A 144,179-nucleotide genomic window follows, 5' to 3' on the forward strand; every position below is an offset into this window, starting at 1 on the left:
GAGCCAGGTTTGATTCCCCACTCCTCCACTTGAAGCCAACAGGGTGACTGGGTCAGTTGCAGCTCTCTCAGAGCTCTCTCAGCCCCACCCACCTCACAGAGTGTTTGTTGTAGGGGTAATAATAACATACTTTATAAACCGCTCTGAGTGGGTGTTAAGTTGCCTTAGAGGGCGGTATATAAATTGAATGATATTATAATTATTATTATTCCCACCCAACCTGCTTCAAGCCCCATTAAGGAGCAGCTGGAATGGAAAAATGCTTATATCCATACACCATGACTGTAGCCTTGGACTGTTGTTTGAATTCTTTGTGGCCATTAGCATGTTGAATACGTGGTTTGGTGGTGGAGAGTGCCCCCAAGTAATAGCAACTTATGGTGACCCCTGGTGGCAACAGACTAACAGAGGTGGTTTGCCATTGTCTGTCTCTGCAACCCTGGTCTTTGTTGGAGGTCTCCCATCCATTTACTAACCAAGACTGACCCTGCTTTGTTTGATCTGATGAGATCAAGCTCACCTGGGCTATCCAGGTCTGGGCAAATACGTGTTTAGGGAGATATATTTTTGAGCTTTACCCAGTTAAGGATGTACAGTGAATATACCATTCCAGTGCAAATGGGAGCTGCGAGATATGGGGGTGAGATTTATCAAGGGTGGCCAGTATCAGGCAAAGATACTTACTGCTTATTTAACCCCTCTCACATCCTAACAATTAACAATGCAAGGACCACTACCTCCCCCAATGCGACACTAATATTATTCAACAACCAGTTCTGAAAGGAACAGAGCTGCATGCCTTACCTGGATGATGAAGGAAGAAGAAACAGACATGGCTTGCATAGCAGAGACTCGGTTGGATGAGAAAGAGGTAGTGTCTCTGCCCCAACTAACTCCACCTGGCTATGCAGACCTACACTAATTTCACAATGGTGGCCAGGGAGGAAGGGTTGCTATTATCCTTCATGAGTCCTTCAACTTCCACATACTTCTGGTACAAACTATAGCTGGCATTGACTGTATACTTCTTTCATTGGGAACTAAAGATAGACTAGGTATTTTGCTTGTTTATCGACCAACCCAGTTCCCCAGTAGGCACCCTTTCTGAGATGGCAGAGGTGCTCTCAGATGTGGCATTGGAGACACCTAGACTGATGGTTCTGGGTGACTTCAACACCTATGCTGAATGCTCCACGTCAGGGCTGGTCCAGGAATTTATCGCTTCCCTGACAGCTGTGGGCCTCTTTCAAATATTGACAGGCCCCATACACAAAAGAGGCCACACCTTGGACTTAATATTTTGCACTGAGCCTTTGAAAGAAAATCTTGTCTCAGGGTTGGAAATTCAGACTGAATTATAGTCTGACCATTATCTACTGAACCAGTAACAATTAAGGGAAAAAACCCTCCTCCGAGGGTCTTCTATGGAAGAATCTTAATAATTTTTTCCCTTTGGAGGAGGGTCTTTCCCCTTAATTGTTACTGGTTTTGCACCGAAGGAGCCCTCACATTGTTAGTTTCATTATCTACTGAAGGCAAAAATGAATATGGCCCTGACACCCCACAAAAAGGTGGGGCCCATTAAAATGGTTTGTCCACAAAGGCTCATGGATCATTCTAGATGCTAAAATGCCCTGGGGGGTTTTAGGAATCCAAACACATTCTTAGAATGTGAAGCTCCTTTAAGCTATTGACAACATTGCTCCTTGCTGACTTCTCCAACCCTTGGGATGGAAGCCAGCCCTGTAGTTTACCACAGAGCTGGGTGACCTAAAGATGGCTGGAAGACATCTAGAAAGACACTGGTGGAAAACTCATGCTGAAATGAAACTCATGCTCCAGAACTCATTGAAAGATCCATGAAGCAGCAATGAGAACAGCAAAGAAATGTTATTTTTCTGCAACCATTGTATTAGCTGATTCATGACCAGCCCAAATGTTCCAGGTATCCTGATATATTCTAACTCCTAAATCGAAACCTTTACAGTCTCAGAAACAGACAATTAGCTGTGAGGCCTTTGCATCTTCCCATTTTGGGGCTCTGTTTCAGCATGACACACTTCTAAGCCCATATTCTATGCAACTCTCACAATTTAGCAGTGGTTAATCATAGCATTTGCAAAAGGCGTTAGCTTGTCCCGTCTTCCTTGGATGGGCAATTGGAAGTTCTGTGTGAGCTAGACAGGCAAGAAGAGCCCTTTCCATATAATCAGAAATACTGGGGTTTTATTCATGACGTTACATTGCTGTCCAGATGGTTTTAAATGGATCCTCATGATTTTTACATTGGGTCACCGTAAACTCATCATCAAATCACATATCACAACCACGTCCACAGACTGTACCCTCCCCCAATATCAAAAAAAGTTAGTACTCTGTAGTGTAAAAGTGAGCTTTAAAAAGCATAAAACAAGGTCTCTACTGCAAGGAGCTTATATTCTAAATTTAGACAGTGGGATCAGAGGCAGAAGGTAGAATCAGAATCATAGGGTTAGAAGGGACCTCCAGGGTCATCTAGTCTAACCTCCTGCACAGTGCAGGAAATTTACAACTACCCCTCTGCCCCCGCCCCCACATACACACACTAACCCCTGCTCCATGCCCAGAAGATGGCAAAACGCCGTCAGGATCCCTGGCCAAACTAGTCTGGAGAAAATTGCTTCCTGACCCCAAAGTGGCAATTGGCATTACCCTGGGTGTGTAAGAAGGGGCCATGAGAACTAAGCACTGATGTAACCCTTCCTGCCCTCCCTCTCATGATCTGCCCAGGTTCACAGAATCAGCACTGCTGTCAGGTGGCCATCTAGCCTCTGCTTAAAAACCTCCAAAGAAGGAGAGCTCACCATCTTCCGAGGAAGCCTGTAGAAAGCCAACACAATAATTAAAAAGAAGAACCTTTCTGGGCAGGAAGCATCTAGTATACAAAAAGTACTTCTCTCCTAAATACAGGCCAGAGAAGAATGTTGACATTTTACTGCCCCTCCCCAATCCTTTGTGCAAAGAAGAGACAAACCCCTAGAAATCTCTTTGACTGGTTGCAACTTTTAAAGGACAATAAGACAAAGAAAGCTAAAGTGAAGTCTGCAGTTTATCATGTGTCTTTGAAATGACTGATTTTGTAGACCTTGTCTCTCCTGCCTCCCAAGGAGCAAAGGGGGGAGGGGGAGGATTTTTTTAATTCTTGTTTCTCTCCCCCCCCCCCCCTTGTACTGGTTATGCAGCCCAACAAATTCCCTGAGCATCCCAATTAGGAAAGTTTGCCAGAAATCTTTGTGACTCATGGCAAAAATTAAAAGTAGTCATGAAGCACAAAGACTACATCTTTCCTCCCTCCCTGAATTTCCATGACAACTTTTCTTACTTCCTCTTCCTCTTCCATAGTATGTGGCAAAAAAAAGCAACTGTGCAGCTGCTTACTGGTTCGTGAAGCATTTCAGCGTTTGCTGAGCCCGCAAAGTAATCCCAGGATCAGCTCACCATAGTCACTTCGCATCGAATGAAGTAAGTTCACCTGATGTTGTATTGTCGAAGGCTTTCACGGCCGGAGAACGATGGTTGTTGTGGGTTTTCTGGGCTGTATTGCCGTGGTCTTGGCATTGGCAACGTCAGGAACTACAATGCCAAGACCATGGCAATACAGCCTGGAAAACCCACAACAACCATCCTTCACCTGATGAATTCATTTGTGGTGCAGATTTACATCCCTACATGTTATTAATATTGTCTTGTGCACACACAATTTCGGACACCCTTATGACCCGCTGTAGCCCCTAGCCTACCCCGTCTCATAACAATCAATCGATCAATAATTATTGCATTAGCATAAAGTCATAGCAACAATACAAGATAAAATCAAATGTCCATCTTTTTTTTTTCCAATGGACATTTTCATCAAAAGAGATTAAATGCAGGATAACCATTTAAAATATCTCATAATAAATTCCAAAGGCTAATAATGACCCAGAGTAGAGCAGTTAGTGTACAGGTCAACCGTGCTTGGGTCAGCACGCATCATTGTACTTGTACCATGTCGGCCGCAAACCTTGCCATTTGGAGAGTAATGGATTTGTCCCTACTTGCCAATAAAACTAATTTCTCCCTGTCTAACCTTCCTGGAAAATGAAATATAATGGTCATCAAAAAGCTACTGCCCTCAGCCGCAAATCTTGGACAAGGGAATGTGACATGGGACAAACCAGAGTCATTTAATTACTTGACCTCATCAATTTCATCTACTGTGGGGAGAAATCAATTTCATCCACTGCACAGGTGCAAAATGAGCAGCAACCCAGAAGGAAACGAAACCCCACCACCACAGCTGCTTCACAGCTGCAAAATGGCACGGCCACGGCTCAAGCAAGATGACGGCAAGGAGCTCTGTGGCCCAGCCCGTGAGGGAATGAAGTTGTCAAAAGAGGAGGCCTACCTTTCTGATGTGCTTATTAGGGGTGTGCACTTCGGATTAAAAACCCAAATTGGGCCCAGTTTTCCCAAATCGGCCCCAGCATTGTTGAGCTGATGCAGAAATACTGAAACAAAGTTTGGTGTAGTAGTTAAGAGCGGTGGGACTCTAATCTGGAGAACCGGGTTTGATTCCTCATTCCTCCGCTTGAAGCCAGCTGGGTGACCTTGGGTCAGTCACAGCTTCTAGGAGCTCTCTCAGCCCCACCCACCTCAAAGGTTTTGTTGTGGATGTTTTCTTGTGGGGATAATAGTAACATACTTTGAAAACCGCTCTGAGTGGGCATTAAGTTGTCCTGAAGGGTGGTATATAAATCAAATGTTGTTGTTGTTGTTATTATTATTTGTGTAGAGTGGTGGCAGCTGCAGCACTTTTCTTGCCATTTGCAAATAGCAAGAAAAGTGCTGCTTTAAAAGCTTCCCACTGCCTTCTTTCACCCGATGGGAGAGGGGAGGAGGGAGTTCCATCCTCCCCTCTCCCCTTGGGGGAAAGAAGGTGGCTGGGGAAGCTCAAAGTAGCGCTTTTCTTGCCATTTGCATGGCAAAAAGGCTGCTGCTTTCAAAGGTTTCATGGCACTGTTAGTTTGAATGGTTCTTGTGAGGGGGGGGGCACAACGTTATTTCACATGGAAAACTAAAGTGTCAGAAAGCATATCACTAAATTATGCTAATTTTCTGTGTGCAGAGATTTTTTTCCCCCCATGAGGGGGCATTCAACCTTGTAAGTCTCCCCCCAGTCCGAAGTGATGCCATCCAAAATAAGCCCTACCACTTGATTATGCTGATTTTTAAAACTGGCCCTGGGAGTAAGACACTTGGAACCTTTTTTCAAACAATGTTTATCAAAGCCTTGTAATTATCCAGAATGTTCCCTTATGTCACATTATGTCCCCATAGTGGAAATGCACCCAGGTATGTAACTGCACACCAAGGGAAGAAGATCTAGTGGAACAACTTGGGATGAAATCAAAATACATTGTAACACGGGCTACAAGGTGCCTGTTTGCCACGGAACGCATTTCACATCTCATTCCATGGACTGCCAAACTCCTTGTTCTCTTCCAGGGATGTTCTTGAGCTTAGAACTATCACCTTGGTTATATCTACCTTTCTGTGTCATGAATGAACGAATGCAAGAGAGAAAGCAGGGAGGAGGTGAGAACCCATTATTACGTCAGAAGTGCTGGAAGAAAGTATGTCTGCAGACAGCTTCGTTCATTTTTCTTCCCTTTTTTTCACAAAGCTTCTGCAGGAGCACTGCGCAAGGTGGAAGAAACGGCATGAAAAATGTGAAATCAAAGCTTTCACCCCCCAGTGTTCAAAGGAAAAACAAGAACTGAGAACCACAACTGTCACTTTATCAAAAAGCCTTGGCTGTCGCTGGTTTTCTGCATCAACTGATGAATGTGTGAAGCCAGTCACGTAAGCCCACTTTCTACACAACTTATCCATGTAGACTGTATTGGAAGGGAACTCCACTGTTAATGCATGTGCATTCTCCTGAAGGCATGTAAATAACCTATGTACATAGTGTGCTCCACTCCCACTTCCTTATAATCGCCAGCTCATGAGCAGAGTGCTTACTCAGGGAGGGAGTGCCCCTTCCTGTGTTCAGGAGCATGTGTAAAGCAGTGTCACTGGGAAGAAGGGTATATGCGTACATTTCTCTGTGCATAGCCACAATGCTCAGAAGCCAGTTGAATATATGGAGATAGGGAGAGGGCTAGCACCCTCATGCTTCTTTGCCCTCCATGAGCATTGTTTGAATATCTTGACGTATCATGTGCAGATGTTTTTTTCTGCAATTGCAATCCCCGTTTTATCATGAACACATATGGCTCCCATATATGGAATCCAAACGTTGTTCCATCAAGATTGGTATTGTCTACTGAGGCCAGCTGCAGCTCTCCAGAGAGCCAAGCTACAAGTGACAAATTACACTTGCCTGGCAAGCGAACAGACTCACGTGTATTCCTTCCTGTTCACTTGCCCTCCACTTGCGCTCCACTTGATCACGTGAAGAGCAAGTGAATGGCAAGTGAACAGGAAGGAATACACGTGAGTCTGTTCGCTTGCCAGGCAAGTGTAATTTGTCACTTGTAGCTTGGCTCAGAAGAGTCTCAGGTGGAGATCATTCATATCACTTGCTATCTGATCCTTTTAGGGATTGAACTTGGGACCTTCTATGTGCCAAGCAGATGTACGGTCCCTCTCCATGCGTTCAAGCGAATACACATACATCAAACTGAAGCTTGCTGCTTCTTCCTCTTCCTTTTTCTCTTAACCTAACACAAGCAAAAGTTAAAGAAGACCCCAGGATCATAATAAGGAAGGTCTTGCCAACTGAGGGACAAATTATATTTAGGAAGGTCAAATGTTTTAAGGCAGGCGAGTGGATGACAAGCAACTCATTTTTAAAGGACTATTTCTAACAAGGCAGAGAATAATAACGAGAGTGCTCCTTCCATCACAAATAAGCCCACAGGAAATTGCTAATGGGAATGGCAGGTACAAAGACTGTGAAAATGCATTGAAAGCACTCCAATTTGAGCGGCCTGTAGCTGCACATCCCGGAGTCAGAAAGGGTCCGAACAGCTTTCCTCTAAACCAAATTCCATGGAACTCAGTGGTATCCATATTTTATTACACACATTCATTTTATTTTACTTTCCCCATCTTCCTTGTAAAACCGCTTTCAGTAACAAAATGACATCTTCACCCGGATTCCTGCTAGAGGAAATTTGTTCAGATGAAATTGAAAAATGTGCAACTTTTGTACGCAGCAACAAATCTTCTGATTTGGATATTGGGGCTGTTTCGTTTTTCTTCATCATCCACATTTACTTTTTACATCCAAAAATGAATGCATAGTAATTGCTCAGGAGCGCCCCGGAGGCATCAGGCCAGACCCTCTTAGAAACAGAACCCAAACAAGAAGAATGGTGGAATAATCCAGCACAGCAATTCCAGTGTTCTTAGTATATATTTACCATGTTCTACCTTGGCAGACTGGATTTCTTTTTAAAAAAATATTTCAATTAATAAACCCCAAAATATGATCATATAATCACCTAAATCATATATCATCTACTACTACATTTATCTACAAACAACATAAATATCATCATTTAAATCATACACAAAAACGCAACCTATAAAACCTAGACATAAACTAAACATATACATTTAAACATAAACTAAAGCCATTCAAATTATACAGTTCACATATCTGAACTGGATTTATATAACTTGCCTTATATATTCTTGGTTTTTCACTTCTGTTCAGATATCCCTATTCTATCTTTACCATCTATCTTCATATTTAATAGTGGTTTTGTTACAAACATATATTACAAACAAATACTGCCGATCTCTTTACTTCCTGTTCTAAGAGTCTCTCTATATGAGACATCTGACATGTGAAGAACATGTTAGCTAGGAAGGGTAACAGAGCGGGCAGCAGGGCAAAGGCTTCGCTATATGCTGGAGCTGTGTGAAGGGGCTGTGAACTGCCAGAAGGGAAATTTCAGCCCATTATAACCTGTCCAGGTCCAAGCCCAGCTCTGGACCGTAGCTCCAGCCCATTTCTGTTCCTTGCTGCTCTCTGGTTGTGATCCCACAGACTTTTAGAGAGGTGAAATTGACAGAGCCTTCGGGGAAGCGAAGATGAAATCAACAAACTCTCTGAGGAGTGATCTCCTCCAGCTCTGTCTTTTAAAACTACGCTTCCTGGCTAACATTGCATCTCCCTACACTTGAGGAACATGCACCGAGGCGTCTCATGTAGAGAGACTCTAATTTAAGCTTAAATTTATTCTTTCTTATTCTTGATTTCTACCTAAATAGTCAAAAAAATACTTTCAATTTTTCTTTCAATTCTGAGATGGGTATTATGTATATAAGATGCTAGTTTTGCCATCGTCACATATTCATATAATTTGTTTTTCCAGTCCTGCAAATCTGAACATCTTTCTGCTTTCCATCTTGCTGCAAATATCACTCTTGCCGCTGTCACCATATCCTTAAATAATTCCCTTGGCAGACTAGATCGATTATAAGTTAACTCCAGTCAATAGTAGAATCTACGTATGCCTCTTCCTGTCCTTACATAGGGCAGAAAGTCTCAACGTTTCTCACAGCAGGTTTCCTTCTGCCAGAGGGGAAGTGGCCTTTATCTTAGAGGGAAAGTCCCCGGTCGGCCACTGTTCCCAAGGGCCACGTGGGGCCGGGAAGAAGACGAGTAAGTGGTCCCTGAGGTAGTGGTAATGCTACAGGTTCTACTCAGCCCTAATTGGCCCATGGCAACAGTGGGCCACCCAATGTCTGTTTATTTATTTATTTTGACTTTTATTCTGCCCTCCCCACACAGGCAGGCTCAGGGTGGATTACATTCAATAAAAATGTTACAATAAAACTTACACTTTAAAAGAGTTTAAAACGGCAGTAGCAACCAATACAATATAAATGTTTGAAAGAGTATCAAGATAGCAGCAATCAGCCAGTCGAAGGCAGTCAATCTACCACCTAAAACTACCACTTAAAAGCTGGGTGGTGGATGCCTCTAGTAGGGAGGGATCCAATCTCCTCTATTTGGCCGGTGGAAGCCTAGCTTAGCACCAACCATACGCCTGGAGGAACATCCCTGTCTTTCAGGCCTGGCGGAAAGATAGTAAGTCCTGCCGGGCCCTGGTCTCCTTAGAGACTGCAGCTCAGTCTGAACTCAGTGGGCTTCACAGGGCTGCCAGCACCACAGGGTGTCCTTGGCAAGGTCGTTTTAACATCTCAATCCACCCTTAATTTTCACCCTGGAGAAAGATATTTGACATTGCCCTGACTGCATTCAAAGGTCACTTTTAATTGACATTAAGTGGAGATGTTCACAGATGGTCAACATGTTCACAGACTCAGCATATCGCCAGCTTGCATGTATCTGCCCTCTTCCTTTACACACAGAGAATTCCAGCTAGGCAGTAACTTTGGTGACCCATGACATATGAATGCAGGCAGTCATGTTAACTAGAATAAACATTCCTGAACTGGGATTCTACAGCTAAATCAAAAAACCTGCATATCTAGAGATACCCTCAGACAACCAGTAAATGGTGTTAGATTCTGACTGCAATCTTCCATAACACGGAAGGAAGACAGGGTTGTAAGGGCATAACAGAACATCAGGAAAAGGTACCCAGAAAAGATATTTATAAATACCAGCCGCCAAGCTGTGAACTTTTTCAGCTATCCAGTTGCACATATGTAAAAACAACAACAAAATAGACTACTGAACAATAAAAGCAAGATACAATACCTTAGATCAGGCACACACACAGATTTTAGATCCAGAGGATTTTATTTACTGCTCAAGAGGATATTTAAAAAAAAAAGGATAAAGGTAGTCCCCTGTGCAAGCACCGAGTCATTACTGACCCATCGGGGGACGTCGCATCACGACATTTTCTTTGCAGACTTTTGTTGTGGGGTGGTTTGCCATTGCCTTCCCCAGTCATCTACACTTTACCCCCAAGAAGCTGGGTACTCATTTTACCGACCTCGGAAGGATGGAAGGCTGAGTCAACCTTGAGCCGGCTACCTGAACCCGGCTTCTGCCAGGACCGAACTCAGGTCATGAGCAGAGCTTGCAGCTTACCACTCTGTGCCACGGGGCTCTTCAAAAATTCTCAAAAATTCTTGTGACCGCATGGACCATGGAGGAGTCCCACTGCCACAATCACTGGTTCTTCCACGCACGTTTCGTTTGCACCTGACTTTCCAGTTGGGTTGATCAACTAATCCTCCTCAGGGGCCGTATTTGGCCCCAGTGCTTCCAGTGGCTGATTCCTGTTGTACATTGATTGCTACAAACACTTGTACTGCAAGATTATCCAACTGAAAAGTGTGCAATAATTTGTGTGCCTTCAGGGTATTGCTACTGATGGTTTCAGTGAGCTTCAATCATAAATAGTTGCTTGTTCAGGACAAAGCAGAATACACAACACTCCCCCCCCCCCGACCCCCCAACTGAATCTGACTTCATCAGGAGATTATTCTGGAAAAATTTTGTCCTGGGAAGCAGTGAGTTTGGTGACTGGCTCTTTCCAGCTAAGCCTCAGAAGAGCATTGAACAAATATATGAGCATACTAATTTGTGTATAGGCAGGTAGAGAGATGTTTCATTAAATGAATGTCACATCTCATTTGGTGTCTGTTCAGTTAACCACGAGTGATTACTCTTCTAAGAGGCACTGGCTGTCATCCAGCACCCACTGAAATCAAGGGTGAAACTCCCATTGGTGCCATAACTTCTATGCTGATTTTGCTACATTTCCCCATCATATTTATTGATTCAGATTGAAATCCTGCAGCTGAAGAACGCATGTCTAGGGAAAAAATAATGATGGAAGTGGTAACTTGTAAAATTATTCACCTATATATCTTTTTTTAAATAGTAAAAAGCCCAGTAGCACCTTTAAGAGTAACCAACTTTATTGAGGCATAAGCTTTTGAGAACCACAGCTTTCTTCATCAGATGCATCTGACGAAGAGAGCTGTAGTTGGTTGTTGGGGGTTTTCCGGGCTGTCTTGCCATGGTCTTGGCATTGTAGTTCCTGACGTTTCGCCAGCAGCTGTGGCTGGCATCTTCAGAGGTGTAGCACCAAAAGACAGAGATCTCTCAGTGTCACAGTGTGGAAAAGATGTAGGTCATTTGTATCTACTCAGGAGGGGTGGGGTTGAGCTGAGTCATTCTGTAAGAGTTTCCCAGGGTGTGGAATGCTAATGGCGGGAGGCTTCACTGTATCCTGAGGCGGTTCTTTTGCATATGGATTGGTGCTTGATGTGCTAATCTTCTCTGCAGGGCTATTGTCGGGTGTGGAGTGTTTTGTTGGCCTGGTGTTTTTCAGAACTGGAGCCCATGCTCTGTTCATTCTTAAGGTTTCTTCTTTCCTGTTGAAGTTTTGCTTGTGCTTGTGAATTTCAATGGCTTCCCTGTGCAGTCTGACAAAGTAGTTGGAAGTGTTGTCCAGTATTTTGGTGTCCTGGAATAAGATACTGTGCCCTGTTTGAGTTAGGCTATGTTCAGCCACTGCTGATTTTTCAGGCTGTCCAAGTCTGCAGTGTCTTTCATGTTCTTTTATTCTTGTCTGGATGCTACGCTTTGTGGTCCCGATGTAAACTTGTCCACAGCTGCAGGGTATACGGTATACTCCTGCAGAGGTGAGGGGATCTCTGCTGTCTTTTGCTGATCGTAGCATCTGTTGTATTTTTCGGGTGGGTCTGAATACTGCTTGAAGGTTATGCTTTTTCATAAGCTTTCCCATCTGATCAGTAATTCCTTTGATATATGGCAAAAACACTTTTCCTGTGGGAGACTGTTTTTCTTTGGTTGTTTGATTCATCCTGGGTTTGATTGCTCTTCGGATTTCATTTCTGGAGTAGCCATTTGCCTGAAGTGCGTGGTTTAGATGATTAATTTCCTCATTGAGAAAGCGCGGCTCACATATCCGTCTTGCACGATCCACTAATGTTTTCATTATGCCTCTTTTCTGTCGGGGGTGGTGATTGGAGTTTTTGTGTAAGTACCGATCAGTGTGAGTTGGTTTCCTGTAGACCTTGTGACCTAACTGAAAGTTTGCTTTGCGGATGACCAAGGTATCCAGGAATGAGAGTTTTCCCTCACTTTCTTTCTCCATTGTGAATTGTATGTTCAGGTGGATGTTGTTGAGATGATTCAAAAACTCCATCAATTCTTCCTCCCCATGGCTCCAAATGATGAATGTATCATCCACAAACCGGAACCATACACTGGGTTTGTGGGGTGCTGATTCTAGAGCTGTTTTTTCAAAATGTTCCATGTAGAAGTTTGCTATAACTGGGCTGAGTGGGCTCCCCATGGCCACCCCATCCATCTGTTCATAGAATTCGTTGTCCCATTGGAAGTAACTGGTTGTCAGACAATGATGGAATAAGGCTGTTACATCCTCTGGGAAAATCTGATTAATCAGTGCAATAGTGTCTTTTACTGGAACCTTGGTAAACAGGGATACAACATCAAAACTGACAAGTATGTCTTGTGGATTGAGTTTCAGAGAACTGATTTTGTTGATGAAATCTGCTGAATCTTTGATGTAAGACGAGGTTTTCCCGATGTGGTCCTGCAGGAGATCTGCCAGATGTCTAGCTAATTCATATGTCGGTGAACCAATGGCACTCACAATGGGTCGGAGTGGGACTGAATCTTTATGTATTTTGGGGAGTCCATATAGTCTAGGTGGCTGTGCTTCTGTCTTGCATAGTTTGCTGTGCGTGTCGGGATGTAGTGAGGAATTCTTGATCAGTGCATTTGTTAGCCTGGTGATTTTGCAAGTGGGATCTCGTTTTAGTTTTTTGTAGGTGGAGGGGTCCAGGAGTTCCTTAATCTTCTTTTTGTATTCCTCCGTTTTCATGATCACTGTAGCATTGCCTTTATCAGCTGGTAGAATGATGATGTCTGGATCTGCATTGAGGGTCTTGATGGCATTTCTCTCCTTGCGTGTTATATTGCTGGTGGGAAGCTTTGCCTTTCGTAGAATCCTGGCTGTCTCTCCTCTTATTTCCTCAGCTTCCTCTTCAGGTAGATGACGGATGGCAGCTTCTACATTTGCAATGATGTCTTCCACAGGAATTCTGGTGGGGGTGACTGCAAAGTTTCCTCCCTTTGCCAAGATGGAGGTTTCTTCTGGTGAGAGTTGACGGTCTGTCAGATTGATGACAATGCGTGCATTGTCGAGCATTGGGCTTGTCTGTCTTTTTTCCTGTAGTTTGTTAAACTTCTGCTTCTGTCTGGATGTGTGGTTGGTAAACACTTGTTCCATCTTCCTGTAGGTGAGATTATCGACCTTGTCCCAATCCTGACTTCTCATTTTATGGCTGGTGTTGATATGCAAGCAAAATAGCTCCTTGTCTGTGGCAGCAAGTTCTCTGCGGGTAGTGTGGATTCTCTCACGTAAGAGGGCCTGTTCTAGACGGTCATAAATGCGGTTCGCCTGTGTGGTTTTGAAGATTCTTTTAGTTGTGAGAAAGGATGGAATGGTTCTTGTGTCCCTGCAGCGTAGAAGAAAGGTCAAAGAACAGAGTAGATGTGCTTTCTTGTTCCGAAGTGTTTCCAATCTTCGGGTCTGTTGGAATGTTTCCTCCCCGTAGAGGTGTTCGATGTATTGTCGAAGGCTTTCACGGCCGGAGAACGATGGTTGTTGGGGGTTTTCCGGGCTGTCTTGCCGTGGTCTTGGCATTGTAGTTCCTGACGTTTCGCCAGCAGCTGTGGCTGGCATCTTCAGAGGTGTAGCACCAAAAGACAGAGATCTCTCAGTGTCACAGTGTGGAAAAGATGTAGGTCATTTGTATCTACTCAGGAGGGGTGGGGTTGAGCTGAGTCATTCTGTAAGAGTTTCCCAGGGTGTGGAATGCTAATGGCGGGAGGCTTCACTGTATCCTGAGGCGGTTCTTTTGCATATGGATTGGTGCTTGATGTGCTAATCTTCTCTGCAGGGCTATTGTCGGGTGTGGAGTGTTTTGTTGGCCTGGTGTTTTTCAGAACTGGAGCCCATGCTCTGTTCATTCTTAAGGTTTCTTCTTTCCTGTTGAAGTTTTGCTTATGCTTGTGAATTTCAATGGCTTCCCTGTGCAGTCTGACAAAGTAGTTGGAAGTGTTGTCCAGTATGTAGTTCTCGAAAGCTTATGCCTCAATAAAGTTGGTTACTCTTAAAGGTGCTACTGGATGTTTTACTGTTTTGCAACTACAGACTAACATGGCTAGCTCCTCTAGATCTATTTTTTAAAACTCCATGGGCTTTCTTATGGCACAGTAGACAGGCAAGTCCCAGTCATTAGCCAATGGGGAAGTGCTAGGTTTCCCATCATGGTTTTTGAGCTGAAGGTGTGGTCAGCTCTCTTCCAAAAAGTGGAGCCCAAGCGTAGCTGTTCAGAGAGAGCTGCAACCGAGATGCGGGGGGGGGGGGGGAGAAGACCTGATCCTGACTGTAGTTCGTACTTTATAAGATCTACCAATCTAATAGCATATTAGAAAGTTTAACTTTAAATAATTGTATTATGAAGGGAATGCAATACTTGTAGATGTAGTCTGTGTTTTTTATATGTTGTTTCTTCCCTTTCCCCCTGTTCCCCTTTTCCCTTCTTTGTAGTTTTTGTGGTTAGTAATTAAAAATAAAATTTACAAAAAAAAAAAAAGTGGAGCCCAAGCTTCTGGATTTTTTGGTGGTGAAGCAAACTTATTCCAATTCTGTGTATATCTGGACAGATGCTTAGAGAGTCACAACTATCACATAGGTTTTGAGGAATTATAGGCTCGATCATTCTTAACATAGAAGATCACATCATTGATAGTATGCCAGGATGTGATGCTGTTTAGGATTGCTGCATAAACTAAACCATCTTGCAACTCCCACAAATGTTTCTGAGCCTATTATTTCAGTACTCAAGCTCCACAAATCACCCTAGGCTCATGTTTAATAATCCCTTTCCCCACCGGTTTCCAAAAGCCTCAGTCCCCAAAGAAGAAAATGTAAAAGAACCAGGGTTTTAGTCACAGATCCATTGATTCTGCATATGACATCTATGTGGTTGGCTGGAGGCATTGGGGGATTTCTTGCATTTCGTGGGGGGTTAGACTAGATGACCTTAGAGGTACGTTCTAGCCCTGTGATTCTCTGATTCGCTGGAAGTAGTTGTGTAAGTGGTCAGACGTGCCCCCATCATTTTAGAAGGCTTATGATTATGGTTATGCCGTAAGCCCCTTCTCAGAATATGCTTCTGGCGCTAAAACTACTGCCCAGACAGGAAGAGAAGATGGAAGCTGCTGCCCAAGCAGGCAGAACCATGGAGGGCAGATCCCAGGAGACGGAACGTGTGAATGTGGACAATGACAGGAGGGGCCAGCTCCCCCCCCCCTATGCCCCGGAGGTACGCTAAGGATCCTGATACAATTGGGCCTTCCCAGATCTCCTGAGTTAATCAGTGCAACACACCCTATCGATCTCTCCTTAGCGATTCCGAGAACTGATAGCCTCACCCGTCCACTTCACATAACAGAACCTTTAGTGCCCCCCAGGGAAAACCCAATCATACCCTCCTAGTTCTTTGTCATACCCCGGAGACCGTTTACTGACTTCTGGTCCCACTTTGGAGACAGTTTGCCAGCTCTTTATTTCGCCCCAGAGAAAACTTCTAAATCCTTTGCCCCACTCCAAAAGCAACCACTCAAGTCTTTGCTTTGGGGCAGAAGATGGAATCTTGCCCCAGGTAGGATTCATGGTATAAATTAGGCCACCCCTCTGCCCCAAACTGTGTGCATGCTTTGGATCCAGCAACTACCCTCGAACCTCTGTTCGAGCCCTTCTGCCTTGAAGCACTGGCCACTCAGCACTCCTCTCTCCCGGACATCTGGGCCGTTTCCAGACGGCTTACCTGCAGCCGCTCCATGCCGCAATGTCGCGGATCGTGCCGGGGAAAACGCGAAATATCGCGTTTTCTCGCGCGAGTTTTGCGCGACGTCGCGCAAAACTCGCGCGAGAAAACGCGATATTTCGCGTTTTCCCCGGCACAATCCGCGACGTTGCGGCATGGAGCGGCTGCAGGTAAGCCGTCTGGAAACGGCCCTGGATGGTAACTATCACCTGACCGTTACTCTTTCTTTTCCCAAGTTAACCCTGAGTATGTGCAGGGCCAGATCTAAGGTTCCCGGCGCCTGGGACAACCCAAATCTGGCTGCTCTTGCATGCACGTACAGCGTACACGCACTCCCAGCGCTGCATGATGATGTCACTTCATGATGTCATCATGCAGGGTGGGCGTGCTGCCAGTGGAGTGGCGGCAGCGCCGGCAGCTGGGTGGCCGCCCGTGCCACTTGCCTGCCCCGCTGAGGGGGCAGCCAGCTTGCCATGTGCTCCCTGTCCCGCAGGGCAGGCGAATGGTGTGGGCGGCCTCCCAGCCCTCCTTGCCACTCGCTTGCCCAGCAGGATAGGGAGTGTGCGGCAAGCTGGCTGCCCCCTCAGCCGTGAAAAAGAAAAGTATGGCCGTTTCTGCAACCGCAGTAAAGACAGAAACGCAGTAAAGACAGAAAAGTATGGCCGTTTCTGCAACCGCAGTAAAGACAGAAACGTTTGCACTCTGTGTGCACGCCGCAACAATAATGAATGATTATACAATTTTCAAAGTGCAAGTGCCTCTTGTTCGTTGAGCCAATATTGCAATTCATACAAAGACCATTGCTCATAGGACAATTCATACATGTGCAAATCGTACAAGTGCAAAATCATACATGTGCAATTTCATTTCCGGTGCAGTACAGCTCTACAATACCAGGTATATAAGTAATACAATAAATTTTATACAGATTCACTCCTTCCTCTCCTTCAACTAGTTCTTCCCAAAGGTGGTGTAAAGCCCAAATGAATTCCAAAGGAGGGAGTGGAGACCGCCACGCTCAATCTGGGGCCGGCTACGAACGCAGATTTCGTGCCACCTTCTTCAGGAGCGTGCCATCTATGATGAAAACACTCTATGAGTATGCTACCCATTTACAGCCTTTTCTCCATAATACCCCTTCCCTGTAGTTCACAATCTTTCCTACTTACAAACACTCCCCAATAGAATGTCACCACCACATTTCTCTCATCGCCTGGTTAGTAGGTATGCTTGTTCTCTTCCTTGTACGTCATTGCAAACTGCCCCCTATTTAAATCAGCTGTAGCCTGTTGGTATCACCCTTTCTTAAAGCAACCACACACTGTATGCTGTAACCTCACATGCTATGTGCCTCAGTTCCTCACAAGAAACAATTCAAACATAATTCATTATTCAGTCCCTTTGGTTTTATCGTGTCGAGTTTGTGAATCCAAAAAGCTTCTCTGCGTAGAAGCCTTGTTTGGATTGTATCGGTGCTAGTTCTTCCCACTACTTCTAGGATCATTACCTTAAGGGCATTCTCTGGATGACTGCATTCCCTGTAGTGTTGTGTGAGTGGAGCTTCCTGTATGTTATTGCGGATGTGTGATATGTGTTCCAGTATTCTAACCTTGACCGGTCTGGACGTGCAGCCAACGTAAAGCATTCTGCAGGGGCATTCCAGAAGGTAAACTACCCCCTTGGTCTGGCAGTTGGCAAAATGGTGAACTGTCACTTTAATGTCTCTGATGTTAAACTCCCTACCCACATTCATGATGCTACAAATTTGGCAATTGCCATACTGGAATACTGGAACACATATCACGCATCCAGGGAGGTTACAGCATACAGTGTGTGGTTGCTTTAAGAAAGGGTGATACCAACAGGCTACAGCTGATTTAAATAGGGGGCAGTTTGCAATGAGCAATGGTCTTTGTATGAATTGCAATATTGGCTCAACGAACAAGAGGCACTTGCACTTTGAAAATTGTATAATCATTCATTATTGTTGCGGCGTGCACACAGAGTGCAAACGTTTCTGTGGGTAATCCCTCCCTTGTCTTTAGTGCCCCCTCAGCCGGGCAGGCGAATGGCATGGAGGGCTGGGAGGCTGCCCGCGCCATTCACTTGCCCCATGAGACAGGGAGCGCGTGGCAAGCCAGCCCCCCCTCAGCGGGGCAGGTGAGTGGTGCAGGCGGCCTCCCATCTCTCCATGCCATTCACCTGCCCAGCCTGCTGGGCAGGCGAATAGTGCGGGCAGCCAGCGGCGGCAGCGCTCAACCGCCTGCACTGCTGCCGGCACGCTGCCACCAGCTGGCAGCTGCGCCCAGCGTTCCCTCTTTGGTGGCGCTGGGGGCAGACTACCCCCCCCTCGATCCAGCCCTGAGTATGTGTATGTTGTGTGCTGTTGTTCCATGTTATTCCCAATAAAAATGCTGTTTTATTGAAATATCTGTCTGGTTATTGAAAGGAGTTCTCTAGCTGGGACAATCCTCGTACACATTGATGGAGATCCCTTGGTTACCCCCTTTCGCTGCCTTCTTCTTGCCGCGAATTCCCCACAACTCACAAGGAGAGTTTGGGTAACAGTTGGAAGAACATTGATGGTGGGAAGTGCTGCCAAGTTGCCACCAACTTATGGTGGCCCCGGAGGGTTTTCAAGGTGACAGGTGAACAGAGGTGGTTTGCCATTGCCTGCCTCTGGTCTTCCTTGGTGGTCTCCTATCCAAGTACTGACCTGGGCTGACCCTGCTTAGCTTACAAGGTCTGATGAGATCAGGGTAGCCTGGATTCGGTTTCGTTTTTCCGGCCATGTCTGACGCTCCTCTCCGCAGGTCTGGGAGGAAACGTCCGAGCAGCCTGACCGGGCGGTTGACCCGCGAGGGTTAACCCCCAGGACTCCCAGTGAGGGAGACGGGGTCCAGAGCGCGGTGGGAAGAACCCCCTGAAAGCAATGCAGGGGGTAAATTGCCCGTTTGCTCCAACGAAGGCCAGCAGACTTGTGCTGCGCATCGCGTGCAGCCGGGCCATGGAGAACGGCAATAAGCAGATTTAAGGTGAAAACCTGTAAGTAAGCGAATCCCTTCTGATTTCTAAGCGTATGCGAAGGATTGGTGGGAGTTGAAGATAAGAAGGTGCGGATTTCTTCCCCTTCACGGAGTTTTGGAACTTAGCTGGCGCTCCCCCCCCTAAGATGGCGACGAAAAAGCAGAGCCCAGCAATGAGTAAATCGGTGATGGCGACGTTACAGGGGAAGGGGGAAACTTTGGAAGAGTCCTGGGGAAAACCTCACCATCCCAACGTTCCAGACCCCTTTTGTTTTTATTGTACTATAGCTGCTTAAACATAGAAAAGGCGTCAAAAAGGAATTTCTCACCCAAATAGTGTACTTCCCCCACCCCACAAGTCCCATAAACTTTGATCATTTCTGTATATGTTCTCCAGGCATACAAACTGGCATTATATATCCTTATCAATTTGCTCATTTCCTTCTTTTTCCCAAAGCTTGAATGGTCAATGCAAACTAGATGAACTGACTCTAGATTTCTTCCTTCTCCAGCCCACTCAGATTGAGGAAGTCAGTTGGGGCTGTAATGGAAGACTTTGGATATGGGGACCGAAGATTCTAAATATTTTTGAAATCGTATAAATGCAATATAGTAGAGAGAGAGAGTTGTGTCTGTGGGTGTGTCTTGCTGCTTTGTCATCGACAACCACTCGCATGCCATTTTAATGACCGCTTTCAGCTTGTGGCATATTTTGGTCTGGATTGATTTGACCCCCACCGTCATCTGCCGCCCACAGCTCTACCCTCTCGTGTCAGGATTCGCATCAGCGACATGTTGGATGGTGTGGGACTTCAAACCGGAGGATTTGTTACGGGAATTCCGAGCCAGTGACATCCTTCAGCTGTACTTTATTGCTAAGCCAGATATTTACTAGTGAGGAAACGCTGGCACAAGCAAAAAACAGGAATGAACTCTGGGATATGTTGCTTTAAAAACAAATCCACGTGATTAGCCATGAATCTTTCCCCTCCTCTTTCCAATGTATAGCATGTTCTTTAATTTTATGCTTTTAAGAGATGGAAAAAATACAAATCAGCTACCATATAAAGTATTGTGGTCTGTTTCCCACAATGCTGTCTTCAATGATTTAAGGGCACTTAAGTTTTCTTTAAGAAAGGGCAGCAATTTCTTCCAATTACCCTCTCACATTGCAGCCTGCTGAGACTCCCAAATTTTTGTCCAGGGGAGGATGGTTGTCAGATAAGCCCCAGCATCTCTGTCATGGTTGTGTTTGATTCCTGTTTCAGTGATGTTCTGTTCTGCCAGTGTTCTGTGTGTTATCCTCTGAGAGTATACAAAGCTACCCCTGGGCTGGGAGAGAACACTCAATTACTTAACTTGCAGATGTTTCAGTAACGGTCCCCAGCCAGTCTGGGAGAGTGACCTTGAAGTCTAGCAGAGACTGCACCAACTGCCCGAAAGACCTAAAGACTGTGGAGTGCTTATGCTTCCCCCACCCCCCGTGTTCTCACACTTTGTGCGCTCAAACTCTAACAGACATTCCTACACTATTGGGGGCGGGGTTTTGACCTATAATTCCTTTAGCTTTAGTTACTAGCCTTATTCCAGCCAATAACCCTGTACAGCTATCTTGATACTGGTATGCTCATCAATAAAGGAACTTTAACTCGTGCACAATGAATGATGCAGTGAAGTGCTCTGGGATACTTGGCAAGACCTGACAGGTGGGAGAAATGAAGTGTCATTCATTTTTTTAAAATATATGCTTGCATGTAGGTTTGTGTCTAGGGCTGACAGTTCCAGACTGAGAAACTCCTGGAGATTTGTGGCTGACACCTGGGGAGAAGTGGAGGAAGCTCAATAGAGATGTGATATTGGAGAGTCTTCCCTCCAAAACTTCAGAACTGATCGCTATAGTGTGACGATCAATGTTAAGTCTGGGAGAACTCCAGGCCCCACTTGGAGGTTGGCAATCCTATCAGTATCTTTAAACACTACTGCAGTAATAATATAATTAATTGGAAGATTACAGATCATTTAAAAATATATGTGATTAATATCAGTTTTGATTGAAAGTTAGATAAGAATTGATATGACAATTGTCTCACTAGCAACAAAGCCCATTGTGGGAAAAATACAACGGGCTCTAGAAAGGAGAGGGTGGGCGGGAGGGCATTCCCTCCTCCTCCTCCATCACTGATCCTGGTTGGATAAAGGCAGGGGAGGTGGGCATGGCCACCTCCTCTGCACCTGATCCTGGCTGGGTGAAGGGGGGATGGGCATTGCCACCTGCTTCCCTCCTGATCCCAGCTGGGTGAAGGTGGGGGATGGGTATTGCCACCTTCTTTGCTCCTGATCCCAGCTGGATGAGGCAGAGGGCGGGCATTGCCACCTGCTTTGCTCCTGAGTCCAGCTAGGTGAAAGTGGGGGATGGGCATTGCCACATGCTGTACACCTGATCCCAACTGGGTGAGGGCGGGGACGGGCATTGCCACCTGTTCCACTCCTGATCTCAGCTGGGTGAAGGCAGGGGGTGGGCACTTCCATATGCTCCGCTCCTGATCCCAACTGAGTGAAGGTGGGGGCAGGTGTTTCCACCTGCTCCATGCCTGATCCTGGCCTGGCTTCCCAGCACCTGATCCCGGTGCTTCCTGGCGCTCTCTGGAGGTCTGGCTGTTTCATGTGCGCTTCTCTCCACAGCAGCGCCCTCTGGTGGTGCACCAGTGTAGGAAGTGAGTTGTCTTGAATATGCTTAGCCTTTTATATAGTAGGCATATTTATGAAGATATCTCATGAACAGCTGGTAAAATGAGAAAATGAACTAGATTCTTAAAAACTTCACAAGATTAGCCGGTTTCATGGTTTTTCTGGTTTTTATTTAAACTTTCTTTTGGGGCTTTAAGCTGTTAAAGAGGAGAATGCAATTTTCTTCTCTCAACACCCCCCCACACACACACACACTCACTTTCTTCCCAGTTTCTTCGAATAGAAAAGGCAAAATCTTCACAAAGGAAATTGTGTGCACTGTATATTTATAAGACCTTAGAAAGAAAAACAGAAAATTTACAAAACTGAAACACAGGGTTGGGGGAGAAATACTTGTGCATACTGTTAAACTTTTACATTTCTAATAGGCTGAAGTCTCATGCTTATATTTTGGCATTATAGTATCCGTGCAGCTAATAAATCATTTCCCAGTGCAATATATTTTCTACAGACCACTACAGTTAGTCTTTTCTTGATATTACTGTGTAAATTATTAAGGCAGTTTCATACAATGCATCACCTTTATTCATTATTAAGAAGGCAGGCCACAGATCTACCATATTTTCACTTGGGGGCCATTAATAACACAAAGTGTGTTGACTATGGCAGGACAAGAGGAAGGGTTGTAGAGGGAGAAAACATATCAGCAGTGTTTCCTCTGCGGGGCTGAAAAACCAAATAAACCTTCAGATGCACTACAAATGCCAGCGATGGAAAATTAAGCCATGCAAATGGTTTTGTGAAGCTAACAAAATGAACCCGTTGGAATCTTTTAAGTTAATCTTTAGCAATATCATGGGACTATCTTTAGATGCCAGTTATTTACTTTTATTTTATTCTCTGCCTTTCTCACCGACGGGGACCCGGAGCAGGTTACATCGTTCTGCTCTCCTTTATTTTATCATTTCAACAACCCTATGAGGTAGGTTAGGCTGAGAATGTGGGGCTGGTCCAAGGGATTTCAACTTGTGTTTCCCGGATCCTAGACCAGCACTCTAACCTCTATTCTACAGTTGCTCACATCCAGTTATTTATTGGTTCCCCCCCCCACATATTTCAATCCTCATAATTATTTCTCGAGAGCACATATATCTCTTTGTTATTGGTGTGCAGTATAAAAACATAACAGCAAATGCATTTTATGTTGCTGTCTTTGATTTTGTTTTCGTAATTTATATTGAAGAACGTGTCTTTGAATCTTTCTCAGAGTCTTGCTCCTATCTGCTCTGTTTCCAAAAGGAGATTTGTGTTGGGGTATGCACAGGTAAGCAATCCCAATCTATCATTTGAGATGTGAGCTGATTTGAGCTGTCGCTTGATGACGCCCTCTCACTACGCCCCCACACTACTTTCAAGCAGCACATCTGTAAAGCCCACACCCCTGTCGCCAAGGAACAACTGCTTCTCCGTTAAGAACCCTCCTTCCCCATTTCAGTTCATTCTAATTAGAAACTTTCTTCTGTCAAATTCAAGAACTCCCTGCAGAAACCTAAAAATTGAGAAATGGTGTAAATTTTAACGGCATTATCATACCAATGAACTTGTTTAAAAATTGCAGCTGCCATTGCTGTACAGCTTGGAAGTGGCAGGTCAGATGAAAAACAGTGCTCTTTATTAATGGTGTTGCAGTGCCAGGGGAATTTTTTAAAAAGGTAAGTCTGGCAGCTGTTGTGTGCTGCTCAGAAGTAACAGGTGACAGGCAGAGTTTGAATAAGATGTGATTTAACATGGATAAGTGCCGGGTTCTTCACCTAGGTAACAAAAATGCCAAGTGTGCATACTGGATGAGGGATACACTTCTGAGTGGCAGTGTGTGTGAACAAGATTTTGGGATAGGGATGGATGGGAATCTAAATACGAGCAGTCAGTGTGATGCAGCAGCAAACAAGGCGAATACAATCTTGGGGTGTATCAACAACAGCATAACATCCAAACCACAGGATGTGGGAGGTCACAAGTTTTAATGCTTGGGGAGGTTGAGTTACAAAGTCTGATCCAGGAAACTTAAGTGTAAAGCATAAGTAGGGGTTGCTACCTCTGGGCCTCTTGGAGGTGCTTCCAGAGCAGCTCAGTGACACCACTCCCAAGAGGGACACCATTGCACAGGCCTGGGGCGCGCTCTCGCACTTTGCAGCACGGTGATTTTGGCTCCCGGAAATGATGTCATCATGCCGTTTTGCGCATGTGCAAAGCCAAGAAAAAAGGTGAGTTCTGAGTCCCCCTTTCCACCGGGAGGGAAAGGGGACCTGGCAGCCGTAGGCATGAGTTTTTCAACAGGCTTTGGCAGTTCTGTGTGTTTTAAAAGATTACTCCTTGTGAAGGAAATAGTTTTTAAAATACCTTTTTAAGGAAAATGAAAAGGAAAGAGAATAGTTTTTTAAAACTCTTTTCTTATTTTGTTTTTTTTAATGTTTTTCTTTTTGCAAGCACATTTTTAGGCATTTTCTTCTGTGTCATTTCTCAAAAGTTTTCTGGAAAAGCGGAAGTCCGTTTGTCTCTCTTTTTGTCTGTCCAAACACAGACATGGGGATTTCGGGGTAGCTATCTTTTAATTAAATCTGGCCTTTTAGCTATACTTGGCATAGCAGCTTGGCCGAAACTGAAATCCAGCTACAATCTGTGGCTTGGAAGATATAGGCTTGAAATAACAATACAATTACAATATAAATACTAGTGATGCTACATTTCATTCCTCCCTTTGTTAATTAACTTTTGACATACGTAATTTTCGGATCATTTTTGACAAAGTTATAAGAAGGTAGAGTTCAAATTCAACAAGACCTGAATACTCTGGAGAAGTTGGCGGTTGTGAATAGGATGCAATTCAACAAAGACAAGTGCACAGTATTACATCTGGGCCACAAAAATGGGAAGCACAAATACTGGATGAGGGATACACTTCTGGGCAGTAGTATATGTGAAAGGGATCTTGGGGTAAGAGTGGACTGTAAACTGAATATGAGCAGTTCAGTGTGATGCGGTGGCGAAAAAGGCTAATTCAATCCTGGGTTGTATCAAAGGGGCCATAGCATCGAAATCGCAGGAGGTCATAGCCCCTCTCTATACTGCCTTGGTCAGGCCACACCTGGAGTATTGTGTGCAGTTCTGGAGGCCTCACTTCAAAAAGTATGTGGACAAAATCGAGAGGGTGCAGAGGAGAGCAACGAGGATGATCAGGGGTCTGGAGACTGAGCCCTACGAGGAAAGGCTGAGGGCCTTGGGAATGTTTAGTTTGGAGAAGAGGAGGTTGAGGGGGGACATGATTGCTCTCTTTAAGTATTTGAAAGGCTGTCATTCGGAGGAGGGCAGGGAGCTGTTCCAGTTGGCAGCAGAGGGCAGGACGCGAAGCAATGGGCTAAAACTGCAGGCACAAAGGTACCGGCTGGATATTAGGAAACACTTTTTCACGGTCAGAGTAGTTCAAAAGTGGAATCAGCTGCCTAGGGAGGTGGTGAGCTCCCCCTCACTGGCAGTTTTAAAAAAGAGGGTGCAAGAATACTTGTCAAGAGATGCTTTAGGCTGATCCTGCACTGCACAGAGGGTTGGACTAGATGGTCTGTATGGCCCCTTCCAAATCTTTGATTCTATGATTCAGATATGCTGGGGCTTATCTGACACCATCCTCCACTGGACAAAAATTTGGGAGTCTCAGCAGGCTGCAATGGGAGAGGGTAATTGGAAGAAATTGCTGCCCTTTCTTAAAGAAAACTGCCTCCAACTTCACCCTGCAGGGATCAGGAGTGGAGCAGGTGGCAATGCCCATCCCCCCTTCACCCTGCCAGGATCAGGTGCAGAGGAGGTGGTCATGCCCGCCTCCCCTGCCTTTATCCAACCAGGATCAGTGACAGAGGAGGAGGGAATGCCCTCCCGCCCACCCTCTCCTTTCTAGAGCCCGTTGTATTTTTCCCACAATGGGCTTTGTTGCTAGTAAGACCATTGTGGTATCCTTATCTCTAACTTTCAATCAAAACTGATATTAATCACATATATTTTTTAAATGATCTGTAATCTTCCAATTAATTATATTATTACTGCAGTAGTGTTTAAAGATACTGATATTTGCCAACCTCCAAGTGGGGCCTGGAGTTCTCCCAGACTTAACATTGATCGTCACACTATAGCGATCAGTTCTGAAGTTTTGGAGGGAAGACTCTCCAATATCACATCTCTATTGAGCTTCCTCCACTTCTCCCCAGGTGTCAGCCACAAATCTCCAGGAGTTTCTCAGTCTGGAACTGTCAGCCGTAGACACAAGCCTACATGCAAGCATATATTTTAAAAAAATGAATGACACTTCAGTTCTCCCACCTGTCTGGTCTTGCCAAGTATCCCAGAGCACTTCACTGCATCATTCATTGTGCACGAGTTAAAGTTCCTTTATTGATGAGCATACCAGTATCAAGATAGCTGTACAGGGTTATTGGCTGGAATGAGGCTAGTAACTAAAGCTAAGGGAATTATAGGTCAAAACCCCGCCCCCAATAGTGTAGGAAAGTCTGTTAGAGTTTGAGCACACAAAGTGTGAGAACACAGGGGGGGAAGCATAAGCACTCCACAGTCTTTAGGTCTTTCGGGCAGTTGGTGCAGTCTCTGCTAGTCTTCAAGGTCACTCTCCCAGACTGGCCGGGGACCGTTACTAAAACATCTGCAAGTTAAGCAATTGAGCGTTCTCTCCCAGCCCAGGGGTAGCTTTGTATACTCTCAGAGGATAACACACAGAACACTGGCAGAACAGAACATCACTGAAACAGGAATCAAACACAACCATGACAGAGATGCTGGGGCTTATCTGACAGCTTGGCAACACAGAGCAAATTGGGTAAAATTTGGCCATTGTTTCCAAAGGGAAATGTGATTTGGTAACCTTAGAGGCTCATGGAAGCTTCATCTAACCATAAGCTGATTCAATCCACCTAATACGATTTTTTTTTAAAAAAACAAGGTTTTTAAACTTTTATTTAAAGCTTATTTTTAGTGAAGGAGTATTTCTGCTTAACAAGAGTGCCCCCACCCAGTTCTATTCCAGTTTCCACCCATCCGATTTATTCACTTCAAAATTCCCCTGGAGGATTTTTTTCCCTCCCTGGAATGCTTTTGGTGGGGAAACAATTCTACCATCAGGGCTTTTTTTCAGGGGGAACACAGTGGATCGAAGTTCCGGAACCTCTTGAAAATGGTCACATGGCTGGTGGCCCCGCCCCCTGATCTCCAGACAGAGGGGAGTTGAGATTGCCCTCCGCGCCGCTGCAGCGGCGCGGAGGGCAATCTCAACTCCCCTCTGTCTGGAGATCAGGGGGCGGGGCCACCAGCCATGTGACCATTTTCTCCGAGGGCAACCCACTGAGTTCCACCACCTCTTTTCCCAGAAAAAAAGCCCTGCCTACTATTAAGATGACTGTGATCAGAGCAGGTTGTTCAAAGACTGCTGGAGTAACTTATGGAAAGGATTTCTTATTTAAGGAAGGTGTGCATTATAAATTTGAAAAAAAACTTTTCTTTTTTCGCAAGTATGTTTCAATGCTAACAATCTATGGTTGTTGTGGGTTTTCCGGGCTGTATTGCCGTGGTCTTGGCATTGTTCTCCGGCCGTGAAAGCCTTCGACAATACATCTAACAATCTATATTTGCTAAAACATCCATTGAGTTTGGTGGGCATGGCAACAGACTTATAGAAGTTTTTATTTATTTATTTATTTGATTTATATTCCGCCCTCCCCACACCAGCAGGCTCAGGGCGGATTACAATTATATACAATTAAAACACATTAAATAATTGATATCAGTTAAAACCATAAAACAGTCAAAGTTACACAGTTAAATATATATATACATAATCATAATGGCACAGCAACCAACTGACCGACCTTCACTCACCTCTACAGCATCATACTGGGGACTGTTTGCTAGACGGAGGTACTGCTAGTAGGGATATTGTCTATGATAAAATCACTGATGTTTCTATCTATTACTTTGAACTACAGTTGCCAAGTGTGCGTTGGGAAATTTCTGGAGATCAGGGGAGGGCAGTTTAGGGAGAGGAGGGACCTCAGTGTCAGATCTGTGGCTAAATAATAGTTGTATCCAGACTACCTTCTGCAATCAGACAAGAGTCCGTTGTTTTCAAAAGATTTACTGAAAAATGCATTATAGTCCACGGGCCCAGATGCAATATCTGGGTTGGTACACGTGTATTGTTACGAATGAAAAGCAAAGAACACAGTACAAAGTATTAAGACTCAGTAGGCCCAGCCTCCCCCCATAGTTCTCAAAACAATCCCTTTGAAACTGAGAAAGTGAAAGTTTCCCAGGACTGGAAAAGCAGTAGTCAAAACATTCCTCTGGAGAGAGATAGCTGCTAGGGAACATCTTGGCACCTGTGAAAGAAGCACTTAGAACACTAAAAGGATTAAAATGGAGTCTCTCTGGTTACAATATATAGGGAAGCATTCTGAACCTGACACTCAGTGGGGTATAAATCCAGAGTCCATCCTTCAGGCTGCCATTTATTTTATTTGTATTTTTTAAAAGTCATTTATACCCCACCATTCTCCTCTCCTCCATGTTATCCACACAACAACCCTGTGAGATAGGTTAGGCTGAGAGTATGTGACTGGCCCAAGGTCACCCAGTAAGCTTCGATGGCAGAGTGGGGATTCGAACCTGGATCTCCCAGATTCTAGAACAACACTTTTAACCACTGCACTGGCTGTCTCCAGGGAACCTGATCTCTGTAGTCTGGAGATCAGTTGTAAATCCAGGAGATCTCCAGCTTCTATCTGGAGTTTGTAAACTCCCCTTTGAAACTCCACCTGAAAATGTGGCAGCCGCTTGTCACAAGCCACTGTAGTATGGTGGTTAAAGGAATGGATTAGGATCTGAGAGTCCCTGGTTGAAATCGCCACGTGACCATGAAGCTTATAGGGTGACCTTGGACCAGTTGCACTCTCTCACAGCAACCTGACTCAGAAGTTTAAGTTAGGCTGAGGCAGTGTGATTGAGCCCAAGGTGGTTGTGTGGATAAAATGGGGCAGGGTCATCCTTGGGGGAAGGCAGGACTGTAATGTACCAGACAGCAATCTAGGAAACCCTTCATTCAGCTGCCACCCCTCCGTTCCCCAGTCCAGGACATGCTGCTTGTGTCTTTTCTAGTGCCTTCTGGTGGGTTTTCCTCCCCAGGCAGACCTTAAAGGCAAAGAAGCTTCTTTCTGGTCAAGAACCGGCAGCCCTCTATGTATGTCACTCTGATGATGGCCTTGCAATTAATTTATCTGTAGGAGAGGCTGCATCAAACAAGATCCCGAGACACAGTTCTATAAGCTCATTAGCTTTGGCAAACAGAAGAGCCGGAGAGGCACTGCTTGCTTTTTTATTGCCGACTTAATTTGTGTTTGGAGCATGCTTAGGTGGGCAGTGATGAGAGCAGGTTGGGGCTTGAGACCAGGCTGGCCTCCTATTGTCTGCCCCCCCCCCTTCTGCAAGTCACTTTTCTTTAGCATGCGCTCTTTCAAAGCCCTGCTCCTTGCTAGCCTGCAAGTGCCTGTTTGCTGCTGAGAGACATGCAGCTGCAACGGTGCTGACGAAAACGTACAAAGGTTTCTGCTACAGTGAGCTCAGCGTGGATGCCTCACCTCGCTGTTTTCCATCCTACATTTTCTGACACTACATCAGGGCTTTTTTTCTGGGAAAAGAGGTGGTGGAACTCGGTGGGTTGCCCTCGGAGAAAATGGTCACACGGCTGGTGGCTCCGCCCCCTGATCTCCAGACAGAGGGGAGTTTAGATTGCCCTCCGCGCCGCTGAGCAATCTCAACTCCCCTCTGTCTGGAGATCAGGGGGCGGAGCCACCAGCCATGTGACCATTTTCAAGAGGTTCCAGAACTCCGTTCCACTGCGTTTCAGCTGAAAAAAAGCCCTGCACTACACAGAGTCCTCTTCAGTAAGATAGGCAGATTCCCTGAGATTCCCTTTTCCATGCCGAACAGGCCTCTTTCCTTCAGGGCAAGATAAATGAGAATAAGACCCTGTGAAAAGCAAGTGGCTTGTGATACATATTGTAGGAAATGAAAGGGCCAGTCTTCATGGGAGCCTTTGGTGGGTGGAGAGTAGGGATCCCAAGTCCCCTGGAGAAGAAAGTATGCAAGCAAATGAGGGAGCAGGAAGAAGGAAGTCCCTGAGGGTAGAAATCTACATGTCACACGGATAGCTCCAGTAGAACGGTGGGATGCGCAGGTCCTGACCTCTCTACCTGTCTGTCTTTATTATACATCCCCCTCTGTAAGCTGAGGCAATGTAAAGGCCTCCATTTCTTACAAAATTAAGATTTCTCCACTTCTTAAAAGATTAAGATTTTTCCTGCCCTGCAAGTCTACCTGTAAAATCTAGCTTCAATTTTCTTCTTTGGTTTTTCCAATGTGTTACCTTTCATCAGCCATCTAAAGCATCTGTTTACCTGAAAACTGTATACCTTGGTATACAAGGTTTAATACTGCGATATTTCAACGATTGTGAATCAGCTTGTATAACTGCTTCCCCTTTCTTCATTTCCCTTGGCTGTCCCATGCTTGACATATCCAGAGGATGCAGACGGCAAAACATTTATGAGAAGCCCAGCATGCTTTTTGAGTTCCATCAGCCAACCTTGAGTTCTGCTGAACAGCGTGGTCATGAAGAAACAGACTGCAGGCATGCCTTGTTCCAAGGATTTTTGGTACAGCTTTTCATTAGCATGTTCAGTTCCAAAAGTAATTATTTTTGCAATGCTCAAACAGTAGGTAGGCTGTAGCTGTGCTTTCTAGAGTAAAGTATTTCAATGTATCTTTGTAGCATTGAACTTCATACAAAATCTAATAGTGTGCAAAAGTCTTGGTTTTCAGGAAAAGGCCTCGTAGGTACAAGTGGACCATAGATGGAACCACCATAGAACAGTGCAGCAAGCATCCCAGACATCAGAACAAAGTGCCCAGCCCTCGGATCCAGACACCTTCCTCTTTGTGCTATCATAACTCTGTCTCAGCATCACAACACAGGTCTGCTCTCTGTTTCTTCAGCACTGGCAGTGAAAATGCCCTCAAAGCGGTATGGCAGCTACCAGCTCAGCAGGGATCAGGTGACACAAGGGCACCAATAAACTGCTACTTGGCCCTATAAATCTGGTGATTCTGAGTGGCCTCTTGAGTCTGAGTAACTTGATGCTCAATTGCTGACTGAAGTCTCAGACTGCACCTGCCAACCCTGAGAGGTTGTTTTAAACCTATCATAGACCTAACACTAATAGAAATGATTTCGTATCCTTATTGTGGTGACAATATTTAGTTCATGGAAATATTAAACACCTTAAAAGAATAGGAGGATAAATCCTTATAGGGGCCGATTCCACATGGCTTACCTGAAGCCGGGATGTTGCGGAACATGCCGGAAAAAACATGGAAGATCACGTTTTCTTGCGTGAGTTTTGCGCGATATCGCGCAAAACTCATGTGAGAAAACGCGATCTTCCACGTTTTTTCTGGCATGTTCCGCAACATCCCGGCTTCAGGTAAGCTGTGCGGAATCGGCCCAGGTTCTATTCACAGCATATTTCTAAATCAAGCTCACAGGAACTACTAATTTTATGTGTGGGGATCAAACTTCAAGCTGAAACGAATATTTGCAAATATTTGAAATTTGGTAACCTTACACATTTTAAAGGTGAATATCTGCTCTGGAGTATGAATGTTTTATTTGTTGACATTCCTTGTTTCAATTTTGACAGGTCCTATATATGAAATGTTTTACAGTATTGTTTAATATATATTAAATATTACATAGCTTTTGGGAACAAATCCTAACTGTACTGTCAAGTGTAAAATGCCTTTGGATGACAACAAAAAAAAAGTGTGTTAAATGTTATGTTTTGGTGTGGTACAGAGAATGAAGAAAACAGTCACAGAAATGAGGCAGTCTCACAGAGACACCCCAAGGCAAGAAGTCCCAAGCAGGAAATGATGTCAGCTGCTGTTGCCACAGGCATGACTCTTCCAGTTCAGAAAGCTATACACAGGGAGTCAAATAGGGACTCAGCAGTCAGTTGCCTAAACAGCTGAGAACAAGGCAAGTCATTGAGCCTCTTTCCCCATCGTCATAACTAGGGGTGTGCAAAATGGGAAAAAATGAGCCAAAAATACACCCGTGAATCACTGTTTCGTTTTGTTAAAGCAGCTTCCAGAACACTGGACAAAATCAGGGAAACTAAATTTTGTAACGAGTCTTTCCCACCAAAAAGTTTCAGTGTTTAATTTCAGTTTTTACCTTGCAGCAGCAGCAGCAGCAGAAAGCAGGCACTGGGCTGGCCTTGTAGGGCAGCATCTTGTTTTCCTTAATGGCATTCACCAATTGGATTGCAAGGGGGAGAGAGCCCCTACGTTATTAATTAACTGTGTTTGCTGGAAAGGGGAATAAGCACAATGCATATGAATGCATTTTATTCTCCATCGCTGCCTGCAAATGGCATTGTCACCTTGCCAATTGGGTCCAATGGCATTGTCACCTTGCCAATTGGGTCCTCACAAGGGGATACCCCTCCCAACCTATCGGCTTTGGCAACATTTGGAAGGGGGAGACTTCAATCATACACTGCAATTCAAGGCACCCTTCCCTGGGAGTAAGCATTATTGAATAACATGGGACTTATATGTGAGTAGACCTATTTGGGGAGGTGCATCTTGGTTTCTTTTGCAGTGCTACCCAAGCATTGGTCTGTCTCCTCCATCCCATCAGGGCACTTGGACTGTCAGTCTCTGTGTTGCTGGAGTATGTGTGCAAGAGATCTGTTCAGTCAGTCAAACTTGATAAAAGCCAAAGAAGACTTCAGCTATTGGCTGCAGTTATAAAGACACTTCCTTGGAGTAAGCACTAACCTGGAGCTTCTATCTGAGTGTCAGTCCTTGGGTGGCAGTTAGGCCCTCAAGCCCCTCACAGCAAGCATGCAGGTGCATTGGTTGAAGAAACATTATTCAGAGATCTATTTAGTTCAGGTGTGCACTCGAAGGTAGAAGTTGGCAGAAGTGATTATTCAAACAACAGGACTACTAATTATAGGGGACGTTCTCCCCCCTTCGGGCCGTTTGCATTCAGGCGCGAAAACCCAAAAAGTTACATGGGAACAGACTAGTCAAAGTACAGAGTAGAATCATTCCCTCCTGTGAAAAAGATACATTTCAGTACACAGCTCCGGTCCAAGGACACTCAGAAGTGAAAGTACATATTAGAGATAACGAAGAGGCCACTTGCACCTCTGGAAATTAGTATTAGCAGTTAGACATCCTCAGGTGACTTATATAAAATGCATAAAATACAGTATTTAACTTTGGCATTATATCAGTATAAGTATAAGATGTAGTGTAAGATGCAGAACACACTGGGACGGATGCTTATATCACTCTCAGTATAAGATGCAGAACAACAATGGCCTGGATGCTGGCATACATGACACTGAGTCTACCTGTTAGGATTGCTTTCGTGGTCCTCCAGTACTTTCTCTTTTTCTTAGTCAAATGGCAAACATGTTACTCCTCTCTTTCAAAAACGATCCTGCCTGCCACCACAGCAAAAAGAAAACATATAGGGGAGTGGATGGGGGGTGGGGATTCAGGTAATCATTCTGCCTGCCTGCCTGCACTTGGGCAATGGGAAAAAAATGGCTGTGTGAAGGCCTCATTTTGCAGCAGAACTTTAAGCATCAAAAGGAAGGATTTGGATCTGCCCTTCTTTGTGGGAACAAAACTACAAAGCACAAGGAAACATAGCAGCAGCAGACAACAGCAGAATGCAAAGGTAGTAATTTATTGGCACTATAGAAAAAAAGAGCACGAAGCAGGCTTGCTTTTAATGTCACTGAATTGCACTGGCTGGAGTGTTCTCCTGTTTGGGAGCTGCCCTGCCAATACTTGCTTTTTATGGGTCCATTGTTGTGTGTGTGGCTGAGGAAAAACTCAGTGGATCAATGGTTTAGACTAGGAAGGGGATTAATGGTTGAAGCAGTTTTTGGTTATGTGTGAAAACAGTTGCCCCAGAGCCTCAGTTCCCTTGAAAAGTACAGCGTGTATATGTGCAGCCATCCAACACTCGAGGACTTCCCCAAGCATTCTTCAGGGTCCATAAACACTGAATCCCATTGTTGTGTATGCTCAAACTCTGGTGGGTTTACGGTTTAGAGGGAGGGCTGCGTTCTGTGCAATTTTGGTGCTGTTAACTGCAACAGCACCTGCCCCAAAGAGCCTGGAAGCTCTCATTGCAAAAAACGGTACTGAAGCTCATGATAACAAAAATCCCTAAATGGATTAGAGCCAAACCAGCAACAACCCACCAAAATATCACAATCACAGCACATAATTTCTTTGGATCCCCCAGATCTGAAATTGAAATGGAATTTTTTCAGTGCACACCCCTAGTCACACCTGCCAAGGCAGCTTTAATTGTGGCGTGAAACTAGAAAATGCAGAGATTAATTATAGCTGTGAGGATGGCCTGTGGAGCAGTTGGGAGGTACTTTTGCATGAGGAAACATGAAGGACCTCCCTCAAGAGAACACCTAGGTTGTGTTGGCTCCCTCTACAGATACCTTATGAACCAGAGATCCAGAGGAGTTAGCCGTATTAGTCTGTAGTCGCAAAATAGTAAAGAGCCCAGTAGCACCTTTAAGACTAACCAACTTTATTGTAGCATAAGCTTTCGAGAACCACAACTCTCTTCATCAGAGAGTCCTAGAGTCACGATGAGCAGCTTAGGAATGAAGCAATTTGCATCACAGACAAAGGCTTAGCGAGATGAGGGGAAGGTGGAATGGATCCCTCTGTCTCTTTCATGGGCTGTGAGGCAAGACCACGTAGATCAGAGGGCTTCATGCAATGAGGGGAGCGTGCAACACATGCATATATTTTCTTCTGTTGTGGACAGAGCCCCCTTCCCTCCACTAAAGTTGGGGTGGGGGTATTTCATGATGCTTTCTGTCTCCAGAGTGCAAAGCACGCTGAATCATCTTCATGGAGGGGGGTGGGGCAGCCTTCTAAGCATCCATCCCTTTTCACTTTGTTCTCATAAAAAAGCATGGGAGAGTTGGGAGGAGAGTTTGCTCTTTACTATTCCTGATTTCCAGGCTATGCGCTCTCCATACAACTAGAATAAGAGCATCCCATTCTCATTAACCCAATGATAACTCCCATAGCAATGATTAGGATTCATTCTTTAATTGAAGTTGAAGATCATTTCTGGGGTTGCAGTAAAAAGCAATGCTTTCCCCATCTTCTCATGGGAGAGTGAAGAGCTTAAAAACAAAGACAGGAAAGCAGGTAATAAATTCACACTAAAAACAGGAAGATGAGCGGTTAAACCCACTCCACTTAAGGGGGAGTGTAGAACTACAATTCCCAATGATTCATGTTCTTAAAGAGGAAGCACATATTTCTGACAGAGCTAATACAAGCTTCTAAGCTGTGGCTATCAGCACAGGGTGCCTGGTAAATTGAAAGATGTAAACCAGAGCAGGTTGACCATCAGTCTGGAAGACTGAAAGAGGACACTTATTTTTTTCAATATTGGCTGAATATGCTCAGGCAGTGTGGAGGGGTGAACATAACCCCTTGTGATGTTCAGTGAGACGAGCAATAGTTGAAGTGCCCACAGACACGGCTTGGGCTACCGCCTGCTCTACAAGCAGTGCTTTGGCTTATATCCCCCTCACCCACTGTGAGCATGGAGATGATTCTTTGATGGGCAATTCAAATGGTTCACAAGCAGCTTGAAACTATTTGCAAGGTTTCCATGCACACAGACATATACAGTGCTCATTAACCTCTGCCCATTGTTGTAAGGATCTGCCGAGCAACTCTCAAAAGACTTCACTGCAGGCAGTAAAAGAACTTTATTGAAAATTTGCTAGTCTCAAGAGCCTACTCCATCTTTGCCAGGAATAACATTCACATGCAAGCATCAAGCATATATAGGCTTCCAGAGTGCAGGCAAATTCTAAGATCCTCCCCTCTCTCCCTCCCCACAAGTGTCTAATGGTCAGCTAGCCTCAGTCGGAAAACGTCTAAACATGGGATTTTCAACATTGTGGTGTCTGGGAACTACTGGGTGCAATTCAGAGGAGCATACAGATAACAGCAGGAACAAACACCTCCCTTGCATAGATTCACATTGTGGGTCTGAAAGGCAAGCTAATTAACAGTTGCAGTCCAGTCAAAGAATAGCCTCAGCATTTAACCATAACCATAGCATCCAGGAACAACAGGGTGTTGCTGAGTATGGCAGGTGATGCTGAGCATCTGACAGTTGTTACCACCTCATCACACTCTGCTGCTATTCTTTAAACAAAAAAATGAACAAATGCCACCAGTTCTATAGAAATAAACACTGCAATTCCCATGTGGGCTCTTTCATCCAATAGCTCCTCCACCCAAAGCACCTCTTTTGTTAGCCAGTTCTTTTCTCTTGGATCTGTTGAGTGGAGAGATGAAACAGGAAATAGTTTCAGAGAAGGAATACAAGGACGCTCATGCACAAATATTTTCTGATCTGACCTGAATGCTCCCACAGATGAACACCAAAGGAGAGACGCAAAATGAGCACAGCTGAAATCGAGAGGGAAACCATGCATCTTTGCCCCAACCCCGACAGGATGGAAGCATCTTTTTTTATTTTATTGGTTTTTCAATCGATAACAACAATGAGAGATGAGGGAAGGACTGGTGAAGTATGAGGATATGTGTGTCTGTGCTCTAATTTGGAACAGTCAAACAAAGCCAATATTTACTGAACTGTGACACAATTTGTGAATAAGTTTTGATGCTAACAGAGGGACCGTCGAGCATCCCTGAAAAAGCCTGTTCAGAAAAAGAGACAAGGAAGGTGGGAGGAAAGTCAGTCCAATGGCTAATCAGGTTTAAGATACAAAACTATTTTTCCTAACCCCCATGAAGAGTGGCCAGCAAGAACACCACAACATACACTGCTTTGACTCTTCATCTGATTAAATGCATGGAGCCTTATATGTAGAGATGTGTGTGATTTGGGACTCTGCCTTGGACAAATTCTTAGACAGATCCTACATGCATACAGTTCTCTTTCTGGGAAAAGAGGTGGTGGAACTCAGTGGGTTGCCCTCAGAGAAAAGGGTCAAATGGCTGGTGGCTGGTGGCCCCGCCCCATGATCTCCAGACAAAGGGGAGTTTAGATTGCGGAGGGCGATCTAAACTCCCCTCTGTCTGGAGATCAGGGGGCGGGGCCAGCAGCCATGTGACCATTTTCAAGAGGTTCCAGAACTCCGTTCCACCACGTTCCCGCTGAAAAAAAAGCCCTGGCTGCTATTATTTGGGAATTTCCTGCATTTTGCAGGAGTTGGACTAGATGACCCAGGTCCCTTTCAACCCTATGATTCTATGATTCTTTCCCCACCCTTGAATTAGTATTGAGTCTAAATGTGATTCATCCACAGATTTCGCTCACATAGGAAATAAGGCTTCTAATGTGTTTCCTTTCGGGGGCTAGGAACGCTATGTGTAAAATACAAGGCTAATCCAGGGATGTTATTACATGAGGCAGGGTTGCTAATAGGTACAGTATAATATGTGTAGTTCCTTGGCCTAACAAAGGGAGGAGCAGAGTGTATACCTGGTGGCATGTTTTTTCATGCGCACAACCTATGCGTCTTCCCGGCACAGAAAGAAGTGGGAAAGAAATCCTCCAGGACGCTTGGCAGCTTCTGGACCAATGCGACAGAGCATCTTAATGGCATCTACTGTAGCCCATCCATCTGAAAACATAGATTCAATTTCCAGCAACCTCTTGTTCCAGCTTGGTTACCTGAATGTTCTCAAAGAACGAGGGAGCAAAATTAGGAGGCTGAAATTGCTGTGGGAAGCTTAATCGGTGATATGATTTTCGCACCTGCAATATGGCAAGGTTGCCATTACTGATTAACGTTAAGGACAGTCATGGTTATCAATGTCACATCATTTGTTCTTTTCAGATCACTGATATCATTTGTAGAAGCATTACTGTCTAAAGGTTATATTCTGCAGCATGTACTTTAATTGGACTAATTTTTTAACTTTGGAACTCTTTGGCACTTCTGGAAAGTATAAGCCTAGGCAATGATGATATACTGATTGGCCTGTTGCCTTAACAGATTGTAACAGTTGTTTCCCCCCCTTCCCCCTGTAAGTTTTACAGTTCCTGCCCAACTACATTTATTGTCACACTAGGAACCTTTGCTATAAGATTCAAATGTTATTATATTATTATTATTTATTACATTTTTAACCCGCCCTTCCCACAAGCAGGCTCAGGGCGAGGTACAACAGTTATAAAATACAATACAAATATTAAACAACAGTTCATAAAAACAACAGTTCAAATAATAAAATCCACAGATAATAACTGTCCCAAGACAGGGTCAATTCCAGATGTCTGCCCCTCAACATACAGGGGGAGGGAAGCAGACAGATAGCGTACTGCAACCCATACGTGGGTCAGCTAACGAAGGGCACTACATAGCCCCATGCTGTACCCATACGTCGGCCAGCTGGCCAGGGGACACTGTATAACCCTACACTTGGTGGGAGACCGGTGGGAGGCTCAGTAAGAATCTCATGCTGGCCTCAACCATACGCCTGGCAGAACATTTTTAAAATTATATTTCTAATCAGTCTTTATTAAATAGTGGGTTCAGACTTGAGGTAAACCAACAGCTCTTTATTCAGTATAACCACACACAACACAACTGAACAGAAACCCTCAATATATATACATATCAGTTCCACCCCCTGAATAGTGATAGCCAATGAGAACACGTATTTTAGAATACCATCGTCTGCATAACTCATATACAATGTAACTTATTTACAGCTCAGTGATTGGTCTTTATCTTGCTCTTCTGATTTGCTGCCACCCGTACTTAGTAGCCAATGATATCATAGCTTTGAGTTCTCTATCAAGCTAGAGTTCGACCAGTACATTACAGTCTTGGTTTCCAAATGAGAAAGATGGACCAAGAAAAACAATACACACAATTGACCAGTGTTAGAAATGCCTCTGACATTTCACCTAACTTGGAAGTTGAATGAAATTTGGAGGTTTGCTTATCAGGTTAAACATACAAGGACTGATGAATGTCGCTAAAAGAGTTAAATGAGTCTAGCAAGATTTCTTCGGAGGGGGGAGCGTGAATGTCCCTAGCTTATGCCAGATTTTGATTAAAGAGCAGATTCAAAGTGAAGGGTGAAAGTCCCCCTTTGGTTAAACGTTTGGAATTTTTGAGAAACTATTTGATAAAATTATCAAACAGGCCAGTCAGTCTGACTTCTGTTGCTGGGAAGATATTAGAGCAGAAAGGTACCGGCTGGATATTAGGAAAAACTTTTCCATGGTCAGAGTAGTTCAAAGGTGGAACCAGCTGCCTAGGGAGGTGGTGAGCTCACCCTCACTGGCAGTTTTCAAGAAGAGGCTGCCAGTTTGATTAATAAACAAACCTTCAATACGTTCCAATATGCAAACTTGAGACTGGTCTTAGGTCCGGATCTGATTTTACTTTGACTTACTATCATAAAAATCTGTTTAGAAATTGCGAAAATGAGAGTCTGCTATCGCTACTTCCATCAAGATGATCATACTGACAGGAACCCTTCTTGATAACATCATATTTTTTATTTGCATGATATCTTCGGGCTTACCAGGTTCCTCCTGGTGGTGGGGGATCCCTCACTGTTAATGGCAGAGTTCCTGCTGCCACTCAGCTGGGCAGCATGAGAAAAATAAGTAGGGAAAAGAGGTGGCAATGGGCAGCATCCTGACATGCTGACATCACTCCCTGTGTTCTCAGAAATGCATCACCCGAAACATTCTAGCATTTGGGCAACCCCATAGAGTTAAGTGTCCAAATGGTTGAGTGTCCCTGGTGACACGCTGACATCACTTCCGGGCACTTGGGGTGTGGTGTCAGCTGACTCTACAATATTTTGAATATACAACTTTTTATCTTGTCTTTATTTGGTTCTTATTAAATAGTGGGTTCAGACACGAGGTAATTCAACAGCTCTTTATTTAGTAGGAACACAACACACTCTGACTGACTGAACAGAAGCCCTCAATATATATACAGCAGCTCCACCCCCAGAATAACTGATAGCCAATGAGAATACATACTTTACAATACCATCATTTGCATAAACTATATACAATGTTTGAAGTAGGCAGGCCACTGATTGGTCTTTATTATAGACGACCGATTGGCTGCTGCCTTGAGAAAGTAACCTGTGATATTGCAGGGATTAAGGACCAATGAGAATGCAGGCATTGGGAGCCTTGACTGAACCTTAAGCTCAACACAGTATAGTGCATTGCAATCAATACAGTAAATACTTTAGAGGCCTTGCTTGGCCCAGTACACAACAGTTCTTTTTGTTAGCTCATTGCTGAAGGCATCATTATGTCGATGGTTGTTGGGGGTTTTCCGGGCTGTATTGCCGTGGTCTTGGCATTGTAGTTCCTGACATTTCGCCAGCAGCTGTGGCTGGCATCTTCAGAGGTGTAGCACCAAAAGACAGAGATCTCTCAGTGTCACAGTGTGGAAAAGATGTAGGTCATTTGTATCTACTCAGGAGGGGTGGGGTTGAGCTGAGTCATTCTGTAAGAGTTTCCCAGGGTGTGGAATGCTAATGGCGGGAGGCTTCACTGTAACCTGAGGAGGTTCTTTTGCATATGGATTGGTGCTTGATGTGCTAATCTTCTCTGCAGGGCTATTGTCGGGTGTGGAGTGTTTTGTTGGCCTGGTGTTTTTCAGAACTGGAGCCCATGCTCTGTTCATTCTTAAGGTTTCTTCTTTCCTGTTGAAGTTTTGCTTATGCTTGTGAATTTCAATGGCTTCCCTGTGCAGTCTGACAAAGTAGTTGGAAGTGTTGTCCAGTATTTTGGTGTCCTGGAATAAGATACTGTGCCCTGTTTGAGTTAGGCTATGTTCAGCCACTGCTGATTTTTCAGGCTGTCCAAGTCTGCAGTGTCTTTCATGTTCTTTTATTCTTGTCTGGATGCTACGCTTTGTGGTCCCGATGTAAACTTGTCCACAGCTGCAGGGTATACGGTATACTCCTGCAGAGGTGAGGGGGTCTCTGCTGTCTTTTGCTGATCGTAGCATCTGTTGTATTTTTCGGGTGGGTCTGAATACTGCTTGAAGGTTATGCTTTTCCATAAGCTTTCCCATCTGATCAGTAATTCCTTTGATATATGGCAAAAACACTTTTCCTGTAGGTGACTGTTTTTCCTTGGTTGTTTGATTCATCCTTTGTACCCAGGATGAATACAGCAAATATTGAAATAGGTTGAGTTGACCTTGCCATTTTTGCAGATTTCATGAAAATTTAGGGGTTTTCCGGCTAGGAGATGACTCCCGGAAGTGTCATTGGTAGAGGAAAGATGGGTAGAGATGCCTAAAAGAGTATAAAGATCAATCTGAGAGGCACCAGAACCAAGAAAGGGGGGAAAGGAAAGTACCTATACGTTCCTCCGCTTCGTCCTCTGTTTTCAGATTCATTCAGAAGGAAAGGCAAATCTCTCTCTCCACCAATACAGACATCTCGGACTGGTAAGACCTTGCTTCGCTAATTGCTGGAATCTTTGTAATTTCTGTCTCCCTATATTATAGTTTGGCTTCTAAGGGCTTTGTACCATGATTTTTGAAAGGCATTGTTCTATGATCTGTGGAAATTTGATCTGAATAAATTTTACAACCTTATGAATTGGTCATTTGGCATTCTTTGTTCTCCATTAAGGTGTCCTTCCCAGTCCAAACTAGAAAAGATCCCTCTCGCATGCAAAAAGCTCAGCCTGGCCATAAAGGGTCAGTTAACACTTGATATTTTCCATATGGGATACATTTGACCATGAAAACCCACACCAACATTCTTAAGTGGTCCAGCCTAGGCATATATTTACTATCTCAGTGAAATCTTATGCCATTGTCTGTACTGTCACAGGAATTATGGTGAGGAAAGATAGTCTAAAGAATAGTGAAAGAAGGTTTATTAATGCTAACAAATTCTGCATGGTTAGATAGCAGAGAAAACAGTATGTACAATATACTGGACATAATAAGGCTGTTTCCCTTTAGTTTCTCCGTTTATCTAATTCCTTCAGATACTGTTTTTAACTTCAAAGACTGCTTCTAACTTTTCTTTCAGAGCTGTTAGCCATACAATCTTAGTGAGCAATGAAGAAAATGTTATGGAACACTAAATCTACAAATGAAACAGAGTACAGTGTTGGGATGAGGCAATCAAAACAACTGAAGATTTTTCAAATATGTGTCACACAAGCACTGCTTTTTGCTGCAGGTTTTGAAGAGATCTGCAACTTCCCCTGTGATGGAACCATGTTTGGCTGCCATTACAGGTGAAGAACAGAGTCAAAACAAGATTAAATTATGTGTCTTCTAACCTGTCTACTGCAATTCATCTTTGCATTTGATCTTCTACTGGAAAGCCCTTTTGGACAAAATTATATACAGATGAAAAGATTCTTAAAATGTGACAGAAAAGGATAAATGACTTTGTATGGAATAGAAGGAAACCAAGAATAAGATGGGTAAAAATATTACAAGATTAAAAAAGCCGAGGTGGATTGGCGGTACAAATATTAAACTGTACCACCAAGTGGCCACAATAGTTTGGATATCAGTTTGGATTATAAAACCAAACAGAAGATATATAAAATTGGAGATAGTCAATACCAAGGAAGGAATTCTTATTTATGGATTAAGAAATCATTAAAAACTATTCAAAGATAATATGGTACTCTTTTTTTGAGGGATGGACTATTAAGAATATGGTTTCATATCTTTTCTTCTAAGTAGATAATTTTATTTTTAAACAATAGGGGGGTACATAAGCAAAAAAGGGGAAAGGGACAAAGAGGTTTAGGTTTACAAGAAAATTACAAATTACAAGGATTATTAAAATACTGCAACCATGTTACATTTTTCAGTTATACAATACAAATTCAGAAATTCCTCTCTTCATCCTAATCTACCTATATAATGTTAAATTAAAATTATTTATATAATCATGAGCTATATAATCATGTTAAATTAAAATTAAAGTAATCAACTACTACAAATTATAAGATATTATTTGTTATTATTTAACAAATTATAAGATGTTTAACAGCAGTGACATCACTACACTTTATGATTACTGGTTTAAAAAAAATAAATGATATGTTTAAGATATTTTCTGATGGTACGATAGTGTTGTTTTACATCTATAACTGATTAAATATAATTTTTTATATTTTTGTTTACTTTACTAATACTGATTACACTAAACTGATCAGTTAAATGACATACATATATCTATTTGATTAATTCTATATCATGAACGTGAGGAAATTTCTATTTCCATAATTTCCATGATTCCATATCAAAGATAGATTGCATCACTTCTATCCCATTTTTATTTATAGTGAGAATAAGTTTCCGATTTCTTTTCAAAATCTTTGTTCAGTGTTTTGTTTTTATAATTTGTTATTAGGCCATTATCACATATTCTTCCAATTTATCTTCCCATTTTTCTCTGATTGGACATTCTTCTGCTTTCCACTTGGTTGCCATTACTATTCTGGTCGCCATCAACATATATCTAAACAAATGATGTCGCGTTCTTTCAACATTATCTGGCAAAAGTCCCAACAGCATAGTTTCAGGTGTCATGGCAAAGTCAATTTTTAAAATCTTCTGTATCTCTGCATGTATTTCTTTCCGGATTTTTTTTTAACAAGTCCACCATATGTGATAAAAAGTACTTTCTGCTTCTTTACACTTCCAACACAACCCTATATACTTCTTATGCATTTTTTCAATATCTTTTCGGGTAATCTTCCATTGGTAAAATATTTTACACCGGTTTTCTCTTAAGGATGGACTCACAATGAAATTTTATACCTTTCATCCATAAATTATCCCACTTTTGAAATGTTATCTCTTCTCCAAAGTTCTGAATCCATTTCAACATAAGCATTTTAAACTTGTTCTGTTTCTTTATCATATTGAAGGAAGAGTCTATAAATTTGTCCTAACATATGCTCTTTCTGTTGGGTAATCATGTTTTCAAATTTGGTTAATTCTCTTAGTAATTCTCCATAAACTGGCATAGCCTCTTTTGAGTTCTTTGAAGATATACCTGCCATTTTATCTTCTTTCCTTCTTCAGTTATTATTTGCCCCATTTTTACTTTTCCTTGAAGGTTTGTCATATTCTGATAGGTTATAAAATCATTGTTTTTCCTCACATTTTTATCACAAAAAGAATTTATTAATGACATTACTGGTAAGGCCAGAAGGCGAATTCTCATTCTTAAAGAAATCCAGATTTTAAGCAGGCTGTCTTTAATTACATGACTGTTGTGTTGTGTTTGAGCTCTTTTATTTACACAAATGATTATGCAAGCCTTCAGTCAAATCCACAGCTTCTAATTTCATTAATCTATCATTTGGATTTTTAATCCAATCTATAAACCAAACTAGGCCCACTCGCAAAGCTCCTGCCTTTGATGTGGTTATACTATTACTCTACCTTAAGGACTGAGATTTGATAAGCACAGCTGGCTTGAAGTTCCCAAGAAGAAGTTTACAGCTCTGTTCAGAAAGACCTCCTTGGAATTCAAAGAAAGATTGTAAACTCCCTTGAGGAAGAAAAAACAACACAGAGTGCTCTCAGATCGCTGCTCTCTGACTAAATCAGCCAAGTAACTTTGTTTGGACGATCTTATCTCATGGACTGAGGCACTAAGTGACCTCTTCAATCTTACTTCTCCAAATAAATATGCAGTTTTAAAGATGGAGTGTAACACCCAGACATCTCAGGGAAATCCTCTCACTCCAGTCTTAGAACTATCTCCTAAGGGGAAGAAAGTGAGATTGAAAACCTCCCTACATACAGAAAAACATAAGGAGGCAGAGGACTTACATAGCCCTATGGAAAGCTACTTATTTATTAGGCTTCATAGGAGACCACTGTATTTGCACAGGATAAACAATACTGGCCATTTCCCAGCAATTGGACTCTGTAACTTGCAAACTAGATTCCTTTCCACTAACTTCAGCACTAACTTAACCTCCCCCATTCATCTGGGTTTGCAGCTCCCATCCAAGGGAATAAACCCAGGCTTGAGTCAGCTTGGGAAAAGCAACCTGAGTCAGTATGGGGGAAGAGAAAATAAGGCAGGAGCTGAAGGAAAGAGTGGGCCGGGAAATTCCAGAGTATTACGTTGTTTGCAAAGGAACCAAATTGCCCTGTTTATAGCAGAGAACCATATAAACAGTGGACACTGGACAAATAGAAGAAAAATTCTGGACTCTCTGAGCTGGATCGTATGAACCTCAAGGGCCAAGCTGCAAGTAACAAATGACACTTGAACGGCAAGTGGATTGTGTAGAGCGCAAGTGGAGGACAAGTGAACAGGGAGAAATACACTTGCCATTCAAGTGTCATTCGTCACTTGTAGCTTGGCCCTTAGATGAAATTGAAAGACTTCCTCAGATCTCCCATAACATGAGGATCCTTTTAAAATTTAACAGCCCATTAATACCAACAATGCTTTCAAAAATGAGAAGATTTTTAGATACCTTCAAAATCTCAGTCAACAGAGTTTTTCATGAAGAGAAAATGACCTCACTTTTATCTCTTTTACCTCCCACGCCCGCTATCTCTGCAACTACAAGCAAAGCAAGTTCTGGCTCTCGGCCAACCACCGGGACACACAGAAAACTGTCTACTAGGAAGCTAGAGGAAGCTCAGTTCCCAAAGCTTGTTAAAGAACTGTCTGTAAGAAAGTTAGAGGATTTGGAATATACTACATTAAATTTAAAAAGATCCTTCAGTCTAAAGCTATTTCCATAGCCAGCTCCCAATGGAGGGAACATGTGAAAAAGACTTCTAGACTAGAGATGGGCACGATCCGCATTATGATCGAAAAAAGCCCACGATAATGGCGATCATGCGATTGTGAACCGGCGGATAGTGATCATTCATAGCCAACGATCCAGCGATCGGGAGGGGCCTGGATCGGGGTGACTGGGCTCAGATCGGGAATCCAGACACTCAGGCACCAGCAATCTATTCCCCTGGCAACGGAGCCAGGGGAATGCCTGAGCTCTGTTTGCCCTCCTTCTGTTGCCCTGGAAACCCGAATAGAAGCCCAGCTTTCCTTGATCAGCAGGGCTTCCTCCCAACCACGGAGCAGCAAAGCAGTCACAAGTTGGGAGAAGACACCCAGGGGAGGGAGGGGGAACGGGGTGTTCTGTAGCCATGGGCACTCCAATCTCATCCCTGCAAACCCTGATAGGCAGCTCTGACGGCCAAACACAGACCTCCTGTGTTGCTGAATGGGACCCATGCCATGGGCTCCCAGGCTGGGTTTCACTTTCTGCGAGCAGTGGAGTGGGACAGAACTCTTGCTTGCTACTTGCTAGCCTTTGGAGAGAGAGAGAGAGAGACTGAGAGAGTCGGCCGCCGCCACAACCCACCTTCCCACATAGCTGGGAATACCAGCGTGCCCCGCTTTGGCATCCACGATCCATGGCTTGGGAACAGGAGATGATCGGTGTGGATCATTAATTCGGGATTGTCACTGCCACCGATCCACAATCAGCTGGATCGTTAATTTTTTTTGGATTGTGCCCATCTCTATTCTAGACAACAGAACCTCCAAAAGAAACACAAAACTGTATGAACACTGGCCACTCATCAACCTCCCAAAAGCTCTTGGAGGTAAGATCCCCACTATTCAAAGGTATCTCTACGGACAGAGATGAACTATTAAGTACATTGCCAGCAGGGAACGAACTAGGCCAGCGGCTTGATAATATAAGATTAGGTGCCGCTACGCTTCCTCTTTTTTTTCATCTTGTAAAACTTTGAATTTGATTCTTGGCTTTTTGCCATTCCAAATAAATGCAGTTATCTCTTTTTGCCAATCTTTCAAAGTCTTCTCTTATATGTTAATTGGCATTATCTGAAATAAGAAATTGATTTTTGGTAAAATGTTCATTTTAATGGTGGAAATCCTTCCCAGCCATGACAGTTTTAATTTAGTACATCTCTCAAGATCCTTTTGTATTCTTTTCCAGACTGCTTCATAATTGTCCTTAAATAATGTATAATTTTGCCCAGTCAAAATTATGCCCAGATATTTCAATGGATTTTTTGTTATTTCACATCACGTGATTTTCTTAATGCTGTCCTCTTCTTGCTTTGTTAGAAATTAGATAATATTTTTATTTTTTCCCTGTTGACTTTAAATCCTGAAAAGGATCCAAATCTTATAAATTGTTCCATGACATATTGTACTATTACAAAAGTACATAGTGAACTTTTTAAATATATGGTTACAGCGGCAAGAATAGTATATGCAGCAAAATGGAAGGCAGAATCTTGTCCAAGTGTAACTGAATGGATGAACAAATAGTACATATATGCATCAATGGCAAAATTAACTTATTTTGTACAAAATTGACCAATTTCAGAATTTCAGGAAAAATGGGAAGTTTTTTTTTACTATGTAGCTGAAATTTAAGAAAAACTAAAAAATAAATTATTAGTAAAAATTATTAATAAAATAGATCAATTGTTAAACCAATATTTTAAACTGTAGAATTTAAAATGCTGAATATAATGTTTAATGCTGAATACAAAATGTGGAGTATAGTGTATTTTACTATAAATTAGTGAACAACAACATTCAATTTATATACCGCCCTTCAGGACAACTTAACACCCACTTAGAGCGGTTTACAAAGTGTGTTATTATTCTCACATCAATCACCTGTGAGGTGGGCTGGGCTGAGAGAGCTCTGAGAGAGCTGTGACTGACCCAAAGTCACCCAGCTGGCTTCAAGTGGAGGAGTGGAGAATCAAACCTGGTTCTCCAGATTAGAGTCCCACTGCTCTTAACCACTTCACACCAAACTGGTTCACCGTCTAATGCTATTTACTGTGTTAAATAAAATATATATATATCATGGGTCTTATTTTTAATACCTAGTTTCTGTTCATTATTTAGTTTCCTTTTCTTGTTCCCTCAGCAGTCATCAGAATTCTGAACTCAGCAATGGATCGCAAATCCTTCTCCAAGTGTTTCCCTGTTTATAATGTTTTTATTACTATTCTTCTGGTGTTCACCAATTCCCCCTCAGAAAATGTCTGCCCTTCAAGAGAGGTTACTGTCTATCATGGGGAACAATGTTTCTCTGCAACAGAACTGAGTGCTGCTCCTCTATAGTAAAAGGAATTTATCATCAGAGCACGCTGGCTTTGTAACATGCTCCTCTTTGGTAACTAACAGCACAATTTCAAGAAGAGTTACTCCAATCAATGGGCTTAGACTGGAATAACTCTCTTTAGGATTGTGCTGTAATTCTTTCTTCAGAAAAAGAAAAGTGTTCCAGCTCACTGAGGAAAACAGAAATGACAGGCCATGCTATTGTGTACTTCTAAATAAGGGGGGTGAATGGGGTATGCAAGGAAGCTATTGGTCAGAAGTACCTTTTTTCAGGGCTTTTTTTCTGGGAAAAGAGGTGGTGGAACTCAAGAGCGCACAATGACGTCACTTAGGGTCAGCTGGAACAAGGGGGGAGTTTTTTAAAGTTTAAATTGCCCTCAGTGAAAATGGTCACATGGCCGGTGGCCCCGCCCCCTGATCTCCAGACAGAGGGGAGTTTAGATCGCCCTCTGCGCCATGGCGCAGAGGGCAATCTCAACTCCCCTCTGCCTGGAGATCAGGGGGCGGGGCCACCGGCCACGTGACCATTTTTAAGAGGCGCCAGAACTCCGTTCCACCGCGTTCCCGCTGAAAAAAAGCCCTGTCTTTCTTGATAGGGAAACAGGCTTGTTTAGACATCTCTGGTATCATACTAGCTTCTTTAACATGCTTGATCATTATATTTGTAACTGGAAATGATGTAAACTTAGGTAGAAAACACAGGAGAGCAGGGAAGAGATTGTAGACACAAACGGCTCCTCTCTTCATTTTTGGAGAAGCAGTCTCAGGCTGGGTTTACACACAACAAAACTTGGTGGTACAGTCTTAATGTGGTCGAATGAATTGCACCATGCCACAGGTGAGGGATTCCAACTATAACAGTGCGATCCTAAACAGAGTTACTCCAGTCTAAGATCATTGAAATAAATGGCCTTAGATTGAAGTAACTTTGCTTAGGATTGCACTGAAAATGTACCTGTTCTATTTGCAGGAAGCTGATTGTGTAAACTAGCACAGCAAAGAGAATCCTTCTAGCCCCTCCTACTTTTACTTTTTTCTGTTTTCAGGCAGGTTTTAACAAGGGATTGTCCTAAAATGTAGTTGTCTGCCTGCAGTGGTGCAGGCCATTTTAGTACCTCAGCATTATCCCACCTCATTCAGCAGCACATGTAGCTAAAATTACCAGCCCCCCCCCTGTTGGAATGGGGGATCCCCCCTGCTTCTGCCCCCCTGCCACATCTCACCAGGCTGGTAAGGGGGAATTTGCAGGAACAGGACCAATTCTTTAAAATTTGGTGCCAAACACTGAATTTGGGGCCAATTTTTATTGAATTGGTCCCACTGTGATCCGTCACTTTTGTGTCACACTAATGATGCAGGACTCTGCACACACACAGCTAAGAATAAGACTCACACCAGTCATCAAACCTTGCCTTATCAATTAAGAGAGCAATCACAAGCAGATCTCCTCAGAAGTATTCTTATTTAATCAAATTCAGTAGGCTTGCCCAGTAAGTGTTCTTTGGGAACCACTGACTCTTATCTCAGCCCTTCACTTCTAATTTGGGGATAATAGCTCTGGCCGAATCTAATAAATAACATTATTGGCATCCATGAGCATTCTCGGATGTGTGTGCTCTTTTCATTTCATAAATACAGCAGGCTTTTTTAAAAAGGGACACCACATCTCTTCTTCCGTATATCACATTCTTCACTATTCTCTCTTGCTTGAAGCCATATTTCTGCTACTTATTTAAATTTCATACAAGGAGCATCTGGTTTGATTTGATGAGTCTTAATATCTTTCCAGACTATTTCCAGTCCCCCCGCCCCATCATTCTCATTGCTTACCATTCCAGGAGGGAGTCTTTCCTCTATTCTCAGGTTACATAAGATGAGACCGCCTCATTCATATTCAAGAAAAAGGCAGGGGCATCACTGAAGTAATTTTTTTTCTTTCCGTTTTTCTTCAGTTTTATGTTAGGTCTTATTCAGTGTGTGTTCTCCGAAATCTATTTTAACCATCTCCAACTTTAAATGACAACTTAATTATGAAAAAAATCCCACTTAATATACACTTAATTAAATTTAGAGCAGTAGATTGGAACTCTTCATTGGATAACTGTTTGCAACTAAATTTCCAGTAATTTTTATACTGATTATTCCTGGGTGCCGAGAGTAGAAGCTACATAATGGCCTCTTTATGATTAGCTGAGGGAAAGACTTGGGGGTGTATTTCACCATTCTCTGAGCGTAAATGCTTACAAAACGACCAGTACTCCAGTCTGGATCTCATCTGAGTAAATAGCATTCTATCAGGATGCAATGACATTTCAATTAGAACTCATTAAGGTTATTTGTTCTATAGAGCTGTTTTTTACACACACACAAGACAGAATGCCAATCCACTCCCAAACATTTGTTCCTCTTTGAGGTATTTTTTTTCAAGCACCTAGTCTTAAGCTCCACCTAGAACGTTCTGGCAAGACTACAGAATTAGGCGTACTAGATTCTCACCATAGCAGGCAAATCTCCCAGCCTTGGATCCTGCCATGAGCTCTGCAGGTGGCCTTGGGTAAGCCACTCCTCTCAGCCCCAGCTTCCCAGCTGTATTGTGGGGATTATAATAACACTAACTTGTTCATCGCTCCAGGTGAGGCACTAATATGTCTAGAAGAGCAGTATATAAGCATCTAGAAGAGCGGTATATAAGCACAGTTGTTATTATCCCAGCATGTGCCCCCATAGTGCTTTTCACTCCAGTAGGAGTAAAAATGGCAATGCGTGGGGAGCGAGGTCACATGATGTTGTGACATTACTTCCAATTATACTCAGTAGTAGCATAATGATATTCTATGAATTCCCTGATCAGGAGATTGTTACGTTATCCTGATGTCACATCCAGGTACAACAGGAAGTGATCCAACATTTATATTTTTATTTAACCAAGTTTATATTTTATCTTTCTGCCCTAATAAAGGCCACCAAGGTGATAATTAATTGAAACATACATACTAAAATCACATTGTAAAACCATTAAAACAGTTAACTAGAGCTTTAAAATCATACAGAGACATAACAACAATTTAAATATTATAAAAAATGAAAAGATTTGGTATGAAGGAGGGAATCACTGAGGGAACACCTCAAGAAATGAAAACAAAAAAGTATTCGCCCACTATTGGATGATGACAACGGAAGGGAACAGATGAATCTCCCTGGGGCGAGAGTTCTAGAGTTTGGTGTCGTCGTGACCGAGGAAGCCCTCTCCCAGGTTGTCACCTATCTAATCTCAGAAATTAGGGGTACCTGAAGCAGGGCCTGCAGAGTCGACCACAGTAGTGGTGTAGGTTTGTAAAGGAGTCGGTGGTCCTTCAGATCTGTTGGTCCCAAACCTTATAGAGATTTTAAGGTCAACACCTGCACCTTGAATTGTGCCCAGAGACAAATTGTGGGCCAATGTAGGTGGGCCAAGACTGGAGTGATACTTTCCCTGCTACCCACTCCAGTCAACATTCTAGCTGCAGCATTCTGTACCAATTGAAGTTTCCAGACACAGTTCAAGGGCAGCCTCATGCAGAGCATGTTGCAGTAATCTAATATAGATGTAACCAGGATGTGTATCACAGTGGCCAAATCTTTTCTGCCCAGGAAAGGCCGCAGTTAGCGAACCAAACAAAGCTTCTAAAGGGCACTCAGGGCTAGGGGCGTGCAAAATGAAATGAATGAACCAGGAAAACACCAGGAAATTGCCATTTTGTTTTGTAAAAACAGCTTCCGAAATGGTGAACCAAATCTGGGAAATGAAGTTGTAACAGCACACTCCCACCAAAGTGTTTGTGTGTTTCCTTTTGGTTTCTACTTTGCAGCAGCAGCAGTAGGCACTGGGTTCACATAGAAACATCTTGTTTTCCTTAATAGCATTCACTAATTGGATCCAAAGGTGAGAGAGCACTTACATTATTAATTAACTCTGTCGGTAGGAAGGGGGAATGAGCGCAATGCACAAGCGCATCTTTTTTCCCGATCACTGCCTGGGAAACGGCATTGTCTCTCTGCAAATTGGGTACTCACAAGGGGAGATGCCTCCTCACTAGAGGTGGGCACAGACCAGGAAAACCCATGGACCACTGGCCTGAGGTCCGTCAATCTTCATTTACCATGGATCACAAACTTTCACAGACCAGCCCAATTCATGGACCGGTTCATCAGTCCATGGTCTGTCACTTCCAGCAGCCCTGGCTCTGCCCCCTTCATGCCTAGAGAGCCCAAACTTGCAGAGAATCTTCAGCAGCCTCTCCTCCAGCCACCTTCCAAGCTTGGTAAAGATTGCATTTCAGACGTCTGAGTTACAGACCCCCAAAGCAGCCACCCCCAGGAAACTTCCAGTAGATACTGGAATTGCAAATACCAATTGACTTGCATTGGCTAGCAGCACCAAAAAGTTGCAATGAGACAAAATCAAACAGAAAAGGGTGGGGGAAGAGCCTCCTCACTCACCACACAGACACATTCCCAGCTGTTGCTTAGGGAATTCATTCATTCTTCTTGCTCGCATAGAGCAGAATGGGAGCTGTCTGGTTGGCACGCAGAGCTGCCTATCTACTTTTTGAGGGCGAAAATTGGTGTTGCCATGGCTGCAGAATGTTCACCCCTCCATTGCCTAGGAAATTTATTCTTCCTTTTTGCTCACATAGAGCAGAATGGGAGCTCTCTGGTTGGCAGGCAGAGCTGCCTATCAAGGGTTTGAGGGCTAAGATTGGCTACAGAACATCCACCCCTCCCTTGCAGAATGAGAGCTCTCTTGTTGGCAGGCAGAGCTGCCTATCTACATTTTGAGGGCTACGATTGGCAGCAGAACATCCACCGCTCCATTGCCTAGGGAATTCATTCTTGCTCCTTGCTCCATAGAGCACAATGGGAGCTCTCTGCTCGGCAGGCAGAGCTGTCTATTAAGTTTTTAAGGTCTGCAAAAGGTCTGCGGATGTCCCTTCCATTGCCTAGGGAATTGATAGTTCGGCGCCAGGATGTCTGGACTCACAGACCACAGACCAACAAACTGGCCCAAATGGACCAAAATTAGGGCTGCCAGACCCCCGGTGGGGGCGGGGGATGCCCCGCCCCCACCCTGCCACCCCCGCCCCACTTACCTGGCCAGCGGGGGGGGGCGTGCGCACCTTCCATTCGCGCCACCCTGCGGTGCTGCGCGCCCCCACGCACAGCAGCCCCAGGATCAGGCCTGTTTTGGCCTGGATCGGGGCCCCTGTGGAGCGCAGGAGTGTTCCTGTGCTCCGCAGGGGACCAAATGGGCTCAATCTGCACCAAAATGGGCCCAATCCGCACCCGTTTTGGCATGGATCGGGTCCATTTTGGTGTGGATTGGGCCCGTTGTGGACCCCTGTGGAGCACAAGAATGCTCACACGCTCCACAGGGGTTCAAAATGGGCCCAATCCATGTAAAAACGGACCTAATCTGTGCCAAAACGGGCGCGGATTGGACCCGTTGTGGGCCCCTGTGGGCATGGGAGCGTTCCTGCACTCTGCAGGGGCCCACAACGGGCCCAATCAGCGCCCAAACGGGGGCTGCGTGATGACATCACTCCCAGAAGTGACATCATCACACTTGCAGGAGCACGCGCGCACAAAGCGCGCACACGCACACAAGCTCCACCGAGGTGAGAGCCAGGCCCCAGTTTCCCGCTGGGAGATCGAGGGGGCCTGGCAACCCTAACCAAAATTCATGAAAAAGGTGAGTCCCACAAACTGTGTGTTCACGAACCATGAGCCAGGCTGGACCATGCAAAATTTTGGTCTGTTTTCCGGACCATGCCCACCTCTACTCCCCACCTATCAGCTTTGGAAACATTTGAAAGGGGGAATGTGTAGACTGTCAATTATATACTGCGATTTTAAAGACACTTCCCTGAGAGTAAGCACTATTGAATAACACGGAACTTACATCTGAGTAGACCTACTGAGATTTGGTTTGCTGGCATATAATAAATAGTCAATCATAAAATACATAAAAAATCCATTGCAATTCCATCAGTATGCAGTTTACAAAGTCATATTTAAAAGTATATACAATAAACAGCTTATTTGTTCAGTTATTGCTGGCTGTGAAGGTAAGTCCTGTGTTGTAATGTCTCAGCTACTATATATTAATATATGAATGTCTTTTTCTATTTTCACAGGTGCAACGTGGAGAACATCTGCCAATGTCCGGAGCAGGTTGGTAAGTAGACTCTACCAGGCACTGGTCTGTCTCTCCCGCTCTCATCAGGGCACTTGGAGGGTCACCATGAGGAAAAGTGCAGTGGGGAAGGGGAAGACAGGTGGTCTGTTCAATCAGTCCAACTTGATGACAGCCCTGGGAGACGTCCATCAAAGGCTGCAATTCTAAAGACGCTTTCCTGAGAGAAAGCACAAGAGAACTGGGCACAAAGGGTAATAGTTTATTGGCGATATAGATAAAGAAAAAAAATGAACATAAAGCAGGATTGTTTTAATACTGCCACCTGCACCCTGTTATCCCTTAGCTAGCCAGTTTCTCACCATAGTGTGTACTCGCCAACAGTCACCTTCTTCAGGGTGAGTGTTGTATGTGTGTGGGGGGTGTAACTAAGGAAAATCTTGGTGGGTTGATTGTGTCAGGCTATGGCATACCATATGACTCGAGTCTATCTTCCTCCCTTCTGCAAGAAGACAAGGTCTTTTGATTTCAAAAGGTTTTATTAGAATGACAGCATTCAGGCCAGGTGTCCACAATCCAGAACCAAGATGGTCTTGGCTGAGCAAAGCTTTGTTAGGAATGAGTTACAAAATGAAAGTTGTTACAGATCAAACCCTCAGAGCCCAGCCTCCCCCCAGAGTTCTCATAGCAGGAGGTTTCTCTGTGAGAACGCTGGCTCCTCAAGGTCATCTAGGAAGAATTACATAAGATGCTGTTGTCTCCCATGGAAGTTGTGGTGCAAGAAGGAACCTGGAGGAAGAGAAAGACTAAAAACTACAGAAATTAATATGGCGTTACATAGGTTGCAATTCCCCAGTATGGCAGATCCTGACAAATGGTCTAGAGCAAAAGTGAAAACATCTGGCCTTGGGATGAACCCAGCCCCTCTAGGTCTCTTGTCTGGACTGTGAGTGACTCCCTTGATTTGGGGGAGGTGCAGAAGGCGCTTTTACGGAGGGAGTCTTACTGCCTCTTTAAGCTAGACTCGGTGGTACCTGGGGGTCTCAATCAAATGTCGGACTGGTCTTGCTACCTATAGTGGCTTCTATCTTCAGCTCGCTTTTTATGTTGGCTGTGAGTATTTGTGTGTGCTAATTTCAGAGTGAATTCTGCATTATCAAATTGTTGGCTGTTCCCCTTTAAAATCTCTATGATTGTTTGTAGTATTTAAGTTACTTAGAAGACATGTCCGTTCATACTAACACCTGGTATCTGGTTCCCATTTGGATTGAGAGGCATCAGCTGACAACTTTGGAACTGTAAGCTACTATTGTGTATAGATTTTATTGTCTTGTAACTGTAAAATCAAATTGCTTGTAACTTGCAAAGTGCACTTGGTTAATTAGACTTGATTCAATGTATATTTATTAAAAGGCACAACCACCATCTGTCAACGCTCTTGAAAAAGAGATTCCGAAACAGGAGTTTTGCTTGCGCCCTGTTGAGCGTTTGGTGGTTGCCTTCTCCCTGCAAGCTCGACGTCCCTACTGTGGATTCTCCCACCCGGGAGTTGATCTCCGGAACGCAATTCGTCAGGGACCACTGCAGAACAAGAAGAAGAGAGGTTTTTCTTTAAACCACTTGAGAGACTTTCTTGGGACTGCGAACTCTTGGGGGAGTTTATGTTGTTGGGTCTGTGCATTCTTGTTGTTTATGAACTGACAAAACATAAAGTGCTTAGCATTTTGTAGTCACGAGAGTAATATTGCGCATTGAGTAATTGACTAAGAATTGTTGGTCCATAGATGATTCTGCTGTGGGTTTTCATTTACATGTACCTTGGCGTCAGGCAGATTTTGCCCACACTGGAATCATGGATGCTAATGATCTTGAAGATGCACGTCTGCACTGACTGCTCCAGTGAGGCCTCAGTCTCCTTTCCAGCTGCAGGGGATCAGCGCCAAGGGGAGGCTCAGCTGGCAAAGGTGCACACAGTGAGGAGGGAGGGGAAGCACTTTCCACTAGAAGCAACTGGGCATGCCTGCACGTTCCCATATCTGCTGGCCCTAGCTGGGACTCTTATGCAGCAGAGGTGGCCCGGCATGATGGACGTGTTGGGGCACTGCCTGCTGTCAGGGTCTGTTTGCATAGTACCTGAGAGGAAGTAACCTGAGTAATGCCATGTTTAATTTTGTGGTTGTTTAGTCTTCTTTTCCCTCTAGGCCCCACCACCTGCGAGGAGCCGATTCCATGGGAGAGGATACTGTCTTATCTATTCTTTGAGCCGATTCAACCTTGGCCGGTGTTCCCACAAAGAACTTTCCTGTTATGTGAACTCTGGGGGGAGGCTGGGCTCTGAGAGTGTGAAGTGTAACAACTTTCGTTCTGTGTTTCATTCCTAACAATGCCTCATTCAGCCAGGATCTCAAATCCTGGAATATGTACGTCTGGGCCTGAATGCTGTCTTTCAAAATAAAACCTTTTGAAATCAAAAGACCTTGTATTCTTGCAGAAGGGAGTAAGACAGACTCTCATGTCTGGAATGCCATAGTCTGACATTTTGTTAGGAATCTTCTTTGAAATCTTCAACACCTCACCCAGGGAGGATTGATGCCAAGGACGACTTGACTGATCTAACTGACCCTGGCACGGAGGATGGGGGACTTCCCGACTCAACACCGTTGGTACCAGACAATGGACTGGAGGTGGTCCCTAATCCAGGAGTTGTACCTACCGATGTAACCTTTACTGTTCCTATCGGAGGAACGGCGCCTGTTCCCGACGGCTGGACGGAGTTCGTGCCCGGCGGAGCGGTGGAACAGGCCGACCCAGCCATAGCTGGCGCACGACCAAAGTTGTGCGAAGCTACCGGGGAGAACCATTTAATTTCGCTGCCGACACCGCGGCAGTAGGGCTCCCGGCCTCAAGAGGCGAGGGAGAGGCGAGCGGGCACCATGTTTTCCCAGTCGATGATTGATATGAGACGCACCGTCGGGTCGACGGAGCAGGAGGGCCCCAGTGTTGTGTGGGATCTAAGGCGGGCAGCCTGCAAGCCAGATGAAATGCGGGCCAGCACCCAACCCTGGTATAAGTGGGATGTGGATGCGGGCCGCCTGGAGAGTGGGATCCCCAAGGTGGGACCGAGGATACACAGGATTGGGAAACTACCCAACATGAGCTTATGAGCTGGGATTATACGGACGTGAACTCGGCCAGAGCATGGGAGCGGGGGCGCATGCATCAATTGGAATATCGAGCACAAGTAGTGGATACCGGAATTTCAGCTGTTAGTGGTTTAACAAAAGGGATTCTGGCCAGCATGACTATGGAGGAGGAGCAACTGTTGCAAGGCAGTGGAGAAGAAGGTCCGATACGGCCTTATGACACTGCCCAGGATCTGGGGTCGATTGGAGGTGCAGAAGGACCAATAAGGCCGTGGCCCACAGACTATGTTCCTCCGCGATCACGGGAACCCTCTGAAGTTAGTGAATGGGGGGGAAGATGGAGCGAACTGCGAAGTTCAAAAACAGTACCGCCGGATGGAGGACAGAATGGGAGCAATGGAAGAGGACCTAGCCCAAGAAATCTACCTCATTGGCGTGTTGGTGAGAGAGCAGAGGGAGGCAAGAGCGGCGGCTGGACAAACAATAGCCCCGCTTGTGCCACCCGTGGCACAGGGACAAGTACCAAGGAGGGGCCCAATAACGGTGGGTGCCCAATCCACCCCGGGGTTGGGTGCAGGACCGTCACCGATCCAACTGCCGCCACCACTAATTCAAACTGCCACTTCCTAAATATTTTCATAATTACTGAAATTTTATAGGATTTTTAAGTACCCCGCCAGAAATGTGAACCAATCGCTACAAAAAGTGGCACGTGATATATCAATTTGCTGATGTTTCAGTATATGGTGATTTCAAAATAACGGAATTCTGTTTTAAATTTTTTTTTTAAATGGGTGGGAAGATTAAGCCCCGCCCACTAAGACGGCTTTGCCAACGGCTGTGTGAACAGTAGATCACGCAAGGAATACACAGTTTAAGCATGAATGTGAACAGAGAGGTGAAATTTGTGGGTAGGAAAAACATGGAAGTTTTCCGTTAAAAAAGTGGAAAATAGGTGAGTGTGGATTCGGCACTGGTGGAACGCTCTGTCTGCTGAAATCAGGGCCCGGCAGGACCTACTATCTTTTCACTGGGCCTGCAAGACAGAGTTGTTCCACCAGACAGATGAGTGAGGCTGGGCCTCCACTGGCCTGGAAAAAAGGGGTGTATAAAACCCTCCCTGTGAAGGTTGTCCACCATCCTGTTTTAAATGTATTTTTAATATGTTGTTATCCACCCTGAGCCCGCTCGCGGGGAGGGTGGAATACAAATTTGAAATATATAAATAAATAAATAAATTTAACAGTCTATGATAACTGACACCTCTTGCTGTGAACTAATTACATCAAAATCTGGAGTTAAATTATGTGTTGTAGCAATTTTGAGTATCTGGTTCAGGAGTGTCAGCTTGTTAAGGAGTTTTGGAGAACTCAAAAGCTTGCAGACTGTTTTGGGTCATTTCAGTTACTCTGAATAAAAGGTATTACATAAGCATGTGCTCTGTGCACTCCTTCCATCACTACTGAGATCCTCCAAATTAAGCCTGGAGCCATCTATTTCCAGATCCATCTTTTCCAAGGGATGAGAGTGCCTGCTCTCATGGCCCACCTTGGGAATAAGAGAAAGTTATCAATGCAAAAACACACCTGAGATTGCCACCCTCCCCCCACCCCCAAAATTAACCACCTCCATCACATAAAAAATTGGCTGCTAAGGTCGCCAGCCCTAGGTTGGGAACTTCATGGATATTTGGGGCTGGAGCCTAGGGAAGCAGCTGAGAGATTGAGAAGAACCAACCGAGTCACATTCCCTTGGCCTGTCTCCCAGCTCAGGTCATCCGCCAGGCGACCAAGGCTATTTCAGTCCCAAAAGCAGGTGTCAGTCCCTGGCACTTGGGTCCTCAAGTTCCCCACAGTTCACACACAGGTGTTCCAGTTGAAGTAACTTTATTAGAGATCCATTTGGTACAAGGTGCTCAGACAGTGGAATTGGCAGAAGTGACGTATGCAGGGCTAGCAATGTTAGTTATAGGGAACAGGGCTTTTTTTCAGCTGGAACGCAGTGGAACGGAGTTCTGGAACTTCTTGAAAATGGTCACATGGCTGGTGGCCCCACCCCCTGATCTCCAGACAGAGGGGAGATTAGATTGCCCTCTGCACCATTGGAGTGGCGCGGAGGGCAATCTCAACTCCCCTCTGTCTGGAGATCAGGGGGCAGGGCCAACAGCCATGTGACCATTTTCTCTGAGGGCAACCCACTGAGTTCCATCACCTCTTTTCCCAGAAAAAAAGCCCTGATAGGGAATATGCCTGCCTTTGGGAAAGAGGACCGTTAAGGGGGGGGGGTGTTGGAGTGAGACATTGTTTTAGAGTAGACATTGAGAAAGATGGACTTATCTTTGGTTCTCAGAAGGAGCGCCTTACGAGCCAGCTTCGGCTGGCTGTCAAGGACACTGGCTCCGCAGAGCAGGAAGGAGAAAGTAAACATTTGTCACTTTTCTAAGATAACCCACTGGCATGGAGCAATAAAGAACTTCCCACACTCTCAGAAGCCAGAGGCAGAACTCATACACATTCATGGCAGATATGCGGGAAGCATATGTGACAGCAGGCCTAAAACCAGATTGGGAAGGGACTCCCAATTTGGCTCATCCAGTACATCATGTGACATCACTTCCCATCCCCCCCCCAATGTTGCTTCCATTGGAGTCAAGCCGATTCATGACAGTCATTCTGGAGAACTCTGGGGGCAGCCCTGCCAGTGCAACACATGAAGCTGCCTTACCCTGAAACTGACCATTGATCTTGCAAGGTTAGTGCTGTCTATGCTGAAAGGCAGCAGCTCTTGTCATACAGATGCCTTTCGCACGACCTACAGCCTGATCTTGTGAACTGGAAATGTCAGGGAATGAACATGGAACTTCTTCAGGCAAAGGAAATTCTCTAGCACCGAGCCACGGCCCCACCCCATTTTTTTAAAGATTGGGTTTTTTCTAGTGCTGAGCTTAATAAAATGTTTCAAGTACTGAAACGCACAAGTTAAGCAGGGAAAGGGGCAAGGTTTACTTTCCCTCACCTGCACATGGTTGTTTAAAAATAGCTCCCCCCTCCATTCCCTTCTTCCTCTACACATAAATAGCTGATCCCCTAATCATCATTATTTATTATTGCTTATCATTACCTGATTTCTTGGTTTGCCAGATACCTCTCTGGGATAATTTGACAGGCAAGGAGTTTAATTGCCTGTAGAACAGGGGTTCTTTCTCTTCTCTAAAATTTGAGAGGGAGAGTTCTTTGGGTACAAGCCCTGAGAATAGCCCTGTTCACAGGGCTTTTTTTCAGGGGGAACGCAGGGGAACGGAGTTCCGGAACCTCTTGAAAATGGTCACATGGCTGGTGGCCCCGCCCCCTGATCTCCAGGCAGAGGGGAGTTTAGATTGCCCTCCATGCAGCTGGAGCAGCGCAGAGGGCAATCTCAACTCCCCTCTGTCTGGAGATCAGGGGGCGGGGCCACCAGCCATGTGACCATTTTCTCTGAGGGCAACCCACTGAGTTCCACCACCTCTTTTCCCAGAAAAAAAGCCCTAACTGTTCACATGTTGCAGTGAACATGTGTACATTCTGCCTGTATGTGCATCTGTTTGTTGTGAAAGAGCCAACACACATTCAGTTTATGAAAGTTGGTATCAGTGCCTGTCTAAATGTGGGGTTTAAATCACATGTTCAACACACATACAAAGAACAATCAGGGTGTGCACTGTACATGGACTGTATGTGTGTTCATTGTAACTTGTGACAGTGCTAATGTTGTTCTAATTGAAGAGAAGTTGAAAGTAGAAAATATTTTCTTCTACTCTTGATTTATCATGTTTGTAGATAACTAGACTGCCTCTGCTTTATTGTGATTTGCAAAAAAAACCCACCCACATATTTTTTCTGTGAATGTTTAGACTAGATATTTGCTTTTAGATGAGTTTAAGGCAAAACAAGATCTAGATATTTCTTTAAGTAGTAACAGCCATAATGGAAAATCAATGTGCCATAATTAACTTTGGATGGAGAATCTCTGAAACCTGGGGATTGGTGTTCATAGCAATTAATTATTACAGATTAAATTAAATGTTTCTAAATTATTCTTTTATTCATATTTAAGTTGTAAATGGAGAGATGCGCTTAAAGGTGACACCTGCTCTTCGGTGCATGACAGTTTGCAAAATAGAAAGAATAACCAGGGAGACGGAGTCAATTAACTGTTGCCAAAAACAGGTTACAATGTCTCTTTTAAAGCAGTAGCACGAATGCATGCCTGCAGTTCTTTAAAAGAAAATAGCATATATCTCAATTAGGAGTATTCCTGAACCAAATATATACCCGAATAATACCCTACTGGTAGTCAGGTATATTCAGCACATCTGGAAAAATCCAGATATATTCGGCAATATGGAATACTGGATTCCTAATTATATCTGAATTATTCAAGTTTATCCGGGAATCACTGCACCATTCATTTTAAAGCTGGTTGGCTTCTCCTTTCTATGCACTGAGGAAATTTCCATTTCAGTTTCAGAGCTGGAGCTTCTGAACAAACTCCATTCCACTACTGATTTGTTTCCAGTGGGCCATTGCTGGCTGGGATCTAATCCATCTGGGTCCCCCCCCCCCTATTTTCATGAGTTTTGGCCCATTGCATGTGTGCACGGGTGGGTGTTGGCTGCTCACACTGTTTTTTCAAGGGGGTCAGGAAGACGAGGCACCAGGGCAGTTGTTTTTGCATGTAATAGCACCAACACTTTTTCTTTTTTATTCCTTGGCTCAATCGTCAACCAAAAGAGAGACTGCAATGAAGAAAGGAGAAGAAGGCTGAGACTTGGAAGAGCAGCTGTGAGGGAGCTAGAGAAGATCCTTAAAGATAAAGATGTCTCTCTGGGAACCAAGGACAAGATAATCTAAACTACAGTATTCCCCATTACTATGTATGGATGCTGAAGAAAGCTGACAGGAAGAAAATTGATTCGTTGGAAATGTGGTGCTGGAGGAGAGGGGATTTTTTTGGTCTCTAGTAAACTTTTGGGTTGCTTTTGTTGGGTTATTCTGAGTTTTGGTTGCTGCTGCATAAACTTTTAATAAGGTTTTAACCAGGGCTTTTTTTCTGGGAAAAGAGGTAGTGGAACTCAGTGGGTTGCCCTCGGAGAAAATGGTCACATGGCTGGTGGCCCCGCCCCCTGATCTCCAGACAGAGGGGAGTTGAGATTGCCCTCTGCAGCGTGGAGGGCAATCTCAACTCCCCTCTGTCTGGAGATCAGGGGGCGGGGCCACCAGCCATGTGACCATTTTCAAGAGGTTCCGGAACTCCGTTCCCCTGCGTTCCCCCTGAAAAAAAGCCCTGGTTTTAACATTGGTGAGGGACTAGGGATGTGCACCCCCCCCCCAAAAAACACCTTGTTTGCTCCAGGTCCAGGATTCAGGGATACCCAAAAAAGTTGCATCTGACAAAGAGAACTGTGGTTCTCGAAAGCTTATGCAACAATAAAGTTGGTTAATCTTAAAGGTGCTACTGGACTCTGCTATTTTGCCACTGCAGACTGACACGGCTAACTCCTCTGGATCAAAAAAAGTTGTTATCTAAAAATAGGATCCCAAAAAAGTTGTCCCTAAAAATAGGAGTACCATTGTCCTCTCCAACTGATAGTCAGAAAAGGGATTTCTGACCTAGGTGATCTTTAGGAAAACGAGGTTTAGGACGATAACTCTTTTTCTTAGGCTGGGAGCATGATGCTTCATACTGCTTCTGATAATGGTATCTAAGAGGGAGATATCTCTGGCCGTGCTGCCGTAGCTCATGAGACTGATAATAGGGTGAGTGTTGTTTGTGTGACTGGGTTGTAGGAGCAAGAAGGCCAATGCATTTTGCAGTCTGCTTATTCTTTTTAACTAATGTAAGAATTTCATCAGTCCGAAATAAAAATAGAGTAGTGCCCACAAAAGACATGTCCTCAGTTTTGTTCTTTGTATTGAGGCAGCACTCAAGACTTGATCCATGCTTGTCTCTGTAACACGAGAAGAAAGCACAATGTGCCGTGACCAACTAACTAAATGAAGCAATTACAATCTAATAAATATCAATGAAAGACATCTCAGATAGTTCATCAGTATCTTCAATTTCATATATTCATTTTACATGCACAATGACTGCCAAAATAACAATACAGAACTCAATGGACGTCACATACAATCAATCAATAGACGATAGCAATATAGGTCACAAGATCACAATATTAAAGTGGAATACTGCAATAAAGTGCTAGATGCTTATATGCAATAAATAAGAATAAATAACAGTAAGAAAATGACCAGTGTTTATCAATGTAAAGTGATAATGCCTTGAGTTACAAAGTAGTCAAATAATCCTGTTGTGCCGTATTCACAAAATTCATAAGGAAATGTTCATTCATTTCAAGAGGGGATATTATTCCAGATATGATGTGTAACTGCGACGGGTGCGCTAGCATTCACATCCCGTTTCTGATAACCTTCTTTCAGGCAGTTATCAGAATGAAAGTTTACAATTTGTAATGAGGAACACCCCCAGCATGTATCAGGCATGCTCTTTCAACAGCCTGCTTAAAGTTACACATCGTTGTATGCAGGGCTTTTTTTCTGGGAAAAGAGGTGGTGGAACTCAGTGGGTTGCCCTTGGAGAAAATGGTCACATGGTTGGTGGCCCTGCCCCCTGATCTCCAGACAGAGGGGAGTTGAGATTGCCCTCCGCGCCGCTTGGCGGCGCGGAGGGCAATCTCAACTCCCCTCTGTCTGGAGCTCAGGGGGCAGGGCCACCAACCATGTGACCATTTACAAGAGGTTCCGGAACTCCGTTCCACCGTGTTCCTGCTGAAAAAAAGCCCTGGTTGTATGTGACGTCCTCTGAGTTCTGTATTGTTATTTTGGCAGTCATTGCACATGTAAAATGAATATATGAAATTGAAAATTCTGATTAACTATCTGAGACGTCTTTCATTGATATTTATTAGATAGTAATTGCTTCATTTAGTTAGTTGGTCATGGTGCATTGTGCTTTCTTCTCCTGATTCTTCCGTGACTCGCTCTTTTCTGCTTGTCTCTGTAACACAACAGTAGCTGCCCAAGAATTCCCTCCCCATAGGGAATAATGGAGAATGGTGGGGGCAGCTTGTTCAGGGACCAATAGAATTGGATCCATAGAATTAGGAGGTATTTAGTGGACGAGATGGACTAGGTTCCCTGCAATTTGATAGAGTTTGTACAGAAAACGCCACCCCCAGGCCCACAGATAGGTTTCCCTGTAGGGGATGATGAAGCTGAATATATTTGGATTGGTGAATAAAACCCAGATCTGAATACTAAAACCAGTATTTTTAGACCTTAATATTTGAACTACAAATAAATATGATATTTTGGAAACCTAGATCAGAATAATACAGATTTTTTTAAGCTCAGTCCCCTAATGAGCATTCGTTTCTGTAGACTGAAAATACGGTAGTTCTCCCAAGAGGAAAGGATTGTTCTCATGACAGCTTACAGTGGGGACTGCTTCAGAGGTCACATTTTTAAAATATATCTCAAATCGAGGGTTGCAAGGCTGGTTGAAAGTGGGGGAGTGGCTTCCTCCAAAGCCAAAAGTGATGTCACTTCTGGGCCATGCTGTAGGAACACTATATGATAAAGACCATAGAAATATGGGAAGATTACTAGAGTGTTACCTGTCACTTCCAGCTTCAGACGCTGTCTCCCCACATACTTTCTTCCACCGAGAAGATTCGCATCGGCAGGCAAGTGAGTGGATTAGTGGTCAAATACATGCTGGAGGTGGTAGATGGCAACCCTCCCTGTAGCCTACATATTAATACATTTCCCCAAATTGCAAAAATAATTTTGTTGGTGTTGGGGAAACTCCTTCAGGGCATTACTATGGGGGCATGTGTGAAAATGAGCACATTTCACCAGGGTCTGGATGCCCTGGTTGCAAAATAACTATTATGATCTATTTATGACTAGAGATGGGCACGAACAGAAAAAAAAATGAACATGATGTTCGTTGTTTGTTGCCATCCACGAACAGGGACTCACGAACAACCACGAACATGGCCCTGTTCACAAACATGTTTGTGGTTGGCTGTTCGTGGGGGCCAGTAGGCTCTCCTCCAGCCATCACCCCAGTTCGGTCAAGATCTCTACTGCACCACACACAGAAACCTGACCTGAGCAGGCAGCAGGAAAGGTACCAATAATAAATAACAGCTTGGCCCCAGAGCCCGGCAGCAGCCCTGGAACCTGAAGGGGTAGATTCCTATTCCACCACACACAAAGAAAATTCATGCTCCAATGCACTCTATCAAAATGCCAACAGCAACTGTCTCTCCCTCTCCTTTGTCTGCAAAGACTAGCCAGAGCTGGGAGCCCCCCCGTTCCCCCATGGTCTTTGATCTCTTGTAACAAATTTGGAGCTCCACACTGGGAAGGAAGACCTGCCTATCAAGCTAAATTGGGCTTAGATTGGGGGATCCAGGGCAACAGCAGAAGTTCAAACAGAGTTCAGACAACCCCTGCCTACGTTGCCAAGGGAATTGATTGCAGGTGCCAGACTGTCTGGCCTGACGAACAGCAAGGAACGAGGCTTGCAACGACAACCTGTCCGTTTAGAATGGGGCCTCACAAACAGCTTGTTCACGAACAGCAGATTGGGCTGTTCGTGGCTGTTTTTTGTTCATATTGCTGTTTGTGCCCATCTCTGTTTATGACACTCTTGAACACACATTTTTATCTTGCCTTTCCTCTAAAGATCTGAAGACAGCACGTGTGGCTCTTCTCCCCTCTTCATGTTTATCTTCACAAAGATCTGCATATGGGGAAGACATATAGATAACAAACTTACACTGCTTGGTGTCTCACCACCAGTGCTCAAGAATATACATTCCAGTGAAGCAATGAAACTGATTAGGTTGAGGGTGTTCCAGGGGAAGTTGATGTTTAAGTAATACAAAAATAATCCACTGGGACCTAAGGGCTTCCCACTGGTGGCAGAATAATATAAGGTGGTCCAGCATCTCTATTGCACTGGTCGCTCAGTCGCATAAATGATCTGAATATGGAGTTTTGGCAAAATAAACAGGCCGGTGACCCCCTTGGGAATTAGGGTCTGTCAGGAGCGGCTGGTAGGCTTCACGGCTGCCAGTTGTGAGGGCAGACTGCCTGGTGAGACCAAAAGATACCAGTCCCCAAGTGGGGGTGGGAGATTCCCTCTCCCACCCGTAGCCCTTCCACCACCACTCACCTGGCCAGTGGGGGAAAGGCCAGGGAACAGATAGGGTTGCCAGGTCCCTCTGATCTCCCCCTGGGAGATGGTTGTTGTGGGTTTTCCGGGCTGTATTGCCGTGGTCTTGGCATTGTAGTTCCTGACGTTTCGCCAGCAGCTGTGGCTGGCATCTTCAGAGGTGTAGCACCAAAAGACAGAGATCTCTCAGAGATCTCTCAGACACTGAGAGATCTCTGTCTTTTGGTGCTACACCTCTGAAGATGCCAGCCACAGCTGCTGGCGAAACGTCAGGAACTACAATGCCAAGACCACGGCAATACAGCCCGGAAAACCCACAACAACCATCGTTCTCCGGCCGTGAAAGCCTTCGACAATACATCCCCCTGGGAGGTTGGCACTTACCTCACACTGTTCACGAGGGTCCTCTTGCATTACTTAATACAAGAGGCTGTTCGCGAGGGAGATGACGCGATGACATCACTTCCGGTAGTGAAGTCCTTGCGCCAGCCTTGTGAGCACTCCTGCGCTCCACACAGGGGTGATTCTACCCGATTGGGGCCCAAACTGGCCCTAAACGAAGCACAGGAATGCTCCTGCAGCTGGCGCGATGACGTCACTACCAGAAGTTACGTCGTCACACCTATTGGGAGCACGTGCATGGTGCATGTTACCAGGCTGCCTGCTAATGGCAGGCAACCTCAGGGAGCTTGCCATCTCCCACTGACCACCGGAGGGTCGGCAGGCAAGGTGGCAAACCCCTGAGAGTTTGCCCGCCACCGGTGGGCACCTGGGAACCCTAGGAACAGGCCTCCTGGGCTTGCTCCCGAGGCATCATGATGATGTCATTGTGCCACCCCGAGAGCATTCCCGTGCTTCACAGAGGGCCGATCTGGACCCCAAACAGGCCAAATCGAACCCATTTGGGGCCCACAACGGTCCACTGTGAAGCACACATGCTCTCCAGGGCCTGTCCATTGGGGCTACATTTCCCAGGAAGTTACTAAGCGGGCAGCATACGGTGCATCATGGGAATTGTACTCCAGCTATCCAGTGTTCACAAGGCACATTGCCTTGGCATGCTGGGTTAGTGGACTTCAGTTCCCAGAGGGCACCATGGCAGCCCCAGCACATGCTGGGAGAGGGAAGGAGGAGTAGGTAGCTGAGCAAGAGCTATTGAGCAAGGGAATGAAGACAGATGGTGGAGGAAGGGATGTGCTTCCCCTGTGGCAGTACCAGCCCCAACAGAGATGCTGCCCGGACTGAAGCTGCCTCCTGATAGCAGGCTGTCTTGGTATGCCGTGGCAATGTTTGTGCCACTGCGACGGAGCCCACAGAAGCACTTGAAGTGAGCTGGGCTGCTCTCCCATCAGCTGGCTGATAACAGCAGAGGAGAAGGGCTGCTCCCCCTCTTTGCAGTAGGCCAAACTGGGCCTTTGGGGCAGGGGGAAACTGGCCTGTTGTGAAGCGTGCACGTTCCCAGGCCTGCGTGACAATGTCACTTCCGGGAAGTGATGTCATTGCACCACCCAGGAGTGTGTACGTGCTTTGTACATGCATAAGAGAAAAATTAAGGTGAGTGCCAAGCTCCCACCCTCCCACCAGGCAACCTAGTGAGACCCCTGGACAAGTTCACCCCCAGGTTCCATGGCTGTGGTGGGGGTCAGAGCTTTAAAGGGGAACCATTTGCCTGGCCACTGGATCCCGGCCCTCCGTTTGGATGGCTCACCCTTGACTCGCCCAGACAGGTCAAGCCAGAGGTCCTAGGTGACCACTAGTTAGACTCCTTGCCATATTGACAGTTTATGTTGTAATTAATAAAGTGGCCCCACTTTTATACCCAAGCCCTGCGTCTGCCTTTTATTTCAACTGAGCCAGGTATGGAGACAGATTATAGCTGCTGAATAACAGCAGTAGCCATTTTGGCAGTCTGTTAGTTACACAAAAAGTTAGGATGAAGCTTTGACGGTAAAGACGAGCCATTCATAAACTTCCTTCAGCCCATACTCTGGGTGTCTTCTGGCTTCATTTCTCACCGCAGGTACCATCAGATTTAACAAGACGCTGCTGCTCATTGGTAAGTATAATCTGCCTCTCCAGGGGTTTATGGCAATGCGAATCACAAGCCAGCAGGTGAATACTTTAAATGGCACATGCTTTAAGATTTGGAAAGTCTCAAGTATGAGGCAAAGCTTCCTGCCGTCCAAGCCTCAAAAATGACATGCAAATTACAGACTTGCTCTGGAGAGTGGTGTTGTGGAAATGGTAATATGAAGATCCATATTTATTATATCTCAACAACTTCTTTCATTTTACAACAAAAAGAGACACAGTTCATAAATGCCTGTCTTGCCGGTCTCAACTGGGACATGAATGACAAATTGTACTCTTTCTGGCTGGAGAATTGCTAGCGAATAACAACTCCTGGGCAAGTAGAACTGATACACACCTCTAGGTAGCAATGAAAATGTTTGGAAATCAAGGAAATCCCGGCTCTGATTCTCATCAGACACACAGCAGTTGTGGGGGAATAAGTTCCCAAGAACTTCAGGCATGAGGGGAGTGGATTAAGTCTTCCCCCATCCCGTTGTTTGGAACTCAAAAGGCCCCGGGATGAGTTTTGCCTCATTGCAGTATTCAATAACAACAACAACATTCAATTTATATACCTCCCGTCGGGACAACTTATTGCCCTCTCAATGTCATTATTATCCCCACAACAATAATCACCCTGTGAGGTGGGTGGGGCTGAGAGAGCTCTGAAAGAGCTATGACTGACCCAAGGTCACCCAGCTGACTTCAACTGGAGGAATGGGGAATCAAACCAGGTTCTCCATATTAGAGTCCTGTTGCTCGTAACCACTACACCAAACTGGCTCCAAAAAGGAGACCCAAAGCAACTTACAACATTGTATTCCCCATCTCCTCATAGCAACCCAACCCTGTGAAGTAGGTCAGGTTGAGAGACAATAATTAGCCCAAAATCACTGGCCCAAAGTCACCCAGCAAGCTTTCATGACACTGAGATTCAAGTCCAGTAGCACCTTAAAGACTTACTGGATTTCCTGAGTATGAGCTTTTGAAATTCAGAGCTCCCTTCATCAGTTACCTCATACCATGGAAATCTAGTTGGTCTATAAGGTGTTACTGGACCCGAATCTTTCCCTTCTACAACAGACCAACACAGCTGCCCACCTGAAACTATGAGGCAGTGAGAATCTAGACCCAGGTCTCCCTGATTCTGATCTAACCACTGACTCATATTGTAGCCTTACCAGGCTGCCAACATTGGTGGGCAGCCTCCTGCCCCATATTGCTGCCACCTTCACCCAGAGGATAAGTAAGAACAAAAATGGGAGGGGAAACTGTTGTGACATCACGATCAGGTATTCACCCAGATGGAGTGATGAAATGACATCACAGCATCTGCTACGCTGTAGGAATTCCTCTAATCTCTATCATTTTTACCATAGAGATCAGCAGAATTCCTAGAGCATTGCTGATGCCGTAACATCACTTCTGGGTAATCACCTTGAGTGAAGTCATGGCATCAAGCCCCATTATCTTCCCCAGTGTCTACCCAAAATGCCCCCTTGCAAGTGATCCCAGCTGGCAACTCTACTCGGCTAGCTTTCCATGCAAGCCTCCCCTCCTCCAAATGACAAATGAAGGGGCAGAAATCAAAGCAAAGTCCTTTATGCTTCCTGCCTTATAATTTCTCTGGAACAGCTATATGAACTCTGTGTCTCCATGGACATGAGAAATCATCTTTTCTAACAAATACCATTTGGAAGACCGTTTAAACCAAGCCTTCATCACAGTTCTTCCTTCCCACTGATCATGCTATGAAGGTTTCACTGCCTGCCTTCTCCAAGTGATCTTTTGGCAAATAAATAATTTGGCACGGTCGTCTATTAATGTGCATTACCTGTCAGAGTCGCTGTGCCTCAGCCATGTTCCTGCACTTGTGGGAGACGGCAAAGTGGAGAATGTGCTACTTGCCGCCGGTCCACTCAGAAGCAGAGACTCATTTGGCTGCGTGCTGTGGGAATTCCCATTCCTGACTTGGGGCTCTGGAGATGTGCTCCATTTCTCAGTCGAACCAAACTACCTCTTCGGCAGGCTTAATTCAAACGTCTCAAGGAGCTGTTTTTCCACGGGCTGCTTTCTTGTTTTCATGCAAATGTGTGAGTACAGTAAGGTAATGTGAAGCCTTATGTTTAAAGGGGACAATGGCAACCTAACACATGAAGAAAATGGCAATGCTTTAAAGGATCCCACATGCCACATTCTTCATACACGCCACAGCTACACCTCTGCCTGCCATCCTCCTCCCCCAAGATCTCTGCTAGTTCTCTGTATCCTTTGAAAAGAGATTTGGCTTCCCACTGGAAAGGAAATCATGGTGTGTATTTAAATATGGCAATAGCCAACTTCTACCTTCTAGATACTACCAGGGACCAGATATGTGTTTTGCATATATCCTCACCTCCTCATAGGTGAATAAAATGTACAATTACGCCAGTATCATCTAACAGAAATGGTTCTACAGTTATGAGAATCAGTGTGGCGCGGTGGCTATATTGTTCAGGTGAAGGGAGGAGGCTTGAGTTCAAATCCTGATCTTGCCATTAAGCTCTTTCGGTTGCCTTGGACCAGGTGCTTTCTATCAACCTAATCTACCTGGCAGGGTTGTTGTAAGTATAAAAAGAGGAAGCCCAATGTAGAACTGTGATGGACAGTAGGCTGTCCTGACCCTGAGAAGAAAAAGAGTCACTCAGCTCTTTCACCCTTGAGCCTATGGGAATGCTGCTCCAGCACTTGTTGACCTTTCGGAGGGGGGATGTGAGTGAGGGGCGCGAAAGAGGGGTCTGTTCTGCTTTGGGGAGAAGACAGAAGAGTTGGGAATTGACTCAAAAAAGGGAACAGACCATTTCATATGTAGCTTTGCCTAGTATTGAGGCAGAGAGATTTAACTGCATGTTTGGGAGACAATACAGTTGTGAGGCCTGTCTCTGGTGAAAACGAGACCAGGTAACTTCAAGCTTTAAAGAGGCTTCACCACATAACCTAGCCTTAAATAAGTCTTTATAGTTTTATTAAATCTCCTGCTTCAGTGATCTCCGTACTTTTAATGCTCAATACAAAACTTACCTCACAGCAGCAACTCAAAGCCTTTATAGTTTTTGTAACTGAGGAGGAGGTTAATATCTCAAAACCAACCAAATCCGTAAGAGGCACTGTGAGTCCCATCCGTTTCAAAGAAAGAAAGGGCCTGTCACAATAACACCATGGAGGAAAGATGAGACATAAATATCTCTTCTTAAAAAATATCTACCTGGGTAACAAGCATCTGAAAGATCTATTGATTTACCGTTATTTATTTTGCTTCTACCCTATCCAATGGAGGCAACACAAAAGTGATTTTCAAATATGTGCGTCCTTTCAGATGCTACTTGATGATCTTTAAAAATTAAACCACCATATTGGAACCATCCACTCAGGGCTTTTTTTCAGGTGGAACGCGGTGGAACAGAGTTCTGGCACCTCTTAAAAATAGTCACATGACTGTGGCCCCGCCCCCTGATCTCCAGACAGAGGGGAGTTTAGATCGCCCTCCACACTGCTGGGCAGCATGGAGGGCGATCTAAACTCCCCTCTGTCTGGAGATCAGGGGGCAGGGCCACCGGCCATGTGACCATTTTCACCTAGGGTGATTTAAACTTTAAAAAACTCCCCCTTTGTTCCAGCTGACCCAAAGTGACATCATTATGCGTTCCCGGTAATGTGTGTACACTTTGCGCACGTGCATGTGGTAGCAGGGGCACCACCTCCCACTAGGAATTGCCCCCTGTACTGGCAAACCACTGAGTTCCACCACCTCTTTTCCCAGAAAAAAAAGCCCTGGCTGCACTATTATTTATTTACTTATTTACTTCATTTATACTCTACTTTTCCCCATAATGAGGGCTCGAAGTGGTTTACAACTCAAACACTCAACATTTGGTTGATAAAGAATCAGCAACATTTGGTGATAAAGAATCACAATTTATAGAGTTTGTTCCAAGAACATTAGTACCTCATAAAAACCTCAGTAACTGTTCCACACTATTCCTTATGATATCTGGGCATACATATACATTTCCTACTTGAAAAAGCAAGTTGAAATTTCTATTCTCTGGACAGGCAGCACATACTTTTTTAAATAAATGCCCATGTACACAGGAGACAATGCAAATACTCCAAACTTTGAAAATAGCACTGTTATGTATTGGGCTAGCTTCGAGGAAAACAGGGCTCCTCAGGTAGCCAATCCTATTGGGAATTAGGGTTATCAGCAACCAATAGTTTTCCCTGGATATGAGCCAATTGCAATCATGTAATCATGTTACCTTTTGTTTAGTGCATGCAAATGAAGGATCCTAGTGCCTGTATTCTTATTGGGGAGTTACTGAAATGGGGTGGAGTTGGAGGTATAGATATTTGGCTCCCTTGGGAGCCACGTTGTTCTTTTGTTGCCAATAAAGGACTACTATGAGCTGAAGTCACTGCCTGGCTGCTATCACTTGAGCACTAAGCTCAATATTTAATAAGCACGGTGTTATTAATGTTAAAAATTTCCACAAGGGTTGCTGTGTTAGTCTGTTATAGGAAGAAGAAAAAGCAGGCTGACCCTGCTTAGCTTCTGAGATCCGATGAGATCAAGCTCGCCTGGGCTATCAATGTGAGTTGATGCACAGGGGTGTGCTTAATAGATTTCCCACTTGCCCACCAATGGAGGGCAATCTCCTGGGGGTTTGTACCATTGTATTGTCGAAGGCTTTCACAGCCGAAGAACGATGGTTGTTGTGGGTTTTCCGGGCTGTATTGCCGTGGTCTTGGCATTGTAGTTCCTGACGTTTTGCCAGCAGCTGTGGCTGGCATCCCCAGAGGTGTAGCACCAAAAGACAGAGATCTCTCAGACACTGACACTGACACAGACACTGAGAGATCTCTGTCTTTTGGTGCTACACCTCTGGGGATGCCAGCCACAGCTGCTGGTGAAACGTCAGGAACTACAATGCCAAGACCACGGCAATACAGCCCAGAAAACCCACAACAACCATCGTTTGTACCATTGTCTGGCGATCGCCTGTCACCAGCAGGCAACCTGAGAAAGGACACAGTGGGCGCGCCTGCAGCGAGGCTCCCTCAAGTGACGTCATCGCGCTGGTGACGGGCATGCTCCTGCACTTTGCAGGGGCCAGTTTGGGCTCCCAACAGGCTGAATTGGCCCTGCACAAAGCATGAGAGCATGCCCATTGCCGGCTCGATGCCAGACAGCGAATTGGCAACTCTAGTGCTTAAGCCCTCCCGCCACCTTTTCCTGACCTCAAAAAGTCCCAGGAGTTGCTCGTTGCCCTGCTTGGCAATCTTGCTTTTAGCCCATAAGCTCCCAATGGGGCAAGTTAGCAGATCTCCAGAGGCATTCCAGCTCAGCAAAATGCACAAAGCTTGTGATATAAATTGGGCCCAACATACATGAAATTGCGTTCCCAGCATAGAGCTGCAAGTGCGTTGCTGAAACAGGGGCTTTCAGAACATTTGCCACCACTGTAAGAGGTCATGTGGCACAAGGCCCTTAATCCAGTCTTGCCAGCTGTGGGTTGGGAAATTTCTGGAGATCTGGGGCCGGAGCCTGGGGAGGTGTGTCTAAGAGGCCTTTCTGTCCAGCAACATCTTTGCCTGCCCTTCCTTTCACGTACTGGTCCATTTGCCTGTGACCTGAGGAGGGGGAGACAATTGAATTCCATTGTGGAAGTTCTAGGCAGTTTAGAACTTTGGGGTTGCCCTGGCGACTCAAAATCAAAGCCATCCGTGTCACTTTGGATGAAGTAGGCAGTCAGGGTTCCTGTTGAGGAGGCTCCATCTGACAGGTAAATTCACCCTCTTCACCCCCTCTGTCCCAACCCCTCTGTTCTCTCTCATCTCTGCTCCTGCCTCAACAACATTTTTTTAAAAGTGAAGGCTGGCATAAGATGGTGGTACACCAGCCTGCCAGGTTGTCCAGCGCCTGCATGCCCAAGCCAGCCTTCTGCCCGCCTGCCCACCTCCTCCGGAGCAGCGTGACACCCCTTTACCAAGTATGTCCTGGAAATCCTTTACATCGGTATTGGCAGCTCTTGAGCGAGTCACACACTCTCAGCCCAACTTAGTTTTCCAGGGTTTGTGGGGATAAAATGGATCAGGGGGGTATAAGCTGCTCGGGGCCCCCAGTGGGGAGAAAGTCAGGGAATATAAGAAGCAAGTCAAGACTTCTTTATCTTTCCCATCCCATGAGACTTTGTAACTGGAGATTGGCCCAGTGACCACCTGCATATAAAATAATGTTCTTCTATGTATGGGTTCCTATGGACAGATCCAATCTATGGGGAATGTCTCCTCTGCTATCTCAATTGAAATGAACAGAAATCATGCCAAAGTATAGACATTACCTATTCCATGAAAGCTGCGAGCTGTTGAAAATGCCTCTGGATCTCTACATGGGTCGGCTTTCCCCCAGTCAGTGCAACAGCCTGGAAATGCCTGCTTGCAGTGGCCTATGGGCTATAGACACCTGCAGCATTCTGGGCTCGCTGATTGGCCATCAAACCACTGATTACCTGAGCCGGTGGTAGCAGCAGGTGCCCTCTGGCATTGCCACAGCAGATGTAATCATGTGTCTTGGCCCATGGAGTGCCCCCTGGAAGCCCTGCATTTCCTGTGTGGTTTACAGTCATTCTGAACCTACAACATCCATTAATGATTTGTCTCGAAATATAAAGAGGTTTTTCCCTTCAGCACGGGAATGGCTACATATTCCAAAAGAAAGAGGTACTGGCATGGGCTGAGTGATGGGAGAAGCCTGAGAAAAGGAACACGATTGAAGTCCACAGGCACACACAGTTTGAGTGAGCTTGCTACTGAATACCATGTCTGCCTTGACCAGATGTCTGTTGTGGCTATGGGGTGCCTCTCTCTGTGTGTGCAGATCAGTGCAAATAACCACATGAGAGGAGGGACGGAGGGAGGTAGAGAGAAGCTGAGTGCCAGGATCCATCTGGCACACTACCCAGGAGGCTCGCTTTCTCTTTCAGAAGAAAAATGGAAGAAAGGCCACCGATGGCACAGCGCCCAAAGTCCAGATGGGTAAGTGTTCCACACCACCACCAACTGCACAGAGAGGGTCTCTGAGTTCCCAGCCAGGGTCCTGAGCCTATTCCCCACCATGGCTCCCAAAGCTGAGTGATGTTGGTGGATGGAAAGAGACAGAGGCCACCATCAGTGTTTGCAAAGGGAGGGTCTCAGAGTGTGTCCTCTTCCGAGCTGCAGGGGCACATGACTCTCCTTGACTTTCCAATAACAAAATACCCGTGGGGCCACTGCTGACCAGGCCCTACAAGAATGGAAGCTATAGGACAAGCTTGTTTTCTGCATTTTCTTCTTTATCACCTTGCAAATGGAGAACATCAGCTTTTCTCACACCAGTGGTGTCATACCTAGAACCTATAACAGGCCATGCCTCCCCTATGGGTTTTGAAATGTAGGCTGATGGTAGTGAAATACCCCAGATTTTAAAGTCAAATGAGATTCAGTAATTCTATTTAGATAAAAATTAGTTTAATGCTTAAGCCCAGTGATTTCCCACTGAAAGCAACATATATATCCCCCTTGGATTTCCCCTTGGCACAAAAGCTACAGGGAGGGGAAATGATGTGTCAGTTTCTGGCGACCCAGCCTAATTGGCCCATAGCAGCAGTGCCCAACTGTTGGGGCCCTCTCGGGGCACCTGAGCCTACGGTGTCTTCCACATGGGGATGGGGTCTTGTGGCTTCCCCACCGCTGGTGCAGCTGCAGAGAGAGCACAGGAGCAGCAGGGCCTCCACACGACCAGCGTCCCTCCAATGGTTACTTAAATAGGGTCTCCTTGTGAGTTGGAGGAATTGGCATACAAGGAGAATCATCAAGAAGGGGTAACTAGCAGGATCTCCACCTCTGTATAAAAGGATCTTTCACTCAAGTAACTCTCAAGTAAACAGGACTCTCAAGTAAACAGGCAGATGTTCATCAGGAATGGTTTTTATTAAAGAAGCAGCAAGAGAACAATCACACAAAATATACATCACACAGAGAGAGAGCTAACTGGGATATCAGTGATGAAGAGGGAGAGAGATTTAAGGGTATATTTACCAGTCCTGGGAGAGAAGAAGGTCTGTGGAAGTAGCACTGACGATGGCCAGCATCTCAAGGAAGTGGGGGGAGGGCTCACATGTATCTGGGGGCTGCATGCATGTGTTCAGAACACACACGCTGAGCACATGGCTGAGAGCCCCGTTATACTGCACAATGGATCCTGCGGCAAAACTGATGTCTCTGTCCCCAAAACAATACCTGAATGGACGTCTCTGGAGGTGAGACGATAAAACGGGAAAGGCTTGATTATGCCTTCCTGGGTGGAATTATGGGTTTAAAAAGTGATTGATGGCCTGTTATTAGCAGAAAGGAAGAGTTATCAGGTCCCTGATTAACTCCTATTAGGAAGGAGGAAGAGGGAAGATCGACAGGGTGTGGGTGATCAGCTCAGGAACTCCTGGAAGACTTTTGTCTTTACATCTATGCACGTCTCCGGGGTGTGGGGCCGCTAGCCAGTCCTGCCTCCTGACTCACGTTCCAGTAATTTTCCATCTCCAGCTGGAGTTGGGAACTGTCCTGCCTAAGCTGTTCTTTAATAGTGTGAGGGTGTGGCTTCACTGCTAACACAATTTCCCTGCCTCAACCCCCTGGATGTGGCTATCCCCGTCTCCCCTGGGCCACAATGGCTTTTGCAATGCTGTGTTTTTAATTGGCAAACGAATACCATCATATCAACATACCATTGCACTGACTGGTGTAGCAGGTTCTCTGAATCCCAATCTTTCATGGTTTCCTTTGCTATGTAATGTGTTTTCCCTTCTATCACCACAAGAGAAGGGGCTATGGGTTTACCTTTTAAAAATGTGGGAATTCACACTCCTTGGGCATAATTTTATAAACTTTTATCATGCCTGCCTTAGTCTAATCTATTCTAAACTGAAAAATCCTGGACTCTTCAGCCTTTCCACACCGGAAAGGTGCTCCAACTCCTTTCCTAGCCAGAGGAAGGTATTCTCTCTGGACTTCCAGTACTGTGGTCTTCAGTAGCTTCCAAGCATCCTTTAAGTTCTTAACATTCTTGTGTTTCCCTATCAACCTCCTTTGAACTACCCCCTCATCTTTGCCAAGTTCTCTCTCTTGAAATCAAATGTTACTGTTTTGGACTTGAGGGGTAGTTTCATTGACAAGAATGCCAAACGTAATATCATGGCGGTTTCAGGTGGGAGCCAATTTGGTCTGTAGTAGAAGAGCAAGATTCAGGTCGAGTGGCACCTTCAAGACCAATGAGAATTCTAGGGTATCTAGTGGGTCCTTAAGGTGCTACTGGGCCCGAATCTTGCTCTTCTAATAGCATTGTGGTCACCACTCCCAACTTGTATGTGCAAAATTGCATCTCTACCTGCTCCACTCCCCTTCCCCTATTCTCAGATCTGTTCAGAGAATGATAAAAAAAGACTGGTAATGACAAACATTTCTCAGCATGATTCAGAATTTGGCGAGTGGTACGTGGCTGTCAAGTGTGCAGCAGTGGACACTCAGTAGCTCTCAAAAATGGGAGAGCTTGGCTTCTGGGCTTTGGAGACATTTGTCTATTCCTAAGAGGAAGACCAAGAGAGGCAATGGGGTGCTTCAATGAAGCCCCGTTCCTTTGACTCAGAGTTAACTGACTCCTTTATCTGCCGGTTTCCCTTCCTCCCCTAGCCCCAGTTGCCTGGCCATCTGCACCCCATGCAGGAATTGGCGAGAGTGCATTTTCACAGCTGAACATGAAAACACGCTGCCACATGGGAAAGAGACCAGCACACAGCCTCCCTGCTCCTAAACTGGGGGCAGCTGTGGAGAAAACATGGGGCAGATCTAGCCCCTATCCTTGTTCAATCCACTGCATCATTCCTTAGAGTGTCTCTTAGAACAAAATGTTTGGATGCCCCTGAGTTGCAGGAAAACTGAGAAAGGTCTCCAGATCTCCCCCTCGAAAGCTCAGGGCAATCTAGAAGACAAGAGAGAGGGAGGAACATCTCCACGGGGGAGTGAAGGGTGGCTAGAAAGGAAAAAAATCCTTTCCTTGTACCACTGGGGGATGGCCTCTCGTGTGCCAAAGAAGATATGGTGTAGGTATGGTGGGCATTTGCCAGTTGTGGGGGCCCTGGTGAACAGTCTTTCCAATAAAACCAATCACACCATTTCCCCCCTTCCCCCAACGTCTGATGGCTGTGCCAGGCAATTCTGAAAGCGATGCTGAGTGAAATTCTGCAGGGGAGTAAGGAGGAGCTGTCTTTCTTGCAGAGAGTGCGGGGTTTGTTCACCAGGAAGAAGAACGGCGGACTGCAAGAAGGTGAACTGCCAGAGAAGAAGGAGGAGAAGAAGAAGAAGAAGGCATCTTTCTTCCAGAGAATACGGGCAGTGTTCTCTAGAAAGAAGGCCTGCAGCTTGGAAGAAGGTGTGTTTGGCTCCAACACTTCGGGCCTTGCCTCCTGCCTGAACTTAGAGCCCTTTAGATTGCACTTCTGAGGGGTTATTTCAGTAGTTAAATTTGGGATCCAGATCCAAATTTGTTCATGGCATTTGTCTACCATTTGATCTTCAGACTCCCTGTCTTTCCCCCCATTAATCTGTTGAATTGAAACTTCTCTTTTAAAAAGAACAAGAAAAAAAAGAGACAACAGAAGGTTAAGGCATGATACCAGATAACCAATGCAATCCTAAACAGTGTTAAGCTGGAGGAACGCCATAGTTTTCAATGAGCTTGGACTGGTGTAACTCTGCATAGTCTTGCAGATTAAATTCTTTCTACTTCTGATAGAATTTGGTGGCCCAAACAAGGAAACAGCTTAAAAACAGCTGGACATAAAAGAGACGTGTCAGTTATCTTGGTGTTAAGCCATTCATGGTTTCTACCTGGGATTTCAAAACCTCTGTTGCATTTCATGTCCTGAATTTTCGCTCTCTGTCTCCCACTTGATCCTTATATTCCTTCTGTTCCTCTCTGTGGTGCAATTGGCTTATGGAACTCAGTGACACAAGATGTTGCGGCTGTCACTCTACTTCAGATTGATTTCAAAAAGAAGTGAGCAAAATGTATGGAGTCCATCAATCTGAATTGTTCAGGAAGTGCCCTTTACTTCAGAGAGAACCAGGATTATATTTTCTCTGGGGTAAAAGGGAGAGGGGAAATGAGAGCCAGGCATGCCATGCCCAGATCTGGTGCAACGTCACCTGGATATTTCCAATTAGAGAGTGGCCTTCCTGGTGTCTACATGGGGGGACTGGGAGAGGATGCCAGCTCAAGAAATCTCGGTGCCAAACAAGCACATCCCATCCCACCCCCTAACATAAACACACCCAAGTGCTAAGAGCTGTCAGAAGTTTGCCCTAGCGTATCTGATGGAACTGGCTGGGTAGGCCCCTTGCTCTGGGGCTTAGAAGGGGGTTTGTCCCCGACAACTTCCTGGTGCTGTGGCAAGTTAGGGTTCCATCATACACACCAAAGTAAAAGTGTCAGTGTCCGTGTTTATTGCCGAGCAAACGCAGTGTCCTCCAGCTTCCCTGAGCGCTCTCCCACTCCCGTGTCCAGCCAGTCCTCCCCTCTGGCTAGCAGGGGTCTCCTGTAAACTCCCCTCCCCTCTGTTTTGTGAGGATGTCTCTCTCAATGACAACGATCGCTTCAGGTGGGGTGTGCTGCTGACATCGGCCTCTCAGTCTGCAGACCTGAAGATGGCCACCTCAGCTACACTCAGGGCAGCCACGGAAAGAACAGCAGAGCAGCCCCCTCCTGGTCCACCTCTTCCTGCTTCCAGAGAGGCCCAGTCAGGTGCCACAGGGAAGCCCACAAGCAGGGCCCACGGGCAACAACCTTCGCCGGCTGGCTGCTGTCCTGCATCTGACAGGCAGATGCATCCTCCGTAAACCCGTCTGACCCTCTTTTACATCCAGCTAAGCTAGTGGTTATCACACCCGATGGCAGAGAGTTCCCTAAGACAGCCACCGTGTCTGAACCTGCTAAGATAAGGAGGTCTCAGGATCAATCACCAGCATCTCCAGTTAAAAAGCTCCAGGCATCCAATAGCCCTGCGGTAAGATGCGCTCTCATAGCCAGTTTGTTAGTAGCAGCAAAGAGAGTGATTGCCTCACGTTGGAACAAACACCTCCATCAATAGACCGATGGGACTCGAAAGAATGGGGCCACTTTATCAAGGAAAAAATAACAGACAATCTAATATATACCCCAAAACAACAAAATTCTATCAGAAATGGTTACCTTTTTTTGAATATGTCACCAAAAATGAAGTACAAACTCCAAACCAGCTATACCAAACAATTCTGAACTCATAAAGCCAAACAAACGTAAAATTATCACAATGTCAAAATCAATATAATTAAAAATTTAGAAAATAAAAGAGATAGTAAACATCATTAATGTTAGAAAACTTTGTTCAAGGTATGTAGTTAATATTGTCAGTCTATATGACAGGATACTGCAGACAGATCTCTGGCCCATTTGCAGTAAGACACGAGTACTTAGTCAAATGGATTTTATTCAGAAATCAGTTCATTTCAATATACAGTTCCATAGGTCTACTTAAGAGTAATATAAACTTCTAAGCAGCTCGACTAGAGGTTGATCAGAATGACGACAAGAGAACAAATCCGTTCTTTTCTAGTTCACTCTTCTCCTCCCCCTCCCAGTTATCAACGGTTTCCCCACTCTTTCTCTGTGAGAACATTTTACATATTTGTGCTATCACGCTTCGTTGCCAAGAAGAAGGACATATCAAAGCCTGAGCAGAAGCCTAAGGTCATAACAGTAGAGTCCAGTAGATAGTCACTCGTAAAGCTTGAGAAACACTAACAAAGAGCAAAGCAAGACTCTGTTTACAAATACTGGCATCAAGCATCGAGCTTCCAGCACCAAGCACTGGAATCAAAATTGGCATGGCTGGCTGGGCAGAAACATACGTGACAAATATAGTTGTTTGCTATGATGCATGTTCTTATCCTATGTTTATAGCTATTGTATTTGAATAAAATCAATAAAATCTTTTAAAAATAAAATTTAAAAAAGGATCAGGCAGCAGGTGATGGAAAAGACCTCTGCCTGAGACCTTGGAGAGCAGCCGCCAGTCTGAGCAGACGACACTGACTTTGATGGGCCAAGGGTGTGATTCAGAAAAGGGCAGTTTCTTGTGCTCAAGATTTCAAATAGAAGCAGACCCTTTAGCTTAACAAACAGTCCACCCCATGTCCCATACTGAAATTCAATACAGAAGATAATTTTCCTTCCTATAATAGTAAAGACTCCAGTAGCACCTTTAAGACTAACCAACTTTATTGTAGCATAACCTTTTGAGAACCACAGCTCTCGTTGTCTGATGCCTGACCAAGACAGCTGTGGTTCTCAAAAGCTTATGCTCCAATAAAATTGGTTAGTCTTAAAGGTGCTACTGGACTCTTTACTTTTTTGCAGCTACAGACTAACACGGCTAACTCCTCTGGATCTATGACCGTGGAAAGCATTCCTTCCTATGACATTCCTGGAATATATTAAAAGTAGAAGAACAAACCAAAAGAATTTTATATTGCTAGTTGTTGAGGCAGAAACGGAGATACAAATATCATTTTGTCTGGCATTGTTTCCAACTTCCCCTCATGCAGCTGAACTGTTGTTGCCAGTCTTCTTTAACTTGTGGAGCAAGTGAGCTCTTGCAACAGTAGATAGGAGACCTCTGGAAGAAAAACCAGCTTCATAGAACAGGAAAAGTCATCCAAAGGAATGACACTGCAAGGAGGTTGATAAGATGAAAAAGTTATAGGGGACAGAAGAGCTAAATGATCCTTCAATCTGATAGCCAAGAGCTCACCCAGCAGGTGCAGTCACCACCTCATAACTCTGCAAACTTGTAGGAATCCCTAGATCTGAACAAACAGCTGAATTGCTAAAAAAAAAGGGGGGGAGTAACTCTCCCCAAACATGAAAAATTGTATCTGTGAGTAGAGCTTGGAAATAACCCCCAGAGCTCTGGTGCTGTATTGGCATCCTTACCAGGTTACTGTTAATGGTGGGCAATTGCCCGGTGATTGTAACCTTTGCCTGTTGATCGCTTGAAATCGGGAGGAGGAGGCAGACTGCCCAGAGATTGCCCACCTTCAACAGAGGCAGGAAGCCACTCTAGGGAAATGGGTGTGAATGCACCTGTGGCACCTGGTGATGACATCACTCTGGTGCGACCCAGAACCAGCGGCATCACACTGGGACCAATTCTTTAGGGGTTGGCTGAAAAAAATAAACAGGTGGGTCATCAGCACGCCCACCCTCCCAACACCCAGACATTGCCAGGAAGTACCTAGTACCTGGAAGAGGAGGAGGAGGAGATGGAGGAAGATGCGATGGTGAAAGCAAGGAGGAGCTGGAGTCAGGCAGGAAACATTCAGCAGCGGCATGGGAAAGAGAGGGGAAGCAGCACCAGAGGGGGGAAGCAGGGGACAGAAGTCGGAGTCAATTGGCAGCAAGAGAGGAGATGGTCTGCAGAGGAAGGGCAGATTGGGGGAAGGGATTTACCCCTTCTCCCAAGTCCTCAGAGGTCCCCCCTGGTATCTCCTGAGGAACTAGAGGCTCTGTCCCCACACCAGGCGAATTCAAACCCATGTCTCTCTATGGAAGGTGTGGAATCAGTTTTAAAATAGAAATATTCACTCCGTGGAGCAGCCACTCAGTGGGGGGGGGGGCTCAGCCCCCGACCAATTGTTCCTCATCTCTTCCCCCCTCCATTTCACTATGGCTGCCCAGGCTCTTAGGCCCCCAAAGACCTGAACCTTCTTCCGTGTGTTCTTGTCGCCCACAGCCATCGAGGAGATACCAGAGGAAGAATGCCAGGATGATTTTAAAATAGACAGAAATATTCACTCCAGGGAGCAGCCACTCAGTGGGGGAGGCCTCAGCCCCCAATCAAGTGTTTCTCATCTCTTTCCCTTTCCATTTCACTGTGGCTGTCCAGGCTCTCTGGCCCCAAAGACCTGAACCTTCTTCCTACAAACTTCTGTTCTTGTCGCACACAGCTGGTGAGGAGACAGTGGAGGAAGAACCCCAGGAAGAGATTGAGAACGATGAAGACCTGGAGGAGATTGCAGAGGAAGAACTCCAGGATGACGACGACGATGACGACAACAACGATGATTATGATAACCAAGTAGAGCTGGAGGCTGCCCATGATGCAGGTAATGAGAATCTCCCCAGGGCTCTTGCATGAGTCTGCCAGCTTAGAAAGCAGCTGTGGTGGTGCCCCATGGCATCACCCGCTCACACGCATGCATCTTCTCTGTCCTCTCTGTTGGCAGAGTGCCTTCATGACAAAGGGCATGCAAACAGATTAAAGAGTAAAGAATGCTGTATTCAGGAATTAACATACCTGATAGTAAAGACAGAGGTAGAGGTGGACTCCTCGCTATCTAAGAGGCTGAGAGAGAGTTTCTGTTTCCCAGTTTTGGAGAAGAAGCCGGATGTTACCCTGAGAAGAGCATTCTGGAGACTAGATGAGGAAATACACACTCATTAGAAGGAAAGATGCTGACTTCACAGGGTGTTTCAACTAGCCCCCCCCACACACACACACAGAGGGTCTTCTCTTCTTTTGCGCACCAGACATTGCTTTCTCCATCACCTTTGCCCCTTCGCTTTGGTGACTTCTTCTTTCTCTCTTTGCCTTTCAGTGGCCAGCGTGGGCATTGCGTTTACAGAGGGAGATTCAAGAGGAGCCACAGACAACTCCCTTCTCCTCTCCCAAAGATCTGGTCTTCTTCTGCAGAATATCCTCAGAAAAATATTAAAAGAGATGGGTTTTGCAGCTAGTCCAGCTGCCCTGACCCTGGAATGCCTGCTGGAATCCATCGCAGAGAGCCGCTTCGACAGCCACCCAACAGGTCTAGCCACGAGGGATCCCATCTCCAGGACCCTCAGTTCTCTGGCCAGCACCATATTCCAAAAGGTGCTCGACAAGGTTTCTTCTGTTGCTGAGAGGATTGAATCCAACACGCCTGTCCTCTGCAGATTACATTCCCCTGCCACTTGCCTGCATCCTTGCTGCAGAGTTTGGGGCCCTCAAGCCTTGACTTTGGCCGAGGAGACTCTCAAGCAGATTGTCGAAATAACTAAACACCCATTGAAGGACTTTGTTGCTTCCTGCCAAAAAGCCCTGGTACCATTTGAACTAAAAGCCAGAACAAAAACTATGGCTGCGCTTCTGAGGCTGATGTATGCGCAAATTTGGCCACAGACGACAGACTATGAAAGACCTGAGTGGATTATCCTTAGTTTCATCGAAGAGATAATCGAAATCATCCTGCGCTGTGCCCATGTTCAGATGACTCAGGAAGGAGTCCTCATCATCAGAGAGAGCTCGTGGCTTCTTCGGGGTTCTGAGAATGCCCCCAGTGGCTCAAGAACACAAACAGAGGAGGCTGATGGCCAAGCGAGATCTGGCCATCAATACGATGTGCATTCCCAAGAGAGAAGCAAGGTTGGTTCCCGAAAACTCCTGCAGGCAGTTTTGGAGATTGGAAAAGAGGAAGACATGGCTACTTTGGCGAAGACCTTGACGACGATCGCAGAAAGCTTTCGGGGGGAGGAACAATCAGAGATCATTGAGCTTGTACAGGAACTCTTACATCAAACCTTCAAGTACATTTTCACCACTGAATTTCAAGAGCTTTCTGTACCAACGCTTCTTCCTCCTTCTCCATCCTCTCTGGACCAGTGGAGCTTCCCTACAGACAACTGAGGGGAGCAGTCAACCACCGCAAGGCACCTTCAGTTCGGCACCCCACCTTCCATCTCTGAAGTGGAGGCTGCGGATTTGACAAGCAAACTGGTGGTTGGGATTTTACAGAGCATCGCGTGTGCCACTCTTGCTGATGCTGAAAATGATGCAAGCAGAGAAACAACTTGGCACTCCTCAGAGACCGAAATGTCCTCACAACCGGGAACTTCCCTTGGGGGCCTTCAACCCTCCAAGGATGACGCAATTCCAAGTGTCCAGCAGCAAAACAACAGCCCTCCCTCCAACATGCTAAATGTTCTGGTACAAATGTCCTTAGCAGAACTGGAAGCCTTTGTTCTTGCCAAACTAAAATCAGAGTTCAGTTCAGAGGCCCAGAATCCAACACCTGCAACCGCTTCGGATCATTTTGCCACCATGGATGAAGATGATACAAACCAGCTCCTGATGCCATCATTTATTCTAGAAGAAAACGCTGAGGAACTTGCCCTGTGCGTTCTGAAGGACATCAAAGAGGCATTTGATAACCAAATGGAGAGGACTTCCCACTCTCTATTTTACAAAAGCCAATTTGCCAATGTTCTGATAAGTTCTTTCAGTCCCTGCGACAATTGGTCAGAAACGCAACACCCCTGGGTTGAAGAAGCATGCACTTTGGAAAAGCTTCTTTGAAGACGTCCAAATTACATGCAATATCTTCAGATCAAAAGTCAACACAGCGTAACAACTGCTGTGAATAAAATTTACGACCTGATCACCTTAGATGTGGAAAGCGCCCTTCCACCTTCTGGCCAAGTATCTGGAATGGGGCAGTTCCAGATGCCAAAGACAGGAACTGATACCTTGAATCATCTTCACCAAGCCCTGGAGGAAAGACAGGCGGTGCTCCTTGCAGACGGTTTGATAAAAACTATTCTTACCCACCTCAGTTTTGCTCTTGCAGGTGCCCCAAACTCTGAGACGTCATTCCATCGTCATGCCCAGTCTGTCCTGCGTGATGTCATTCAAAAGACAGGTGACCCTTTGGAGCAGACGGAGGCAGAGCCAAGAAATGGTAACATTGTGGACTCTGATGGGTTCCTCAGTGACATTGGGGGAAACTTGTTTGATCAAGTTTTCAACCGGCTGCTCGAATTTGCCAACGAGCAATTACATGCAAACCTGTTGCATGCCTCAGGTTCTCTTCCCACCCATCTCGTCGAAAGAGAACATGCTACTCTGAGGTGGTGCACAGAAAAGATCATCTTGACCATTCTGGAGGTCATCGTGAACGAGCTGGAAGAGGAGGTGGGACCATCTCATTTTGAAATCTATACCTCTGTAAAGGAACAGGCAAACTCTCTCTGCAACATCATCAGGAGCCAAGGAGATCCATTCCAGCGTGCATCATCAACCAGTGGCAAGGACCCCTCCAAGGACCCAGTCTCCGTGAGAAGTAAGTCTCAACAGTGCAGGCTGCCTCGTGCCACACTCTCTCTCCAACCACATTTGACCTAGAAATGGCTAAGATTTTGACAAATGTCAAACCATTTGTGAAGAGTCAACTGTCAGTTGAAAATCTCATTACACATCAGCCTTCCATACTGATTCCAAAGACCAATGGATGCCAAATGGCATCAAGGATTAGGCGAATATTCCACCCAGATTCCAAGAGCATTGAGAGCAGTTTGTCTTGCTGCTCCTTCGAGGGGAAGCCAGTCCTGCTTGCTACATCTTTTCAGGAGGTCTCCTCCTTTCATTGCTGATGTTCTGTTTTTCCTGCCAGATTTGGCTTCCTTTCTCCTTCCAATTTCCATAGCTTGACATTGTTATGGGTTTGTGAGCCACCTTGATGGCTGTTTTAGCAGAAAGGTGGGATAAAAAGCAAGTAAGCCCTAAATATGACTATCGGAGTATGGGAAACTGGTCTGGATGTCGTATAGGCTAAACAATAATAGGAAGGACTGCATGAAATCCACAAGCGTGCAGGAGAATAGGATGTGAGGTTGGCAGGTCAGCTTCTCGAGAATGTCAGCTTTTCTTGCAGCTCGAAAATGCTGAAGATGCCAGGTATTCTGGCTCAAAAAGTACAGGTGTGCCCAGGGCTGGCTGAATGAATTGGGTTACCTGAAGCTCCCTCTTGTTGCTCTCCAGACCCAGGACTAAGGCAGGGGGCTGATGAGCTGCTCTGTAGCCCATCTTGCACCCTTTCAGCAGTGGCACAAGTGTGGGATGGCTTGGGAAGCAAGTCTGACATGGGGCATGCCTTGTGAAATCTCAGCAGCAGCAGAGGAGGAGAAGGACGACCAGCAAAATGAGGACAGAGGAGAAGACACCGAGGAGGAGAGGACATTTGACTTGGACCATCCAACGGCTGGGACAGCAGAGGAGGAATGCAGAGCACCCGTGGTGAGCAGACGAGTGAATAAGGAAGAGATTCCTCTACTGGGAGAACTCTGTTACCCCAGGGCTGGTGGGTGGCCAACCTCCAGGCCATGTCTGGAGATCTCCCAGAATTTCAGCAGGTCTCCAGGCTACAGAGATCAGTCGCCCAGGAGAAAATGGGTGCTTTGGAGGGTGGGTCCTATGCCAATGTGCCCTGCTGAGGTCCCTCCCCTCCCCTCCCAAGCCCTCCCCTCCCCAGGCTCCATCCCTGAAATAGCATGATTGTCCATTGCTGGATTCCTCTTCTGCAGCCTGGCAAGGCTGTACTTTTGAAAGAGAGGCAGGAGTTGGCAGCCAGACAGAACCCCTGCCATGCAATGACCTCAATGGGCCACTGGGCTGGGTGCACCGAAGGCAGCTTTGTATAGTTGCACAGCATGCCTGTGAAAGGGAAGCGTCTTTCTTATGCTCAGAGGGAAACTCGCTTTGGCACGCAGGAGATCCCAAATCCAACCCCTGGCGTCTCCCATAAGTACGATGAGGATTTAATGTTACAGGCTGTGTGCCTCCACTTTCCTTCCTAACAGCGCAATCTCTTAAACACTCCTGCTTGCCGACAATTTTCCTCTTCATAGACCCCCACCCCCAAAACACACGACCCTAGCCAGTTTTGTTACTAGGTGGACTATGAACATTTTGCAAAGAGCCAGAATCTCCCAATTTTCATGAGAACATAGGGGGAGAGGGGTTGGTTCTGGTCTCCAAACCGCATGGCTGGGGAAAGGTGCAGCTGGGCTAAAGAACATCTCTGCATCTAAGCATCTATCCCGGAGATTCCTGGGCACACCCGCTCTAGAAGTGGCTTGATCTTCAAACTCGATGCTATGGGAGCCTCTTCCAGGCATGACTGGGCCCTGACACCTCTTATTACAAAAGAGAAATATTTCCCAGAGCATCAGTCGTGGCAGCTAAGAAAGGGCCTTTCTTTCACAGGTTCTGGAAAACATATCTCTGGACTCTTCCCTTGACGCCAAGGTCAGGCCCTCAAACACCAACTGGCAACCTCCACCGAAACCAGAAGACGGTAATTTCTCTTTCTCGCTATCTGTCCTCATCCTGCCCTCCCTTCATGGAACTCAGGGCAGTATGTGTGGTTCTTCCCCAGATGTTTAAACACCTTACAACAACTCTGTGAGGTAGGACAGGCTGAAGAGAATGAGTGGTACTTGGTCACCCATTGAGTTTTGTGGGGCTTTGAATCTGGGCCGTCTTGGTCCTAGTTAATAACAGAACACTCGACACATTTCTAAGGGGTGTGTGTGAGTGTCATAAACAGGGAGAGGCCTTTATCCCCTTCATGATCAGTGTAGAGAGCAGGATGCAGAACTTGCTGTATGTTTTGTGAGATCTGGCCACGCTGCTCCTGTATTCACCGCATTAACAATGTATATTTATTGTCACGGTCAACAATGGGGGTGCCAGGTTACATTTCTGAAGGATTGTGTCTTTTTTGCGTGCTATTAACTTTGGGCAGACAGAACTTCAAAAGGGGCTGCTTCTTATAGCAAAATCGCATAAAGGATATCTATCCCTATTGGACATCCACCTGTTACGGTCCTTAAAAGGACACAAGCTAAGTGCTCTCTCACTGACAACAAGGAAGGAGCCCCCTGACTGTGAGGTTTATTATATGTGGCAGAGTAAGCCTCATTTTGGGGTGAGGAGGGCATGTACCTCTTCCAGTTCCTTATTCACGTCTCTTCCCAATACAAGCTTCTGGGAGCAGTCCAACGAAGAACTCTTAGCTCCAGAACCAGTCTTTGATTCGGCACAGAGCATGTCATCCTACTAGGGAACAGTCCCTGGAGTGCAGGACAGTGTGAATTGGGGCGATCCAAAGAGTGTTTGGGGGTGCTGCTCCCCCTCCTTTTCTGCTTGTGCAATTGTCCTGGGGGCTCCCTACTTTGAAGCAATGGATCCAAGAACTGGGCACAGAGTTCCCTTGGCCGGACAAGCAGCAGGCAGATAGGACAAAACTGCACCTCTAACACAGACAACCTGTGTTTGGATTTCCTAGTAAGGAATCAGGAACTGTGAATAAGGAACTGGGAACCAACTTCATGTTTGTCATAGTATCCAACTTGTGGCTCCAGCTCCACGCCAGACAGCTTATCAGGAAAGCCCTCGACATGCAGAGATAACACAGCACATCTTCTCAAGACGCAAGCAGAAGCGCCCTTCTCTGTTTTCATACAACCACCTTCCTGAGACCTAAAGCAAGGAGGCCTCTTGAGAAGCACCTTCTTCGGGGTTTCCTTTCCATTGAATCTTTAGGAAATGGCAACTGAAATCTTGACTCTACACACACAGCATTCTCCGCTTTCCTATCTCTGTGGTCATCATAGAGTCATAGGCTAGAGTGTCACCCTTTGAAGCTTGGAACAGTCTGGCAGCTGAGTTTCCTTAAAATAGTTTGTGCCATTCATGCCTTTGTACATATAAAATCATCTTAAATATGTATTCAAAGTGCTGTTTATATTTTGAATATATTTAAATCCACAGGCTGTAAATACATACTTTATTTGTGTTGTTGATATTACAAATGTGAAGTTCCTCATTGTCCTGAAATCTACACCAGCAGTGTTCAAATACAATCTGCCTTAGTGTGAGATACTGGATCGGCTTTATCCTTTCAGTATCTGGCTTCTGTTTTCAAGGAGCTATTTCGGTTGCTAGTTTCAATTTAGTAGTAGATGGCATATCAGCCATTCTTCTAAATTCTACCTAGATGGTACACGTCCTGTAAAAACCTTAATCAAATGTTGTCTGAACTCAAATCTTTGAAATTTCTTGCAATTAAACTTCCAAACTTCTTAATTTGGTGTGTTGTTTTGTGTATGCTTGTGTGTAAAAAGATAAGATATCCTATTATAAGGCGTCAGTTTTGAGTAAGGCATGCTTTTACATCAACAGTTCTTGGGAGCTGTCATAGTATATATTTATAATTCTGAATATTTTATATGCAATGTGGAATTTGATTTCAGTCTTGCATTGGGGCTTCTCTGGACCATTGGAACCTGCTAGGGTTGCCCCAAGGAAACGAGCTTAGAAAAGGCTGCCTCCCCCTCCCCCGGACTTCCTACCAGTTAGGAAAACGGGAGCATGAAAGAATATTCAAAGGGCCTTAGGAGACAGAGAGCATGAGATGGTGTTGACACATGGGAAGTGTCATGTCTGCGCCCCATCCATGCCAATGTGAATGATCCTTCTCTGCTGAACCACTGCTTCCTGCTGTAACTCAATGCCATTTTACCCGTGTCATAACCATTTCTCTTACAGGCTCCCGCAGGTGTTTATCTGTTGGACTGTAACGGCTTCCAGTGTTTCTGACCTTGTACCCTATCAACTTTCACTCTTGCTGCTTAGATGTCTACCTTGCTTCTAAGTAGACTTACGGAAATATATATGGAAATGATCTGATTTCTGAATAAAAACCATTTGACCAAGAACCTGTGTCTTGCTGCAATGGTTCAGGGATCTATCTGCCTGAGCCTGCTCGCGGGGAGGGCAGAATATAAATATGATAAAATAAAATAAAAAAATAAATATCCTGTCATCCATAGCCTGACAGGAAGTGGCTTTCCATGCTGGGAACTTCCTTAGGCCAAAGTTTCCCTGGAAAGCACCCTGGTAATCAGCTGCCATCACCAGGGCCGGTGAGCCCATAGAAGCCAGGTAAGTGGTGGCCTCAGGCGCGAGGGCACTGGAGAGGCGCCGGAAGGGGTGTCGGGGGCAGAGGCATGCGCTGCAGAGCTGGTGTGGCTGGCCCGCAGCTGCTGCAGCCAGCCAGCCCTGTGTCACCGCCGCCGCCGCCACACGCCCCCAGCCTGGTGCAGCAGCCACAAGCCACTGCCGGGGCAGCATGCAGAGCAGCCTCCGCCCGCCACCCCAGCCATCTGCTGGCGAATGCCCCCAGCTTGCGCTGCGCGATGACGTCATCGTGCAGTCCGTGGCGCCTGCAGGAGGGTTGCTGCAGGCGCCAGAAACCCTGGCGCCGGCAGTGGCCATCACCCAGGTACCTGCTGAGGGGTCCTTCCAGCTCATTCAAAATAACACAATAGAAACATTGGAAAATACATTATAACAAATTATGTAGTGCCTAGGCAGTCTAGGATGTTGATAAGAGGTTCAGACAAATGTTCCAGAGAAATGTGTTGTATCGTGTACAATCTAGGTCCAGGAACTGGGTTAAAAAAAGCCAGATTTTCACTGATCTGGCTAAATATACGGGTTCAAATGAGAGAATACTGAATTCAATTCAGGAATCCAGATCAAGATCCCCAGATAAATCTGTGTTAATCTGAGAAAAACAGCATCAACCTCTTGGCTGGCTGTTCCCCTGTCTTCTTCCTGCTTTTTTTTTCCAAGAGGGGAGAGGGAGGAGGAAGGGGGAGTGTGGCAGAAGGGAGGGCTGATTGAGTGGCCAATCCATGCAGGAGCTCTCCTTGCCTGATGTGATGCTGGTCCCCTTGCTTCTCTTGGCTTCTGGAGGGATTCCATTCTCTTGCTTCAGATTAGTTCTGTTGGGCTTTCTCTGGGCAGAGCTTGCCTTTGGGAGTGTGCCTCTGGCTGCTGGCAGCCTTACCCCGTGGGTTTCTAACAATGACAATAATAATAGTGCTTATATACTGTTCTTCAAGACAGATTAGTGTCTCGCTCAGAGCAGTGAAGAAAGTCAGTGTATTATTAGCTCACAATACAGCTGGGGAGCTGGATCCGAGAGAAGCTGCTTACCCAAGTCCACCTACTCTCATGGCATTCAAACCAACATAGTGCTGATTTGCAACCCAACCACTTAACCACTATGCCACAGCAGCTCTCAGGAAATGTTTCCCCCTTAGGAAACAATGGGGAGTAGCTGGCGACACCTCCTTCAGGGACTCATAGAATTGGACCCTGGGGTTAAATCTTCCTGAAATTTGGGGGGTCTCTAGTGGACAGTCAGGAGGAGGTTCCATGAAAACAGGGTGAAATTTGCTTGAAAATGCAAACGTGGTGAAGTTTGCTTTAAAATGCTTCCCCAGCCCCCAGAGAGCCCCTGGATAGTTTCCTCCATAGGGAATAATGGCCGAATAAATTTGGGATTCTCTAAACCTGCTAAACCTGACCAGAGATTCTTTCCTAGATTCTTGTGATGTTTCACATCATCTACTACCTGATCTTTTAACCTGGAAATGCCACTGATTGAATCTCAGACCTTGGTACTATTCACTCTTGGACTTTAAAGCGTTTCCGTACCTGTTTCACATCCCATGTTTGCAGGGGTTTCACACTTGCAAGCTAGTCATGGGACGCAGTGCTGCTCTTTATCTACAGTATCCCCTTGTCTTCTACCACTGAACCACGACCGTTCCGTTGGCACATAAAATAGAAAAGAAAATGTGAGGTAGAACTTTAACTTAAGTACCTAGTAATAGGGTTGTATTGTGATGCAAACTCTTCTGTACATAATAAATAACATTTACTGAAGAACAACTCTACAAGAGACAGTGCAATACATATTTTCCCTATATACTAAAGTCCCGCTAATCCAGCATTGAGGCTGCATGAGGTTATGTGGAGGAGGTGTTCATGAGAGGAGCTCTGAGAAATACATCCTTACTCTTGGAAGTCCGTGAGGCAAGAAAAAATATCTCCCAAGAAACACAGAGACAGAAAAGGAGTCAGGAGGCGTTCCCACCTTAGACGAAGAGAAGCCGCTTTCTATCAAGAGAGAGTTATTCATACATTCAGAGAGACGTGCAGCGCCCCCGCTCCCAGCATCCAAGGTTTGCTGAGTCACCTATTCCATCATTCAGTTTGGTTCTGTTGGGCTCTCTCTGGGCTGGGTTTGTATTTGGGACAGTGCCTTTGGCCAGGGGCAGCCTTGCCACTGTGTCTTTCGACCTGAAAGACAGCCTGGAAAATTTCCACCGTAGGAAACAATGGAGAGTAGCTGGGGTCTTTGTTCAGGGGCTTATGGATTTGGACCCAGAGGTCCAATATTCAGTCTGGAGTAGGTTCCTGTAAATTTGGTGGAGTTTACTTGAAAGCTGCCCCTTCCAGCTCCCTGGATATTTTTCACCTTAGGGAGTAATGGCTGAATAAATTTTGCATTATCTACTCTTGCCAAACTAGATTATAGAATCTTACCCGGATTTCAAGGAGCCGAGATTTTTTTGGGATCCCTGAAACCCAGATCCGGATAACATTTTTTTTGCACACACCCTATTATAATAATAATAATACAATAATAACATTTGTTTTATATACCACCCTTCAGAATGACTTAACATCTACTCAGGGCAGTTTACAAAGTATGCCATAACAAAGTATCCCATAACAAAACTCCCTGTGAGGTGGGTGGGGCTGAGAGAGCTCTGAGAAGCTGCGACTGACCCAAGATCACCCAGCTGGCTTCAAGTGGAGGAGTGAAGAATCAAACCCAGTTCTCCAGATTAGAGTCCCACACTCTTAACCACTACACCAAACTGGCTCTTATGCATCCATCACCACATCTCTCTCATCTAGCAGTTAAAGTACCTGGCTGGATTTTGGGTTTTCCTCCCCAATAACATGGACAAACAGAAAGGAAACCCTATTTCAAGGACATCCGATCTCAGCCTGATTTGGTTTCAACTGCTCTTCAGTCAGGTGGTGTTCACTGGTTGTGGAAGTCATAAATGCCCTCAGAACAAAAATGAGGACTTTCCTGCAAACAAAATGGATGTTGGATCCAAACAAAAGAAGATTATGCAGTTAGTTTAGTTAACAAAATATCTTTATTCCACTGTTCAACACATACCCCAAAGCTAGTGCTTCACTGAATTTTTGTAAGGTTTGCATTTCTCTTTGAAACCTGCCATATCAGGGGTACAAAAATCCTTGCAAATGCCCCTGCCTTCCACCCAGTGCAATCATGGGCTTGTTTGTCTCCCCCCACCTCATCTACTAGTAGGATTGCCAACTCCAGCTGGAGAAATTCCTGGGGATTTCAGGGCAGTGCCTGGGGAAGGTGGAGTTTGGGGAGGGGAGGGGGGAAGCTCAGTCAAGATGTGATTGCCAAGCTGGTGATCAGTTGTAATTCTGGGAGAACTCCAGGTCCTTCTTGGATGTGGGCAATTTATCTGCTGTAAGAAGGCAAAAGGGGGAAGAAAGGAAACACATTGCTGCAGTTTTTATCATTCTTCCTTCCCACACAGATCTGTATCCTAAGAGAAGAGGCAATTGGCTGAGTTATCTAAGCTGTGGGCACGTTTTCCATTCTCTCCCCAATATGGTCTTCCTAGTGAAGAATTTCACTCCCAAGTAGTACATTTGCAAGGAAGGGACTAATTTCATTGGGAGTCAAAAAGTTTGTAAAACATATGCCCATGCTTATAAAATAAATACTCTTCCTTTTCCCTCAGGTCTATTAGTTATGGGGCTCAAACAGCCAACATAACTTCTCCAGTCCATAAAACGCCAAATGCAGGTGTGTGTAACCTCAATTTGCCTTGAGGCCATGCAGGGGGAGATGGTATTTAACCCTTTAATTTCTATCTGGTTTCACTATTCAAAAGCAGGCTTTGTTATGAGCATTTTAAAATACACTTTTAAAAAAGTAAATCAGTTTGAACATTCCAAGCAGGCTGTTTTATAATAAGTCGAGTTATAATAAGTCCACGACTGTTTATAATATGTCCACGAGTGTTTGATAGGTGCTTTTTAAAGACTTTGGCTGAGATTCTGTTTAAAGACTCGTTGCCAAGCTGAATTACATTTTTTTAAAAAAATAGCATATTCAACCAGCTCCCCATTTCAGGCTGCTTCTACAGATGTTGGATAATGCACTTTCAATGCTCTTTAGTGATCATTTGGAACTGGATTTTCATCTGTGAAACAAAAAAATCCACTTCCAAAGGATTGCTAAAGTGCATTGAAAGTGTATTATTCAACGTATGTGAAAACAGCCTCATTCAACTCCAACTCTCTCCCAATGCTGTTAATTATGGAAGTATTTATGTATCAACACAAAACCATCTCCTTGATGAGGCTGGAGCTGAGTCATTCATTGATACCTTTGACATTCCTAGGTTTGAGAGACTGTGTTTTCCATTTTGCAGCAAAGGGAACAAAACTCTCTTCAAGGCAAGATTATTCACTGGTTACAGCTTTTCTCTCTCTTTCATTATTTATTCAGATCATCAATGCTATGGCAACAACTACCAGCAAAGTCTCAGAAATCACCAAGCAGGATCCAAGGACTCAAACTAAGCTTGACATTTGCTTATCATCTGATTATACCTTACTGAGAGGATAGGAATTGAACCAAAATGGAGCCTACCAGTTATGTTTCTGAGATGGTTCAGGAATGGTCTGTTCAGGAATAGCATCTGTATCTGCAGAGGCTGTGGCTGAGAGGTAGAGCATCTGTTTTGTGTGCATAAGGCCCAGGTTTAGTGTCCAGCATCTCCTGTTGAAAGAATCAGATGGTGCAAAAGATAGCATTGCCCACTGATTTCAATGGGCTTAAACTGGAGTAACTATGCTTAGGATTGCACTGAGAGGATGGTAGGTGCAACCACAACATGGCTGCCACGGGAGTCAGCAAATCACAAAATGACTTAGGAGAAGGAGCTAGCCCCCCCCCACACACACACACATACAAAGGAAGCCCAAGTACAGGAACAAGATGAGTAATTTTTAAAAATACACTAGGAAAGAAAAGTGAGAGAAAATAAAACCAACATTGTGGTGGTTCCTGCTGCCAGAACTCTGCTATTTTATTCTGCACAACCACTCAAGTCTCCAATGGCCAGGTAGAAGCTCTGCTGGCAGGTGCCCCACCCAGTCCTACCCACTTTCTAAAAACACTTGGTGGGCACCAGGGCAAGTATCAGCAGGCATCCTTGTGCTTAGCTGGGGATACCTGGGTTAATGTGTCTGACTAGTTTGGGAGACACAGTATAATGTTTTGCATGTTATGCATTTAATTTGGATTTTATTTCTGCTCGCTAATGTTTTTTTTTATTGTTGCTGTGAGTTTAAATGTAGGCCTCTAAGGAAAAAAGGAGAAGGGCTGGATGGGTGAATGGACTGCGATCTGATTGATCTGTTGCTATACCTTAGTAGGTAGCATGGACTGCAGTTTTGAGTCAGCTGAGGGAAGAAATTTTCAGTCACCCTTTGCATATTAGAGAGAATTATTCTCGTTAAGTCAGGCAACCTGTATGGAGCCTGAATTGTCTTACATGTTTCTGAGAGAAAGTAGTTATTCTGCCATGTTCAATGAAAGTATGTATTCCTGAGACAGTCTGTATGTTTCTCAGAAAAAGGAGTCTGACTAAGTCAGTCAAACTGGGTGTGTACCTGAGAGAGTGTGTATATCTGAGTGAGAGATCTATCTAGTTCAGGCAAACTGTGTGGAAAGGCCTCAGTGAATCTGCCTGCGTAGATGAGATGAAAGTTTACTTTTTTTAGTGAAGATCTGTGTGGAAAATTAGTGTGTGTGACTGGATTTGTGACTATATAATTATCTTAGAAAACCATCAAGCTTAAGAACTATTCTGAAAACAATACACTTATCAACATTTTACAAAGTTCTACGTACTTACAAATAAATTCTACTTTTGTTAAGAAAAAAGATCCCTATTTTCTCCTCACATCCACCCATACTTGCTGGCCATTCATATATTACCAGTTAAACCAAGGAGTTGAGGGTGGCAGTTAAAACCTTTGGAGGGAGCCAGGGAGACAGCAATATATAGGTCATACAGACATATAAAGAGAAGGTGTTCTTGAGGTAAAAACTTGGGTAAAATAGGCAACACCTAAGCTCTGTGTGAGTGGAATTAAAAAGTGTGACCAGAGCCCTCCTGAGGTATAAGTTTGTTTAAGGTAAAGTAAAGAGGAGCTGAACTGAAGGTCGAAACCCAATGACTTAAAAAAAGGTTGAAGGTTAAAACAAACACTAAATCATTACAGGGTGAGTCAGAAAAACATTATGCCCAGGTCTGAATCCGCTCTCTACTATGGATGCTGGTTGGGTGATCTGGGGCTAGTAGTACTAGTCACATTTTCAACCTAACCTGCCTCACTAGGATTTTTTTCAGGATAAAATGAAGCAGAGGAGAATAATGTAAGTCACTTTAGACCCCAACTGTGGGAAATGTAGGGTATAAATGAGGTAAATGAAATAAAGTACCTTTACCAGAGGCTCTGGAGAGCTGCTGTCAGAGTAGACTGGTGGTCGGACTCGGTATAAGATAGTTTCAGGTGTTCAGTGGCAGAGCTCGTGCTTTGCATGCAAGAAGATCCCAGAATCAGGCTCCGAAGCCTCTAGATCAAAGGAAAGCTGCTGATAGGACATCTCTTTAAAATGTTGGAAAGCTGCTGTTAAGTCATTGCTAGGCTTGATGGACCAGGTGTGTGTCAGCCTCATATGTTCAGCTGAATTTGTATCATGATTTGTTGAACCAAAACTGGTATATATTTCCCCTTGTTTCGACTGAATTCTATGCAGGAGCAAGAAAAATAGCATGTGGTGTTATTCCCTCTTCTTTATACCTATTAAAATACAGGATCAAGTCCTCTATTTTTGCCTGACTATCCAGGATTGATCTGTATTCTTTAACGTACAGCAAATTAACATGAGACTTTAAACTCTTTAATGTTTTTCTTAAATGTTGGTGGCTTCTGCTGTAGGAGATGGAAAATAAATGTCACTCCTAAAGCCTGCCGCCTGGGATCCTCAAGTATCATGGACTACATACCTGCTTTTCTTCTCAGAAAACCAAGCAGAGCAGTGGGTGCACCCATGAAGAGACACACCTATACTGAAAAACATCTAGAGACTTGCAAGTAACTAAAACTAAAGGTTTCATTCGTCTAGCTGTGTAAGACCGAGAGAATTTTAGCAGGTGCCTCTCTTCTTACCCCTGAATGAGAAGGGGATCTTGCCTAGTTCTCTCTTTTAAACAATTTATATAACGGTAAGGGCTCTGTGCTTTCACCTAGACTTTGGGGTATTAATCCCAAACTGGCCTACTTGAAAGTAAATCCCATTTTATTCCCTGAGCCTTACTCCCAGGGAAGTGTTCCTAGGATTGTGGCCTTGGTATCCTTGTAGAGAAACTGGAGGTGGGAAGTGTCATCAAGTCATAGTCAATATATGCTGGGGTTTTCAAGGCAAGGAACTAACAGAGGTGGTTTGCCATTGCCTACCTCTGTATAGCTATCCTGACTTTCTTTGATTGCCTGTCCAATCACTAAACAAGGCCGACCCTGCTTGCCTTTTGAGATCTGATGAGATCAGTCTTGCCTGAGCTTTCCCGGTAAGGGCTGTAGAGAAATAACAGCTCTGTATTTGATAAGACGACTAGGGAGGTGTTTGGATTCAAGACACAGAAGGGTTAAAACATCTGCTGCCCAAAGTCAAGTGACCATCACAAATCCTATCAAGAGTTTTCTGTAAGGCATAAAAGGAGGGTAGGACAGTAGTGGAGTGATAGAGTGAATTTCTGAGCCAGTGACTTTATGGATTGGGGTAGTTCAAATGGATAAAATTATATCTTGGTTTAGTGAAAGGATTTGGCCCACCTGAACGGCATCACTGCAGCTTGGACAGGGGCCGCCTTTGCAGCCCCGGAAGAAGGAAAGGCAGTTGGGCATTTCCGGGGCATCCGAGGGCTTTGCTGGGTGGGCGGAACCAAAGGCACCTTTGCCTGCTCTGCCCTTCCCCAGCACACAGTTGTCTTTGTTGCTCGGCCTGAGCAGAGCACACTCAAGCCGAGCTCCTCTGAGGCTGGTTTTACTGGAGGCCTTCAGGTCGAGGCAGCAGGAGCGGCCTTGGAGAAGCTGTGATGCTATCCCCCTGCTGGCTCCCTTCAGACTCCAGGAGGAGAGCCAGGGCCCAGCGCCAGGCTCAGGGGTTTGGCAGAGGCTTTTTCTTATTTACATTTGGGGCCTGTTGTCCATCAGTCAGGAGGGCTGAAGCAGGGTGAGGCCTTCGGCCTACCTAGGCTCCTCCCGACCCTTTTCACTCTGTTGGAAGGGAGTTCTTCTAGCAGCTGCAGCAGCAACAGGCTTTCCTGTAGGCCACAGGGGTGAATTGCTTCATATACTATTGCCACGGGCTTAACAGGGTGGATGCTGGTGGCAGCCCTCCCTGTCTGGGCTTTTCCCTCCCCCCCACTCCCGTTTACACTTTGGGGGCTTGGGGGAGGCTCATGCAGAGAGGGTGGCAGGCCTTCTGACCTTAGCAGGCCTTGTTACTTGAGGGAGGCTAGAACTGCTAGTGTGGGCTGGTGGCCATCTTTTATTAGGGCAACTACAGAGGTGTGGTTATCAGTGGCCATTAGGTGATGCCTGGGCAGCCATCTTTGTTTAGGGCTTCTTATTGGGCAGCAGCCATTTTGTGTGGTGGGCAGCAGCCATTTTGTGGGTCACCCTATCAGTGGCCATTTCACGTCTGTACCCGCTTTAACCATGCCGCCCAAGAAAGGCGAAAGAAAGCCCAAAGGCAAATTGCCAGCAAAGAGGCAAGCCCCTGAAAGTGCTGTGCCAGTGCTTTCCTCCTCTGTTAGGAGGAGTTCTTTAGTAGTAAAGTTGCCAACTCCAGGTGGTAATAACCAAAGGAATTTCGTGAAAAACTAACAATACCAATAAAGAATACTTATACAATTCATTTGCTACGAAGTCTCAATGTGTAATTCAGCAATAATACTCAGTAGAACCAATTCCAACGCACACACAACAAACCGTACCCCGGCAGCTTCAATTAGCAGTACAATGCAATTAATCAGTACAGGGAGGTCACATAAAGTGCTACGTGCAAATACCTATATTCATACAATAACAATTATATAATTAAAGGGCAGGACATTCCCCGCACCCACGCACCCCGCCTCCACTCGACAAACTAACTACTGGGTCAGGAAGGCCAAGGAGCAAAGCAGGGGCTCTCCCAGTCTGTCTTTGCAGGGTGTCTTTCAGTGTAACAATTGTACAAAATTCTTTCTCTCTCTCACACACACACACACCCTGTGCAACCTCATCTCCTTTCCATAGAGCTTAAGGAGTGGAATAAGGATAGCATCAGTGCCTGTTTGTGTCACATCTTGCCATCTTTGAAAAAGATCCAGAACGGCTTTCTGCACCGGAACCGGTCCAACCGTCAGATGGCACGTCCTTGACCCTTGGCGACACCCACGGGCTGCTTGTTTGCAGACTATTACTGGACTTTTACGTTTCTTGGGAGGCACATTGTGCTTGAATGAACGTTTCTCATACCTCAACATTTGCACTTTAATTATGTAATTGTTATTGTATGAATATAGGTATTTGCACGTAGCACTTTATGTGACCTCCCTTTACTGATTAATTGCATTGTACTGCTAATTGAAGCTGCCGGGGTGCGGTTTGTTGTGTGTGCGTTGGAATTGGTTCTACTGAGTATTATTGCTGAATTACACATTGAGACTTCGTAGCAAATGAATTGTATAAGTATTCTTTATTGGTATTGTTAGTTTTTCACAAAATTCCTTTGGTTATTGCTCTTCTTCGTGAAACTGTCTGGTTTGGTTATACTGTGTCGAGAACTCCAGGTGGTGGCTGGAGATCTCCAGGCCGCAGGGCTGACTTCCCCTGGGGAGAATGGCAGCTTTGGAGTGTGAACTCTGTGGCATTGCACCCTGCTGAGGTCTCTCCACACCCTCTCCAGCCCCCACCCCCCAAGTCTCCAGGAATTTCATAATTTGAAGCTGGCAACCCTATCTAGTAGACATGATATACTGGATTGCATTGCAGCCCATGTACAGTCCAAAGTGGTCTGGAGGCCAGGATCAGGTCGGCCCAAGAGGCTGGAGTCAGCTGCCCTGTCGTCTGTGGGAAGTGTTAACAAGATTTTCTACTCTAGAAGGACCTTCTGCCATAGGCGAGCATGAGGAAAGGGACATGCCGAAGGTGGAAGGTGCAGCGATGGACCCAGATGCTTGCTGTGGAGCCAGCAGAAGGAGGGTGTATGCTGGATGAGCTACAGAAGTGAAGGTGGTGGGGGCATAGCCCCGGTGGCAGATGATGCTGACGCGTATGTGGCTTCAGATCATCCATGCTGGCCTGAAGAGGCCTGCCATACAGCATGATGGTAAGCACACTAAAACACAGCGGGCATATGCATGGCTGTGGGGGCCCAGGGTTCAGCCTCTGTACCTACACCTTTGGGGCTTTACACTCAGGCAGAACCCAGGCTAGCACGTCTCAGGGCCTGAGCTAGTTGGGACAGTGTCCTTCGTGGCCGCAGCCATGAAGCAGGCAGGTTGCCAGTCCGCACACACGGTCGGCTTTAGTCACTGTGACATTGCAATGAGTCAAGGGTTAGGCCTTAATGGACTCGATGGCTCCCTGGCTGCGCCCCCCCCCCCTTTTGTTTGGTACCTGGATATAATATAAAGGGCATAATGACTTAGCTAGTGCTGCATGGTTGCAGTGTGACGAGGAGTTCAGTGCGTGGGGGCCGACCTCAAGCCTGGCTTTCCTGGGATAGGATGCACTAGCAGCTTGGGCTGCAGGTGATGTCTCCTGCAATACCAACACGGGGGATCGCTTTGACTGCGGTCACCTTGTTCATAGGGCTGCTGTTGATCCTCGTATCTGTGTCCCCGGTGGTGCAGTCCATTCAGCCCTGGATGCTTTGTTGGGAGTTCACCTCACAAGGGGTAGTGCTAGGAAATTCTGTACATCTGGCCAGGAATGCCCAATCTGAGGTGCCCCAAACACACCTTCATGGCTTGCAAACATCAGGGGCATGGAGGTAGACCTGGTGGGAAGCTGATCGGTGGTCCCAACAACAACAAACTGGAGAGGGGACCTGTCCCTTAAATCTGAAGGTTCTTAGTGGTTGCTGGAGGCATATTCCAGGCACCAGGATCCCCCTTTATTTGCTAGTGGGTTTCACATGGATGTTGGATCCCTGTTCAGGGTCCTGGTACAAAATAGCAAGGGAGTATGCTGAGGGCAGGGTGCTGCCCCTCCTTTTTGATGCCCCTCTTTTTCTGCATATAGGTCCTTTGACCAGCAGTCAAGGTGGCTCGTTGATGTGGGGTCTGCAATTAAATGGCAAAATTTGACATGGAGCCTGCCTTTCACTCACGAGTTCAAAGGTTTTGTGTCGGGTTTCCCTTCATAGGACAATATCTTAAGGGCAATATCTTACAGTAAGGGCTCTTCGATGGGAGTGCTCTGTCTTTTAGTGGCCTTTGAGCACTTCAGCCCTTTTTGCAAGTGAGGGCTCTGCAGGTTCTGGCCATTGAGAGGGTTAATTTTGCCTATGAAGTGATGACACCTGATAGAGTGTTTCTTGGTGACCCCTACTTGAGGCCATAGGTGCTTCATCACAGGCGTAAGTGTTGCAGAGGTATCAGGGAGGATTTGGCAGGGTAGGATGAGTTAAGTTTCCCAACTGCTTTAATGGGCTTGCCTTTTGGAAGGAGGACCTGCTCTTAGAGGCAGAATTTTCAGGTTAGCTCTGATGTTTCTTGATTTACAGATCTTAGTAGTAGTCTTTTGTGGTAAGGGAGTTTGTCGGCCACATTATTCACTTTTGGTGTGACAATTCAAGGGGCAGTCCATGTTCTCAAGTCACCCCCCACCCCCCAAAGAGTTATGAAACTGGTCAGACCATTTATGCTCCTGTGCTGCAGTTTAGGTGGCAAGAGAGGGGGGGGGGTCACCTGGGTGACCTCAGGGTCATGGTATGTCCATTTCTTATAGGCTTACATGGACATGCTGCACTCCGGCTTAATGGCTCAAGGGGAGTTGTGGTCCTCCACCTCACGTCGTCTCACAGGGCATGTCCCCTTTCCCTACAGGCCCATGCAGGCTTGCACCACCCAGGCAAGCAGTGGCCTGATGCCTCAAGGGTAGGTGAGGACCTTCGCCTCACATCATGGTCATTGATTTGGGGGTGATGACCTGGGCTCACAGGGCATGGCCCTTTCCTTGCCTCACATCCTGGTCACTCACCAGGGGGGGTGGGGGTGAAGACCTTGGCTCACAGGGCATGGCCCTTTCCTTTCAGGTCACGCCGGCTTGCACCACCCAGGCAAGTAGTGGTCTGATGCTTTGAGGGGAGGTGTGGTCCTCTACCTCTTGTTTTGGTCATTCACCTGAACGGTAATGACTTTTGGGGAGGGCTGGGGCATTATTAGTTGCTCCCCAGCTTACAGAATTCGCCAACCTCTACAGAGGTGATAGGATCTACCTATCGGTTGCTGGCTGTAACATATTCCTGGATGATTTACGGCAAGGGTGCAGGTTGGCCATAAGCCACCTGTGGGGCAAAAGGGCCTAAGCAGAGGCTTGGCCCTAGCAGCAGCAGGTTAGGATAGGGAAATGAGTGGGATGGTGACCCCCTTGGCGCATCCCCATTGGTGGGGAATTGGGGTCGCTCAGGATGACTGGTGGGCTCCACGGCAGCCAGTTGCAAGGGCAGACTGCCACATGGCTCCCCTGTACAAGTAAGGCCCTTCTGTTGTATGACAAGGTGCTGCAGGCTTGGAGGGGAACCGTTTGCCTGGCTGGTCAGGTTCCAGCCGTGCGTTGTATGGCTCACCCCTGCGGCAGTGGGGGCTCACCCAGACAGGTCAAGGCAGAGGTCATGGGTGACCCCAGGGCTTGACCTGTATCGCTAGTTAGTTAGATTCATTGCCATATTGATTGTTTATGTTGAAATTAATAAAGTGGCCCAATTTTATACCCAAGCTTTGTATCTGCCTTTTATTTCGACGGGGGGGGGGGACTTTTATTGAGGATGAGAATGTACTTTCATCAAAAGAATGGCTTTTATTTTGGCATAATTAGACATAAATGTCAGCCCTAAACTTTCAGCTTCTTTAGCTGCTAATAATAAAATCTAGTTTTTTTTTAAAAAAAATCTAAAAGCGGTGGGATTTCCTTTGAACTAATTATACTTGCCCTTTTCGTTTCTGAGCCTTTGGGCCTATCTGTAGATTAAAAAATGAAGACTTAATTGCAAGATTTTCAAATAAGATTCTGAATGTTGCTTTCTGAGAGTTTGAGAACAAAATAAAAGAAACAGTCTTATAATTAGGTGCATTGTGATTATTTTTCAAGGGTCTGTTGTGAAATATTAGAGTAACCTTATCCATGAAGTTGTTAACAGTTGGTACAAAAGTGAGATTTAAAAAGCCAAGAACTGAGTCTATGAAATACCTTTTATTAGGAGTATGAATCATAACTGTTTGCCAGCTTTCGAGTTCCCCAGAACTCCTCATCAGTTAGATTCTATATAATAAAAAAGGAGGGTAAAACCAGATTTTTCAGGTGACCATAGTCTTAAGACCTTCTTAATATCCATGTAGCCTGGGTCACAGTTTGCATGTGTGAATAATTCTTTGCAAGTACCACTGATGGAACTTCATTCTTTTTTGCATTCTCATACTCGCTTGCAAGTGTTGAGTAATCGAATGGGCAAGCATGTGTGAATCGGCCCTCAGAATCTCCTGCTTAGGTGATCCTGGGATATTAGACAGCAGAACAATCTCTATCAAGGCAAACGTACTCCATCTGCGCATAAACCTCGTTACTACAGGGATACTAGTGCCACATTATGACTGGAACGTTGCAGTCACGAGATGTGAAGAAATAAATGGGGCCTCTGAACCTCTGATGTATTATGTCAAAACATTTCAAGCTTTTTCTCTAGTATTCCTGGTTGCAGGGACTAAATAAAAACTAAGAATTCTCCAGTGAACAGTGACTATTTTCTCTCAGTTTAGAATTACTTACTTGCTTGGAGCATTACAGTAGGGAGGCAATTTAAAAACGAAATCCTTTGGTATTCTGTTAGAATCAGCCCTATGGAAACCCTGGCTAAGATACCAAGAAGATTAGCCTTTGCTTTATTACAAAAAACCCTTTATGCATTAACGCATGACCATCATCTTTGTACAATTTGACCCATATCATCCTTGTTACTTAGGAAACCCAATGGCTGTGTTTCCAAGATTCCCCATCACTCCAACCCCTAGTAGAGTTTTTAATGCTTGACACTGTCAGAACTGTGGCTAGATAATGTCCTTACTCCAGAGTACCTTCTGCAATCAGACAAAAGCCCGTTGTTTTCAAAAGTTTACTGGAAAAAGAGTGCATTATAGTCCACGAGCCTGAATACAATATTCAGGATGGTACATGTGAATTGTTACCAATGACAGGCAAAGCATGAGGTACAAAGTAACAGATCCCAGCAGGCCCAACCTCCCCCCATAGTTCTCAAAACAATCCCTTTGAAGCTAGGAAAGCGAAAGTCCTTCAAGGCCGGTTCTTGGTGGAACAGCAGTAGCCAAAACAATCCTTCTCTGTGAGATAGCTGCCTGGGAACCTTGGCACCTGTGAAGAAAGCACTTAAACACTGAAAGGATTAAAGATGGAGTCGGTTAGGCCAGAACATACATGAGAGCATTCTGAACCTGACAGAAACTTGGGGCACATTTTTTTTCTGGTGTTCAGTTGGAGGCACACTTCCCTCTTGTGCTCAAGGAGATGCATATACATCATCTCACTTATTTAGAGAATGTTTATGCTGCTGCTCCAGAATCCTACACCAAGTGTTTTCTGAGGGGACAGCCTAGTCAATAGAGCCTTTTCTGACTTACAGTTGCCAGCTGGCAACTCTGGAGATTTGGGGGTGTAGCCTGGGATGAGCAGGGTTTGGAGAAGGGAGGGACCTCAGCGGGCTATAATGTAATCGAGTCTATCCTCCAAAGCAGGGCTTTTTTTCAGGGGGAACTCAGGGGAACGGAGTTCCGGCACCTCTTGAAAATACTCGGCAATAGTGCTTGAAAATAATATGATTTCAAAGAATCCCGTGTGTTTCTTCCTCATTTCCCTCTTGAGAGTTCCACCACTTCTTTTCCCAGAAAAAAACCCTGCTCCAAAGCATCCATTTTCCTCAGGGGAACTGAGCAGTTGTAATTCTAGGAGATTGCTAGGCTTCACATGGAGATTTGCAACCCCCTTTGTTAGTCATTCAGGAGCAAGGAATGGGTCTGTGCTTTCTGGGCAATGCGAACATTTCAAGCTTTCTCCTCCCACATGATGGCTACAGCGTTTGCTGTGTCAGGAAGTCCCAGCGCACCAATATTCTCTCCCTCAGGGTTATGTCACTGCCCATATATGGACCAAGGAGAGAATGAGGCAATGGGTACCCCACTTTTGAGGGGCTTAGCATGAACCAGCACGAAGGAGTGGTTCGAGTGTTGGACTAGGATCTGCGAGACCCACGTTCGAATGTCAGTTCTGGCATGGAAACTCGCTGGTGTCCCTGGACCAGTCACATACTCTCAGCCTAACCTGTCTCACTGGATGGTTAGGAGCATAAAAGAGATGTGAGGAGAATGATGTAAAGTACTTGAGTCACATCAGGGAGACAAGTGAGGGATAAATGAAGTAAATAAAGTGGACAAATCCAATATGGCAATTTACTTTTTGAAGGCACGCCAACCAGTGTCTTTCAGGACACCCAAATTTGGAAATCACTGCTGTGTAGCCTCCATATTTCTCCTCTACACTGAAACACAATTCTTAAATTGATCCTGCCCATTTCTGCTTTTATCTCATTGCTATACAAATAAACAAGTCTTTACTCACACCCAGTGCAGCTTCCTTGAGAGGCACTAATAGTGCAATCCTAATCAGAGTTACTCCAGTCTAAGCCCATTGAATTCTTTACTGATTGGGGAAGACTGAAAACATATTTAGAAAAGAAGTGGGACGTGAAAGGGGAACTATGGCAATTCGAAAATTATTAGAATGGGTTTCTTTTTATTGGAAGAGATGGAATCTTTACCATATGGAGTGAAGTATTAGCTAATTGTTAGCTTAAATTTAAGTGGATTTGGAGTTAATAGATATTAGTAAAATTAATAAAGTTGATATTTTATTTAATTGTTATCTTAAATTTAAATATATCTGAAGTTAACAGATAGTAATAGATAACAGATTTTAAGTTAATAATAATAGATCTGAAGCTAACAGATAGAGCTTAGTTTAACAAAGCAGAATGTAAACACGATATAATGAGTTATAGAAAAAGGGGATAGATTAGGAATAGATTAAGTTATAGGGTTGGAAAGCTGTTGGAAGTCCTGAAAAAGGAGGGAGGGAAAGGGTGGGGGAAAATGATATTGAGATGTTATTTGAAAGTTGTATGTATTAATATTCTCACCTAATAAAAAATTTTCAAAAGAAAAAAAAAGAAAAAAAAGAAATCAATGGGCTCAGACTGGAGTAACTCTGATTAGGATTGCACTGTAAGATTCCCAAATGTTACGGTCTACCTGTATAGCAGATGCATCAGATTGGTGTAAAAATAGTTTGTTTTTCCTGGTGCAGTTTGTTCAAAGAACTACACCAGTCTGAAGAACGTTGAAGAGTTTTTTTTTTAAAAAAAGGCCATTTCTACATGCTCTTAAAGAGACGGCCCACTCACCAAACACTGGCGGCTTTTCTCACTTCACATGTTTCCAATTTCAAAGCGGTAGTAGGTTGTTTGGCTTCTGGGTTTTTTTTGGCGTCTTTTCGGGGGCACAGGAAAGTGCAGAAAATTGCATTCTCAGAAAAGCCCACTTTCTATTTTCGTTCTCAGTACTAAGTGGAATTTTCCCTACGTGCTTATCTTGCTGGTCCTAACCAGCTCTGTTCCTGCTTCTGGCCTTGTTGTTTCAGCTGTTTCCTGCACATTCAAGGCAAAGCAAGCTAAGCTACTTCAAACAGCATGCTGGTAATATGGTAGTTTCCTTGTTTGTAACAAGATGGTATCCCCCAGCGTTGTCCCAAGCATTTCCCACATTCATGTTACCGAGGTCTGGTATGATGTGTCCCAACAAGACAGTGAATAAGAATGAAACTGCAGTAGAATGTGTATGTATTTGTGTGTGTGTGTGTTTATTTTTTCTAAGAAAAAAACAAGGTTAATCTTTTATTGCCAACTAGTAGCAAAGCCTGTTGTGGGGAAAAATACAATGGGCTCTAGAAAGAGGAGGGTGGGCAAGTGGGTATTGCCTCCTCCTCCATGACTGATCCTGGCTAGGTGAACTCGGGGTGGGGGGAGGCATTACCTCCTGCTCCACTCCTGATCCCAGCCATGTGAAGGCATTGCCACCTGTTCTGCTTCTAACCCCAGTTGGGTGAAAGTGGGGGGTGGGCATTGACACCTGCTGTGCTCTTGACCCCAGCTGGATGAAAGCAGGGGGTGGGCATTGCCTCCTGCTCTGCTCCTGATCCTGACCGGGTGAAGGCGAGGGGCAAGCATTGCCACCTGCTCCGCTTCTGATCCCAGTTGGATGAAGGCAGGGAGCAGGCATTGCCACCTGCTCCACTTCTGATCTCAGCTGGGTGAAGGCGGGGAGCCGGCATTGCAATCTGCTCTGCTCCTGATCCCAGCTGGGTGAAGGTGGGGGCAGGCATTGCCACCTGCTCTGCTTATGGGCTTTTCGCCATGGTGCACTCTCTGGAGGGATGGGCTACCTCGTCTGGGTTTCCCTTCATGGCAGCGCCCTCTGCAGGCTCAGCACGGTAGGAAGTGAGTTGTCTGAAATATGGTTAGCCTTTTATATAGTAGGATGTCACTTATTTTTTGCTGTCTGATTAACCTTCTGTTTTCGTTGACCTGCTGGTGTTAGAAAGGTAAGTTTGTTTCTATCATTTTATAAAGCAGAAGACTTTATCATCATACCGTTTCAGTAATTCAGCCCAACAGAATAATAACTTGCATGTTTCATCAGTCATATTCGGAGAATTCTGAATGCTGAAGACAAAGGCACATTCTTGTTGTTTGGGCAGACGTGGCTATGAGCGATGCCTGGCTTTGCTTCCATTAGTATCACAGAAATCTTTTTGTTTATTCAGACAATTTTATTTATTAAGAGTTTTCTATAATGCAAAGATAAAATGACAAGAACCCAGTTATACACAATTTGATGTTGCACAGATGCTGAGGGTAGAAAATAATTCTTTCCCCTCCAAACAGGGTTCCTTAGCAATGAAGTTTCTTTTGGTCGCTCTTTATCACAGCTGACAGGCTTCTACCCAGTACTAGGCCACTCTTAATCTTTCAGAGAACAAGAACAGCAAGGTTTTGGACAGGACCTTCACAAGGCGCTTGTTTATTTCAGTACACAATGCCCCTACCCTACCCAGACCCAAAAGCCTGAAATGAAAGCCTCACTCAACCGACGCTGTTATCCACAGCCACAAAATGTCCTCTCTGAGCGAAAGTGTTTCAGTGTTTCTCCATATTTAACCTGAGGTGGCTTTCCCCCACCCATCCAGTAAAGCTCCAGGGGCTCTGGCTGGCTGGCCAGTCACTAAAGCCTGCTTGCTTGAGGGCACAATTGCCAGGATGGGTTCACAGCCCTGGAGACCGGCAGAACTTCAGGAATGGTTGCCACAGCCTGTCAGATTTTTATGTAATTTGTAGTCTGCCTTTCTCACTGAGACTCAAGGCAGATTAATGTCAAGGACGTTTCCATAAACAGTGCCGTAGGGTAAATAAACACAATTTTACAAAGACACCATTAGTAAGAATCCAATACAGAGTTGAAGAAATGCTGAAGCAATTCTAGGGCTGACATTAGATCACATGAAGCACAAGTAGCTCATTGGAGCATCTACTTAAGACAACAGGTAATACATAAGGCAACATAGCGGTGAAGTCCTTAACTCATTAGCAAAGCTTCTGAGAGCCCCTCCCTACAATACCAAAGCCTTTTTTGAATAATTCAGTTTTGCATCATTTGTGAAAAGCTAGGAGAGTGGGGGCTCTCCTGACCTCCTCAGTCCACAGGGTAGGGGCCACCACAAAGAAAGCCTGTATACGGGCTGCTGTTGATTTTGCCCTTTTATGTATGTTTTATGAGGGTCACACAATTCTACTTTTTTTTTTTGCCTAACGTGTTGTTTTTGTATTTGGTTGGTTTACTGTAGAGCACCTGCTGTTTTTGCTATTGTAGTTCTCAAGTAGAATCAATCCCATAGTTGTATCCCACAATACCATTAGTGGAATGGGACATCCTCGCCTCTTCCTTACATAAAGACACTTGGAGCTGCCTTATACTGAATTGGGCTATTGGTCTATCAAGGTGAGATTGGCAGCATTTCTCCAGACCTTTCTCAGTGAGAAAGGCCAAGGTCCTTCACGTCACCTACTGGCTGGTCTGTTTAACTGGAGATGCTGGGGATTGAACCTAGGACCTTCTGTATGCCAAGCAGATGCTCTACCACTGAGCCACCACCCCTCCTTCCTGATGCAACCCGAAATGAGCCTAAAATGCTGCTCCTGGGTGACTGGGGGGCCCCCTCTGCTGAGGGAAGATTGGTGTTCTGCAGCAGTGATGAATATGCACCCCTTCCATTATTTGTCTCCATTCTTCCTCCTCTCTCTAGGACTATTCTGTCTGTTACCCAAGAAGCTTGCGAGAGGGGCCACAGCTCAATAATGGACCATTTGTTTTGCATTCTTAAGGTCCCAAGCCCAATGTCCAGGTAAAGAATTTCCAGTAGCCAGACTGGAAACAGCTCTCCTGGAAGCTTTCCGCAGACATTACCAGGCAATGCAGACATCCCTGGTTTTAAATAGGCCTATGGTCTGAAACAACTTGAGGAGTAACTACCCATATTCAGGCTTCATTTCACCTGTAAATGAAATAAATTTGCTTCCATCCCCGCTCAGTTTGGATTGTGAACATTGTCAGGATTTGTGAGTATTTAGCAGCTGTAAGACAAATATTTGCTCTTTGACAATAGTATTTGTCACCTAGGGGCTATGTCGTTCTGTGTTACGGCTAAATAATCACACCAGACACTTGCGTGGGTTAGAAATGGCCACAACTTTATTGTTTACAGCTGTATGGAGCATTGGCCTGGCATCTGGGCTGGATCCCTGTTGGCATCGTAGGCCTTCCTGCCGACCGATGCATCACCCGCCAGCCTCCTGCTGGCACCTCGGCACATGCTGTTCCATCGCTGGCTCCGCCTGGCGACCCTTGCTTCCAGATCCGTTGGGGTGAGCAGTCCCGCAGGCCAGCTCACCCTGATGGGATCCGGCCCAATGTCTCAAAAACCGCCAACCCATAAAGTTGTGACAGAGCCCCCTCAATAGCTCTAAAACTGCGGAGGGTGGGAGGGTGCAAGTTGATCCGGCAGATGCTCGAACAGTAATGGCTCTGACCATGCGGCTGGACCCTCGCAGGATGGATGCTCCGCCTCCGCCACTCCGTCCGGCCCCAGGTGCCAACCCCGCTTGCTGGTGAGTCAGCCGCTTCCTTTGTCATACAAACAACAAAATAATTTGCAAACTGAAAACTAGAATTTGCAAATTCGAATTTGCAATGATGGCAAAGTTTAAAAAGTCAGTAAGTTTGTTGATGAATGGAAATCCCTAATAGACTTTTTAAATGAAACTGACAATAATGATTTGAGGATTTGTGGATTTATGGACTACAGAATTTGGACCTTAGAAAAAAGAGAGCTTTTAATAATTACTTACAGTAAGCATAAATTTAAAAATGATACCAATATTTGTTGCAGAGAAAATCAGAAGCCTTTTTTAGGTTATATAGTTTCTTTTTCTTTTTATATTGTTTATGTTGGTTAATTTAATTTTTGAGTAATTGTAGTTTTATGTTTTGTCTTTCTATTATATAAAACTCTTAATTAAAAAAAGACAATAGCATTTGTCATCTGTTGATTGTTTTGTCAACCTCTTCTGAGACTGATGAAGTAGCTGGTTAAGTGTCTTTATTAGCCAGAGACTTTCTCAGTGCCAATTCAAACTTACAAATGATCCGGGCTTTTTTTCTGGGAAAAGAGGTGGTGGAACTCAGTGGGTTGCCCTCGGCGAAAATGGTCAGCCCTGCCCCCTGATCTCCTGACAGAGGGGAGTTTAGATCGCGCTCAGTGGCGTGGAGTGCAATCTCAACTCCCCTCTGTCTGGAGATCAGGGGGCGGGGCCACCAGCCATGTGACCATTTTCAAGAGGTTCCGGAACTCCGTTCCACCGTGTTCCAGCTGAAAAAAAGCCCTGCAAATAAAACAAGTAATTCTCAAGCCCTTGCCAGTTCTGACACCCGACACACAGAAATCAACATATGGTCCCATCTGATACATAACAGTCATGTTTGGCAGTCCCTGATGGAAATCACTTGACTGCACCCTGACAGCGGTCTTGCAGTAACATTTAGTAAATGTTGTTTTCATGAGTCAGTGATTATGTGGACTTGTTGGAGGAGGATTAGCACACTCATGTCTTCTCTCTCTCTTCGTGATGCTCAGTCAAAACATGTAGGCATACAGAGCTAATACCATCACCAAATGCACCCCAAGTCACATGGGGAAAAAATTAAAAAAAAACACTGCAGACAAGTCAACTTTATGATGGTGTCTCTACAATACAGGGGTAAAATACACAGATCTCGGGCCCATCCCTAACAAGACTCTTGTGCCAGATAGTTTGTTGTTGTTAAGGTGTGTTTCCTGTTTGTTGTATGTCAATTTTTAATGGAGCTATGGGAAAAATCTGTCATTTCAGATTTTATCCTCAAGGTGGAGTAAAAAAAGCCCTCCCCTCACTTTCAGAAGCCAAGGTAAATGGGGAGAAGGGGCTGTTTCTGAAAACCGCAATGGCCTCCATTTGCCCCCAGAAGTTCTGAATCACCCAAGATTTTTAAATCACCCAGCTGAGGAGTCACATGGCACCCATTAAGAAGGATTGCTTTCACCCATTTACAAAAGTCCATATGAAATATCAAAGGTAAATATTTATTTTTAGAATAAGCAAGTCTGACCTGTCTTGGTCCAGACGCCAGATACGGGCTAGAAGAGAGAATGATCCTTTCCCTTTTCCCTACATTTTTCCATGACAAAACTTCCCTGTCATGATCCAACAAAGACTCTCAGGTTCTTCAAAATATAGCTGAATATTTAATATCATCAGAGCATATTGTCCTCAAAGAACATTGCGCTTCTTCAAATCGTGGCTTGGGGAGGGGAGCATGTTTTTGGTCCTGTAGATTTTCAGACTGGGAAATTCTTATTGATTTGCTTCTTACATCAATGTTGAATTTTTACAAAGAGCATTAAAATTGTCACCACGTCTTCCCTTTCAGGTTCCTCATTGGGATGCTTGTAGAAAAAAAACCTTCTCTTTGCCTATCTTTAGAGAGAAATAGGTAACTGATGATTAGAACACTGCAACCTTGAAAGCAGGTGTTAAAAGCATTCATTTTGTGACACTGGGACAAAATCCTACCTGGGGGTATGAAAAAAGGCTCTAAAGCTGTCCTTTACTCTTTGGAATAATGGAAGAGGCAGCACAATTGTCTCAGACAAGAAAAAAACAAATAAAATGAACAACTCCCTATTGGCAGTTCTTTATAGTGCACTCAATTAACACAGAGCAGAACCACAAGTGACAAAAGGCACAGATTGGACACTTGTCAGCTTCCCTCAAGTTTTGATGGGAAATGTAGGCAGCTTGGCGGAATGTTGGACAAGTGACGGTTGAAAAGTCCATTGGACAGCAGTCAGAGAGCGAAGCTGCGAGACCAGGATGCCTACGTTTCCCATCAAAACTTGAGGGAAGCTGACAAGTGTCCAATCTGTGCCTTTTGTCACTTGTGGTTCTGCTCACAGATGAAAAAAAAATGTTCTGCACGTGGCGTTGTTGGAAGGCAAACGGCATGGAGGCGACCAGGAAGGCCTGCGCGTGTGCGTTTTCTATGGCGACTTGGAGCTTTTTCTTATGCATCATAAATCATTTTATTCAGAAACGGCCTTGTCAGGGCGTGGAGGCCAACCCCTGCCCCGACCTCCCCGGGAGGTCCGCTCAGAAGGCCGACCCAGGGGAGGCAGCCGTGGGCCGGGATCGAGACAGCACGGCCAGGGCCGACAGAGGCCGTCATGCCCCCGGGATGGCGGAGCAGGTGATGGCCTCAGGAGATGCCCGGACGCCGGCAAAGCTACGGGGCCAATGACGCCTGCTGGGACAGAGGCGCAGCCGTGGCGGGGCCCAGCGAGCTTCGGGACGGCACTCCCCCCGGTCCGAGTGGCGAGAACGCAGGCCTTGGGCGGGGCCTGCCAGTCCCTTGCGGCGTCGAGACGGGGTGGGGCCGAGGAAGAGCCCTGAGCGACGGGACTGGCTGGGGAGCCCTCGGACTGGCTGGGAGGGTTGTCCGTCACGGAGGGAGGGGTGGGGAGAGCGGCCATTGGGGGGGCCGGGGGGGAGGTGGGAGGAAGTTGAAAGGCGGCCCCATAAAAGCGGGCGAGTCGGGGAAATGTTGAAGGGAGGAGAGGGATTCTGAAAGGAAGAGGGTGGAGATGGGATAGCGCGGGAGCGACTGAGACGCAGGGAGGGAGAGGGAGGGCTAGGGCTAGAAAAGCGGATGGGACGAGGGAAGCCGAAATAAGGAGGGCGAGGGAACCGGATGCAGAGGACCCCCCCCCCCGTTGACAGAGAGGGCAAAAGGAGGCAGAGGGTGTCGTGCGAACAAGCGGGTGAAGTAACCCGCTTTTCTCCCAAGTGGGAAGAGGGGCCAAGCCGGCCATTGTAGAAGCCCGTGGGCCTGTCCAGACCCCACTTACAGGCCCCCTTCCCCCAAGGCTGTGCCTAAGAGGGGCCCATCTGGCGACAGCGCCCCCTGCGGGTCCTGACACCCTGCCGGTGAAGCCCGCAGGCCTGCTTTGAATTAAAGTGGCAATGAGTGTTGAAGTTCTGTATTTTCGTTTCAGACAAAGATTGGCAAAGAAAGTCTGGGGAAAGTCGGTATTTGGAACCAAATTGTTGAATGGAGGAGACATTCTTTGCTCTTTAATAACAACTAAATAGACTGATGCTACATGGCCTCAGCCTTAGTTAGATGTTAATCAACAGGCAAGTTAGCAGTCAGACTTGATTGCATAATATTAAGATGGCTCATGCTTATGGAATATCATAAGCCTTCCTCCTTGTGTGTTTAAAACACAGACCTGCTACCCAAGCAGGCAGAAATACGGAAGCCAGATCGCAGCTGGGAGATGTAGTGTTGTTAGGATGTGAGATGACAAGTGAGGCCAGCTCAGCCTCCCACACCCCAGAGATGTACTCAGGATCCTGATACAACAGGGCCTTCCCAGAGTTCTTGAGTTAATCGCTGCACCCTGTTGATCTCAACAACCTGCCTATTTTTAAGCAACTTGGAGCTGATAGCCTCACCTATCCATACTTCACAGATCATCAGTCATTACTGATAACTTTAGTTCAGCCCAGGAAGACCTAATCAAACCATCCTAGTTCATTGTCCCACTTTGGTGACAGTTCTCTAGCTCATTGTCTCACCCTGAAGACAACTTCTCAAAACTTTATCCCACCCTGGGAACAACCATTAAGTCTTTGGGGGAGGGGGAGAAGATGCAATCTTACCCCTGGGTGTGTCCCACAGTATAATCGGACTGCTCCTCTGCCATAGCTGTTTGCATGCTCTCGGAGCCAGCATCCACTCTTGAACCTCTGTTGGAGCTTTTCCGCCTTGATGCGCTGGTCGCTCAATGCACTCCCAGGCACCCTCTTCTTGATGGTAAATATCACCCAATCTCTCAAACTCTATCCAACTTTCACCACTGCTTTGAAGTTAACTCTATGTGTGTGTTTTGTGTGCCATTGATGTTTGCTATTTTCAATAAAAACCTTTTTTGATTGAAACCTCTGTCTGGTCATTGAAAGAGTTCTCTAGGTGGGACAACTCTCGTATACACAGTGGGAGATCCCGAAGTTACCCCCTCGCTGCCTCTCCTTGCACAGTAATTCCCCCAACTCACAAGGAGACCTTCCAATTGGGTAACAGGCAGGTGTAGCTGTTGTGCTGATTTCCAATTTTGTATAAACTATTTTAAAAGGACCATACCAGAGTCTGCTATCTGACCAGTATCACTCTTCATAACTTCAGAATAGCATTTACATCTGTCCAGTTTCAGATCATACCAACAGATTTGCTTGATAGTTGCTATTCCTGAAAAATCATTTGTATCATGCCTTTGTAAATGCCATGCTCCAGTTTTGGAGGATTTACCCCATTACTTTCTGTCCTGTCCACACTATGCAGAGCCTACAGCAAAATTTCTTGCTGTTTTTGAAGTTTAAGCTCTTCCTTAGAAGTAGATAACCTGATGCCAACATCTCTATCTTTCTCTTGGATGCCAACATGTTCATATCATACAGAGCATTGTTTTTTGCTTTAGCAGCTAAGAAAATACAAGCAGAAGCCACATCTGAAGGGTTTTAACATGAGAATTTATAACCTTGGTTACTTCAATGTTGATGTCTGTGATTTATGTTATTCTTTGTCTTTTAATTTACTGCGCTTGCTTGTAATGGCCTTTGGCTGCACACAATAAATGCTTTTGTACCAATAAAAAAAGTGTAAGGTGATGCACGTTGGAACTAAAACTGATTTGCAGATTGGGTTGTGTTGTGGGGGTGCATAGCTAAACCAATTTATCAGGAACAGAGAAGGCCACAATAGGGAAGGAAAAATAGTTTGGGATGGAGACAGATGAAACTTCTTCAGAGAGCTCAGGCCAGTATGAGAGAATTATCATTGCCTGTGTTGTACGTACTCATTAATAACTTGTTAGCTTTTGAGGGTTTTCAAAAAACCTTGAGCAGATACAACAGGCCAAAATAAATTAATGTGCCTGTCACATGCAACAGAAGCTCTACAAGCACATCTTTTACATTCTTAAAAAGTATTTGTTTTCAGCCTCTGATAATCTTGACTTCCTGTCTTGTCCACTGACTGCAGTAGACTTTCGCCCTTCATGAGGAATCCATTCCTCGGATCACCACAAATGGTGAAATGGGTTCTGCCTCCCATGAGCAAAACACCCAAATTTTATGCAAAATTTAATTATATAATGATTACAATGATAGTGCCATAAGAATAAAAATAGGCTAGAGACAAAATCATGTGATCACTCAGCAAATAAGTGGACCCTGAGGTCACGATGGATAGCTCAATGAAAGTGCCACAAGTCAACCCAGTGTGCTGAAGAAGTGAAACTGTATGCTAGGGATTATTAGGAAAGGAATTGAAAATAAAACAGCCCTGTATAGATTTATGGTGAAGCCTCATTAGGAATACTGTGTCCAGTTCTGGTCACTGTATTCCCAAAAGTACATTGCAGGGCTGGAATAATACAGAGGAGGGCAACCAAGAGGATTGGTTGAAGCACCTTTCCTATGAGGAAATACTGGAGAGTCTGAGATGTTTCAGTTAGGGGGAAAGATAAGTAGGGACATGACGGGTGTATAAAATTATGCACAGGGTAGAGAGGGTAGACATAAGAAATTTTTCTCCCTTTCCCACAATACTGGAACTTGAAGACATCCAATTAAGCAGATGAGCAGTAGATTCAGGATGAACCAAAGGCAATACTTTACACAATGAGTGATTAAAAGGTGGAATTTCCTGCCAGAGGATGTAGTGACAGCCACAGGCATAGACCGCTTTAAAAGGGGATTAGACCAACATACCTGCGGGATTGACTCTTGCCGTATGTACCCCAGAGAGCACTTAGATCCCTGACCCCAGGAAGGTTTAATTGGCCTCGACCCGGCCCCAGCCTGATGGAACTCTCTGTCTGTGGACATTCGGGCCTGCCAAGATCTTCTATCCTTTCGGCAGCCTGCAAGACAGAGATGTTCCACCAGGCATATTGTTGAGGCCTTTGCGTGTATCATCTGGTAAGTCTCCCTACCAAGCTCCTGTTGGGGTGGGGGGAGGGGGGTTGCCTTCTTATCTTGGCCCCCCATCTGAATCAACTTTGATTAAAAATGCTGCTTCTGTTCCCCATACCAATATGGATTCAGGGGGTTGTTTTTTTATCTTGACCCTCGATTTAAATTTAATTTAAATTAATCCTGTTTAAGATGCTGCTCCCTCCCTTCCCCGCTGTGTACTATCAGCAGATGTGGATGTTGGACTTGGACCAATCTTGGGAATTGTAGCTGGAAATTTTTATGCTGTATTGATGAACTGAAAAGATGTTTATTGTTGGTTTTAAATTCGGGTGATCTTATTGTGGTTTTTAAATTGCATCTTCACTTGATATAACCTGCCATGAGCTCACTTGCGAGGAGGGCAGGCTAGAAAACAAATAATAAAATAAAAAATAAATTAAGGACAAGGTCTAGCAGTGGCTACTAGCCATGGTGACTCAAGGGAATCTCCACATTCAAAGGCAGTAACCCTGGAATACAAGTGTGAGGAGGCAACTTCAGGGGAAGGCCTCAGCCTCTATGCCTTTTCCATAGTAACGGGTTGGCCACTGTGTGAGACAGGGTGCTGGACTACATGGACCGCTAGTCTGATCCAGCAGGGGTCTTCTTATGTTCTTAATTGGTTTTTATAATGCTTTTGCAAGAGGTTTAGAAACAATGTTTTGTGAAGATCATTTTTGGGATTCATAACATCACTGAACTTTCCACTCCAAATTGTTTCCTACTGAAAACTTTCTGACCTCCTGTGAAAGAAATGGCCTGTTGAGAAGTGGAAACGAACACCTGTATGAAATGTAAAGCAGTGAAGATTACCCCAGCAACACAGGAGCCAGTGAGAGTGGTGCTCTGAACTAGAGAATAGGAGCTATGTTAAGATCTGACACTTGGCATTTATGGCACCATCTAGGGATGCCAGACCCCCCACTCCCGCCCCCACACCCCACATCCACTTACCTGGCCAGCGGGGGGGGGGAGCGCACCGTCCATGCATGCTCCCCTGTGGCACTGTGCACTCCCGTGCACTGCAGCCACCTGGATGGGCCTGTTTTGGCCCAGATCATGCCTGGATTGGGGCCGCTGCAGAGCACTCCTGTACTCCACAGTGGCCCCAAATGCGCCTGTTTCAGCCCAGATCGGGCTTGTTTTGAGACCGTTTTGGCACAGATCAGGCCCGTTTTGAGACGTTGCAGAGTGCAGGAGTGCTCCTGCGCTCTGCAGCGGCACGAAATGGGCCCGTTTTTGCCAGGATTGGGCCTGTTCCTGGCCACTGGGGAGCGCAGGAGTGCTCCTGCGCTCTGCAGTGGCTCAAAACGGGCCCGATCTGTGCCAAAACGGGCCTGAAATGAGCCCGATCTGGGTCGAAACGCGCATGTTTTGGGCCACTGTGGTGGGCAGGAGCGCTTCTGCACTCTGCAGGGGCCCCAATCCAGGTCCTGCAGAACATGGGCATGCTCCCAGGGGCCGTGTGATGATGTCACTTCCAGAAGTGATGTCATTGCGCTTGTGGGAATGCATGCACACCTCCCCACCCCCGCAGTTAAGTGCCAGGTCCCAATCCCCCGCCATCCTAAGCAGGTTTAGTCAGAATCAAGTCCTATTCAATGGGGCTGGCTTATTCCCAAGAGAGTGTTTTTAAGACGGCTCTGTTAGTCTGTTAGGAGTTAGAGGCTGGGCGAAAGAAAGGTTGTTGAACAGGAATGTGGACTGAACTTCTGTTTCCAAGGCACTGCCTGGTGACTTGTATCGGCTGCTTCTTCCCACTCTGGGCACAAGGCACTCCTTCGTTATCACAGATTCCACTGTAAGTAACCATCTGGGCATCTTGCATCTCTCTGCCAAGGGCACAGTCACACTTCCTATTTCCATGGCGGCAGCCTGGGTGAGCCCTGGCCTCGCAAGCCTTTCAGTCTTAATGCTTGGCTTGATGAGAAGCTTGACAGCCTGCTTATGACCAAAGCACTGCCCACCCAGGACTGTTGTTGGGCTGGATCTTGAGCAAGATGCTGACCTGAACCAGGCTGGATATAATCGGATTGGCTGTTGTAACGAGGACCAGGTGTGGTGATCCTGGGGGAGAGGGAGGCAAGGTACGGTAGGTACTCAACACCAGTCTTGTTTCTTGAAAAAGTAAAGCATCTGTTTCCTACCAGTTTGCCTCATTCCCTCAGTTATACCCAGGCTCAGATACTATCTATTAACGTTTTAAAAATTCCTGGTGGGAATTCCAATATAGTGAGGTGGGTGAGAAATGGTGAGGTGGGTGGGAAATGGTGACAGAAGATCCTTTGGGGTCTAGGATCAAGATTACAATGTGCAATCTTGATCCAGCAAAGAGACAGGACCTTATCATTACCCACTTCTTCCCTAATTATTCTCAGTTCATAATGTTATGTAATTGGGTGACAAAAATATTGCAGTTCTTTGTGTTTTAATGGCATTTGGGACATAGGCCGTCGTCGCACGGGCATCTCTTCCGTTAAATTTACAGCATATAGCGTCCTACCTGTTATCGGCACAGTAACGTTTCTTTGGGTCACCTAACGGCTCTTCGCACCACCAGCTGTCCACACCGAAGCACTCTGTTCTGTTCTCTCTAACCGCGCAGAAGCAGCTCCTCCCCTCCCCCTTTTTTTTATTATTCTGGCGTTTAATTCCGCTATAACGGAATAACAGCATATAAATATTCCGTTAGAGCAAAACATTAGGACCCTTTTGTTTTTCCAACGTTGAAATTATATAAATAGCCCTTTGCCTGCAGAAAACTCCCTGTCTGACGTGATCCCCATCGCTGAAGGCTCTGCCATGGCGATTGAGTCATTTTTACTTCAGCAGAAAGTTTGCATTGTGTTATGTCGTTATGGCGTTATAAGGACATAATAAAATTAAAAAAAGGGGAGTCACAGGAAGAAATGGATTCTGGGATTGAAGGGAGGGCATAGGACGTTGTGAGGTGAAATACATCGATGTGAGGCATTCACACTGAGGCACAAAACAGTGCGACTATCAAGCACAAAGCAGACAAGAGAAAATCGCTACAGTGTTGGAATAAGGTGGGTGTTTGCCAGGAAATAGCGCCATTTTAGCGCTAAATAAAAGCCTGTGTGACGACGGCCATATTGACCTTCCCAGAACCTAAATAACATTCTTTTTCTTTTCTGGTACGAGTCTACTGTACTGAACAGACATCTACTGCCCCCTTTAAAAATATTTCAAGTACTATCTCCTGTCTATTAACAATAATGGACAATATTTCTGAAGGCTCCATTTTTCAAAATAAAAGCCAAAAAAAATGGGAGCTTAATTATGTCTAGTTAATTTTAATAACAATCCAGTAATGAGCTAGAGTGTAACGTCATGGGTCATGGTTTTGAGCCTGTCAGAATCTGGTGTATCATGAGTTGAGTCTTTTATGCAGGGCTTTTTTTCTGGGAAAAGAGGTGGTAGAACTCAGTGGGCTGCCCTGGGAGAAAAGGGTGACATGGCTGGTGGCCCCGCCCCCTGATCTCCAGACAGAGGGGAGTTGAGATTGCCCTCCGCGCTGCTTGGCGGCGCGGAGGGCAATCTAAACTCCCCTCTGTCTGGAGATCAGGGGGCGGGGCCACCAGCCATGTGACCATTTTCAAGAGGTTCCAGAACTCCATTCCACCACGTTCCCGCTGGGAAAAAAGCCCTGCTTTTATGTCTACAAATAACTCATAGAGTTGAAAAATAAAACATATATTAAACACTTCCGACGTCTACTCTTTTTACTCTGGCTACTGGCCACCTTCCGTTATATACTTATGATGGCTGACCCATAAAAAAGAGTGAATTGTTTGTTTCTTTTCCTACTATAATGCTAATACCCTCTCTGGTCACACCAGTATAATGTTCCACATCATCTCAAGTGGATGCAGAATTTAGTAGTGTTTCTATTTATATTCCCTCTTTTTCCTAATGTATCTTAATGCAACTTATAGCAAAGCTGTACTGAAGCCAGTTATGAATGATGCACACACAACATTGACTGGGGAACAACATTGCAATGTTCAGGTATCTTAAGTAGAAGTATCTCAAATATACAGACATGATGCATGTGCAGAAATAATGGCACAGGTTTCATGCATCTTTAGATGTAAGGACCAGGTGAAAACAGGCAAAAAAACCCCTTAAGAATATTATTCATTCACCTTAGTTGCAGATGAGGCTGTATAGAAAGAAAAAAAATAGTGAAAGTTTGTGAATTATTTTATGAGCTTCATAGGTGTGATTTGTATGCTAATTAAAAAAATGAAGTGGATGTTCATGCTTCAGTAAACTGTAGACAGAAATATGGAAAAATTTAGTCTGCTAACTGTGAAGAATCTAAATCAAGTACATTCTTCAAAAAGTCTTTTTCCTTGCTAAAGTGAGGTCACTGGAACAGAGGCCGAATCTGTTTCCAGCTGTAAATTCTACACACAGTTGCATTTTTTTATGAGCACACGCTCCATATTTCAAGCACTGTATGTATGTTTTTAATCTGTTAGACGACTTAGAGGTTCTGATGAGTGCAGTAGTTCACAGCAGTATTGAAGTCTGCAATCGTTCATGAATGAATAGTTGGGACACAATAGCAGTGAAATCCAGTTCTACAAAGTCAATGCGCTTGGAAGGATGCAGCTCTTCTTGGGATGGCAGCCTCCTTTATACTATGCTACGCTATCCCTCTCTCCAGAATCTACAATTCTAAAAAAAACAGTTTTAAGGTGTCACAAGGCTCTGTTGTTTTAGATTACAATAACCCCCACTGAATCTGATGGGAATACTTTGTAGTAAATTTGGAAAGGATCTGTGTTCCTGGTACCATTTCTGACGCAGTGTCTGGGCCCAGCTTCTATTCATTTCATTCATTCAGTTATTCCAAGAGGATTACATAACACATGGCTTTTAAATAAATAGTAAAAAATATAGACAAGACTTTTAAAAAGCCCCAACATTTAAAAGAGGGAAAACAGTATGCTGCTGGCTCAGTGTCTGCCTGCCTGTGCTGCATCTGTGCTGTAAGAGCCAAAATGAAACACACAAACTTTTCAATGGGAGGAATGTGTTACAGCTCCTTTACCTAAATTTGCTTCACCGTTCCAGAAGCCACTTTAATGAAACAAAACAGCAAATCCTGGATGTTTCCAGTTCATTTGTTTTGTTTTGCACACTCCTAGTTTGAACTAACTCTGCCTGCTATAGGGTTTCCAGTCCCCCGCTGTGGAGCACAGGAGCACTCCAAGGACCGTTGGATGGCCCCAGTAGCACTCCTGTGCTCTGCAGAGGCCCAATTTGGGCTGCTGTGGAGCATGTTAGCAGTGCGCTCCCAGGGGTGGTACATGGCCTGCATGATGACATCACTTCCCAGAACTGACATCATTGCGCAGGCTGGGAGCACCACGCAAGTGTGGCAGGGAAGTAAGTGCTGGGTCTTCCAACTTGCACCTGGAGAGTAAGGAGAACTGGCAACCCTAGCCCCCTACAAGTCCAACCCCCCCCCCCACACACAAATTCCTGTGTAATCCATTCTGGTGTGTCTAATTTATCTCCTGACTGTGCTATATTCTGTGAATCTCTGTAATCCACTATTTTATCTGCTAGAAGATTAGCTGCTTCCCTGGTTTATTTCCACATGCAAACAATTATTGCTTCCCTCTCAAAATTTCTTAGATGCTAAATACCATCTATCACTTCAGCCTTATTTTAATACACCCAGCTCCAATTCATTCTTACCCAGATAGTCGGTTTTTATCTATTTTATCTATCTAAATTTGATTTTTATCCATTTTGTCCGATTGGTTAACCATCTCCATAATCTCTAATCTGACTTTATTATTGTTCTTAGTTCAATAAGCATGATGAGAAATCAAAACAGTGCCTTAAATGCTTCTCAAACTATACCATAATTAGTACCCCCCGTTTCATTTAAATTAAATAACTGAGTTATTGCCTTTTTGAACTTGGCTTACCACTGTATCCCATTGAAGTTATGCTTGCCTTTATTAATAAGCTGCTTTGGCCAAAGGTCTTAAGCGTTAAACTAATACGATAAGACACCTAACAGAATTTTTAAAAATTACAACATTACAATGGTCAAGTGCAAGTATCCCAGATATCATCTATCTCAATAGGGCTGTAGGGAGATCACAATTGTTAGGATTTAGCAAAAGATCGAGTAAGTTATTGCTGGGTCTCAATCTGCAAACAGAAAAAAAGATCACCCAAGGATTATTGGGAAGCTAATATTTGACTGAAAGTATTATCTTGGCATTAAAAGCCTCAATTGTTGCAGGTACATACTGCCTTCCTTTTGAGTAAAAAAATAAATACAGCATTCATATTAGCCCTAGTATTTTCTGTAGCTGAATGAATGTGGGCTTTCCCAGTACAATTATGGCTAAACATTACTCCCAAGCAGGGCTTTTTTTCTGGGAAAAGAGGTGGTGGAACTCAGTGGGTTGCCCTCGGAGAAAATGGTCACATGGCTGGTGGCCCCGCCCCTGATCTCCAGACAGAGGGGAGCTTAGATTGCCCTCCGTGCTGTGCGCGTTGGGCAATCTAAACTCCCCTCTGTCTGGAGATCAGGGGGTGGGGCCACCAGCCATGTGACTATTTTCTAGAGGTTCCGGAACTCCGTTCCACTGCGTTCCCGCTGAAAAAAAGCCCTGCTCCCAAGTATTAAAAGTGGACTACCTAATCTATCCCCTGACCCTTGATCGTTCAAATCCTCTGTTTAATACAGGGCCTTTTTGAGAAAGACAACATTTTATATTTTCCATAATTCACAGATAAGCCTTCTTGGGTACAGTAGCTGATAAATGTATCCAATATCTTGCAAAGACCAACTTCTGATCTAGACATGTGTCATCTGCATAGAGTAAAACAGAGGAATGTCATGGCCAGACAGGTGCATGAAGCACCACTTTTTGGAGACAGGGAATCATATCATTTACATAAAGTTTAAAAAGTAAAGGGGCAAGACATCCTTGTTTGACACCTTGTAAAAGAAGGATGGAACCACTCAGCTGCCCTCCTAGTCCACAATAAATTTGTACAGTTGGATTCTCATATAGTTTAAATATTAACCATAGGAGCCTTTTATCTGTTGATGAGTTAGCTGCCAATTTAGCCCAGAGACTATGTCTTGGTACTGAATCAAACGCTGCCCTAAGGTCCATAAATCCTGCATAGAATTTGTCTGTCATGTCTGAGCCCCATCCATGCCAATGCTAATACTGAACCAATGTTTCATACTGTAACTTGATGTCCTATTGCTAATGCCATAACGGTTTCTTTCACAGGCTACTTGCAGGTGCTTATCTAACGGACTGCAGAAACTTTCAGTGTTCATGACCTTGTAGACTACTCACTCCCATGCATTGCTATGTCTCGACTTTGATCTCTTGCTTTCTCAGTGTCTCAATTTCATAGTACAGCTATGCGAGATGTTCTCAGGGCAAATTCGCGCCACAAATTCTGTTTACTGTTGGGAGGGGGGAAGGAGCAACCGTGTGTGTTAAGAGGAAAGGTTTTCCCAAGAATTACTATTCCTGTCAATCTTGCTCTTACTGCTTAGATGCTTACCTTGCTCCTGAGTAATCCTATGGACATGTATATGGAAATGATTTGATTTCTGAATAAAACCATTTAACCAAGAGCCTGGACTTCTTGTTGCAATGGAACAGGGATCTGTCTGCCATATCTTGTCATCCATAGCCTGGCATTGTCAGCTAAATGATACAATATAAGGCAATGGTCAAGAGCAGAGACACCCCTCCTAAATTCTGATTGTTCAGGGTACAGTTTAGAAACCTGGAATAGAAAAAGGCTGCATATACCTTTCCTATTGTTGGCAGCAAGCTAATAGGCCAATAACTTGTAGGCTCAGTCTTGGAATTATTTGGTGGAACAAGTAATCCAGCTTCCTTGAGAAGATGTTTACAACTTGAAGTAATGATGTATTCTTTTCTTAACCTTAACCAATGTAATTTTTAATTTAACTGTAAGTGGAACACGGTCTGCAAATATCATTGCGCCTGTCCTCTTATCGCTTAATAAATGCAGTAGTCTAGAGGAAGCAAAAAGATAATCTATACAAGTGCAGGAGTTCCCAACATGTGAACAGAAAGTATAAATCTTTCGGTAAGGATAAAAATATCTGAAGACATCTGCTACATCCATTTCCTTTAACCAGTCCTCAGAACGTTTTGAGAACTGATTGTTATATATATTTTAAAAGATATCATAAAAACCATTAAAACCAAGAAGAAACACATCATTAAAACAAAAACTTAAAAACAATTAAAACATTTGACAGGAAGGATGGATCACTGAGGGAACACCAAATGAAACCAAAATGTCTTCACCGACTGGAAGAAGATGGCAAGAGAAGGGGACAGATTAGTCTCCTGGGGAGCGAGTTTGAGAGTTTTGTTGCCATGACTGAGAAGGCCTTAATCCAGGTTGCTGCCTACCTAATCACAGAAGGTGGGGTACCCAAAGCAGGCCCTTGGAAGATGACTGGAGTGAAAGCTTAGGTTCATAAGGGACTAGGCAGTCTGTTACCCAAAATAGGCAGTCTCCTAAATAGTTGGGGGAAATTAGTTTAAAGGAGACAAAGTGAGAGGGTAACTGGGATTATCCACCAATGTTTATGGGGATTTTTCCCTTAAGAGAACTCTTGAGAAGTAAAAGGCAAACATACAAACACACACAGAATACAGACGAGGCTAACTAAGAGGAATTCATGGAGGAGAGCGAAGAAAACAATTTCGGGGAAATTGCCAGACTCAAAGATGGAGGTCTGTGGACGCAGCAGCGAAATGACCAGTTCTGACCAGGGACTACAGATATAGGGCAAAATGCTCCCTGGGGCCCTAAAAACAGTAACTTGATGGGTTTTCCAGAAGTCGTAAATGGTGCTTGATGACCCTGTGAGTAGCAGATGAGAAAAGCTACTTTAAGTGTTGCTTAATTATGGTAAATAGGTGAGGCCGGGCATGGATGAGGTTATTCAAGAGTTTCTTGCGAGACCAATTTTCCTAAATTATGCATTTCTCTGGGGGCATGGAGGGGCCATTATAATAACATATTAACATTCAATTTATATACTACCCTTCAGGACGACTCAATGCCTACTCAGAGCGGTTTACAAAGGATGTTGTTATTATCCACACAACAAACACCCTGTGAGGTGGGTGGGGCTGAGAAAGCGCCTAGAAGCTGTGACTGACCCCAGGTCACCCAGCTGGCTTCAAGCAGAGGAGTGAGGAATCAAACCCGGTTCTCCAGATTAGAGTCCCATGCTCTTAACTACTACACCATTAGTCAGCCAGCTGCTCTGACTCCCATCTAAAATATTTTCCCAGGCTCTTACCTGACTGGCATCCATTTTGGTTCATTTTTGGCCAGGCAGTGTCTTGCACTTAAGCTGCCCCTCAGTGAGAGGAGGGGTCTGACTGCTAACAGTTTCTTCAGATATTGTAGTCCCAAACCTTATAGGGCTTTCAAGGTCATCACGAGCACCTTGAATTGTGCCCTGAAAAAGATTTGTGAACCACTGTAGATGGACCAAGACTGGAGTGATATGGTCAACTTTAGTCAACGTCCTGGCTGCAGTATTCTGCACTAAGTGACATTTCAAAACGCTTTTCAAGGGCAGCCCCACCTGCTATGCCTTGGGTAAGTTCAGAGCTTCCTCAAGTACACTATACCTGTGGTGGACAATGAGACACCCTCATCCATCCTCCTGAGGCCATTTATTCTTCAAAATATAAGTTTAGGTGGGAACAAATAATAATCAGTAGATGACTGATAAAAGATAAGAGCTAGTCAGTGAGTTGTAAATTCTGCCCAGGAGATGACCTATTGAAAAAATGAATCTGGTTAGGTTTGCTCCCGGAAACATGCTTAAAAGACAATTTTTCCTCCTTGCAAGAGCCAAGAGATTGTCCCCCGAAAGGAGGAAGTGATATAATTTGTTAGTACATTTGAAGAATCTTCTCACACATGAGGTATTGTGCGGCCCTTAGAAAGGTACATACTCTGCTTCTCCCACACCAATCTGGCTGAGCTGAAGAGGCAATGCCTGTTGACTTCTGAGTCATGGATGGACTGGAGTAAAGCAAGACCCTGCAGAACTTTAGTACCCTCTTTGTTGTACTGCTGCCAGCAATTGCTTGGCTGGAAATCTGAGCCAGTTCCTCATCATGACGAAGTTCTCACAATGAATCAAGATAATAGCTGCCCCCTGCTAAACATGAAACACATTTTCTTTTGACTGGAATTATTTTCTAGCAAGCTAATATAACAGTTGTAAGTATAACCCCAAACTTTAATTCTGAATTTATGAACGGAATCCTTATTTTTAACCTCTAATAATGAGGTTCTTCACCTCAGGGCTGCTCTGAAATGGATACCATAGAGAGACGGTGACAGAAAACTAATACATAAGCATTTCAAATATTGTATTTGGTGACTTGACTTTTTATTCTGCTAATTGTTGCTATTACTTTAAATTGGAAATTGTTTGGTGAATAGCAATGAATAAAGTATAGTGATAGCTCCCCAAAATGTCATTTTTAAAAATACATAACAGAGCCCGTTTAAGAACCAAAACTTGGGAGAGGCACAACATCTGATTTAACAGCATTAGGGAAAATATATGATTGAGACCCAAACAACAGAAACTGATTTTTAGAACACAGAAATCTTACTGGGGATATGCAACTTATTTTGCTATTGTTCAGTCAAGTGTTTCCAGCCTTCCCACTGAGCACATCGTGTTCAGTCCTCAATGCAAATAGATTCAGTTCCAGTTCATTTCATCTCCGTGTTTTACTTATTTGTATCCTGCAGAGTCTTCCAAAGCCAGATATCAGTTCCCTGTACTTCATTGCATTTCTTCATTTATCCTCTGCAGAAATGAATGACATGGAGTAAATGGTAAGGTAGATTTGACTAGAATGCTATTTATTTGAACGGATTATGGCAGGCTGCTCTTAATACTGTATTTTTAATTGTTGTTTTAAAAACCTGGGTGGTGTAACACTGATTTTGAACTTTGGAAATGGTCACACAGGTCAGAATTGCTTCAGTTTTATTCTTTATTCAAGCCCTGTTGGAATGGTTTGCTTGTTTTTATTTGTTTCTTTTAAATAAACCTTTTGTCTTTGGACCTTCAGTTCAGCTTTTCCTTATATTACCTTAAGCTTATACCTCAGGAGGGCTCCGGCCACAACCAACACTCTTTATTTCCACTCACACAGCTGCTCTCTATTTTACTCAAGCTTTTACTTTGAGAACACTTTCCCTTTTTTGTTTGATCTGTATAATACTACTTCCTTGACTCCCTCAAAAGGTTTTTGCAGCTACCAAAGGTTTTTTTTTTTTTTGCCTTCGACCTCTTGGTTTTAATTGGTAATAAAGCAAGTCTTGTTATAGATGATAGTTTGACCGAATGTCAACACAAGAGGGTAATTGTGAGATTAAAAAGGGGTTTTTTTCTTAAACAAAAGTAGAATTTATTAGTAAGTGTGTAAGTGTGATGGTCGCAGAGCTCTGATAAGTGTATTGATTTCAGAATAGTTCTTAAGCTTCATGGTTTCAAAAATGTCTTCTTAAAGGTATATTCACAGACTCGGTGACACAGTAATTTTCCACACAAGTGGTTCAGCTGCAAATCAGCACTCCACTGGTTCAAATCCCACTACTGCCATGAGCTAAGTAGGTGGCCTTGGGTCAGCCATTGCTCTCAACCCCAGTTCCCCAGCTGTATTGTGGGGATAATAATGACACAAACTTGTTCACTGCTTTGGGTGAGGCGCTAGTCTGACTAGAAAAGTGGTATATAAGCACAGTTGTTGTTATCTCATACACAAAGACATAGATTCACTCTGGCCTTTCCACAGTTTGCCTGACTTAGACGCCAGAATCCTTTCTCTGAGAGCCAAACTACAAGTGACACCAAGTGACACCTTACACAGGTTGGACACTTGTCAGCTTCCCTCAAGTTTTGATGGGAAATGTAGGCGTCCTGATTTTACAGCTTGGCTCTCCATTACAGCTGCAAGACCAGGATGCCTACATTTCCCATCAAAACTTGAGGGAAGCCGACTAGTGTCCAACCTGTGTAAGACGTCAGTTGTAGTTTGGCTCTGAGATATACAAAGGTTGACTTAACCAGAATCTCCTGGCTGGTTAACTCACAGAGACACAGACTCTCTCAGGCTCCATCCAGTCTGACTGACTTAACTAGAATGAACACTTTCTCTAAACACACTGACTTAAAACTGCAGTTCACGCCACCCCCTAGGGTACAGCTAAGATCCAGTTAGAGCAGGCTCCACTCACCCATCCAGCCCTCCTCCTTCTTTCCTCAGAGGCCTGCATTTAAACGCAGAGTAACTTTTTTTTAAAAATCCTCGCGTTAACCAGAAATAAAATCCAAATTAAATACATTGCATGCAAAACATTTATACCTGTGTGTTTTTTTCTAACTATATTCATCTCATTTCTGTATTTCTATTGCCAGAATCAGTTGGGGGATGCATTGTATATATTTGGGGAAGGGTTCTAGCTCAGTGACGGAACATTTGCTTTCCAAGCAGAAAATGTAAGGTTCAGTGTCTGGTCTCTCCAGAGGAAAAAATCACATACGAGGTGATGTGAAAGACCTCTGCCTCAAGGCCCTATAGAGTCTTTGCTGGTCAGAGGCCAATTCCGCACGGCTTACCTGAGGCCGGAACATTGAGGAACATGCCGGGAAAAAATGCGGAAGATTGCGTTTTCTCGCACGAGTTTTGTGCGACATCGTGCAAAACTCGTGCGAAAAAACATGATCTTCCGCGTTTTTCCCAGCATGTTCCGCAACGTTCCGGCTTCACGTAAGCTGTGTGGAATCAGCCAGAGTAGACAGGGTAGACCAAAGGACTGATTCAATATCAGGTAGCTTCATGGATTAATATCTGGGGCATTAACCAAAGCAACAAGATGGAGACCCAAAACATGGTCAAATCCTTTTGGTTCTTGATGCACCTAGAGCATATAAAGGCCCAGTTGAGACACTGATTCAGCTAGCCAGAATCTTTGAATGATGAGAAGGATGTGCTATCCTTCCCTACCATGCAGGTAATGACAGAGACTGCATAACTTGATAGTGCTCTAGAAAGCTGCATTGGTGGCCCAAAAATAAATGAGATGTATCATTCATTAGGACAAATACCTACTGACTTGGCTACCATCAATGAGAGGCAGCTTTGAAATTTGGGACACAGTTTGGATTCAGCGTGTGACCATGAGCACAGGGATAGAAATACTAGGCCATTTTCACGTGTCTTAACCGTCATGCAAAAACGTGCAAAACTCACAGAACGATGGCCTCTTCATGGAGCGATTTCCTGTCGTGACTGTGTTTCATGGTGTGATGGCGTCAGAAATCGCGCCATGAAACAGAATCATGATGGGAAATTGCGGCATAAAGATGCCATCGTTCTGTGAGTTTTGCGCAATTTTGCATGACGGTTAAGATGTGTGAAAACGGCCCTAGTGTAACACACACACACTCTTGGTTTCCAGTTTGACTTGAGAAATCTATTGATCTTTGCCTGATCTCCCTGCTGGCAGTGCTGGAATTCGGAAGGATTGGCCATGATGGGTAGTTTAAGGGGTCTGCTATAAGCTACTGACACTTACACAGATAACATCACATATGATGTTAATCAGATGAAGACATAATTCATGTATCCTAGCCAGTGAGGAATCTCTTGAAGACTCAAAACCATGGCTGTTTCCACACGTCCTAAAAAGAGTGTACCACTCACCGAATGCTAGTGGCTTTTTCGCAGGATTTCTGATGTCTCCATTTCCAAAATGGATGCAGGCAGTTTTGCTTCAGTTTTCAGAGCGCCGTGAAAACTGCCTGCATCCGTTTGGGAAACAGACATCAGAAATCCTGCAAAAAAAGACGCCAGCATTTGGTAAGCGGGGCACTTTTTTTTAGGATGTGTGGAAACAGCCCATTTCTCCACCCTTTGTAAATGATCCCTGAAAAATCACTGCAAGAGTTCGACTCTGATAAAGTTTTTCTAGCAAAAATGCCCTCTTTGACTCTGCATTAATTGGAGATGACATGAGTTTGCATCCTTTCCTATGCACCAAAGTTCTGCAAATAGAAATCTCTCCTGTTCTTTTGTTTATAACTCATCATGATCATTATTCTGCTTTCCTGTCCTTAATAATAAAGAAAAGGAAGCCTGCCAGCCAAAACACTATTATCCCAGTGGGAAAATGGAAGATAAAGCTGTGATTTTTTTTTAAAGGCAAGAAATAAAAAAGCATAAAACAATAAAAGGCTGCAGGAATTTTATTGCAAGAACTGTTTGAGTTTTTCTTTTTAAAGTACATTTAATGCCCTGTGAAGAAAATGCATTCTTGCTGAAGGACATTTCCTAGATCTGAAAATGAGAAATTAAATTGCTCCCTGATATTTTGATTGTTATCAGGTTGGAGACAGTTGCTAAGGTTTAATACTGAAATATCCATTTCCCACCTAATCTCTTCTGTCCTTTCATCTCTTCAGACAGATCTCTTCTTGGACTTGTGGATCCTTCCATCATAAAAAAGACAGAAATAATTTTGCATTTAGAGTTAAGCCTAAATGGAAAGCATCATTTTCTTCAGAGTTTTCAGAAACTTACTTTCTAAGGTAACTGTTGGACATCCCATTGACAAATATAGAAGAAATGAGAAAGCGACAAAAGTTAGGAATATTGGAATAGCATGTGGTAAAAAATAGGCTAAAATGAAAGAAATCTGGACATCTTTTGATAACTACCCTGATCAGAGCTGGTATCTAACTGAAAAAGGTAGCCTCTCACCAAAGATATGAGATCTATCAATCTGACATAATCCAAATGAGTGCAATTTGCCATGAACAGAAGAACAAAAATCTTCTGATTAAAATAAAATAACTGAAATCCAGTTTTTAAAAACTACTTCTATCGTTTTCCATTAATGTAACATGAATAAAATGTTAAACTTTAATAAAATTTTGTTTTATATATTTTAATCTTTATGTATCTGTAATCCGCCCTGAGCCTGCTGGAAATGTGGGGAGGGTGGAATAAAAATCGAAAATAAATAAATAAATCATGCTGTTTGCATGCCTGCACTTGGGCAATGGGAACAAAACTGCAAAGCACAAGGAAACATGGAACCAACAAACAATACCACGATATAAAGGTAATCTCTATAGTGCTAATAAAAGTGAACAGAAAATAGGTTTCTTTTTAATGCCACGGCCCACTTTGCCAGCTAGTTTCCTGCCATAATGTGCTCCCGCCAATACTTGCTTTCTTCAGGGTCCATTGCTGTTGTTGTTTTGTGTGTATGTTTAGTGTTACTGAGGAAAAACTTGGTGGATCGATGGTTTAGAGGAAAAACTGTGTTCTACTCAATTTTGGTTCCATTAAGTGTAAAAACAACACCTTTCCCATAGAGCTTGGAAGCCCTCATTGCAAAGACTGGGGTCAAAACTCATGATAATGAGAAAAAACACACACAAATGGATTAGATCCAAGCTGGCAATACGCCCTCCAGAAAAAACCAAGGGTTTCCTTTAGAAACCCCAGATCTGAAAGTGAATTGGAATTTTTTTCAGTGCACACCCCTACCAGGTTGTCATGACATCCGTATTCAGCATTTCTTTCCCAGTAAGTGAAATGTTAAACAGTGGCTTGCAGTGCAATTCTAAGCAAAATTGCACCTTTCTAAGCCCCTTGATTTCCAAGGGGCTTAGAATGCAGCACTCCCAGCTGCCATGCAGGGGCTTAAGCTGGGGGCTGTACTTTGCCCACTTGGAAGAAGGATGAGGCAGAGGCAGTCCTCAAACATACTGGGGGGGGGGGATTTCGTTGGGGGCGAAGCCAGAGTCCTCAGAAGGCAGCTCCGCCCTCCCAGGGGGTAGTTGCTTTGCTTGCTTGACCTAAGCAGAGCCCATCTCAAGCTCCCTCAGCCAAGCTCCTTTGAGGCTGTTTTACCAAAGGCCCTCCCGGTTATGCAGTGCCAGCTGCCTTGGAGAAGCTGTGCTATCCCCCTGCTGGCTCCCTTCAGACTCCAGGAGGAGAGCCAGGGCCCAGCGCCAGGCTCAGGGGTTTGGCAGAGGCTTTTTCTTATTTACATTTGGGGCCTGTTGTCTTATCAGTCAGGAGGGCTGAAGCAGGATCATACCCAGCCCTTGCAGGCCACCGGCCTACCTAGGCATCTCTCTCCACCCCACCCCCCCCACCATTTTACTTTGTTGGGAGAGAGGACTAGCAGCAGCAGCAGCAGCAGTAATAGGCTTTGCTGTAGCCCTGCAGGGGTGAGTTGCAGCCATCTGAGGGCTGGATTAATTCATTTATTATTGCTACTGGCCTAGCAGGGTGGATGATAGTAGCCCCCCTCCCCCAAGTCTAGGTTTTTCCCTCCCCTGCTGTTACACTTACTTGGGAGGGAGCATTTCAAGCAGCAATAGCTCAGCCTAGGCCTTCAGGCAGCAGGGGCCATTTTGCAGGAGGGCTTAGCAATTTGCTCAGTTGGGCATTTTGAGTGTGGGCTTTGTGTGGCCTGATTTGCCTCCTGCTTACTGGCAGTAGCAGCCATTTTAGTGGGGCTTTTGCAGCTTATCATGTGGTAGGGTGGCCATTTTGAGAGGGGCGCCTCTGCTTAGCTTCCTGGCAATGGTGGCCATGTTGTAAAGGCATCTCTAATATGCATAGCACCAGGGGTGGCCATTTTGAGTGTGGCATTTGTGTGGCCTGATTTGCCTCCTGCTTACTGGCAGTAGCAGCCATTTTAGTGGGGCTTTTGCAGCTTATCATGTGGTAGGGTGGCCATTTTGAGAGAGGCACTTCTGCTTAGCTTCCTGGCAATGGTGGCCATGTTGTAAAGGCATCTCTAATATGCATAGCACCAGGGGTGGCCATTTTGAGTGTGGCATTTGTGTGGCCTGATTTGCCTCCTGCTTACTGGCAGTAGCAGCCATTTTAGTGGGGCTTTTGCAGCTTATCATGTGGTAGGGTGGCCATTTTGAGAGAGGCACCTCTGCTTAGCTTCCTGGGAATGGTGGCCATGTTTTGAAGGCATTTCTAATATGCAAAGCACCAGGGGTGGCCATTTTGTTTGTGGGCTTTGTGTGGCCTGATTTGCCTTTTGCTTACTGGCAGTAGTAGCCATTTTTGTGGGCTTTTTGCAGCTTATCCTGTGCTGGCAGTGACCATTTTGAGTGTGTCTCACAGCGGCCTGCTTAGCCTCCTTGCGCTGGTGGCCATTTTATAGAAGCCTCTACAGGCTACACAGTGTTTGGGCTGCCATTGTGGGGGTGCTGTGTTCCTATTGGGCTTTGAACCTCTAAAAGCAGTTATTTTACAGTACACTACATTACATTACAGTACGTTTCCATCATACTACCCAGAAAGGCTGGTAGCGCTGCTAAGGGCAAGCAGCCAGAAAATAGGCCTCCTGCATAGCAGCTCTGCAGACTCTTCCTCTGAGGATGATGAAGTGGCCGAGGGGAGGAGGGAAATACTGGGCTATCAGTGTCTGTCAGTCAGGAGGGCTGAAGCAGGGTTAGGCCCAGCCCCTGTAGGCCTCCTGCCTATCTAGCCCTCCCTCACTGTTTCTCTTTATTTGGAGAGTGTACTTAGAGTAGCAGCAGCAGTGAAGGCCTGGCTGAGGCTGGGGGGGGGGGGCTTGCAGTCATCTGAAGAGTGGTTAGCTGCACACTTTATTTCTGCTGGTGTAGCAAGGATATACAGTCCCAGAGTGGTGAGTGCTTAAACCCCTCCCCTTTTTTTCCCTGCTCAGTTTTGCAGCCTTGGTGGGCCTAAAGAGCTGTTTTTTAAGTTTTGTCACTCAGGCCACCTAATGACATACTGTGTTATTGTATCTGCTGAAATCTGCAATTCTGTCACGCAGGGCACTGAAGTCTAAGATGTGATCTGATCTTTCTACTAGATTAGCACAGTTGACGGCCGGTTGCGGATCTGGCCTGGGCTGCTGTAATCCAGTCAGGTAGAGGTGACAGCGGATGATTGACAAGGTTGGTAAGTCCACTGGCCCCTAGTGCTTGGATGTGGGGGCTCGGGGGGAGAGGCAGGCAACAGTCTCCTGACTTCCATGTTCAGACTCCTGAGTTGTATCGTCTCGGGTCTTGCTTTCGAGTTTCACAGTTTAGCCATTGGGTTGTTACTTGACTCAGTCCTAAAGGGACAGCCATAAAGGGGGCAGTATGTTGGGGGTTAACTTTCCTCTTCAGGAAGTGGAGGAGAAGGATGAGGTGGACCTGAGGAGGGAGACAAGTAAATGAGATATAAGAAGTTTTATTGCACCTGGGCCAGTTGGCTGCTAGCTGGCCTTTCTTTATGGGAGCTCCAGCAGCTGGCGGGGCACCAAGACTTGCCTCCAGGGTGTTGGCACCTAGAAATGGAGTTTCTGCTGCCTTGGGGCCCAGTGGCTTCTGGGTTCAGTTCAGGGGCACTGGTGGGCTGAGCAGTGGCCCTTTGACCAGTCAGTGTGGGAGTCTTACTATAAACTGTATATGATTGTGGGGGAGGGAACTACATAACCTCTCAGTCCATTTCATGTGGACAATTGGGCAGTGGTGCCCATACCTAACCCTCTTTCATCCAAGTGGCATAGGATTTTGAGATGGGTCTTGGAGGGGTCTGGAGACTGTTCCTGGCATTTATGTTTTAAGGCAGTGCCCAGTCTCTTGCAGATGGAATGATGCAACTAATCCCTCAGATTTCCTCTGAGCTATGCCTCCAGGGAGGGCTATGGTTGCTTGGCATCACCCCCAACATGTGGTGAACTTGTGACCAAGTGGCCAGTAGTCTCTAGGCTGGGGAACCTGTTGGTCTGTAGGAGTTATGGCTAAGCTGGTGGATCTCTCCCAGTTACGTGTGAGTGGAAAGTTAAGGGCTTGACTCATATCCAGTGGCAGCCATCAGGCAGCTTAGGCACCTTTAGGTTGTAACCCTCCCAGTTTGATGTAAGCCTGGGCAGTTTCTGGCGTCACACGAAATTAAGGGTTGGCACATTCACCACGTGGTGTTGACCTTGTCTCACAGGGCATGCCCCTTTCCTTGCAGGCTCACACAGGCTTGCAGCACCCAGGCAAGTAGTGGCCTGATGTGGTCCTCTACCTCACGTTTGTCTTTCACCGCATGGTAATGATCTTGGCTGCAGGGCATGGCCCTTTTGTTACAGGCAAACACAGACTTGCAGTGCCTAGGCAAGTAGTGCCCTGGTGTGTTGATGTTTGGTCCATAATGCTTCCACGTTGGTGCGGCAGGAAGCTTGGGACGCGTTACCCTCTGAGAGGGCTAGGCAGAAGGCTAACAGAGCCATAGAGAAAGCTTGTGGGAGGGTTTGGGCGTTTATTTGCTGCACTCCCACATAAAGTCTGAATTTGCTGCCCTCTACAGAGGTGATGGGTTCACCTGCCCACTTACTTTATCTTATGGGCTGATTTTGCTTACCTCTACAGGGGTCAATGACATCTTCCTAGATGACCAGCAGCAAGGGCTTTGGTTGGCTCTAGGCCTCCGTGGGGCACTAGGGCCTTAGCAGAGGCTTGGCCCTGGTGGTGGTAGGAGTTTGGCGGTAGGGAGCAGGCCGGTGAGCACCCCTTAGCACTTCCCCATTGGTGAGAAAATGGAGGTCTACCAGGAGCAGGGGGTATGCTTGCGACGGCTACCACCAACTGCAGACTGCCTGCAGTGAACCCCATGTACAAGTCCCTCCCTCATGCTGTATGGCTGCGGCTTTAGGAGCTTGAAGGGGGGATCTTTTTGCCTGGCCAGCCGGGTCCAAGCCATTCCATGGATGGCCCACGCCCGGGGCTGTGGTGCTCGCCCAGACAGGTCAAGGCGGTGGTCCAAGGGTGACCCCGTGGCTTGACCTGTACCGCTTAGTTGGCCTTTGCCGAATTTAATGGTCGATGTTGTATATCAATAAAATGGCCTTTTAGTTCCAAGTCTTGTATCTGCCTCTCCATTCCAACTGGCGGGGGGGCAAAGGTGTAACTCTGCTTAGGATTGCATTGTCAGAATCCATGTTACCTGGAAAGAAGAATATCTTGATTTGTTAAAATGCACAAATTCAGACATTCCAACATGTTAGATTGAGAACTTTCTCAACTGGGAGGACTTCAGTCATGAATCTGTGCAAAAGGTTAAGGGGGTGAGAGAATCTGCAGTCCCACAGATTTGAAGCTCATTCTCCGCACGAACAAACTAGGGACTCTTCATGGAACAAGAATAGAATCAAAGGCTCCACTTCATTCAAATAACCTGTCAAGATTATCCTGGTTGGCTGCAAATTCAGCAGACCTCTTTGCTTCCTTTCACATTGGAAGGACCGCCTTTCCTTGCCTTCTGTTTGGCAGCTAGAATCGCCAGCTCTGTGTTTGGAAATTCCTGGAGATGTAGCGGTTGAAGCCTGAGAAGGGTGTTTAGGGAAGGAAGGGCTGTCAGCAGTGTATGCTGTAGCATCCACACTTCAAAGCACCCCCGGAAAACTGATCTCTGTAATCTGGAGATCATTTGTGATTCCAGGAGATCTCCATGCCCACCTGAAGATGGACAACATTAGTGACAGCTTCCCAGCAATGTCTAATGTCAGTACCTCTTTATGTAAGGCACATTCTGCCGTGATCTGGGCTTGATCTTTTTTTCATATCAGTGGCAGAGGTCGGGGGGGCTTCTGGCTTTCCAGGGAGGCTGCAAGAGAGAAGAACTATGGAACTTTTAAGGCAGTCTAAGCCTGGACAGCAGTGAAATATCCACCTAGTAGGGCATAAGGTGTTTCTAGATGGGTTTTAGTGTGGTTTCAAAGTATTGCATGTTTATTTTAATGTTTCTTTTTATCTTATTATTTTTATAATTTTGTTACCCACCTGGTTCCTGAGGTTCTTGGTTATAATGCAGATATATAACTATTTTAAATAAATAAACAGGTATCTCTCTGTAAGTTCAGCTGTATGTACACAATGATCAGCATAATTTATAGGAAAGTAAGTTAGGGGTAGAATATTCAAGGATTTCTCTCTTTTAAGATACTCGTTTCTATTAGATTTTTTCCTTCCTTCCAGTTCAGTGTGAATAATTAAATGGCTCCATCACAAGCTCTCATAAGAAGGACTTCTGGACGTCTTGACAGGAAGGCACCATTCAATTACTTTTAGGCAATGCTTCTTCCATTGCCGCTTTATCATCATTCTTCAAGGAAGATAATGAGCTTTTTTTTTTTTTTAACTTTCCCAAAGTATTTAACTTGTCAGCCTAGCATCATTACAACAGTTTTTAGGAGATCAATGGGAGCAAATTAATCTTACTGGTATAGTATAATAAAGTTCAAAGCAATCTTGCCTTCAGAGGTTTCTCCAAATTATTCTTTTGATGTAATCACTATTTAGGCCAGTGGTTTGAAGGGACTGATAAGGGAAAATGCCAAATTGTTCTCCCATTGACTTGTGCAAAATATTTCTAAATAGAAGCAGCTCAGTAGGTCAACAAGTATTTTATATAGCGTTTATGCGCTGTGACTTTTTGTTGAACAATAATACATTAAATCCTATAATTAAAGAAAACAAAGCTGGGGAAAGGAGAGAAAGGCAAGAAATTGGCAGGGAAGCTGAAGGTGGCAATAACCCAGATATATCTGTTCTCCTTGATGTGTGGGAACTTAAAAGAAAACAGCTGTATCTTATGCTGCATTATGGAGTGCCCTGGGGCTGGGGCTTCATTAGTCTGCCGTTTTAAAAAGTCACTCTTTTAAATTTTCAAACCAGGCTTCACTCTTCATTACTCCTTTCCCCCCATCTCTCCTGGGCCTACTATTGGATAAGCAACTGGCGGTAGTGCCCAGGGTGCCTTTTACCAGCTTCAACTGTTAACCAGCTATGGCCTTTCCTAGGCTCAAACAATCTGGCCACCATAGTAATAGTAATATTCAATTTATTTATCACCCTTCAGGACACCTTAACACCCACTCAAAGCAGTTTACAAAGTACGTCATTACTAGCAACAAAGCCTGCTGTGGGAAAAAATACAACAGGCTCTAGAAAAGGGAGGGCAGTCAGATGGGCATTTCCTCCTCCTCCATTACTGATCCCCGCCGGATGAAGGTGGAAGGGGGTGGGCATGGCCACCTCCTCTACACCTGATCCCAGCCGAGTGCCACCTGTTCTGTGCCTGATCCTGGACAGGTGAATGGGGTCAGGCATTGCCTCATGCTCCACTCCTGATCTGGCTGAGTGAAGGGGGCGGGCATTGTCACACTCTCCTTGCTTGATCCTGGCTGGGTGAAGGGGAGGTGGGCATTGCAACCTGCTCCCCTCCTGATCCCAGCTGGGTGAAGGTGGAGAGTAGGCATTGCTATCAGTTATGCTCCTGATTCCAACTAGGTGAAGGTGGGGGGCAGGCATTGCCACCTTCTCCACTCCTGATCCCAGCTGAGTGAAGACGGGGGGCGGGCATTGCCATCTGCTCCACTCCTGATCCCAGCTGGGTGAAGGTGGAGAGCAGGCATTGCCATCAGTTATGCTCCTGATTCCAACTAGGTGAAGGTGGGGGGGCAGGCATTGCCACCTTCTCCACTCCTGATCCCAGCTGAGTGAAGATGGGGAGCGGGCATTGCCATCTGCTCCACTCCTGATCCCAGCCAGGTGAAGGCAGGGGGGTGAGCATTGCCATCTGTTTTGCTTCTGATCCCAGTTGGGTGAAGGTGGGGTTGGCATTGCCACCTGCTCCACTCCTGATCCCAGCTGGCTGAAGGCGAGGGGCAGGCATTGCCACCTGCTCTGCTCCTGGGCTGCTCTGCGCTGTGGTGCACTCAATGGAGGGATGGGCTACCGCATCTGGGCTTCCCTTCATGGCAGTACCCTCTGCAGGCACAGCAGGGCAGGAAGTGAGTTGTCTGGAATACGGTTAGCCTTTTATCTTCTTGGGTGTTTGCCACTCCTCCCAGTTTGGTATCATCAGAAAATTTAATGAGTAGCCCATTTACCTCTTCATCCAGATCATTGATAAAAATATTGAAAAGTACCAGGCCCAAAACCGAGCCCTATGGCACCCCGCTGGACACTTCCCTCCAATCTGATGAAATGCCATTGACCACCACTCTTTGGGTGTGGCCCTCTAACCAGTTCCCTATCCACCGAACTGTCTTATAGTCCAGTCTGCAGTCTTCTGCTTTACCCATTAGAATGTCATGGAGAACCTTATCAAAGGCTTTACTGACATCCAGGTAAATCACGGAAATAGAGTTCCCATGATCCAATAAGATCATCACTCGATCAAAGAAGGAAACCAGGTTGGTCTGACAAGATCTGTTGCGGACAAAACCATGTTGATTTCCCCGTATCACTAAGCAGTCCTTCAGATGCTTATAGATCGATCCCTTTAAAGTCTGCTCTTAATATCTTCCCAGGAACAGAAGTCAGGCTGACCGGCTTGTAGTTTTCCTGGTCATCCTCCTTCCTTTTCTTAAAGACTGGGATAACATTCGCTCTTCTCCAATCTTGTGCCACATCTCCAGTCCTCCAGGAGACCTTGAAGATGATGGACAGAGGCTCTGCAAGTTCTCTAGAAAGTTCTTTGAGCACTCTTGGGTACACACCATCCAGCCCTGGAGATTTGTATTCGTCCAGTGCAGCCAGGCGCTCAAGAGCTCATTATGCTCAAGTGCATAGTGTTAATCAATAAATGTTCAATAAATATACCATACATACTACATCACATTAGGAAGTCTTGAATACGCCTCGCCTTTTATATAGTAAGATTATCTCCCCCAACAATAACCCTGTGAGTTGGGTGAGGCTGAGAGAGCTCTGAGAGATCAGTGACCCACCGTCACCCAGCTGGCTTCAAGGGGAGGAGTGGGGAATCAAACCCAGTTCTCCAGATTAGAGTCCTGCCGCTCTTAATCACTACACTAAATTGCATACCTGGATACATCTTGATTAGATAATCTTAATGCGTTCTACATGAGGCTGCCCTTGAAAGGTGTTTGGAAACCGCAAGTGGTGCAGGTTGCTGCTGTCAGGTTGTTGACTGGAGTGGGTCATAGGACCATATCACTCCAGTCTTGGGCCACCTACACTCACGCCCAGTCTGTTCTGGGCACAGTTCAGAGTGCCGGTGCTGACCTTTAAAGCCCCAGATGGCTTGGGGCCAGCATATCTTAAGGACTGCCTACTCCTCTATCACCTACCGAACCTCTACACTCATCTAAGTCTCTGCTTTGGATGGCCTTGCTTTCTGAGGCTACACGGATGGCAACCTGTGAGAGGGCCTTCTCGCTCTTGAGTCATAATTATGGAATTCTTTCACAGGTGTATTTGTTTGTCCCCTTTTGTTGCACTCCTTCACCAACAGGTGAAGACATTTAATTTCATCTGCTGTTCCTCATGTTTTTAAACATGTTTGTATTTGTTATCCGCCCTGAGCCTGCGAAAGCAGGGAGGGCGGAATAAAATATAATAAATTAAATTAAATTAAATTAAAATAAATTTTGCAAATAAATAAACATATTTGTTACCGATCCAATTCTCTACGCTCAGATTATTGCGGCAGAATCATTGCCTTTTCTCAGGCCCATAAAAACTGGCATAGTGTACCCTGAACGGAAAGGCTTATATTCTGGAGACCGATCTTTGAAATTCTCTGAACACCTGAACATGTGAAGCTTCCTTATATGGAGTCAGTCTGCCAGTCTACCTAGGCCATGGATGTCTACTCTGACTGGCAGTCCTCTGCTGGGTTTTAGATCGTTCCCATCACCCCCTACTTTATCTTTCTAACTGGAGGTGCTGGGAATTTTACCTAGGATGTTCTGTATGCACAGCCCCTCACCAAGTGGAATGATGTTTCCACTGTGGCATACACAACATAGAGTTAAATGATGGAAATCACTGCAAGATGTAACGACAATCAACTGATTATTTTTTTTTTAAGATAAGAAAGTGATGTTAGGGATGTGTGCAGATATAAATACCTTATAGGCAGGGCTTTTTTCTGGGAAAAGAGGTGGTGGAACTCAGTGGGTTGCCCTTGGAGAAAATGGTCACATGGCTGGTGGCCCCGCCCCCTGATCTCCAGACAGAGGGGAGTTAAGATTGCCCTCCACAGTGCAGAGGGCAATCTAAACTCCCCTCTGTCTGGAGATCAGGGGGCGGGGCCACCAGCCATGTGACCATTTTCAAGAGGTTCCGGAACTCCGTTCCACCGCGTTCCAGCTGAAAAAAAAAGCCCTGCTTATAGGTATATTTTGGTATGTAGAGTGGATTTCAGGGTTCTCACAATATCAGTTTCTGGGCCTGAATATTTCCAGGAATATCCAGGGCTGGCATTTTAGGAATCAGGCCTGTTTCACTACCATTTAAAAAGTTTCTTGGGCAATAAGAGGAAGGGGGAGGGAGGTAGCTTTCCCAGGCAATCAGACTTTAGGGGGAGCACTAGAACTGTCTACCCA

Source organism: Eublepharis macularius, chromosome 6 (assembly GCF_028583425.1).
Source record: "Eublepharis macularius isolate TG4126 chromosome 6, MPM_Emac_v1.0, whole genome shotgun sequence".
Taxonomy (NCBI): domain Eukaryota; kingdom Metazoa; phylum Chordata; class Lepidosauria; order Squamata; family Eublepharidae; genus Eublepharis; species Eublepharis macularius.